General features: G+C 35.1%; 2 protein-coding genes and 2 pseudogenes across 4 annotated transcripts; 2 read left to right on the forward strand and 2 right to left on the reverse strand.

The window, feature by feature from the left end:
- The first annotated feature begins 5,052 nt into the window (after window positions 1–5,052).
- LOC149542786 (ABC transporter G family member 32-like) lies at window positions 5,053–62,518 on the forward strand (annotated as a pseudogene).
- A 21,776-nt stretch (window positions 62,519–84,294) lies between these two features.
- On the reverse strand, window positions 84,295–92,860 carry LOC149542787 (tRNA (guanine-N-7) methyltransferase). Of its 3 annotated transcripts, XM_089797683.1 has the most exons (6): window positions 92,820–92,860; window positions 92,643–92,739; window positions 91,398–92,289; window positions 87,252–87,398; window positions 84,755–84,801; window positions 84,295–84,648 (listed from the first exon to the last, which is right to left on the reverse strand). In XM_089797683.1, the coding sequence occupies exons 2-5, from the start codon at window positions 92,643–92,645 to the stop codon at window positions 84,794–84,796; spliced, it is 1,050 nt and encodes a 349-aa protein (XP_089653809.1). In that variant the 5' UTR covers window positions 92,646–92,739; window positions 92,820–92,860; the 3' UTR covers window positions 84,295–84,648; window positions 84,755–84,793. The 3 variants fall into 3 exon arrangements, with proteins under 3 accessions (XP_089653809.1, XP_089653810.1, XP_089653811.1); XM_089797684.1 differs by lacking the exons at window positions 84,295–84,648; window positions 84,755–84,801; window positions 87,252–87,398 and adding an exon at window positions 90,353–91,098; XM_089797685.1 differs by lacking the exons at window positions 84,295–84,648; window positions 84,755–84,801; window positions 87,252–87,398 and having other exon boundaries at window positions 91,100–92,289.
- Window positions 92,284–116,697, forward strand: LOC149542788 (Single hybrid motif superfamily protein). The gene is made up of 6 exons (XM_089797686.1): window positions 92,284–92,778; window positions 92,876–92,924; window positions 93,099–93,225; window positions 114,879–114,949; window positions 115,078–115,150; window positions 116,185–116,697. Exons 1-6 carry the CDS (start codon window positions 92,493–92,495, stop codon window positions 116,308–116,310), a joined length of 732 nt encoding a protein of 243 aa, XP_089653812.1. The 5' UTR covers window positions 92,284–92,492; the 3' UTR covers window positions 116,311–116,697.
- On the reverse strand, window positions 109,545–110,211 carry LOC149542789 (putative calcium-binding protein CML21; annotated as a pseudogene).
- Window positions 116,698–144,179: the final 27,482 nt, after the last annotated feature.

A 144,179-nucleotide genomic window follows, 5' to 3' on the forward strand; every position in this document is an offset into this window, starting at 1 on the left:
ATGGACTTCTCCAATGAGGGAATCCTTCATGCCTTGGATAAAATGATGTGCTAAGAGAAAATCATCATTGTTGTTGCATGAATACTGCCTAAGTTCAAAGAATTGAATTTTGTACTAATCCACAGTCATATTCCCTTGATGGATAGCATGGAACTCATCAGCACGGGCCTCCTTGTATTGAGGAGATAAGAATCTCTCTTGAAATCTCTCCTCAAAAATCTCCTAGGTGATATCTGCAACGCTAAGCAAAAGCTTTTGACTCTCAATATTCCACCAAACAGATCTATGGTCCCTCAACTGCATAATTGCACAACGGGCCCTCATGTTGGTTGAATATGGATACATGGTGAAGCAGTGCTCCATATCCAACAACCAAGTCTCAACCTTGAGGCCACTTTCCCTACCATCGAATGGTGGTGGTTTGGAACTCTGAAGGGACTTCATGATATCCAACCTGATGGAGTCCTCACTATTGCAGTCTCTACCACCCCAACGGTGTCCTTTTCCACCTGGTGGAGTAAGAGAACGCTCACGTTCACGTTCCTCCTCTCTATTCTCAAAGTGATGAGAATCTCAATGATGAGATCCCTCTTCCCAATTCTAATTCTACTGGCGCTCCTTAACACGAGGGCCTAAAAGAGCAAGAATTTGCTAGAGAATAGGCATCATCGCCCATACGCCATTTTGATCACCGATATTACCATGTTCTCCCCTTCCTCCCTAATGTTCCACTTCATGGTGCTCATTTCCATAGTTACCACTATGGGTACCACCACGGCCACCAGGTCTACGTGCAGGAGGCATCACTGAAAGGGAGTAACAAGACAATGTTAGAACAATCGGGTCACAAGCATAAGAGTAAAAACCATGAACGAGCAAGATAACAAATAAATAAACATAACAAAGCAACACACAACAACAAAAAAAACCATAGTGGAAGCATAAAATAGAGATCCCAATGTTGCAACATGGGCTCCGATACCAGATGTAATGCCCCGCCCGGAGATCCTTAGAACAAGGATAAAAAAAACAAGCCAAAATATTTTTTTTTTTTCCAAGTGTAAGTGCACATGACAACAACATACATGAATCATATAGATCGCAATGGAAGACATAATGACCATCCTGACACCCAGTGGATCTCCAAACATCACCACTAACCAAAACACAAACAAGAAAACATAAGAGATCGACCAAGCTAAAAGATCAAGACAGACTCCTGAAAAAAATTGCTAAGTTTGAATTCTGAAGCCCTGAAATTTCCTAAAATCTTAATCTTAGCCCGTAGAGGTCTGAAACCCATCTCAAATGAATTGTCACATATATTAAAATATATCTTAAGTATAAGTATATATTTTAAACCCCGAAGGACTAAAGTAGAAACTCAAAAATTGGATTTCAAGAAAAACCATCAAAAATCAAAATGCAACAACATTGGGTCAAAGAACTCCCAAAAGGGTACCCGGATCAACTCTTAAAAAGTTTAGATCACGACAAAAAGTGCCTGATGTCCGCCCGCACAAGTTTTCACAAAAATTGTGCAATACTATGATACAACATAGAAAAGTGTTGCGCGACATTTCTCAAGAAGGCGTGCAACATTTTTAGGGACTGGGTGATACTTTTCCTAAAGACATGCGACACTTTAACAATGTTGCACAACACAACTCTAAGAGGCGTGCGATACTAGAAAGTGTTGCACGAAACTTCTCATAGAGGCATGCAAAATTTTACAGAGTCATACGATACATTTTATATGGGAGTGCGACACTTTTTAAATGTCATATACTGCTGAACAAATGTCGCCCATACAAAACCAAAAACACTTCCAAAACTCAAAAATGAGGAAAAACTAACAAAAGAACCTCCACACTGGGGAGTACTAGATCGACATTTCAAGGCTAGAACACTCAAACCAAAATTGAGTAACTGAAATACAGAAAATGAAATCTAACCATCTATAAAACAAAGAAGGGAAAATACTGAAAGGAAACATCACAACAATTGAAATAACATCGGAATGAATGCGTAAAACCAACATCATGTAAACATGGAACACAACATCCCAATGAAAGCATAAATCACTAGAAAGCATACTCCATAAATTGAAGTACCAAGTGACACATCTAGCAACGGTCACGCTAGAACAATAGACCGTCTCTGTACACCAGTCCCTAGCAGTAGTGAAGGTAGCTATGCCTCCCAACCATGTGGCACCCATAGGTCCACACCCACCATGCTGATGGAGATAATGATCCAACCACACACACACAAAACAACAACCATGGCTAACACACATGCCAAGCAATATGATGACTGAATCCAAGACAAAGACGATGCATAAACTACAGGTCCTGGTCAGACACCTCAATGGGCTACTATGTAGGGACTGACATCATGGAGAGTCACTTGGCATCAAAAGCCCAAGCTTGGATCTGTGTAGCTCAACTCCCTCAACGGAAGGCCAATACACTATGTAGCTCAACTCCCTCAATGGAAGGCCAATACACAAAAGTACCATTTATTATCTTTAATGTTATTACCACCCCAAGTTTTAATTTAATTATCACTTATATAAAACTTCCTCTGCTAACCAGGAAGTAGTCACCAGGTTGCAGGATAGAAGCCCCCTCCATATGCTACCCTACCCTACCCATGCTCATCCAATGATGAGTGCCTGAAGGCATGCAAACTCCCAACCCAACCCCAATGATCACAACTTCCAAAACTACCATGAAAGATTGAGCCCCGTAGGTCACCTGATAATGTACATGTGTGTGGCGCACCACCATCACAGAGATCATACACAAGGACAAGATGAGAATGCAAATAGAATTCAATCAACCGAACCAAAATCGAGATGATAGATGCTACATGCATCCCCAAGCAATGAAAGATGCAAAAGTGTTCCGACTGGTATCCAAACAGATCATCTAGGTCCACGAACCACAATGTGTCAAGAAACCTGAGAAAATAGGGCAGCACAAAAAATGAGGTAAAAACCCCAAATTTTGGGAAAATTTCAAAATTAAAACCCATTTGGCCTTTGGGTTCAAAAACCCCAAAAATCTAAAAATAATTGAAAATGGACACCGTATGCATAAAGGGCCAGCATAACGGCCCAAAAACCCAAACCCCCATTTCAAAAACAAGTAAAACGTTCATACCCGACCAATCGGGTAGAAGTAGCATCCAAAAACAGAGGGGAACACTAGTTCACAGCCTCCTAACATATTGCTACCAGAAGAAAAAGTAGAAATAGAGCAAAAACCTTAAAACGGGAAGGCCCTACTTGACAGCAAAAGGGGCCGAAACTAAAACCCATAGAATAAAATAAATACTACGCCGAAACTACTGAAATTGTCGACAAAGTGAGAATTCCTCGAGCTGAATCCAACGAGACCAACCTCCCAAAGATCCAACACTCACAGCTCCTGCAACAAGCAAAACAATAATCCTTCAGAAGAGGATTTCCAAATTTGCTCTCCAAACTCAATTTTCCAAAATGTGAGAAGTGAATAATGAATTCACTTTTCCAATATTTATTCATTTTGAGTGAATAGCTAATAATGGAAAATAGCTAGCTGGAGTAGTTAAACTTTGAAACAACCCAAACAAAAATAGGTTATTATCCGTAATGAAAATTCACCTAAGGAAAAGCTGCCAGAAATTAAATCCAAAAGATTAAAACCTGAAAACCCAAAATTATAGAAAATCACTTAACACTTTCGTGACAAATGTGAACTTCTAAATGCACAGACATGTTCACTGGTCTAATCACATAATGCAACTAAGTTTGGATTTGCTAATCACTTAAAGGTTTTAATATAAAACAACTAAATAAGGATACGTCAACCATATAGGAGCGACATTGGCAAAATATGAATAGTTGGATCACTAACTCCGTAGGCCACTACTAGGGATATAATTCTTACACACTAAAACACACGATCAAGTGCAATTACATATAACATAATAGTTGAAGCAATTAAAGCATTAAATAACTCATTAATCCATTTACACCACTCACATTCACATTAATCATAAAAGGCGAGAATGAAGTAAATAACCAAAGCATAAGGTCCATCACATCACAAAAAAAACCACAGATGTGACCAATACATCATATAACTAGATAATCAGATATCATAGATCTACTATCATCTCAAAATAGCATCAACATGCAAATATGATAAACTAAACAACATAGCAACAAAGCATCTATGGTACAGAAATCAAACTATAAAATTTGACCCTAAGGTCGTCTCAAGGTACAAATATCAAAAGAGTATCAAGTATCTCTCGAATCAAAAATAGTCAAGGTACAGACTGCAAACACGAGAGGCACTACATACTAAAATAAGAGCATGAATAACTATGTTGTCAACATGACAACTCATAAGAGTACACAAAATTCTAAGTGTCAGACCTAATAAATTAAAAATTAATGCATTAACCTAAGTAAACTTAAGTAAAGTGTAATAAATAAATACTTATTTACACAAACACACATCCTGGGTCAAGTAATAAGTGACCCATTTGCATTTTTGAGGTGTGTGAGGGAAATCATGATTTTGTATGTGCAATAAAATCAATAAGTTCAAGGGAAGAATTTTTAATAGATTATAATTTGAATTGCATAGATACAAAGAAAGTTACTATCATGGGACTTATAAGTACTATATATGTAATATTTAAACTAATTGCAACATATTTCCAAAATCCATGATATTATGTTCAAGCTTTTGGGTGAGATTGTGTGAGATATTTTAATGATCCATCATCAAGATGATAGTAAGAGAGCTAAGAATGTGTCTTAGATCTCTCACTATCATCTTGATGATGGGTCATTGAGTATGATTTGAAATATTGATGCTAATAAAAAATCTAACACATTCTCATCCAAAAGCTTGAACATAATATTTAAACTAATTACTTCTAATTATAACTCTAATATACAATATACCATTTTATTAATAAGTTATTTTTCTAAGTTGACTATTCCTCTCATTATTCTGATTTTTTTATATATATTCTTTATCACAAGGCAACATGGCCAATCCATCTAATGATAAAGGCAAGGATGTTGCTCCCACCCATTCTTTAGCACAGGTAAACCTTTTGTATAAAAATTTGTGTAATTGTAATTTTACAAAATGTCATATTATTATGTTATTTTTGTTAGGTTTTGGACTTGTTTTAATTGTTTTACTAATTTTTTTGGCACAATTTGATGCTTAGGGAAAGGGAAAAGAGCAATTAATTGTTGATGTGGTAGCCACAGTTTTTATGATGATGACATTGCATATACCAATGGCCTTATAAGCATGTGTAATTAGAGCCTCAAAAGAATCAATCTAAAAATTCTTGTGCTTGTGATGGATCCAAATACAATTGGAGAGAAAGAGGCAATGAGAAATGAATTGTGTCAAATAACATGTTATTTGTAAGTAAACAATGATGAATCTTTAGCTAGGACAATAGTTCAATAAAGCTTTATGTTTTATACTAATTTACAGATTATGAACCAAAATATCTATGTGTTGTTACAATAATATTTAAGACTTTTTTGAGTTGTTCCACCTAATGAGGGTACCAGTGTAGCTCCTACAGGTATGTGATTTCAATTATCAATCATCAAAAGGGACATTATTTCTTCATGATTATTATTGATAGTTTTATATTAATGTTTTCATGTTTTTGTAATTTATATTTTAGAAAGATGATACATTGTATATATGTATATGATTATTTTTTAGGTCATGATGGCATGCATACACCTCCTTCCATGAGCTAGCTAGCACTCTGAGATTGTCGACTACAGGATCGACAACAAGGAGCATGCAAACATCCACACCTGTTATAACTAGAGTTAGTAAATCCTTGTTTAATTTGCTACATTTTTTATGTGTTAAATATGATTTGATTTGTACTTTCTTGTTCATTTGATCATAGTATGACATTGATTAACTTTTTGCAATAACAGGTACACCTTCTCATGACGATAGAATAGATACTAGTACTAGTGATAATTTACTAGCCTTTCCTGGAGTAGCATGTGTTACTTCTAATGGATCCTTGGAGGCAATATTGTTGATGGATGAGAAAGATAGGATTCCCTTAAAATTTTTGAAGCTTTCGAATACTTTAAATTTGTAATTATTTAGAGTGTAATTATAGTTTACTTATTCATAACTCATTTTTTACTAATGATCATGTGATGATTTTGTAGAAAATGATCTTTTATATGAAACTTTTTATGATTTAACATTGAAGATATTTGGGCCGACATTATGTAAAAGGTACATAGCTTCATATAATTGGTCACTACATTTTTCAATTAATCCATTTGTTTTAATATATTCAAGGTACATAGCTTGAACTAAAAAACTTATCTAATAATTTATTTTTTGTTAAAAGGTGGAATGAACAAGGCCCTAAATTAAAAGATTAGCTCATAAAATCTCTAGAGGATCTCTTTGGTTAAAATATTTTGAACAAGGTCCAAATTCTTAAAAAAGCTTCCAAACATCTAAAGACTATGAGAAACCAATATAGAAGGGCTCTAAAGCTCAACCCAAAGTACGAGCATCCTCTTATGGTTCCAAAGCTAAAGTGGAATGAAATTATTGAAGATGCAAAAGATATAAGACTAAGAGATAAAGGAATTAACCCACCACCTTGAAAAAAAAAAAGAAGGTATGTGGTAGTATTAATGTAATTATGCCCAAATTAGTGATATTTATATTTATATAATCTAATGTATTTCTAACATATTTCAAAGTTTACATATATAGGCTATAGGACACATTAAAGGCTATACAAGCTAGGAAAATAAGGTTGGTCAACACCATCTTGGCTGTAGTGGATATATGAAAATTCACTCATGACTTGTAAGTAGCAGTAAATGAAATTTCATATCAATTTTTTTATATAAATTACAAATAAGAAATAAATTCAATATTGACGATATTATGCAAAAAATGCAAGGTATTGAATTTAATATACCACCCATAGAAGAGGACAAATAAATTGGCTTCAAGAAAGGTTATAAAACAGTGTCTACCTACCACCACATAGATTCGAGTAGCCAAAAAGATGTAGAAAGTTCTCGTGCATCGAGTCACACACAATTACATAGGCTTAATTAATAATAATAAAATTTGAGAACTTCATGAGAAATAATCTATTTGATGTTAGTTCCAAACAATGATATCAATGCACATGAGATTTTACTACAACCTTCTACTCCTACCACAAATCCTACTTATGATGATGAAGGCACATATCCTATACATGATGAAGGCCTTGATGTGCATTGCAATGCCCTGACCAGAGATCCTTAGAACACAAGGATAAAACATGCACTGAATAATTTTTTTTCTTAAGATAAGTTACTTAAAAATAACATAAAGTAACCAAGTGTAAGAGTGAAGCATCAAAAAAAGGTGATAAGAATAGGGAGCATGGCAAGACTCACATGCTCACCTAAACTAGTGGAAGTCTTACAACTACTTCCAAAGATCTTCAAGGCCTAAACCAAAACATGTGAACCATAGACCACATGAATCATGAGAATATACCAAGGGGATGTTCTCTTTCAAACCCAAGGTAAAAGCTCCTAGCATGGTTAGACAACAAGTCCATTTCCACTAGTCATAACATAATCTAGAATTATAAGTAGGGACCAACAATGGTCATAAATAGGATGAGGGCTCAAAGTTACCACTGCTCATCTACTAGACACCATGCTGAAAGACAAACATTGACTCCTAAAATTTGGCTTAGCCTAAAATCCTAAAGCCCTAAAATTTGGCTAAGTCTAAATTTTTGAAGCTTTGAAATTTCCTAGAATCTTTATCTTAACTCAGAGAGGTCTAGAACCTATCTCAAATGAATCATCACATATATGTCAGCTTATACTTAAGTGCTATATTTTAAAACCTATATAAAATTGAATATACCATGAAGGTGTGAAATGCAAAAGGGTGGCCAAAACACCTCACAAAAAGTTTCTATCAAGTCAAAAAGCATTTACTAGTCACTCAAGTAGGTTTTCTCACAAACCCATGCGACACTTTACCATAGCCAGGTGACACTTTTTACTATAGCCATGCAATTTTTTTTGTCCAAATAATACTTTTCCCTATAGCTAGGTGATATTTTCTACTATGGCCAGGTGATACTTCTTACTATGCCAAGCAACACTTTTCTAGTGTCATATGACATTACTCACAACTATGGTGTGATACTTTTCTTGTAACATCCAATACTAAATAAATGTTGCCCAAGTTCAAAACCAAAAGACAAGATGACAAGATAAAAAGGAAAGCAAGGTAAGAAACCCCACATTGGGGTATGTTAGAACCACAGTTGTCGAGGAAACATCATTGGAAGGTATGAAATATAAGACAACAAGCAATAGGAAGTAGAAACTATCTATCCATCCAATCCATAATAGCATATGAAGGGACATGCAGAAAGAAGCATCACAATGTACATACATTTTTCATAAACCAAACATCATATGAAGAAAACATGAATAACTAAACTCATGCTCAATTCCTCCCAACCATAATAGCATCATGAGACCTCAGGGGCCCTAGCCATCCCTTGAGCATAACATCCCAGACTACCAATGAGATAGTCAAAGTTGTCTTATGAGGGTGTTACTACAAAAATGTACTAACATCATAAGAACAAGAAGATCTAACATGCTAATCCAATAAAGAATAGATACTCTAACTAATAGTGAATCACATCATCTAAACATATGCTAAAACATCAAAATAATGGAATGCATCAACTAAACTAACATTACCTAAACATGATATCCAAGAATTCTAATTAACGAATAAATCACAAGGTAACATACTCTAAAAACTTGAATATACCAAGTGAACACCAAGCATTGGTCTCAACTAGAAATTGACCATCTCTATACACTGGTCTCCAGTAGTGGTAGAGGTAGTTGTGCCTCCCAACCATGTATAACTTGCAAGCCCACTCCCATCATGCTGATGGAGATAATGATCAACCCAAAAACACACACAAAACAATCATCCATGGCTAACACTCACACTAGACAATAAAGAGGAATGAAACCAAGATCATGAGATAATGCAAGCACAACAAGTCTTGGTCAAACACTTTAGAGGTCAACTATATAGGGACTCCATGGAGAGTAAGTCACTTGGCATCAAGGAACCCAAGCTAAATATCATGTGGCATCAACTCCCCAGGGAGGCCCATGAACTGTGTCCTCAAGTCAACTTTGGGTGCTCAAATTTTTAAGTGTCCTCAAATCAACTTCAGGTGCTCACTATTTTAATTATCTTATATTTATTACCTAGTAATTTATTTAGTTATCACTTATTTAGAAACTTCTTCACACCAACCTAGAAAATAGTTACCGAGGGCTACCCTACATACCCATGCTCATCACATAATGAGTGCCCATAGGCACTACATATTCCCAACCCAACCCCAATGAACATAACTCCACCAATAACAACCAAGAGGTTGATCCTTGTAAGCATTAACAAATGCACATGTGTGTTCTTGTGTGTGGGTACACCAACTACACAAAGATCATAAATAAAAAGGGTTGGATGAGAACACAAGCAAAAATACCAAGTATAAAAAAATCACTCAACCGGTCTATATCTAGGAGCATAGATTCTACATGAATTCCATTAGACAAAGAAACCAAACATCATAACTCACTTCATTGGCCTAAATCCAAGAATATGGATTCTACATGAATCCCAATGATGCAACCCAACCATACATCATGAACTCACTCAACTAGCCTAAATCTATGAGTATGGATTCTACATGAATCCTAGTGTCCATCAAATAACAAGAGTTTGACTAGAAACAATAAAACTACGTATAGAATCACTCAACCAAACACAAAGTTAGGAGTAAAAATCTGACACACATCCTAATTCAAACATAAATATGTGATAGTGGTTGGATAGAAATCCTATAGATAATCAAATTCTATGACCAATACCATGCCAAGAAAACCTGAGAAAACTAGGTGGCATGTAAATGGGGGTGAAAACCTCAAAAACCCAACATTGACAAAAATCAATTAAAATAAAACTCATTCTACCCTTGGGTAAACAAGCCATATAAATCTAATAAAAATTAGGTTTGAATATTGTATGAGAAAATTACCAACATAACAGTGTGAAACCCCAACGTCCCGTCTCAAAAATCAAGGAAATTCTCATACCCAACCAACCAAGTAGAGCTAGCAATCAAAAATAGAGGGGAACACTAGTTCTCAACCTCTTAACAAATAGTTACAAAAAATGGGAGTAGAAATGGAGCTAAAATAGGAAAATAGGAGAGCCTCCCTGATAGCTAAAAGGGAAAATATGGAAACCTAAGTAGTAAAATAAAAACCCCATAGAAACTGCCAAAAATCATGGCAATCCAAGGTCTCCTCAAGTTGGATCCAACAAGACCAACCTCATGACAATCCCACTCCCATAATTTCCATGTTGAGTAGAACATTATTTCCTCTTGAAGAGGATTTGGAATTTTCTCTCAAATTTCTTATTTCCAAAAGTGAGAAGTAAAATTCCTTTTTAGAAATATATTCACTTTTCAAGTGAATAAAGGATTAGCATAATTAACCAACTCAGCTAGTTAAACCCTAAATCAACCCAAATGAAAATAGGCTATTCCAAGTAATTAGAATTCAAATATGGAAAATTTTTCAAGAATTAGATTAAATAAAATAAAGCCCAAAATTCCCTTCAACAAAAAATTAGATAATTCCTTACTAACTTTTGCGACAATTATGAACCTCTAAAATGCATAGATACACTCACGAGTCTAATCACATAATGAAAATGAGGCTGAATCTATTAATCATAAGAGGATTTAATTTAAACAATTAAATAGGATACTTCAACCATACAAGGGTGAAAATGGCTAGATATGAACAGGTGAATGACTAACTCCATGTATCACTGCTAGGTATATAAATCTTGCTAACTGAACAACACGATCAAGTGAAATTGCATATAATAGCATAGCCAAAGAGATAAATGCATTAAATCATATTAACTAACCATTTATATAATCACATTAAAATCATCTATTTAAATAACCCATTTTGAATAAATTAACTACTTACTCCATTCATTCAACACAAATCCCAAAATGGAGGGTTTCTAAGGGTTTTGAAGCCTTTCTTAGTTGTATGCATCAAATGAATTTGTAATACCCTTCAATGGATCAGTGGAACCTTACCCTTGCTATGTAAGTAACTTCTTTCACTTCTCTTTAATTTGAAAAAGAAACCATTCAATTATCTTACTTTCTATACATTTGGCAGGCACATTTCTTCATTCATCTCTAGTTGGATTAACCATCAACCTGCCTAGGGATTGCTAGAAAAATTCACAAACTAATTGTCACTAAATCCAACCTTTTTAATATTAAAGTACACTAAGTCTAATCCTTTCTCCAAGTTTTCATAATTTTAAAACTATGGTTATAAGAGTTAAACTGCTTTTTGTAAAAATTGTCCACTTACAAGGAAAAACTACAGCACTTAGCAAATTGAATGGAATATATAAAAAACTCAATGGTGGGAAAAAAAGACCTATAGAAGAAAAATTATAAAAATAATATCTAACTCCTATTTACAATAAAATTTCCCATTAAATCACAAAAACATGTGAACAACAGGTGAATGCAACATTTTTACTGTCAAAAACTCGATTTGGTATTCAGTTTGAGAAAATTCTTGTGTCTAACTCTTACAACTACCTTTGAAAATTATTATGTGTAATTTAAAGATTATTACCAACTTAAGGTGAAAAATAACTATTATTTCAAACATTCTAGCTATTTTCCAAAGTTGCACAAAGTTACAACATTGCAACTTTTCAATTTTTGAAAAGTTGACAATCGCATGACAACTTTTGGCTTCCTTGCCACCAATGGAGAAAAAATGCATGTATTATGGTATTTCAAAAATTATTACAGCTCACTCCACCTTTCTTCATTATTGTGAACATATTGTGGTTGTTTGACCATCTTTGACTTCCTAGGAAGCTTTGTGAGAGTTTGACAAAGAAAATGAATGCACAATGCAATATAAACCAAACATTTAGGTAAAAACACACACTTAGGTTGTTGAGCAACCCTTATTCCATATCTATGACCTAAAATTGAGTCTTGCAAGCCAAAAATGGGGTTCTCTTGCACCATTCAGCCCACAAAGAAAGCAATTATCATGGGACAACGGGGGTAAGTAGTTGAGGATTAATTCCTCTCTTCTTGAAGTTAGTTCCAGGGATCCAAGTAGCCTCATTATCATGTTTTTCTTTCCACTTGATAAGGTAATCCATGTATGTATTGTATCTTGTTTGTTTCCCAATCCTTGAACTAAGAATATTTTTTCCTTCATGGGGTTTATCCTTGAACATTGAATGTAACCAGAATCTATTATGAATTTACATACCTTGTTGAGAATCTTACAATTAATACTAATAATTTTTTTGTCTTCTATTTCTATTTCATAGCTATCTAAAGTAATTGAAGCAACACTTTAACTCTTCATTACATCTACATCAAACACTTTGTTTTCTATTTGTGATTTGATTCTATTAGTGAATATATTCAATATAAATTGCCAATTTATATGTTGGATATCCTTTACTATTTATATTTCAAAAAGCAAATAAAATAGTATGCTTAAGTGGACCAAATTAATGGAGATAGTATTAGATACAAACTATGTCAATCTCTTGGTTTCAAGCAATGTAGAAGGAGGCCCTATTTCAATATGCAATCTCAATTGATATGCATAGGACGTCAAGTGGATCTGAAAAATGCAACATGTTTGCATTTTTTATATAGATTATTTATGTAAATGTGGTTTATTTTTTCAAATCCACCTATTGTCCATGCAAATGGAACATTGTTTCACGTGCATTTTTGATTTGTAGTGGTTGAATCTTATTTTGGATGGAAGGGAGAGAAGCCAAAGACATATGGATTATTTACTGGCTACTCTTTACTATTTATATTATAGTTCTATCATTGAGTTCCTTATTTTGACTATTTCTTATATATTCTACATTTTGATGTTATTAAAAGTAATGCTTTGTTTCCTTTGTGGAAATGTGTCATGTCTTCATTCACTAAAATTGATCTCTACTAATTTCAACCATATTGGTAACATGTTGATCTTAGTCTTGTTAAAGTTTTTGTTATAACACTATAGATCATAATATGTTTATAGCACACTCACCAATGCAACAAAACTGGAACATATCTTCAAACTTTTCAACATCTTTTGTAGTTCTAATTGATCATGATTTTTTTGTATTTGGTTGCAGGGTACCGAGTAGTAGAACTGAATGAGAAATTGAGGTTGTAAGGTTAAAAAAGCATCTCTCCATCATTTGAGGGTAATTCTGGGTAAGGACTAAATCCATTTATGGTTTGAATCTAGAAGGAAAGTATTGATGAGAGTTTTTTTTTAAGATCTCTACATAATGTTGTTTTGTTACATGTTTAGTATTGAATGAGGGATGTCAATCTATGATCTTCTCCTTCTTATTGCAATTAGATAGAATGTTATTAAGGCTTCTCTAATTGTAGTAATCTATAAACGATAATATTGTAATATAAAAATATTTGGTGGATCCCCCCTTGAAAAGATTTTGAATCCCATCTTATATCTTGCAAGGATGTGAAGAGACACACCCCTCCATGCATAGATTGGTTGGTTATAAGTGGGTATTACATACAATATTTTAAAAAGGATAAGTTCTCAACTATTTGTAAGATACAACTTCTCACATCATCTACTCTTACCAATGTCACTATTCAAAACTCAACTCCTTAAACATCAAGCACTCAAACTTTGATCAGTCCATCAAATGTTGATCATATTCCAAGGTCCAACTTCTAATCTCAATCACTATTTTTTATCACACTCTCATCATGAGACATCTTTTCCTTCCTTATGTCCACACCCTTGGGTTGTTCAAACACATTATTTTCTCTCCTTAATGCCTATTGATAACTACCATCACTATTAGCATGTAGACAATAAAATGTAACTTTCCCTCTCTCCCAACCAACCCACATTACATCTTTTCATTTATCATATCCTTGGATCAACCCTTGACCCTTCATTCCTTGACTCTCTTTAGGCCTAAGGATGTTACTTGTGACATACCCTTGAACTAATATCTAGTACTGAACCCCCAATAGCATCCTTAACTTTATCAAACTTATGACAGACAAATAAACATGTGGAATATCACTCACATATCAAACTAGAAAATATACCCCCTCACTCTTAAATCAAATGGGACACTTACTCCCCATAGAGTAATAATTGTCTTACCTTGGATCATCAAAAAAAAAAAGGATTTGTACACTCCTAATGTTGCCAACATGGTAGTCACCAATTACCTTGGATCACAAACAAATAGGATTCTTATGATTTTTTTTATTTTTAAAAAACCAAGGCTATCATCAAATTTTTGACAACCATTAGTCGATCTATCAATGATCATTTTCATCAATGACATGGAAACATCATCAGAATCTCATAGGATTCTAACAACATTTGATCAATGTTTCCACAAGGCCTATCATTAATGGCATGGAAAGCTTGTCAATAACAATATCCTAATCATCAAAGTTTCAACATTTGCTAGTAATGATTTGACATCGCCTCATATGGATAGCCCTAGATTTCATCAAAATTGCAGCGACAAATTTTTTTGACCATTGGTAGTCAAAATTTTGACCAACCCTTGTTGTAAAATAGGTACAAATTTACTAGTGAGTATACTAATTCACACCTCCCTCTCGGTATTACCTATTTCTAACAAAAACTTGGCTTGAAAGAGAAGAAATTGACGATGTTTCAAAGTAATAGTGTAATGTTGAATATAAACCATCATAATTGCTCAAATCTAAAAAAAGCACACAAAAGGAACCTGTAGAAATAAACTTAAAATTTCTAACATGGTTTGAGGTATCCTTCTTATGCACATTAAAAGTTATAGATTCATAGTTAGAAGGTTCTTTAGGTCTACCTCTTTAAATTCTAGTTGAAAAGAGTCAAATAGAGATAGAAGGTACCTTAGTCAAAGTGCTTTCACTTGTTCAAAATCTAAAAATGTCTATTCTTTTCTTCTTCATACAACTATAATATTCTTTTTTACTATGTATGAACCTATGCACTATAAAAAGAGGGAAATAATGTTGTGTTGTGTAGGGGCTTGCCTAAGTCAAATCTTGTGTTGGTGTTCTCAACTCCACTACAATAATGTTTATTACAAAAGAGCTAGTTTTCATAAGATAAAGGATCAAACATTAATGAAAATATTTGAATAGAGAAATATTACCCTAAGTATGAAACCCTTGACTTGAAGTCTCAAATATATAACATTTATAAAATGCTTTATAGTGTAGTTTGGACACAAATATGAATACCAATGATGAATGGCTACCAAATACCAGATGTATGCCAAAATCATTAGCTAAGTTTCTTATGTGAAAACAAGTTAATTGGTACCCTATCTTCTATTATTTGGTAAGATGCAAATAGTTACTTAGAAATAAAGTCACCATGAACTTGCCACCTAAACATTGCTCCTAGCACCACCTCAACATTATTCCTATTGCTAGGCACATATCTCCATGTGAACTATTCCATCCTAGTAAGATAGTTTTCAAACTCTTGATCCTTGACATTTGGCCAAACATACAATGATGTTTCATGATTCAACAAGCCTTAGGTCATACTCAAAACATCACTACAAATGATAGTAGTAAACTAATTAATGTATTCCTATTGGGAACTAGAAATAAAGATAGATGTAGAATAAAAGCTACCACATTTATTATAGTTGTGAGTGATTTAACAATAGTTATAAACATGTATGGCATTACCAGCTAGTAAACATCCAACAACACAAAATATTAACAAATAACTTGTGTTTTCTAGGATCACTACCAATGTACTAACAATGTCATTATATTGATTGTGTTCCAAATTCAAATTGAAAGGCTTATTAAATATGAGAGGAGGAGACATATCTTTATGGTTAATCATCACTAATTAATATATATTAATATATTAGTAAATATAAATAACCATATATATAATATATAATTGTATAATATTATATATATAAGATATTCATCTAAATGATGATTTACCATCAACAATGTATCTCATGGTAAAATCAATCTAGCTAAAGCTACAATCTTAACACTCCCTCTTAGTTAGAAAGGATTGATATAGAACACATTATGCTCTTAAGTATATGAAGATATATCATCTCAGTATGATATTCTTGGAATGACATACTTAGGGATATCAACATAAATCCATCAACTTAGATGTTATCTTTTAATATAATCCAAAGTATGATTCAACAAGAAATATCAATCATATAATATGCATCATACATATATTCTTTGGGTATGTGTAGTGGCATAAAATCCTTAATGCCTCCCAAAAGAATATGTTATATCCTAGAAGGATATGAGTTATCTAATTTCTGGCACTCCAAGACAAAAATTTAATATTGTATATTAGATAATAAGAAATCACAATGTCATGGTCTCTATCATGACAATTATCATAATCTTTGGCACTCTGAGACAACAAATTAATGAAGTGTGATCATGACACATTCATTATCATGACTTCTAGCACTCTAGGGCAATCTACCATTTATAAAATTGCCACCTTACAATGGTTACCTTTGGTATGATATGTTTTTTATCACAACTTCCAGCACTCTACGACAACTTAATGAAGTATGTCATGATAACATGTCTACCATTTATAAGATTGTCACCTTATAGTCATTACCTTTTATTTATATATGTCAATGAAAGATCATCACCTTTCATTACATATCATATGTGAAATAGTAACCACCATGAACCAATTCAAAGGGTGGTAGAAAGACTTTCACCTTAATTTTCTATCATAGAGAAAATTAATTACAAGGAATTTCACTTAGAAGTTCTCTCTCACAGGGAAGATAGCATTAACAAAGGATTACACCTCAAAATTCTCCCTTTAAACAATAATCATGGGAAGTCAGGTCTAGTAGTTACTCCCTTAGAGACTCTCTTCCCCCAAGGCTCTCTTCTCCCAAGGATATCTATCAAACTTACTCTGAATCTTATATCAATCTTTTGACTTTCTAGTGATAAGTCAATACTTCCTCACTGCTTCATTTGGGCCTGAATTGGGATGGCAAGCTATCGCAATTATGATGGTAACCCATCACCCAACTAACATCAGTTAGAATTGGCTCCTGTCGGACATGTGTCAAACTTTTGTTGTATCAAGTTATGATGGAAACGGTTACCATTGTAATTATGATGGCCACAAGTGTCATAAATTTGGCTACCATTATGGAAAACCATTCATTTTCATTGTAACAATTATGATGGAAATATGTCAAAGACACTGTCACAATTATAATGTCTATGGATAGAAATGTTATGGGCCCTACAATAATCAATTGAAACCATATCTCACAATTGGGATGGGCATGTGGCAAGAATGTTGTGGGATCGATGGCTAGCTATCGCAATTGCAATGACGTACTATATTAATAAAAAATAATTAGTGGCAAACATTGAATAGCTATGATGCAATCATATGTTAATATTGTCATGCAATCATAGGTTAATATTGAGCTTCACTTGGTTTAGAATATCTAAATTTCCTGTTAACATCTAAAATTCTAGACATGCAAAAGTGACATTATTTTCCCATCTTCTAGTGCATGTCATTTTTCTATCACATCCAAAATAAGATTCTACCACTCTGAATTGAGAATACACATCCAACTGTGTTCTGTATGCATGGACAATAGAAGGATTTGAAAAAACCCAAAAAACATGTTTATATTTATTTAATATGTCTATGAAAACCTCTAACAAAAATCCAAACTTTTTGGGTTTTTTTTAGCTCCACTTGATGTTGCATGCATATGAATTGAGATTGCATATTGAACTATGGCATCCTTCAACATTGCCTGAAACCAAGAGATTCTCACAATTAGTTGTCATCCAATCATAGGTTAACGTTGTACTTCACTTGGTTTTGAGAATAGTTTAATATTCTTTACTAAGTAGGGCCAACCACATGAAGGTGGAATCTCAATTCACCCCACCACCACCACACCCCCCCCCCCCAAAACATCTAAATCCCCCATTAACATCTAAAATGTTTAAGAAAGGATCAATATTTAAAGTACAAAAAAAGGTTCCAAACCTACAAAAGTGACATGATTTTCACATCTTTTGGTGCATGTCATTTTTCCATTGCATCCAAAATAAGATTATGCCACTTTGAATCAAGAATGCACATGTAGTTGAGTTTAACTACATGGATAGTAGTTAGAACTAATAAAACACAACATGATTACATTTATTTAATAGGTCTATTAAGTTTTTAAAGTTATAGACAATCATCATGAACAATATATGTGATGGTCTATAACTTAAAATACCTAATTAAAGACCTCTAACAAAAATGTAAACATGATATATTTTTCAGCTCCACCTAATGTCATTTTCATATGAATCAACATTGCATATTGAACTATGACATCCTTCTACATTGCCTAAAACCAAGAGATTCACACAATTAGTTATCATACAATCATAGGTCATACATTAACATCAAAAATATTTAAGAAATGATCAATCTTTAAAGTACCTAGAATGTCCTCATTGCCCCCTGCTACTCTCAAGGGAAGTCCATCTTCTTTGCTCATGAGAAATTCATCACATGAGTACACCCAGGAATATCCTCATCTTCTCCTACATAAAATGAATCCAATATTAGAAAATGCCCCCTAAGAAATAATAGTTCAAATGAAATAAAAAAAGAAAAATGAGAGAGAAAAAGAGGAATCTACTTGCCAATAGGCATTGCCATCACATCTGTGGCCATGCTACCTATTGAGTGAGTTTTATTATTTTTCTATTGTGCCAAGATTTCTCTATTTACACACACACACACACATAGATCACAAGGGCATCATAATGAGATACAGAAATCACAAGGGCACAATAATGAAATGCAATTATCACAAGGGCACATACATACATACATATATAAATCCATACATGCATGCATGCACACATATATGTATGTATGTATGTATGTATGTATATACAGAGAGATCTTTTTTAAGGTGCTAAGTGACTTACCTCAAGATCCTCCACAAAAATAATGCTAACTAGGAAAAATGACCAAAGTTCACAAGAAAATTTATAAAAACATATCATGCCAAATATTTTTAGAAAGAAATAAGCCATAACCTAGTTAAATGGGTCTATTTTTTTATTAGCTAGGTTGATATATATGTATATTTAACTGGGTTATAGCTTCTACAAGGGAATGAGCCTCGTGATTATCACATTTACATAGAAGCAAAACTTGCCTCTTCAACTCCTTACACTCAACTCTTCACTAAAGTTATTCTTCCAACAGTGAGAATAGCTACTACAAATTTATAGGAGCCAAGGGACCCTGAAAATGCTACCCTTTCTAGAGACATGGGAGAAGTTACTACCGGCTCCAGTACTTCATAACATTCTAGATCATATAGTGATGCCCAAATTAATAGTAGTAGTAGATACTTGGGATGCAGAGATGACAAGGGTGCTATAAAAAAATCCTATAGAATTATCATCATATTAGGTACAATAAAATGAATGAGATACAGATATTAGAAGGGCATGATAATGAGATGCAGAGATCACAAGCGTATGACAACAAAATGTATAGATCACAAGGGCACAACAAAAAAATCTAGATCTCCACATGATACATACATACATACATATACATACATGCATACATATACATACATACATATACATGTATGTATGTATGTATACAAAGAGATCTTTTTTAAGGTTCTTACTACATCTTAGCACAACAACAAAATTGATCCAACTACATACATATTCCAAAATCCAAATAATTAAATAATAAAAATCACTCAACCCATTCTAAGTGACTAAGCTCAAGATCCTACACAAAAATAATGTTGATTGTTCCTTTTATTGTACCTAATCTGATGTTAATTCTATAGAAATTTGTAATCAACCTAGGTAATCAGCAACTAGACCCATTTAACCGGGTTATGGCTTTTGCAAGTGAATGAGCCTCATGATTATGATATTTACATACACAGAAGTATAACTTGCTTCTTCAATTTCTTACACTCAACTCTTAACTAAAGTTATTCTTCTAGTAGTGAGAATAGTTGCTACAAATTCCTAGGAGCTAAGGGACCCTAAACCTATGTTATGTCTTATGGAGACATGGGAGAAGTTACTATCGACTTTAGTACTTCATTACATCCTGGATCATATAGTGATGCCCAAATCAACAATGGTAGTAGATAATTGGGATCCTCGTAGGGAGAGTGTGCCAATACATTCATGGTTACATCCTTGGCTTACCCTATTGGGCTAGCGTATAGAGCCTTTATATCCAACTATTCGTTATAAATTGGGCAATGTACTTCATACTTGGCATTAAAGTGCTGCATCTACATTTGTAATTTTATCACCATGGAAAATTGTATTTGATTCTGCTAGCTAGGAATAGTTGATTGTTCATTTTATTGTACCTAATATGATGATAGTTATACAAGAATTTGTAATCAACCTAGCTAATCAAAAACTAGAGCAAATTAATAGGAGTAGAAGATACTTGTGATCCTCATAGGGAGAGTGTACCAATACATGCATGGTTACATCCTTGGATTCCATTGTTGGGCCAACATATAGAGCCTTTTATGTCCAACCATTCATTATAAATTGAGGAATGTACTTAATGACTCACATTTAAGTGATGCATCTACATATGCAATTTTATCACCTTGGATAACTATATTTGATCCTAATAGCTAGGGACAATAGAATTTTCTTTTTTATTCTGCCTAATCTAATGATAATTCTACATGAATTTGTAATCAACCCAGCTAATCAAAAACTAGACCAATTTAAATAGGTTATGGATCGGGCATGTGTTATTCCCATCTATCATATGGTTTCAATGTTGGAGGCAATATTTTTTATTTGTGTGGGATATAAAGGAAGAGTAGTGGTGTTGGAAAACATTAAAATTTAATAATACAAAGTCTCCTTGAGGAACTCTATGCTCTTGGAAAACATGTCATTGAAAATGATCATCATGATCTTTTTTGCTTCTACATGTTTTTGCATGGATCCTTCACACATTTAGTGCTCACAAGTGTCTACTTAAGAATGTATGTGAACCTTTAATGCACTACTATATGGTGAAATATGTAGAAAATCATATAATCCTTCATCACACAAGGTCTTTCACTTGGTGTTCTTATTCATTAAGTTAAGCACCCAAGTTTGCATTTCAAATCATGATTTATCTATTTTGGGCTTAAGAATTGGTAAACCAGCCTAGAAAGAGTACCTAAGAAGAGATGGATCTCACATTCATTCTTTAATAAAATATATAACTCATTCATTATCACATGAAATAAAAATAATTGTGAGCATCCATAAAATAATCTCATAATGTCTAAAGCTAACATCTAACATTAGTTCATCCTTTAACATTCACTAACACTAGCACATAAACACATAACATTCAATAACATGTGAAATAAGGTATTTAAACATGCCTCAACCAATTATGATTTAATTTTGGATCACCTACCTGATTAGTTTGAAATTTTGTTCTCACCAAAAATCATAAAATGTAAGAACAATTGTGCCAAAAAGAGCATAAAAAGATAATTATTCTTCACCAATCATGTTTTTTATCTCTTTTGGCACAACTGTTCTTACAATTTTTTGGCTCAATCTCCAACAGGTTAGTATGTGTTTTGAAAAATTATTGTTGGACTCTGAGTGAGGAAAAAGAGAAATATCAAACTTGAAAAAGATGTACATAAATGCAATTAATTTTATAAACTTACAAAGAGAACCATAGAATTATAAGAAACTATTATAGTTTGTACTATTTGATAATTATAGTTACAAATGATTAAATTATATACCTTTGATTCAGAGAGCACAAATAATGGAAATGAAGTATTGTAGAAGGTGCAAGCTCAATTGCCCCCACCCCCCCTAGGTGGATGGCACTATTAAGTAGAGAATAGTTACATCCATCCATACATACATACATTGTTAATTTCTACCTAACTATGTTCAAGGCATCTACATACTGGAGGCATACTCCACCTATCAAGCTACCTACATACTTGTATCCATAGGATCAAGACTCTTGAACTACTCACTCTAATGAATATGTACTTCTAGTTTCTAATTATTTTGATGTAGTTGTATTCCTATAACCACTGGTGAGCTTTACTCACCTAATATAGCTCTTTGCCATCATACAACCACTTGGGAAAATTAGGTGGTTTTCTATAATTACAATACTATAATACCCTAGTGCAACCTTTGTGTTGCAGTTTACAATTAATGTAAGGTTAATCTCTATACATCCTAACTTACTCCTTATATAGTTATGTTTAAAAGCTTGTGACAATAATCAATGGGTCTAAATAAACTAGTCAAGTTAATGTTGAAACACATAGTTTAGCCTTCTATTTTCAAAAGCTAGCTACACTAGGTACATATAATGTCTTAAAATATAAGCCTCATGAGTTAACATATAATGTCTTAAAATAGTTAAGTGCTACCTAACTATGTCCAAGGTGTCTACACACTAGAGACATGCTTTGCCTACTAGGCTACCTACATACCCATATCCATGGGATCAAGACCCTTGAACTACTCACTCTAATAAATATGTAGTTTTGGTTTATAATTTTTTTGATGTAGTTGTAGTCCTATAACCACTGGGATCTTTACTCACCTAATATAGCTCTTCGCCATCATACACCCACTCAGGAAAATTAGGCAGTTTTCTATAATTACAATACTATAATACCTTGTGTAACCTTTTTGTTGTAGTTTATAGTTGATGTAAGGTTAACCTATATATGTCCTAACTCACTCCTTATATAGTTATGTTTAAAAGCTTGTGACAATACATGTGGTCTTGCTACTTGTTGAGTGAGTTTTATTATTTTTCTGTTGTGCCAAGATCTCTCTATTTATATACATACTTACATACATACATATACACATATATATACATATACATATGTATGTACATATATATACAAAGATCACAAGGGCATGATAATGAGATGCAGAGATCACAAGGGCAAGACAATGAAATGTAGTGATCACAAGGAAATGAAAATGAAATCATAGATCTCCAATGATCACCACAATCCACAAGATCTATATATATATATACATACATACATACATACATACATACATACATACATACATATATATATATACATATATATATATGCATGCATACATAAATATATACATACATACATATATATACACATACATACACACATATATGCATACATACATTTGCATATGCAATTTTATCACCTTGGAAAACTGTATTAGATCTTGCTAGCTGGGAACAGCTAATTGTTCATTTTATTGTACCTAATCTGATGATAGTTCTACAAGAATTTGTAATCAACCCAACTAATTAACAACTAGACCAATTTAACTAGGTTATGGCTTGTTTATTTCTAAAAATATCTATTATGATATGTTTTTCTAAAATTTCTTGCCTAGTTTTCCTGGTCTACATTATTTTTTTGTGGGATCTTGAGCTAAGTCAGTTAGCACAGATTGAGTGAGTTTTATTGTTTTATTATTTTGATTCTATAATATGGGCTTTGTTTTATCATTGACTTTGTTCAAGTCCTAATTTTAATTAACAAAGTGGTCTTTATGGTCGAAAGGACTATATAATGAAGAGGAAAATTGAAAACTTGAATGTTGAAATGTTGAAATGAAAGCTATCAAGGATCAAACACCTATGGTAGAGTTGCAACACAATGGTCAAGTTGATTTTAGATATTAAAAAATAAAAATAAAACACGACATGAATCATTACCCATTTTTTATGATTGTGGAGAGTTGTGTGCAAAAGATGGTGGAGAGCTCTGAACAAGGGTGGAGAGCTTTGAACATTGATGGAGATTTCATTGTCATGCCCTTGTGATCATTGCATTTCATTTTCATGCGCTTATAATATTTGCATTTTGTTGACATTCCCTTTGTGGAGATTTCATTGTCATGCCCTTATGATCATTGCATTTCATTTTCGTGCCCTTATAATCTCTGCATTTTGTTGTCAGTCCCTTGGTGGAGATCAGTGGAGATCTAGGATTTTATTGTTGTGCCCTTGTGATCTTTGCATTTCATTATTGTTTCCTTGTTATCTTTGTGCCCTTGCTCTGCGATTTCATTGTCATGTCATTCCCTTGTGATCTTGGGACCCTTTGCAGCACTACAACATTTGGGATCAAATTGTGATGGCAATTTGTGATAGCCATGTAATTTTTGGTGTTCAGGCCCAAATTTAGTAGTGCTTACTCAATAATTTTCTTCAAGGGGAGAATAAGGTACCTATGTAAATGTTATTTTCTTTTCCTTCTAAACATGTATCTCTTTGTATTTCCCCCAATAGGTGATTAGAGAAGCTTCTCTTTATGTATATGTATGTGTGTATATATACACATATATATACATATACATATATATATATATATACATATATACATATATATATATACATATATATATCTACATATATATATATATGTATATATATATATATATATGCATATACATACATACAAACATACATATACAGAGATCACAAGGGCACAACATGTAGAGATACATATATACATACATACATACATACATATACACACATATATACATACATACATACATACATACATCTACATATGAAATTTTATCACCTTGGAAATTGTATTTGATCTTTACTCAATCACCAAGAGATAATATAATTTATAAGTATATATTTCGGCATACTTAGTTTGGTATGAATAGTTTCTATTGAATTTGTCTAAGGAGAATGAGTCTACTCATGATGATAATGGCTCCATGTACTGGGTCTTTAGAGGAGAGAGACTTACAAAATATTAGAAGTTGTTTATAGATATGGGATGATTTGTTTGTGTAAATGGCTAATCGGGGAAGTTGCAAAAAATTAGGGTGTCAATTGCAAGTAGTTTCATATAAATGATAAGGGGGTCAGCTTTCAAAGCAAGATGATCAAAATTAGCATGTCCATTCTTATGACAGATGTCTCTATCTCATAATATAAAATTACCTCAAACAAAAAGAAACAAATTATTAAATATATGGAAAATTAGAAGAACATTCACCTATAATATTTTTGAAAGACAAAAATATAATTTGGTGGAAAAAGCCATGGGCTATGTGGCTCCACATTATGGCTATTCTATTGTCTAGTAGTGGAAACTCTTCATATTAAATATGAAGATCTCAAGATTAAAAAAGATAACTATCAAAGATCTATATTTGTGTTTTAGTGATAAAAAATATACAGCCTAATTTTAAGACAAATAATAGTCTTAAATGTATATGATTAAATAAAATAAACAAGAGTACTAATTGTAGCTATATAATTCTAGTATTACTTATTGTGTTAGACAAAATACTCAATAAAACAAGTATGAAGTAACATAAATGGATCATCTACTCGATCCTATTATGATTTAATGTAAATGCATCTGATCATTACTAGGATGATATTGTGCATGAGATCTTTACTCAATCACCAAGAGATAATATAATCTGTAAGTAAAAATTTTTGAATACTTAGTTTGGTATGAATAAATTCAATTGAATGCAAGGATAATTGCTTGTGTGAATTCAAGACATGAATGCTCAATTTAATTTAGCACAAGTACTATGCAAGTGTGTATGTATGCATGTAAAGCAGTTCACATAGTGAACTTTACATACATACATGCATATATGCATATAATCATCATAATTAGTTATCCTTCTGACCAAAGCTATTATATATGAATAAGAGATAAATGTTTAGAAGGAAAAGAAAAGAACATTTACGTAGGTACCTCTTCACCCTTGAAGGAAATTGAAGAGCAAGGGCATGGAGATCACAAGGCAATGACAACAAAATCCTGGATCTCCACTAATCTCCACCAATTTTTAGAGCTCTTCACCCTCATTTGGAGCTTTTCACCCTCTTTTGTGTGTATCTCTCCACAATCAATCAAAAAACATGAGGAATGATTAATGTCATCTTTTCTTTTCTTTTTTGTTTATAATCCATAATCCACAATATCTCTTTGTATATATACATACATACATACTTACATATATACATACATATACATACATACATACATACATACATACATACATACACATACATATACATATACATATACATATATGTATACATACATATATATATATATATATACATACATACATACATACATACATACATACATGAAAATAATAGCGCACTTTCTAAGAATTTACAATTTTTCAATAAAATTAATGTTTTACAAGAAAATGCATTTGAAGAACTATTAGCTTAGAAGCAAGAACATGGTGTTGAAATAGTACAAAAAGTGCTTCACATGAGAGGTATGCAAGTGAGGGTGTTGACCAATCTTGAAAACTTGAATGATGAAATGAAAGCTATCAATGATCAAACACCTATGACATAGTTACAACTCACTATGAAGTTGATTTTAGATAAGGTAGAGGCAGATATTCAGAAGTTTGATAATCAAAATTTAAGGCATGAAAGCGAAGGAGAAGGAGCAGCTTTAGAAAGAGAATGAGAAGGAACATCTTTAGAAAGAGAGTGCATGGCAAAAACAATAGCTATATTATGGGAGCCACAGGATAGAATCCAAGAAATTGTTGTGTTAGGTACTATGACATTGGAATCACTTGCAAGTGTCCTTGAAAATTTACAATGCAAATATCAAATGTTTATAAGAGTGTTTCAAGTATTGGCATGCTCTCTCTGCAATGATCCCAAGTATCAAATTCTTATAAGAGTGTTTCTGTAAGTGGGAAATGTGAGCCTCTATGATTCACACACACTTCAACATGATCATAATCTGAAGAATCGTCCTAGAATGAACATGGGATTGTTCATCTAAAATAATCAATAGGTCAATTTGTTGCCTCCTGACTAGAATGATTTTACAATTCACTCTCAGATTGAGAAGCTAGCAACCAAACATCTAGAATGAAGGATTTACAAATTATGTAATGTGCAAGATTAATCTAAATGAGATGCAAATATTAAACTAAGAATAAAAAGATCATATTAATCTAAATGAATGTATATATTTAGACTATATGAAATTACTATGCAAGAAAATAAATGAGATAGAAATGCAAATGTGATTGAGTCAAAAATTTGGCATTAGTTTGATATAATTCATTTGCATCCTTTGAAATGAGGAATTGAGAGTTTCTTAAATAAAATTATAGAATTGATGAATGGTCAAGATCAATTTGGATGGATGGTCAAGATTGGAAACGAGATTCAGTTAGAATAGAAACTTCCTTGTGCAAATAAAGTTAACTGATTCACTTATGAGTGTGATAAAGAGTTAACCGAGTAAATTCCTTTTCCAATTCCACTTCACTCAGAGTTTCCATTTCTAAACTAGAGAGAGGATTTGGAGAGCATATTTAATTTAATAAAGTTAAATATGACCTCATAAATGCATAACCTTAATTAATTAAATAATTAAAATCAATAGTTAAAATAAAGGTATATGTAATTAAATTTAAAACATTTGATCCATTAATGTGTATTTTAGCCAAAGGAGTAAATTTAATTTAATAAAAGTGCTAGGATTCATAATTAAATTAAATTGATTAATAGGTTTACCTTTGCTAAATCGATTAAACTTAGGAATTAAATAAAGAATTTAATTAATGCAGATTAGGGATTTTTGCATTGGACACTTAGGTCAAGTAGTGATTACCAAAATTTAAAATTGCCTAGTAAAATAAGACTTTAAGATTGATTAATAGACCAGAACTAGTTTAGCATGACAATGTGCCAATTTTGGGGTATTACATTTGCCCCTCTTTGAATGAATGTGTGAGCAGCACACTGATTTAAAGAAATTAGAAGTATGAAGCATAGATCAATAAATCAGATTGGTTCTGAAATTGATTATATAGAGAGCAATTATAAGCTTTTTAAGGTTATCTCCAAAATGAAAATTAACCTTAGGGAATCCAGATAGAACACCTAGATATTGAAATGATAAGCTTTTTAAGGTTATCTCTAGAACAAAGCTTAACTGTAGGGAATCCAGATAGAACACCTAAGTACCGAAATTGATAGAAAAAATATTGTCAAACTTCACAAAATTATTCCCAAAATGAGACTCAATTCTTAGGAGTTGTGGTTAGACTATCCCAATACTATCCATTAGAAGATGACAAGATTAATCATGATTCATATAATTATCCCCATAATGAGAATTACTCATCAGGAGTCAGGGTTAGACTATCTCAATACCTATCCATTGAATAATGATAAAAAGCAAGAGCTTAGAATTGTCCTCAGAAAAAGGCTTAATATTTTTAGAATGAAGTTTAACCCTCAACAAGAATTTGGAATTATCTTCAAAATGGAGCTTAATCCCCTAGAGTCCAGATAGAACACCTAAATACTGGTCCATAAAAGAGATAACAAGCCCTATCCTGAGTCATAGAATCATCCCCAAAATGAGGATTGATTCTTAGGAGTAAGGTTAGACTATCCCAATACCTATCCATCAAACTCTAACAAGAACTATTATAAGATTGATCAGCTAATGTCCATCGAACTCTAACAAGAACTATTATAAGATTGATCAGCCAATGAAAAGATGAGATAGATGACATATGATGCTAGATAAAGAGGGACAAGATGTCTTGAGTGATCATATGCCCTAAGTGATGAGATGCCCTAACCAATTAGGACATGATGTTCAAATTGAGTTAAAGCTAGTTTTGAAAGATTCAATGATGTAATCATCCTGCCCCCTCAGGAGTGAAATTGAAAGATGACACACCAAAATAGTGATGTAGAGTAGTTTATTGGAAGATACTAAAGAAATTTGAGGTTTGAAAGAATATAGAAGGGATCTGAAGATCTGAAGAAAATTTGGAGTTGATTCGAAGTGATTTCAAGGTCTAAAAGACCAAGTTTGACTTTGGTTAACCAAAGTTGACTTTTCTAGAAATTTTGGAAAATTTTATTTGAAAATATTCCAAGATTCACAAAGTATCAAAAAAATAGACTATACAATCGTTCAATCACATCGGTCCCAAAATTTTAAAATGTGAGTTGGAGTTGCTTAAGTGCATCAAATTTCAAATTTAGTCCTGAAAATGGGTTTAGAGAAGCCAAATTAGCCAGGGGTGATTTTTGTGTAAATTGAAGCACTTTGAAAAATTAGGTCAAAACCTATATAAGGGAAAAAAAGGTCTATTTAAATTCATTTGTGCATTTTATCTTTTGTGGAGAAGAAACTCTAAAGAGAAAATGGCAGTCCCCTTGCATTTGCATCAATTTGAGCGTTCCAGCTGACACAGCTAGCTGGCGGAGTGCAATTCTCTAGTGAATCATCAATTATCCTAGTTTACATTTAAATTTTCATGAATTTTGATCATTTTAAGGTTATTTTAGGGTTTTTGTTTTTGTTTTTTTGTTGGGTTTCATGTGAGAATTTATTTTCTTGCGTGCACTTGAATCGCATTTTGTGTGATGAAGTACCAAAATAGTACTTCTTCATCGAGCTTTCTAGGTTTCACCCAGGACATACACATCTCCCATGTGAGAGACCCTAGAATTTTTTAATTTTTTGTTGTCTTGTTTGATGTTTCTCATTAAAAGATTTCATTTCTCATGCAAAAAAGTGTAATCTTACATGAGAAAATGAAATCTTGCATGAAAAACTGGTGCTATTTTTGCAAAATTTTGTTGAAAAATGATTTTTTGTTGTTGTTAAGCACTTTAGTTTGTCATTTTTGCATGTCTAATACTGATCGTGTTCATGTTGTTTTCATGTTTGCAAATTAGCTTTCTTGATGTCTCATTTAGATCGCACTATCCTCCCTTCAAAGCACTAATTTGACAATTGGATGCCATAGAGCTTGTGCATATTGACTCCCTTGGCCTATCACATATTTTCTAGATTCCTACATTAGTGGTGAATCAGAGTTTACTAACTATACTCGTAGAGAATTTCCACTTGAAGATGAACACATTCCACTTGTCATTAGGAGAGAAGACCATCACCCTAGAGGACATCTACCAAATTCTACAAATACCCTTCCAAAACCCTCGAGTGGTGTATGACACATAGTTGACACTAGGTATAGTGGCACTAAGGGTGATTTTTTAGGAGGACCTCATCATAGGTCAAGCTATCACATAGGATAAGTTAGTGCACACATATGGCCCCACCCACAGATTGGAAGTGGTGCTTGGAGTATTCATTAGCTATTTTTCAATGCCTGAAAAAGGCCAGCATAGACTCAAGTGTGAATGGGGATGGATGTTGTAGTAGATGCTAGATGAAATAGTAAACTTTGGATGGGGTTAGTACATGCTGGCACATATGTACCATGACATGCATGATGTAGTCTATCATGAGAGGAACAACATGGCCACAAGGGTCTATGTTCTTCAAGTGTGGGCATGGGAGCACTTGCCTATTATGAGGTTGATCTTCTAGGATATGAGACAGGACCATGAGCCCTATATATGTAGATACTAGGGGAAAATGACCCAAATAGCTTTGGAAAAGACTGAGTAGTGGAGAGGTTAGTTGGATGATCTTGTAGTGGTAGTATGGTGGCCCTAGAGAGAGACTAGGGTGTGGGATGATGCTCAGGCAAAGCTTAGTCACATTTTTCCCTCTGATCACTGACTGGACATTTGATATCTTTCATTAAGAGATTTCCATTGAATCATGTGTGGTGATAGTATGGTCAACCACATGATATTTCACATGAGTACTACACATGTGCTCGGTTTGCCTCAGATGTAGAGTAAGGATGGTTAGTCAAATTGGACCAGGGCAGATCTATGATTGATGCACAATCTATTGTTGTGACTCGGTGGGATTATTTGGCTATAGTAGAAAATGGGGGGAAGACTCCAGCATGCTAAGAACATTTTTTGAATCATCCGTTCCCTTGGTTTATAGACCTAGTAGGGATGGTAGTGTTGGTACATCTAGTGCACGCAGCAAAATAGCCACCATAGTAGTAGCAAAGACCTAGACAATGTACCTCATAAGTACAAATTCCTCCCCAATAGATGGGAGATGATGCAAATGTAAGTGGTAGTGGATCTAGATAGAGTGATCCACGAGGTGATATGGGCATATTGGGTGCCATCAGAGGAGATGCACAGAGGCAACAAGTTGAGTAGGAGCAGCTAGCTCAGCAGCTCAAGGCCATAGTTGGTGGTGAAGAGATGCAAAATTAGCCTGCGCCAGATCTACACCAAGATGTCGTGGGGAAGACCTAGGAATGACTAAGAGTGGCTCAATGACAACTAAGTGAGATTTAGATATAGTTAATGATGCGAGATATGCACCTAGGAGATTAAGAACTAGAGATCTAGGATCTTTACATAGAGCTAGAGTAGTAGCATGAGGAAACTCGACTATAGAGTGCCCACGCAACATATTATCATGTAGGATACATTGAGATAGTTCCTAAGTTATCAAAGCAAATGTCCCAATTCTCAAAGTATGCTAGAGCATCAAATGGTGTCCATCAACCAATAAGACTAGATGCCCCTCTTTCACCTCCTCCACCTAGGGATGAGGGAGAAAGGAACAGTTAGATATTTTTTCTTTCAATTTTGGTTCTAGATATGTATCGATTGATGTGCCAACATTGTTTTGCATCATTCTGAGATCTATAATGCTTGAGCAACCTACATTTTTGTATCAATTGTATACTTGACTCCATTGGAGTAATTTATACACATGAGATCATTTGATTCATGTATTGTTGCATCGATCATCTTTTCTCTTTCATAGTTTGTCATACATGAGATGTTTAATGATATGGTTATGAATGCAAATTTGATATGTTGTATGAATGTAGTGTAGATAACATGAATCATGAAATTTTGTAGATGAAATCAAAAATGTGAATGAACTAACATCTCATACAATGTTCCATTTTGTTGATAATGACAAGTATCCTATGAAGATCGAGAGGAGAAACCAAAGAACTTAATGCTTATGCAATCATGAAGAAACATGACACTTTGAAGAAACCAATAACTCCTCATGTCAAAGGATACAAGTAAAGTAGTGATCAAACCATGTGCTTATGCAATGCAGCCCTATGCTAGATGCATCCCTAGGTTTGTTTACTGAACTCATAAAATTATCATCACTGAGTGTTTAGCTAAACCCACAAATGTCATACAATTCTCATTGACATTGCAATCATGAGAATATGAATATGACACATGTCCTAGGTTTGTCAAGATTAAATGTAAGCATTTGAGGCACAAGAAGCTAGAATAACCATATTTGTCCCTTTTAATGTAGCAAGTGAACATAAGCATCAAAGCATAAACACTAGGATGACCAGAATGTTTCTTTCATGTAGACACACCAGACACACAATAGATAGTTCTTATGCTAAGTAATTAGTAAGTATTTTGTTTTCAATGACTCTTACATTCGTAATCTAAGATAGAAGTGTGCTAAGTATACTCATAATGACCCGTACATTCACTTAGTAGGATGAGTATCACTATTTACTATAACATAGTGAATTCACTCAAACAAGAAAGGAAAAGAACCAACCTTAGTGAAGAGTCCATATAAAATGAGTCAAGGTACATACGGGCATCCAATATGAGATAGAAGCTCCTATAGTGGATACCCCTTTTATATGGATGCTTTAGATCATTGGAACTAGACCAGAAAATAAAAAGAAAAGAAAAGATCATGCCCCTAGTCCTCACTTCTTTAGTCAAAAGAGACATCATTAAATTGCTTGAAGGGAAATGATAAAGTGAAATCAAAACAAACAAAGAAAAGCTCAACATATCCCAAACAAGTTCAACATTTTTAGTTCTGTGTTTTGTGTTATAGGATTGATGTCAAGTGTCAATATGCATAACATATATGCAATAAATATCTTTAGTAGGATGACAATAATAGAAAAACTTAGTTAGGACAATTGGTGACTAACATCATAAAGAAATATTGGTTGAGAGGAATCTCCATAAGAACTTAAGCAACAGTAGACAGACTTAGTTAGAACAACTGGTGACTAAAGCTTTAGAGATTTTCCTTAAGAGGGATCTCTAGAGTGACACAAGTGACATAGGTAGACATAGTTAGAACAACTAGTGACTAAAGCTAAAGAGATCTTCTATGAGAGGAATCTCTATAGTGAAACCAAGTGACAGTAGGAAGATTCTATTAGAACAACTATTGATTGAAGCTTAAGAGATCTTCTATGAGAGGAATCTCTATAGTGAAAGCAAGCAAGAGTAGGCAGACACAATTAGAACAACTAGTGAGTGATGCAAAAGAGATCAGCTATGACACTATAGGATGTTGCCCCAAGTTATGACAAGATTCAATCCATAAATACATGAGCGAAAGTAGCAAACTAAAGTAGGAAAGCAATTGTACAAGAGCCAAAAGATGTGATACAAGATGTAGCATTTGGAACAAGAGGCTCCTATTTACCAAGTTTTCACCTTCTTGGCAGAGATTCTTTTTTTTTCTACCTTAATTCTTGTTTGCTAGTTTTCATCAATGGCACTTTTTTTATTTTTCAATTTTTTTTGTTCTTTTTCTCTTTTTGATTTTTTTTTATTTTTTGGATTTTTTCACTTTTTTTGTTATTACCAAGGTGCCTATTGCTAGGTTTTCACCAAGATAATTATTTTTTTAGGACTTTTAAGTATGTACAAAGAGCTTTTGAAAGCATGTCAGCTATAGAACCTCTTTAGATGAAGAGTGTTGATTGGCTCCTTGAGCAATTCTCCCTCAGTTGTTGAAAGTTGGTAAACACTAGATCCAAACACTGCAATAACTATGTATAGACCAAGCCAATTGGGTTCAAACTTCCCTTTCTATACCCATTATTTTTGATTTGTAGGGTCCTCCCTTAGGATGAGATCAACCACTTGAAAGTCATGTGGCTTGACTTTCTTGTTGTATGATCTAACAATTCTAGCTCTTGAAGCTAAGATATTTTTTAGTCATCATCAGTAATGAGGCCTTTCATAGATATTCTCAAAGTAAGGATCTTGACCTCAATTAGAAGCACAACATTCACTCCATATACCAAAGCAAAGGGTGTTATCCCTATTGGAATTATGATACTAGTTCTGTAAGCCCATGAAGTCAAATTAATCTGAAGGTGTCAGTCCCTTCCAGATTTGTTGATTGTGTGATGTAAGATCTTAAGGATAGCCTTGTTGGATGCTTCCACTTGACCATTACCCTAAGGTAATAAATATAAGACTAATGTTGTGTGATTCTAAACTTTTTTCACAACTCTTTAAGAGCCTTGTTTTTAAATTTTCCTCCATTATCAGTAACGATGGAGGAAGGTACACCATACCTACATGTGATGTAATTCATAATGAATATAGCTATAGTTTTTCCATTTTATTTAGAGAGAGGGACTACCTCTACCCATTTAATGAAGTATTATGTAGCTATAATAATGAACTTATGTCCATTTGAAGAAGATGGGTCAATCTAACCCACTAGATCGAAGGCCTATTGTTGAAATGGCCATAGAGTAATAGATAGAATTAGCTTCCTGGCTAGAGCATGAATCAAATTTTCATGGAGCTGGCATTGTTTTCAAGACTTGGCATATTTGATTATCTCTTGCTCCATATTTAGCCAATAATAATCATCTCTAATAAGTTTACAAGCTAGTGTCAAGTTGTTAAAGTTAGATCTGCAAATGCCCTTGTGTACATCGATTAATGCATGTTTGGACTCATCAGGTTCTAGATACCTAAGGAATTTTCTATCAAGACCTCTCCTAAACAAGTTGTTGACAATAATAACATATCATGAAGCACTGCGAATAAGGTGACATTTTTCATTCTAGGTTAGATTGTTTGAAATTGTTTGGTCATGCAGGTAAGAGTGTATATAATGGTAGCGAGATGAATCACATCCTACAATAGAATAGATCATCTAGGATTCAGGTGAATTATAGATAGGGTAGAGTAACATCTCCACTATGAACTCATGTCAAAGATCATTCTCTAGCATATGTAGCATGGAAGCAAGAGTAGCCATTGTATTAGCCACTTTGTTGTTTGCCTTTGAGGAATTTGTTGAAAAGTGACATGAGCAAAGTATTTCTTCAAATCATCAACCATTCATTTATAGGGTATCAACTTCTCATCCTTCATTTGATACACATCATTGACCTGGTTGATTATGAGTTGTGAATCACCAAAGATATTTAATTCATCTACTCTCCATTCAACTGCAATCTTCATGTCATTGATTAGGGCTTCATATCATGCAATATTATTTGTACAAGGAAACATAATCTTGTACACCTTAGGCAATGAATACTTTTGTGGTGTTATGAATAAGATCCCTGCCCTAAACCCTTCCTATGTGAAGGAACCATCGAAGAACATCACCTAGGTTTGATTCATTAGCATTAAGATAGATTCATCAGGAAAGTCAATGTTCAGTAGAAGAAGACTTTGCATTGGAATTTCTACTAATTGATCAGCAATTGCATGGCCTTTGATAGCCTTCCTTTCAACATAATGAATATCAAACTCACTTAGTATCATGACCCACTTAGCTAATTTTCCTATTAGAGTTGCCTTGCTAAGTAAGTATTTCAATGGATCAATTTTAGCAACTAGTCACATAGTATGAGCAAGCATGTAGTGTCTTAACTTTTGCAAAGAAAAGATGGCTATCAAGCAAGCTTTCTCAATGATGCTATAGTTATTTTCATAAGAAATAAATGTGTGACTTAGATAGTAGATAGCTCATTATTTTTTATCATTGTCCTCCTAAGCTAGAAAAATACCCAAAGATGATTCGAGTGCTGAAAAGTATAAAATGAGAGGGTTCCCATAGATAAAAGGCATCAAGATCGATGGATTAGCAAGGTATTGCTTTATATGTGTTAGACTCTAATCACAATCTTTGCTCCAGTTGTATTTCACATCTTTATGTAGAGTCTCAGTGAAAGGTTGTGACCTATCTACCTATTGTAAGATGAATCTAAAAATGGATTGAAGTCTTCCCTGCAAACCCCTCATTTGACTGGTATTACGAGGTGGAGTCATGTCCATGATTTCTTGAAGTTATTTTGGATCTACCTCGATTCCTTTTGTAGAGATAATGTAACCAAGTAGTTTCCTGGAAGTGACATCGAATGCACACTTTTTGGGGTTCAATCTTAGATTGAACTTTTCCATATGATCCAAGATGGGTTCCAAATCTTGAAGGTGAGTGTTGCATTTTGTGCTCTTAACCAAGGTATCATCGACATAGTCCTCCATTGTCTTATGCATCATATCATGGAAGATTTTTGTAACTACCCTTTGATACATGGCACCAACATTTTTTAGACCAAATAGCATCACATTCCAACAAAAGGTCCCTCATGCACAAGTGAAAGCAGTTTTCTCCTAGTCTTCTGCTATAATTTTGATCTGATTATAACCAGAAAAATCATCCATGACAAAGTAAATTTCATATCCTATTGTCATATCCACTATCATATCAATGTTGGAAAGTGGAAAATCATCCTTTGGACATGCTAAGTTCAAGTCACATAAATCTATACAAACTCAGATAGACTTGTCATGTTTGGAGACTGGAACAATATTTGATATCCATTCACCATAGTTGATAGCATGGATCAAACCAGCTTTTATGAGCTTCTCCAATTTAGCTTTAACAAGTAATGCAACATGAGGATGCATTTTCCTAAGCTTTTGATTGACTAGTTTTACACCTGGTGCAATAGATAAATGATGCATAATGAGATTAGGATCCAAGCTTGCATGTCTGAGTATGTCTACACAAAATTTATCTTTTTCTCTTGAAAGAATGTAATGAATTCTTCTTTTTCTTCTATAGATAGAGACTATGAAAGGTGTATCATGTGACTTTTTTCCTCTATTCCCAAGTTGATCAGTTGTGTTGGCTCCATCAACATAGATGATCTCTCCTAAAAATGACTAGGAAGTGCATCAAATATCTCATCCTCAAGTGCCTCAAAGAGGTTTTCACCTTTGGATATGTCTTTTATTTTTACTATTGGTGTTGATACTTCCATAATGTGGTTTTCACCATCAAATCTTCTTCTTCTTCTTTTGTGACTCAGATATTTGATGTTAGCTTTAGTCATGTTGACTCTCTATTCATTGGTGGAAGACATTATTGGTTTGATAGTGTTTAAGTAGCAAGTAAGAACATAGTCATTCTAGAATGTAGGGACTTTGCTAGATGTATTGGTATTCTAGTCTATGATCTCAAGATAGGTGAGTGAAAGAGATGTGGCAGTTTCAATGTCATTCACAGTATAGTTATTGAATGCTTGGACAAGTAATTCAAGACCTAGAGTAGCTTCATCCACAGGTGTGTTTCAATGCTTTGAGTTCTAAATACATTAATTGAAGACTCGATGACACTAGTTGGATGAGACTCATCCGACCTAACCCTAGATGATTCACCTACTTTGAGCTAATTTTCATAAACATGAACTTGATCTATAACATTGTCTATAGTTTCTTCTAAGAGAGAGTCAAATTCATACTCTTGAGATTCTGTACTACATAGAGATAGGATATAAATTTCCCCAACAATAATAGGGACAAATTCTCCTTCATCATCTATATTTTTACAAAGTCACTCAATGACTATAGTGTGACTAGACTCTCCTTGTTCATGTTGAACATGGGGAGGATCAATGGTATCATTAGAAGAATCATTATCAACATCCATAGTGCTAACACATGGTACAAAGTCATCTGGTTCTATGAATAATTTAACTAGATCAAAAGGAATTGGATAAGGATAAGTATCCTCACCATCAAAAATATCCTCATGATTATCTAACTTAGTTTTTACTCATGTTCAAATGAACTCTCAGATTCTGGTATAAATGTGTTAATCCCTAGATGAAAGGGGATCTTTTTAAAGCCTAGGTCTATTGTGTCATGAGACCTTCTAGCTATTTCTTTGAAAGGATCAATCAAGCCATTTTTTTTATGTCCAATTGGACCATTCCCTTTATAACCAAAGTGTTTCATGAGTTTAAGACTTGGACCATACTTTTTAGTTGTAATCTCATGAGATTATTCTATGAGATCCTCTGGAGCTTCTTCTCTATATATCCATGCAGCAATAGCTCTATTTTCATCTTCCTCTTCCACAAGTATAGTAGCTTTAACAAAGGTACCATTTTAATTAGTTTGAGGTCATAGCACAAAAGGTCTCTTTGCTTCAGATGGTCTCCCATAATGACAAGGAGACTTAGGAAGTGATGTCAAATATAGAATAGGTTCTATGTGATATTAAGGACTTCTTGATATGTTTCAGATTATCATCATGATGATCCATAGATTCCATATTAGTAGATACAAAGCTTTCAATAGATTTCAACATGTTATAGGTGTAACTAGTATTAGCAAGTATGGTGACTTTAGAGGTGTGGAATGGAAACTTGATGCATTGATGGTACATTGAAGGCACATCTTGCATCTCATGTATCTATAGTCTCCCTAGAAAGATATTGTGTGCTAACAAGATGTCAAGGACTTTACAAGTGACATCCCTTTCTATAGGACCAACCCAAAGAGGCAACATCATATGACTTGATGGTTATTTTGAGATGCAGATCAATAGACTCTTCAAAAAAACCCAATTGCCTAAGAAAATTAGTAGAGAAGATGTTTAAACCAGCTCCATTATCAATGAGCATACAATAGAAACACTTTTGATGTATCATGACTTCAATGTGCAACAATTGATTATGTGGATGACTCAGTGAATTATCATCCTCTTCAAAAAAGAACAAGTAATGAGGTGAATTCAGGTGACCCACCATAGATTGAAACCTCTCAAGATCAAGATCTTGAGGTACATTTGCCTCATTGAGGGCTTTTTCAAGAATCTGCCTATGAACAGGTGAGATTTTGAGTAATTCAAAGATCATTATTTGAACACTTGTCCATTGCAATTGGTCAAGGATACTATAGTTTGTAACCACAGAAGATGTTGCAATTTTCATACCTTTTCCAGATGGACCAGAAAGAGGTTTGTCTTTATGTTGACCTAACTCAGGAGTAGAAGGCATAGGGCCTTTAAGTACTATCTTGGCACAAGAACGCATAACAACATTGGTACAAGATTGTGATGGTTCTTTGTTAGATGTAGCAAATGTAGCACCTTTTAAGATAAATGGCATTTTGGTTTCATGTTCTCTTGTTTTCCCTTAGTTGTGATAATGTCACAATATTCAAAATCCATAGGTTCAACCAGGTTGATCACATTGTCATCATTAGTGTATGTATAGTTGACCTTGTTATGATATTTTTGTTTAGAGTTTTCTCCTTTCTTGTAGTGTGGAAATGGCTCTTTAAAAGCCTTGTGGTCTAAATTCTTGTTGTGTCAATCCACAATGAATTCACCATTGTCAATTAGGTCTTGAACTTTGCAACACAGGTTGATGCAATCGCTGGTTTTGCGGCCTTTTTTTGGTGGTATTTGCAAAATGCACTCTCATTCCACCATTAAGGTCGTGGTTGTGGATTGTCAATGAGCTTGATTCATAGCAAGGTCTTATAGACCACATCTAGAGGTTCACCAAGAGGTGTATATTCCCATTTTTGGCATATAACCCAAGATGAGTTCTTCATTGTGTTTCCAAATGTCTTGTTGTCAGGAGGAGATTTGTCAACATTTTTAGATGCTTTGAGATTTCCTGTGAAATTGAATGTTGTTTTAATAGGTTTAGGAGAAATGTTATCAACTAATTCGTCATGTAATACCTCTCAATTCTTAATGACATACTTGGATTTATATTTACTAGAGGTTGATCAATTTTGAAAGGTTATTTCGCCCTTTTTAACCATAAATTCCTCTATTCGGATAGCTTGTGTAACCATGTCTTCAAAGGTGTGTAGACCTTGAAGTTGAACTTTATACCCAAAGTCTAGTGAAATATTATCTGTAAAGATGTCAAGTTTTCATGATTATTTGGTGTATAATTGTCACCACCTCTAAAGGAATGTGAGGAATGGTTCCACAAATTTTTGTTTGAGGTTACACAAGTCAGGTATGTTAATTGGATGTTGTATATTGTGTGAGTACTATTGAATAAATAGGTTAGCAATCTCATCAAACATTTTGATACCAGTAGGAAACCTTGAAACCCTTCCATAGCCTAACCACCTAGACAAAGCACTAAATTCTCTCAAATGATCTTGGGGATTAGAAATTCCAAAGTATTTTTCATACTTGGGCAACTCAACTACTCTTGGAAAAGGAGGCATGTCTAGACTCTTGTTGAAATGAAATGGACAAAGAGTGTCTAAGGTGTATGTTTTCGTTGGTTTATCCTTGTCACACATCACTTGGGCCAACTATTCTTCCATGATTTTCAGTTTTTTTTGTAACTTGGATGTTTTAGTTTCTTCTTCATGTGTGATGATTGTCTTAACATTAAAATGATGAGGTATGTTTGCTCCTTCTTGAGTGAGTTTGAGAAAGTATTTCTCTTTCTCTTTGTTAAGGAAGATCTCCATTACTTTTTGGAAGTGTTTATCCTTACAATATTTTTTGATGTCTTTGGGAAGTATTTCTTCAATTTTCTCATTCTCATCATTGTAATGTTATTTCTATATTTCATTCCTTTGGTGATCTTTTCCTCTACTATGCTCTCTATTTTCTTGGTCTTGATCAACCATTCTAGGAATGTGGTGATTTTTAGTGTATGTTGATTGAAAAGGTCTTCTAAATGAGAATTCATATATGTTGTTTGGAGACTTATGTGTTTCGCTAGTTTTAGGATTCTCTTGATACAAGGGATTCCTAGCTTGCTGAAAGTTTATGGAAAATTCTCTTTGAACATGACGTGGTCTAATAAGTGAAAGAGATCGTAAAGACTCCTCGCTAGATTCAGTAGATTTAGACCGTGTGCAAACTAGGAAGTGACCTCTACCATGATTCTGACCGCTAGCTCTACCTCATCTAAGTCTATGGAGAGGAAACACATTTCCATTCCTTTTTGCAATAGTCATAGACAATGATGAAAAGAAAAGATTAGATAAGGACCACACTAGAACATAGCCTCAAAGTGAGATAATCATGTTGTATACCTAGGTACAAGTTGTCTAAATAATGGCTAGAATAGCCAAGATTTATGACTATCATGACACAAGGTATGATAAACACAAGAGGACAAAATAAGATAACCAAGTGAGTAGACTAGTTCATGTGTAGAAGTTGTCAATTGAGCAAGAAGTCAATGTTGGACACTATTGTAGATAGAGGAATGACCAAGTGTTCCAGACATAGATTAGACTTGGATCAAATTTTGAAGAGCGAGCTCAAAATAGCTCTCTCTTTTTTGACAAATTTGAACAGACTCGCAAGAGGAAATGACTCCATGGTGAGGAAACACAGATAGGCAAGTGAGAAAATACCTCTAACAAAACAAATTTGATAGCTTTGGGATAAGATATCGAGTGAAGATTCATAAAGAACCACACGAAAAAGTACAAAGAACTAGGCAAAGTTTTTGAACAACAATTTTAGACCAATTTTATCACACGAGGACTTGCACAAAGCTGTGCAAGGAAATTACAATTTGATTGAAAAAGAAAAAATTTTGACATAAAAGGACAATGTTTTGACAATGTTTCATGCAAAGATTCACAAATAATTGGGCAAGGAAATGTAGAGAACCCCATGAGGAAGTGAAAAAAAGTAATTTTCTTGCACAAAGTTTTGCAGAACTAGATGTGAGAAAAGGACCAAACTAATAGGGTTCTAACTAAATTTGAAGAGATTTTCAATGGTTTTGACAGTTCTAAATAGAGGACTAATTGTGTTTACATGTTTCAAGTAGATATCAGTATTGTTTTCAAATTTTGGACATCATTTTGGTTTACAAGTAGACAATTTTTTTCAGACATAGGAAGTAAGCAGTAGTCGCAAACAATCCAACCAAGGACAAAGAAACTTAGAGGGATGGGGGAGCCTTGACCTTTCATTTGTTTGAAAGATTTGGATAATTTTAAAGACTTGAAAAAGACACTCTCTATCCCTATAACCAAAAATGGTAGAGGAAGAAAAATCTTTATCTCACAACTTATGTACATGCATTCACTTCACACAATCATGTCACCCCACTGGAGGACACCTGTATTTTTGGTGTATTCCAAGGACTTAATAACATATACACTAAATGAACACCCTTGTGGTAGGGGTCAAGCACATATGCCAACTTCCAGCATCTAGGTACATGCCTATGGTGAGTATCTATAGGAGAGATTCTCCCCCCTCCTTGCACAAAGATTATGGCCCCTTTCGAAGGTGAACTGGGTAGCAACTATCTAAAAGTTTTTACTTTGCTTCCATTCACATTAATCCCTTGTGGCTTTGTGAATGAAGTTGAGGCCAGCAGCCCACAACATCATCTAAAAGTGCACACACTTAACTAGCAAGACTAAGGGCATGGCCACCCAATGCAATAGAGAGAGCCTCCTCTTGATATGTGATATTAGGAATCAAGAGGAAGAAATTAACATGGCTTTGGTGTCTTTTACTCTATAAAGCTTCTTTATTATAGTGAGTTGGAATCACCGACAAAAGGTGTGTGCTCACTTGGGTCATTCTCAAAGGTTGGATCGCTCTAGCAGGCCCTCTAAAGGTTGACTCGAACTGTTGGTTCAAATCTAAGGGTCAAATTTTTTAATTTCCCTCAAGGGGAAAGAGTATACTTCTCTACCTCATCACCTTACCAAAACACATAGAACATGTTCATCACTAAGTTAGCTTATCAATCCCAACTTGTCTTTTCTCGAGATTTTGATTCCCTAAAAGGAAGGCATTTATTCATAAAAAAGACTCATATAGGAGAACCACTAAATTTCTTTCCTCCCTCGAGTACCATCTTCCAAAGGTGTCTAGGTTTTTGATTTACTCTTGGGCATCACTTCCAAGTAGCAAAGAGCATACTCCCCTATTCCTTTGTCTAGAGCCCTACAAAGTTCACAAGCCCTATAAAACTATGTGTAAGAAAGCAATAAAAAGACACAATGTTTTAGTGGGTTTGAATTCAATCTTTGACATGCATATCTTTAACTAAGCATCTTGTAATCAAACTATCAATACTATTTATGAGTTTGTAATAGGATGTCTTCGACAAGTGATCTGCACACCATTGTCAGGCTGTTGAAAATCAAAAACCAAAAATAGACCTCAGATTAAATCAACATGATAAAAATAGAATTTGGAAATTACATTTTGCATTTACTAGTGTCATATTTCATGTGAAATTCTACACAAACCCGCACGAGAAATGATGTGTAACATGTGAGAAACTACACAATTATACACTATTTTCATGAGAAAGAGTAGTACTAGAGGCAAAATTCATGTTTCTTTGTGCGAGAATGAGATTTTTCATGTGAGAAATTGAGGAACTATATGGACAGAAATGACAGAGCATAAAAAAATGTAGAATAAAGAATAGATGAGGCAAGAAACTTGATTTCTCGGCCCAATAGTAGGCACCAAAAATGTGAGTGGGAAATGTGGGCCTCTATGATTCACACACACTTCAACATGATCATTATTTGAAGAATCATCCCAAAATGAACATGAGATTGTTCATCTAAAATAATCAATCGGTCGATATGTTGCCTCCTAACTAGAATGATTTTGCTATTCTCTCTCAGATTAAGAAGTTGGCAACTAGACATCTACAATGAAGGATTTGCAAATTATATGATGTGCAAGGTTAATCTAAATAAGATGCAAATATTAAGCTAAGAATAAAAGGAGCATATTAATCTAAATGAATGCATATATTTAGATTATATGAAATTACTATGCACGAAAATAAATAAGATAGAAATGCGAATGTGATTGAGTCAACAATTTGGCATTAGTTCAATATAATTCATGTGCATCCTTTGAAATGAGGAATTGACAGTTTCCTAAATAGAATCCTAGAATTGATCAACAATCAAGATCAATTTGGATGGACAGTCAAGATTGGAAATGAGATTCAGTTAGAATGGAAACTTTCTTGTGCAAATGAAGGTAATTGATTCAGTTCTGAGTGTGAGAAAGAGTTACCTGACTTGATTCCTTTTCCAATTCCAGTTCACTCGAAGTTTCCATAGTTGAACCAAAGAAAGGATTTCGAGAGTATATTTAATTTAATAAAGTTAAATATGACTTCATAAATGTGTAATCTTAATTAATTGAATAACTAAACTCAATAATTAAAATGAGGATATATTTAATTAAATTAAATATATTTAATCCCTTAATGTGTATTTTAGCCAAAGGAATTAATTTAATTTAATAAAAGTGCTAGGACTCATAATTAAATTAAATTGAATAATAGGTTTACTTTTGCTAATTCAATTAGACTTAGGAATTAAATCAAGTATGTAATTAATGTAGATTAGGGATTTTTTGCATTTGACACTTAGGTCAAGTAGCCATTATCAAAATTTAGAATCACCTAGTAAAATAGGACTTTAAGATTGATTAATAGACCAAAATTGGCTTAGCATATAGTTTCAAGGTTGGGAACCACTTCAACATCATTTGCATGGTTTAGAGGGAATGAACCTTGTGATCATAACATTAACATAGAAGCAGAACTTGCTTCTTTAACTCCTTACACTCAACTCTTCACTGAAGTTATTCTTCAATTCCTTGCATATGCAATTTTATCACCTTCGAAAATTATATTTGATCCTACTAGTTGGGAACAACTAATTGTTCATTTTATTGTACCTAATATGATGACGGTTCCACAGGAATTTGTAATTGACCTAGCTAATAAGCAACCAAATCCATTTAATTGGTTATGGATAGTTTCTTTCTAAAAATTTCTACTATGATATGTTTTTGTAAAATTTCTTGAGAACTTTGCCCATTTTTCCTAGTCTACATTATTTTTGTGGAGGATCTTGAGGTAAGTCACTTAGCATGGGTTGAGTGAGTTTTATTTTTTATTATTTGGATTCTGGAATATGTATGCAGCAATATCAATTTTTTTGTTGTGTAGCTAAGATGTAATAAGCACCTTTAAAAAGATCTCTAAATATACATGTTCAAAAGGAGATATAAAAAGATACTTGTTTAGAAGGAAAAGAAACCAACATTTACATACCCTTGAAGAAAATCATAGAGCTAGTGAATGGTAATGAAATCATAGAGCAAGGGCACAACACAAAAATGAAATCATAGAGCAAGGGCACAACATGGCAACAAAATCATAGAGAAAGGGCACAACACTGAAATTGCAAATAAAGGGCATGAAAATGAAACATAGAGATCACAAGGGCATGGAAACCAAAACATAAAGAAAAATCACAAAGAAAGGGTACAACAATGAAATGCAGAGATATATCACATGAACGAAATGCACCAAGCACATATGCATAATCATGAGGTTCATTCCCTTGTAGAAGTCATAGCCCAGTTAAATATATGTATATATCAACCTAGATAATTAGTAACTAGACCAATTTAACTAGTTATGGCTTGTTTCTTTCTAAAAATAACTATTATGATATGTGTTTGTAAAATTTCTTGCGAACTTGGCCCATTTTTCGTGGTCTGCATTATTTTTTTGCAGGATCTTGAAGTAAGTCACTTAGCATGGGTTGAGTGAGTTTTATTGTTTTATTATTTAGATTATGGAATATGTATGTAGCTGGATCATATATGTAATAAGCACCTTGAAAAGGATCTCTCTAAATATATAAAGAGATATAGGTTTAGAAGGAAATATAAAGACATACATGTTTACAAGGAAAAGAAAAAAAAAAATTTGCATGTGTCTCTTCTCGCCCTTGAAGAAAATTGCAGAGAAAGGGCACATAGATCACAAGGGCATAATACGACAATGAAATCATAGAGCAAGGGCATGACATGACAATGAAATCATAGAGCAAGGGCATGAAACAACAATGAAATCATAGAGTAAGGGTGTGACAATGAAATGTAGAGATAAAAACAAATGGAAAATGATTGTCGTGTTTCTTTATTTTGTTTTATACTCATGAGGGCGTCGCAATTGTGACACAGACGTTGATACTATGAAAACATTAGGGAAAACTACAAATAAAAAACATGAAAACGACCACAAATTACTATCACAATTTGACCCCAAATGTTGTAGTGCCTCATGATGTGCACACGAGTAAGCCCATCAAAATCATGTAGTCACACATGTGTATTTCTAGACTCCCTCTAAGTATCAACCTTCTAATCTCCTTTGTTTCCTTCAAAGAACTTTCATACTTCCTCTTAATGTAGATGGATACTCACTAATACATTAGGGGTCAATTTGCGATGTTAATTTGTGACGGCAAGAAAAGATAATGTGGTTTTGGATTTTTTTTTTTCAATTTTAGCCCGATGGCATCGCAATTGCGACGGCAGGCGTCGCAATTGCGATGCCAGCGGGATATAAGAGAAAAAAAAAAAGCCAAAAACCCTCATTTGAATGAAATTGTGCGACACAGGGTTCTTCTAAAAGGCATGCGTGGGAGAATATCAGAACTCATTTGCATCAGGCATCCTTAAAACTAGTTCCATGGAGTTCATTTTTTGAATGCAATGACCCATTCTATTCTCTATTTTTGGGTGGCAACTTGAGATCTCCATTCACAGGTGAGTCCCAATGACTCAAAAAGATTTTAAGGCACTGATGTTTTGCGCACTTTGAGGCTGCATTTTTTCAAGGCAGGGCACTGTTTGCAACCTACGTGGATGTTTTATCAAATGGGAGCAGCTGGTTGAAGGAAGGGTGATTAGCAGGAAGAAGGATCTCACTGCCAATGTCTGGTATGTACATGTAAATGTGATAAATTTGTTTATTATTTCTGTGTTTTTTGGATTACTGATTATACAATCTCCTTTAATCTGTCCTAGAGACCTGACTGGCAGCCTAGTAGCCCAAAAACCTTTGTATGACTATTTTGGGCCAACACCAACATATTTCTATGGCAGATGCTCTATTTTAATTGCATAAATTCACCATATTAACAAAGGAACTATATGTAAGACACTTCCTAACACCTTCAACTCTTGGAAAATGCCTACTTATACTATCAAATGGTCAATTCCAAAAGGAATTAGCCCCAATAATTCTACAACACCCGAATCCCCAAATCTGGACTCCAAACCCCTATTTTAGGGCCTCCTTGATCTCTTGTCTGCACATACTCTTGTAAAAAATTAAAGATGGGTTCACCATCTACTGGACATCACATAATATTCCCAATCACCACTTATCTCCTTTGCTTGGCAGATTAGCCACTGCTACACTTTGTCACACCTTTACAACACATGGTCGGACTGTTCTCAACAATGATCACCTCTGTCCCAATGAATTCTGCATATGCATGGTCAATATTATATAATACATGTTAAATTGATTCATTCCATGAATATCAAGCCTACATATTCATGGAATGATCACCATTTCTCTTAAAACCCGATTGTGGTAAAAAAATGGTTAAAGAAAATTACTGTTACTTCAACAAGCACCGCAGCAGTGAATTCAAAACAATATGGAGTTCATCAACTAGTAACTGCAATAATTAAAGAAACTCTTGTCAAATCCTATGAACTCCAATGAATCAATAAAGACTTCCAAAAACCAAAGAATAGTAGAAATCTCAGAGTTTTTTTATTCACCAATGTTACAAACCCGCACACCAGTCTCATTCACTGTCGCATAACAGAGACTCCACAAGATTAAATAAGTTAAGAAACTATCTCAACCAACTTGTCATTGAATTGAGAATAATTCATTAAACAAAGCACAACTAAACTCTAACTTCACTCCAATCCCAAACTAGTCGTTTATGTTTAAATATTTGAATATTTAACTAACAAAAGGTTTTATTTGAATATTCAACCTTAATTTTAATGTCTTGGGATTACCTCCTACCCAACCTAGACTTATCAAACATTATTAAATATTACATCCCAATACTTAGTCCTTTGTGGACATGACCAACATTACACAATGAAGAGTACTCCTTTAAGGACCTTGTAAATATGCCAATGTAGTGTACTACTTGAAGGTCATGATCAATGCTAGGTTCTTCCAACTGATCCTTGGACTCTGCTTATACATTCCACACCTCTGATTTGCTTGGAGAGATTTGAAGGTCTTCATGATCCTTAAGCCTGACTTGAGTGTTTGAGGTGCTCTTGCACCAGTATATTTATTATTTCCACATATATATTAAATATACAAATATATATTCAAACTCATATCCATTCCAAATAATAACCAATATAGTTCATATAGAATTCAAGATTAATTCTATATTAATCCATTACTGATCTGACTGAAACTATAACACTGACAGCAATATCATAGATTCATGAATTCAAATACAATTGGCCACAAACAATACAGGCTTATAGAACATACAGGTATATACCTATGCTCCACAGTATAATGGCCCGCCTAGGGCAAGACATGAAAAATAGAAAACTGCATTTTTTCAACCCAAAAAAGATATAATACACTATACATCGAATGCCCTCAAAAGGCTGTGAAACACTGTGGGAGTTCAAGAAAATGGCATGTTTATTCAAGAAACCCTAGTTCTAGCAGTGAACAGGCCAGTGGGTTTGGAATTTTTATTACACTGTGCCAAACTATTCACAAAGATCTACCAAAACATATAGAGCAAGGAATCAAAGCAAACTAACTAAGAATAACAAGAAATTGTGAATTTCAATTCATATTAAGGTAGTTTCTCGAGTTGCAAGCCAACCTGTGACAAAATTGAAGTGTAAATGTTATTGCTTGCTATTAAGGTTTGAGAAAAACCTCAACCAATACATACACCAGGCCTTGGATGACCTTATATATCTCTATATGCCATGTTCCAACTATTGGAACTGACCCATAACCACCTTTGGAGATTTTGTAAAATCTTTCCCAAATGTTGAAGTTAAAATGACAACTTTACAACTTTTCAGCATCTTGACTCCTATCAACCTACCATCACCTCAAATCGATGTAGAATGCCTTCCTTAGCTACATGAACCATGTCTCCATCCTTTTCAAAAAATTATGCTAAAAGTGTTAGATGATACTCATCAATGGCAAGTTAAAGCAATGTAAAGTTCTTCTTTGCCTGCAACACATATAACAGGAATGTAAACTTATCTTGAAACTTCTTCTTTTCCTGCAACACATATAATAGCAATTATAAGTGCTTGCAAGGTATATACTTATGAATAAATATTACATCCTAATTTAAATGTATGAAAACAATTTTCATTCCTTTTAAGCTTCATTCATCTTGAGGTGCAATTCACAAACTCAAGAATAGTGGTTTTTGTTCTTCAGGATACCTTTAGGGGAAGAGTATGTGAATGCCCCCTCGTGTCTAGAGTCCAGTTTAGAGGAGATGGCTATTTACACTGCTAAGGTTTGTTGAATATAATCCTGAATAACATTGCTTGCTATTGTATCATGACAGAAATGAAAGCAAATGATTTAAGAGTTAAAAGAATAAAATGGATTTTTTGAAAAGGCTTTAGAAACTTTCAAGTAAATACTATTGCTAATGATTTATTGCTGCTCTATTTTGGTATTTGATGATTGTCCATGCTTAAAAATTTAATGTCATTATGGTTATATGAATGGATTCTTTGCCTTAGAACACTATCATCTTCAAAATCCCATATGAAATCTATATGACCATATCATTTCTTCAATATGCCCTATGGATGTCCCTATCTAACTTTATATCTTTTAATTGCATATAATAACTAATTTATGTGCTTTTTCATGACTATGTTTGACTCATATAATTGTGATCTCTCTAGCACTATGTTGTCATTTAATATTTCTTGCTAAAGCTTGTAAATTTTGTTCCTTTTTCCATGCCATGTAATATGTCTTTCCTTGTAGCTTATATGTTTTGAAATTTTTGTTAGGCCTTGTAGCTTGTATGATTTGATTTCTGGAGAGCTTCTACAACTAAGCAAGAAGGTCGTTGTACGAGTTATAGCTGCGCGTTCGGGTATGAAAATTGTATATTTTTCAATCTAATGTATATTTTGACTATACTTGTAGCTTATATGTTTTGAAATTGTTGTTAGGCCTTGTAGCTTGTATAATTTGATTGCTGGAGAGCTTCTATAGCTAAGCAAGAAGGCTATTGCACGAGTTATAGCCGCATGCTCGGGTATGAAAATTTTTTTTTTTTTTATTCTAATGTATATTTTAACTAGACTTTTAGCTTATATGTTTTGAAATTTCTTTTAGTGGCTTAATGTTGTAAGGTCTCTTGAAATAAGACCTTTAGGTGGTTGGTCAAAGTTTTACAAATAATCTTAGGAATAAAGTCAAAGAAAGTATTTTTAAAATATTAAAGTATTTAGCTAGGTCTAAGAAGATTTGTGTACTTTCGACAGTTTTGCTTAGTTTTTGAAAGTTGCAGTAGACCGAAGTTTTCATAGCCCGATTTTTGTTTCCTACAAAGAACGATCATGTCAGATAATATAAGTGAAGAACAAAACAGGGAGACAATCGCTAGATTGTGGTCTAACTTGAAAAGAAAAGGTGATGGAAAATGTTATTGTCCTTGCAATATTTGTAAGGGCTTAAACCATAGAAGACTGCTAATCAAAACAGTTAAGAGACATTGTAGGGAGAATGGTCACATTGAAGGGGGGCATGACTATCATCCACTGGTAAGTTGTTCATTATATCATTTTAACAATTTATATACATATGAAATCACTTGATGATGAGTTGATGATCATGGTTTATTTATGTTAATCAATTTTATATAGGTTGATCTTCCCAGGGAAGTACATGATATGAACCACAACAATCTGAAGAATATGGTTTTCGAAGTTGAGGAACATGGAGGTGCAAATATCCAAGGTGAAGATAATGATCCCATGGAAGATGGTGATCATGCACTAGAAAACACAATTGAAGAGGATGGTATAAATACATTGATCCATGACACATCTAGTCCAAGCGTATCTGATCATGATGATGATGATAGCCTCGATGTACCTCTAGTTCAGAAGGCATACGAGACCCTATACAAAGACTCCCAAAGAACTCTTCTCTCTGTTGTATTGTTGTTGTTGAACTTGAAGGTTATGAATGGTTTATCCAACATAACAATGTCACGTATGTTAAGGTATGTCATATATGTCTTTATAGTTAACAAAGGGTGAATAATGTACCACTAATATTGTTTATATTAACAACTTATATTTTTTGTTGTAGATTGATAGGCGAGTTTCTGTTACCATCATCAAATATTCTACCTCGCTCATATCGAGAATTAACTGTTGTTATGAAAGATATTGGAATGGAGTATGAAGCAATACATGCTTGTCCCAATGATCATATTATATATTATAAAGAACATGAATTTGCAACACAATGCCCTGTATGTAATACGAGTAGATATCGAATAGATCGACTAACAAAAAAGGTGCCTCAAAAGGTTCTTCGTTACATCCCCATTATTCCACGGATGTGACAATTATTCAAGTGTAGTAGCTTGGCTCAATTTATGGATTATCATGCACGCAATTGAAGTCGAGATGACATTATTCGAATCCCTGTAGATGGTTTGGCATTTATGCACATAGAGGAAAAGTGGCAACACTTCAAAGAAGAACCTCGTAATCTCAGGCTTTCATTGACAATGGACGGTGTCAATCCATTTGGAGAGATGAGATCTGTTTACTTGGTGTGGCCTGTTTTTGTTATCAACAATAACATTCCTCCGTGGATGTCAATAAATAGGGAGCACATTATGTTGGCAATGATTGTTCCAGGTATCTTATCATTTGATAGTTATTAATTTACACGTACTTACAAATCTTGCAGTAAAACGGTCACAATAACTATGTAATGTTACTGTTCATTCAAGTAGGTAAATATCAAGTAAAAGATATGAATGTATATATTGAGCCTCTTATTGACGAGTTGGTGGAGCTATGGAACGGTGTCACTATGTATGACGTGTCTAGACCAATACGACAAAGACAATTTCAATTCCATGCAATACTTGCATGGACAATACATGATGCCCCAGGGCTAACACATTTTTGTGGTATGTTATAGTGAATTCAAGTTGCGCACAATAATTCTAATTATAAAAATTAACATATTTAATAATCCAATTACATCATTATCTTGTAGGTCTTCAAACAAAGGGAAAATTTGCATGTCCAGTTTGTGGTCCAAAGATGAAATCTTGTCATTCAAAAAGTTTAGGAAAGCAGGTGTTTGATGAGTGTAGACACTTCCTCCACGAGAATCATAAGTATCGAAGTACGAAAAAACATCTTTTCAATGGGAAAGAAGAGACTACATAAAAGCCATGAAGAATGACACCTCGCCTATGGAAGTTGGAATATAATAGAATTAATCGTCGAGGTAATGCCGTTCCACCTAATGGTTTATGTTTGTAATTTATATATTTCTATTATGAGTTTTGTTGACTAATTGTGTAATTGATGATCGTGAAGGTCGTCAAGGCAATACTGACAACCTTCCAAAGGGACTAAAAAGCTATCCCAAACAATTTAGTAGGTTGCCCTACTATGAGCACTTACAAATTGTGCATTTGTTTGATACTATGCATATTGGAAAGAATATAACAGAGACATTGTGGAAAATATTGGATGGACGGCATGACAAAGAAAAAATTGTCAAAATTTGTAATGACATACATGAATCCAATCATATTGCATTGAAAAATTTCATTCACTCAAATAGCAACAGAGATCGGATTAATATAAGTGCCCTTTCATGGTTATTAACAGAGCAGCAAAGTGATGCCATAAAAGAAGTCATATGAAAAATTCGATTTCCCATAGGATTTTTTGCGAACATAAACAATCTCATATCAAAAAAAAGTGAATTTGGGCCAGGGCTCAAAACGCATGATTGGCATACTTTCATCAAGGTAAGTTATGTTCTTCTATATTTACAATATATTCATAAACTACGTGAATTGTTCATTATGTTATGTTAGAAAATAATGAAATGATTGGTTTATAATTACTGCAGTATGTGCTTCCTCTATCTCTCCCAGAGCACTTCAACAATAACATCAAACAAGTGATATACGATCTTGGAAAATATATGAGGTAAGCAGTAATATCTGTTCAATTTGTTGTATATATTTATTATATTCGTGATTTGTTTTTTTTGCTATGTAATCTATTGTATATTATTTTGTAAAGTCTCATATCTATATATTTTTTGTGACTTGAATCTCTTAATGTAGGTGGTTGTCATCTAAAGAAATCCATAAAGAAGATATAAACTATTGGAAGAGAAGAATTCCTCATTTATTGTGTGAAATGCAAAAGTATCTACCTACAACTTTTTTCAATGCACAGGAACACTACCTCATACACCTAGTTGAGGAGATTGAATTGTGTGGACCTGTACACACTAGGTCAATGTGGATGGTTGAGAGGCATTTGAAATCTTTGAAGGCTTTGGTTCAACAAAGAGCACATCCTAAGGGTTCTATGGTAGAGGGATATATGGTATACCAGACTATGGTGTACATTACTGAATATCTTCCTAAATTTGCATCAAATATCCATGTAGATCACATTTGGGATCTCGAGCCTTTTAAAAAATTAGAAGGGGAGTACTTGATGGGGAAAGGTACATTGAGGAAAGTGAGAGGTAATAAATTATAAGATGTTATTATAATAAATTATTTCTTAATCTTCAAAATAAATCGGTTGTAAGTTGTCTATTTTTTTTTTTGTACAGGTGCTCGAGAGTGGGATGCACTACATTTGTATATTGCAAACAATCTTGATTGGATGACAGTATGGATTGAACGATGTCAACATTCTAGTCACACATTAACATGGGAAGGTGTATCTTCATTGGTTAAAGAAGCTCATCGTAATGGAGATTCCAATGTTATGCAAAGGGAAATAGATTTAGCACGTGGTTCAAGAGATTTCCAGGTATGTACAAATTTATTAATCACCCGTATGTTTATCAACTCACGATACAATAATTTTGATATATTTCACATATTATTGCAGGTTAAACACCACAAGGCTATGTTTTGTAATGGTCAGAAATTTTGTGTCAAAGTGTTGGATGACACAAAGAAAACTTGTGATTCAGGAATAACTACAGTCTTTCAAGTGACTAATATTTCATCTAGAAATGACTTACATCCTCAAGAGTCTGAAAATCGATACTATGGCATTTTGGATGAGATAATTGAGTGTGACTTTAGTTCCTTCAAATCAGTACTCTTCGTTGTCAAATGGTATAGGCTACGACTTAATCCAAATGATCCTGATAGAACTGTTATCGAACATGATAATGGATTTACAATGGTTAATACAAGGTCGTTTGAGCCAGTTGGGGATGAGCCTTATGTTCTTCCAAGCCAATGTGAGCAAGTATTCTACTCAGAGGTTCCACATAAATCGGGTTGGTCATTTGTTGTTAGACATGAACCGAGAGGAAGGCCAATAAAGTATAATGCGATTGAAGAAGAAGATACCGAAGAAGTAGAAGATGATGTAGATGGTGATCACGATCGACAGTTATTGGATGATGTTCTTGACACAAATTTTCATGAAGAAGAAGAAGAAGAAGATGATGACGATGATGCTTCTACTGATGATGATGATGAAGATGATGTTGATGTTGATGATGACGACGACGACGACGATGATGGTGAGGAGGATGATGATGACGACGACGACGATGATGACGAGGACGATGATGATGATGATGATGATGATGATGACGACGACGAGGATGATGATGATGGAATTTAGAGGTATGCCATCAATCCTTAATCTATTTAATATTCATTTCTTGCTAGAAATATATTTGTCTTATATATATGGTTACATAGTTTATTCATTATCTATTTAAAAGCTACAAGTTTCAACTACAAATAGAATATTGCTAATCCATTTTAAAATTATTATAATGGGTTTTGGAAGAAATTACAGTTATCTTAATTAATATAAAATATCTAACTGAATTTCAAAATGTTATGCAAGTGGCTTTAGTCTAGGTGTTTCCTCCACCTCCACACACATCAAACAACTTCAAATAGCATGTCCCCAAGGTGACTAAGCCCTCAACTCATCAGCTGATACAAAAACCCAGTTTTAGCCCTTCACTAGGACTACTTCCCTAGTAGGCTTATAATTTGAGCCTGATTTAAGTGTTTTATTGTGTACCTTTTAATGTTTTTAATTTTTATGTGATGCTAATTATGGATGTGATTATGATTATGATGTGATTATTCTCACGATAATTGAATTACATTTGCAGGAAATTGAACCCCTTTTAGGAGCATCCCGCACGGTCTCATGGATCGACAGGTATAAGTCAATACTCCTTATAGATACTCTATTTAATACACTTATCAATAGTAAGATTGATGTCTTCTAAGATCTCTCCCATTTGCAAGTACCAGCGAATAGGTATTTGTCAGAAGTGTCTTCCTCGAGTGAGGGAAATATACGAATAGAAGAGGAAAGTGAGACATGCAGTTTATCTAGAACAGGGAGATTAACTAGAGGTCAAAGGACTAGAAGGAAATTCAATAAACGCATGAAATTTTTCCTTGCTCAAGGGGGGTCATGTTCTTATGATGATGAGACAGAAGGCGACATCGAGGTGCCCTTGAGGTACCAACATCTACAAAAACATTAGGTACCCAAGGAACTTCCTCCAATAAACACTGATTTTTGTGTTAATGAGAGGATATATTGCATAGCACCATCATCACTACATGGTTTGGGCCTATTTTCTATGGACGGCATAAAGGTGTCTTATAAAAAAAATTTTGAATTGATGGAGTATGTTGGACCATGTTACGATTACAAAAGTTGGATGCATATTGTTAAATATAAAAAAAGTATGCGTAGGTATGCCCTCTCGGCAAATTATATACAACAGCAAGACAATAATCAAAGTAAAAGTGTGGCTATATACAATGATGGAAGGCCAAAAGCAACAGGGAATATTACAGGTTTTATAAATAGTACACGACTTGGGTCAACTATAAAGCAACCCAATTGCATATTTGAGGCGCGCGAGGGAAATCGTGTATTCGTCTATGCGATAAAATCAATACGTGCAGGGGAAGAGCTTCTTATTGATTACAATTTGAATCGCATAGATACAAACGAGGCTACTATCATGGGGGTGGTACATACTATTAAACCAACTTCTAATCAATGACTCCAACATACCATTTAGTCAATAAATTTTTGGCTAACATTTTTATACTTCATCTTTGACACAGGGGCACAATATGGAGCAACCGCCCGGAGGGGATGCTGAGGATGCTCCCAGCTCATCTACACATGAGTAGGTAAAACTCATTTGTAATTGTGCAAACTAGATAGAAGCAAAATGTTATTTTTTTAATGTTGTTTTCTTTATTGTTTTGGAGTAATTTTGATAATACTAATATTATTGTTGTCACAGAGGGCTAGTGGTCGGAGGGAGGGAAAGGAACCTGCAGTCCCTCAGCAGGCCCCCCCTAAGGAGGACCCTTTCTATATCGATTTAGCAGAGACCGATGACCCAATCGGTTCGATTAAAATTAATTTAAAGAAAATTAGCAAAGAAATTCTACGTTTGGCAACCATAAAGCCTATGACTCAACAAATAAAAGATAGGGCATCTGAATTGTTGCACACCTTTGAGTCCTTAAAAGTAAGTATTAATGAAATTTTTAATTATAACAAGAGTTCAATAATGGTTTTTATGTTATGCTCTTTTATGGCATTAATTAAAATATGGATGTGTTGTCTTTACAGAGTTTTTTGCTTGATTTTGAGCCCCGTTCCCATGATGAGGGTGCTGCAGGTGGTTCAGGTAGATCGCATGTTCCATTTGCCACTTCTATTTTCCACTAAATATATATAGAAATGATCATAATCATTGACAATACATGCTCGAACAATCATTTTTTTTAATGCTCTAACAATCTTGTCCATGCTAGTCCACGCGTTCTATATTTATGCATGCTCTAACAATTTTATTCTTCAACTTCACATCAATTGAATCCTACGATGACACCGCCTCCATCCAGGACAACCACAAATCTCTTTTTGACTGCTGAGTCAGCAACACGCAGCTTACATGCATTAACTGTTGCACCATCTGTTGGTACACGAATCCCTCTTTTTCTCTCTTATGATAGCAACAAACAGTTTCTTTTTTACAACTTTATAACATCAATTACCATTTGTTCTTTTATACTTAGATTGTGACAAAGACTTATGAAACTTATGAAACTTTTTGCAATAGGACCTGCAACATCATTTCCTGGATGTTCCTATGTTCCTAGTACGGGAATGGTGAAGGATGTCACATTGATCATCAGCGACGATGAAGGCATTCCATTAAAAATAGCCAAAGTTCCAAGTACTTTAAAGTTATTATTATTCTATAGTGATATAATAGTAATTTAGTTTTTGATCACTCTTCATCGACTAATGATCCCATGATTTTTTTGTAGGGAATGATCTTTTTTGGAGAAAACTTGGTGATGAGTGTTTGCGAATATTTGGGCCCACCATGCATACCTGGTGGAACATCATATCCTAACTAAAACCCCAAACCACTATTTTGATTTCATATCATTGCTATAATAGTTTTCCTTTTCGTCCATTTCTTGAACTATATTAAAGGTAGCTTCACTTCATTTATGAGTCTAACATGTTTTTTTTTACTTAAAAGGTAGAATCAGCAACACAAACCGTTAAAGGATGATCTTATAGAGAGCATGACCCAACTCTTTGGACCTCGTGCATTCGAGAGAAACAAGCTCCTTGAAAAAGTTGGTTTATGTTTGAAGTATATTAGGGACCAGTACAGAAAAAATTTACGGGATAACCCCAGGTACGAGCGTCCGCCCTATGTTCCTGAGGTTGAGTGGCAGGCTCTGATTTTGGATGGAAAGTATAAAGCTGACAAGAAAAATAATATTACACCAGTGGAGAGTACAGCAAGTTATGTGATACTGTTGAGAATCTAATTATGTACTAATCAACCTCCATATTTATACTATCTAACATATTTCAAACTTTTCATAGATTGCTTGACACATCAAAGGCAACAAAGGCAAGACTAGAAAAGCACGGGACACACAAGCTCGGCTCTGGTGGTTTTTCGAAACTTCAAGAAAGAGTTGTAAGTATTAGTAAATGAAAAATTGTATCAAATTTTTTATATAATGTGAAGGGAAATGCTAGGACTCCCTTATTTAGCTCATCAATTATAAATAGGTCAATAGAATATAATAACAGTAGTGGATTTTCATATTCAATATAAACAATTCAACAATTGAAATCAAGACTTTGCAATCTAGATTAGTGAAGAAAACTTGTGATTCACTAATATGACATTATTTAAAATCTCACCCTTGACTGAATTTTCCTCCAATAGTTGAGAATAAAGGTAGTGATTGAAAGAATGAGGGAATGCAGCAGCACTTGCAGCCATTTTTATTTCCAAGAGCTGAACTAACTCTTACCCAACTTAAGAATTTGGAGAAAATATGTTGGTACAAGCAAAGCATACAAACACGCAACATTTATATAGTAGATTGCTCCATCAAAACTGCTCGATTTTTGTCCTATTATATTGTGATGGATATAGATGATTTGTTGTTGATATTTTAACTACCCTCCATTGGTTGATGAAACAATGCAAGTAAAATTCACCATACCATGCAAAAATGTAGGGCTCAGAGTTCAAGAGATGCCTCACAGAAGATGATAAGAGAATTGGCTTCCAACAAGGCTATAGAGCCGTGGTTGAACGGCTACGAGCTGAAATTAGTGTGGAAGGTTCTAATACTGATGCATCTCAGCCACAGGTAAATAAGCTAAATGAAATTTATTTCAAATTGAATACTTTACCAATTAGTCTATTTGATTTTAAGTTCCAATATAAAGTGAGTATATCTGTTTTAAGCAAGCAATGATAACAATGCGTAGGATGTTGGAATGCAGCCTAACAATCCTTCTACACAATCTGTGGATGTCGAAGGTTCGCATGATGTGCATCCCAGTGGTGGAGGTATACATTTTCTATTAAATTTTTTATATGTAATTGCAATTGGTGTTTGGATTAACGTAACATTTTGTATAGTAGCTGTAGAGGATCGAGGGGTCGATGTTCATGACCGTGTTGATGTTGAGTCCAGACAAAATGATGTGGTCAGATCAGGTAAAGAGACATAGTTATGTTATTTAAAATAATTAAATACTTGTAACAATTATAATAAATTATTTTTAATTTAACTCTTTTATTTTTTATTGCAGAGAACCCCCCTTTGCAACAGCATAGGAATTTGAGATCATCAAGAACAGAGAATAGAACAATTGATGAGGGGGGAATTGATCATGACACTGATGCTCCTCTTAGAGCTTACATAGAAAAAAGAAATAGAAAGAAAAAAAAGAAATGATTGTCACTACATACCTTAATTGATAATGACTGTATTTTATGTCTCAATGAATTTAATTATGTGCTAATGAATGTTCATGAATTATGTGTTAATGCAGAATATTGATGAATATTGCATGTTAACGAATCTAATGTGTTAATGAATGTTATCATGTGATATTGATTGAATGTTATCATGTGATATTGATTGAATGTTACATTTTATTAATGGTTGAAAGAATGAATGAATGTTAGATGTTAACGGGGAATGTAGAGTGATGTTAGGGGGAGGGGGGTGGGGCCAAATGAGCTTCCACCTTCACGTGGTTGGCCCTATTTAGTAGAGAATATTAAACTATTCTCGAAACAAAGTGAAGCTCAATAAGATGTAAGTGAAGCTCAAATTGGCACAAATAGGGAGTCTATATGATGTAAGGGGTCATTTGAAGTCCTAGGGTGTCCTAGGAAGAGTTATGGGTGGATGGTAGTGTTTACATGATGTAATAGGCTATTAAAGCCCCTAAATGATGTAAAATGCACTCAAAGTGCAAGATCCGTTATTTCCCGCTCCTTCCCCAATATCAAATGCTTTAATTTTGATCTCCCTAAAGTCATGTTGGAGGCTCCCAATTACACCGATACATGGATGCAAGAACACTGGCAACAACGTCATGTGTTAATAGGATATGGCATAAAGCTGCACAAGATAGATATTTTTGTTCTCAATAAGATATCACAGATAGACTTGAGACTTGATACATATTCCAAATTGAAATAAGTCACCATCTTTTCCTGAAGTAACCAAATTGCGTAAATATGTTACCTTGGATATTTTAGTCTTACAATTTATGTACAGATTATTTTATAGTATGATTAAGTATTGTTAACTGCGTATTGTTACTATTTAGTTGTATAGGATACTTAATGAAATAAATTAATGTAACTTTTTTGTTTTTTTTTTTTTTGTATGGAGTTACCCAGCCCCAAAAAACATTGTTGTATTGTTATGTTGTATGCAACTACCCATTCCCAATTATGATTCCAATTTGGCAACTTAGGAGTTGTGAGAGCAGTTCAAATCACTCACTGGGGAAGATGGTTCATAATCATTTCCCGACTTTCTTCCTTGTATTGTCATAATTGGAACATAGGCATCTCTCTCTAATTAATGCTTACCTTTGATTTATTAACCATATTGTTACTATGGATATAACCCAATTAAATTTAAATCTCTTGATATCTGGATCATCAATCCAAGCATGGCTATAGAGAATCATAGCTATGTGGACACCAAATTTGAACAGTCCACTTACAATTGAGAAATAGAATATTGGTAGTGTCCTCATCTACTTGACAGATTGAGCATGCAGAAGCTTGGTAGGTGCCTCAAACCTAGCCCTAGTTTCATTGCCAACCATAAATTTGGTGCATACACGAAAGCTATTTTGATCTTGTGAGCATTGAATATCAAGATCTCCATTTGACTTCTCGTTATTAATGCCTTGACTCACTACTGCTGGATAAACAACCTAGTTGAAGTCCAGTGCAAAGAGGTTGCTAGCTACCAAAGATTTGATAAGTGTTACAAAAATATTCACTGTAACAATCTCCTTCTAAATTGAACTCCCGATGAATATTAATCTAGAATTCTTTTGGCACCATCTTTTTTATTTTTATTTTAATATTCTAAATTCCTACTTTAGCCTCATTGCTCTATTTTTGTTTTTATTCTATTTAATTATATATGTAATATTACAATGTGAAATTCAATGTTCAGATGTTTGTGGATGAAGTAATGGAACTTGTGGAGCTCACTTCTTTGAGAGGTGCCTTGGTTGGGCTTCCTGGACTGAATGGCCTATCTACTGAATAGCGTAAGCGGTTAACAATAGCAGTAGAGCTTGTGGCTAATCCTTCAATTATATTAATGGATGAGCCAACTTCAGGCTTGGATGCTCGGGCAGTAGCTATAATTATGAGAACAGTAAGAAATATAGTTGACACGGGGAGAACTATTGTTTGCACAATCCATCAGCCTAGTATTGATATCTTCGAGGTATTTGACGAGGTAAAGATTTGGTTTTCTTAAAATAGCTTTGTGAAGCATTTGAAATTGGCATCTTCTTAAAGCTAAATGAAATATGTTGTAGCTATTCTTAATGAAGCGAGGAGGTCAGCTTATCTATGTAGGTCCACTTGGTCACAATTCTAACAAACTTATAGAATATTTTTCGGTAAGATGCCATCCACTATGGTTTTATTCTGTTGAGAGATTTAGATCTGAATTTGGTACCTTTTAATGAGCAGTTTGAATTTTGGAGTTGTAAGTAGTCATAGTTTATTGTACTAGAACCAATAGGAAGTTGATTTTATATACAAGGAATTGGTCATGCCGGATGGTGTTGACCACTAAGCTTTTAGAAAACATTCTCAATACATTGAGCTTAAGAGTCAAGCACTAGCTGCAATCATCATATATGTTTCAGCTAATTGAAAATGATTCATGTAGGCCATTGAGGGGGTTCCACAGATCAAGGAAGGTTATAATCCAGCTACGTGGATGCTGGAAGTAACTTCTATGTCAGAAGAGCACCGTCTAGGTGTCAACTTTAGTGAAATTTACAAATCATCAGACCAGCTTAAAGTACGAATTTTATTTTATTTTTTTTACTCCTTCCACCATCGCAATTGCAATGGCATTTTCATCGCACCTACAGTAACCCCGTCGCAATTGGAGGGGTTGGCATTGCAATTGCGACAGAAAACACAAGAATTGTGACGTGGTTGTCATCACACCTACCCTCCAATTGCGACGGGGTAGCTGTAGGTGCGACGGAAATCCCGTTGCAATTGCGATGAAAAACACAAGAATTGCGATGACGATAACGAGACAACATGGTGGCTGCATAGCGACGGATAAGCATCGCAATTGCGACGGCAAGGGTAGATGTCGTAAATTGCGACTAAATAACTACGACGTCTATGTCTGTCGCAGTGGCGACACATTGCTGTCGTAATTGCAACACATAGCCATCGCAAATCGATGCCAAATCTATTAGTGACTCATAATCTCAATCATAAAAAATATTTGTTTCAAGAGCCTCACTTTATCTAGCCTGATAACAACTTCTTATAAGCTACACATCATAAGTTTCCTAATGTGTCATTCTTCTTTTCCTACAAAACCAACCTTAGAGACAAAGGAAAAGATCAAGGAAAATAACTCTTATAGTATGCACGTATATTTACAAATAAGAGGGAGGCTACAATAAGTAAGTAAATATAATACTCAAAGATAATAGATACTTATCTCCACATTAATGTTCTTGATACAAATTACTCCAATAAAAGTCCATGTGTCAAATAATGAGGAGGAAACATTGGTTATTATTCCTCCCTACAATGTAAAATTCCCACTCATTCCAACAACATTGTTGGGTGATAATATCTATTTAGTGATACTTAGTTCTCATGACTGATACTTAGTTCTATGCAATTTGTATCTTAAGGAATGTATTGAAGTTCTATTATTGTAAATGATTCATCGCCATTATTATTCCTCATATCATCATCTCCTTTGGTGTGGGTAATCGAATGGAATTTACAACACCATATATGCTGGTCAACTAATAATTGATACTTGTGTATCCATTTCATTGTTGATGTTCTCTACAAATATTCTAAAATATTCCTAGTTCTTTTCTCTGTCGAGTGGTTGTATGTTTCTTAATGATATATTTCATTATCCTTAAGATTTATTTATTTATCACCCATCACTTGGGTTATCTGTTCATAAAGTAATCTTTAATTACTCCACTTAAATGGAACATTTAATATGAAGACCATATTTCTTATTAAATCTCCAACTTGCTTCATTATCCTTCAACTATTTTTTAAATTTCTATAATGTCCCCTGTCCGATCCCATAAGAATTGGGCTTGATTTTATATTACAAGAGACCTCTCTTCACATATAATTTGTACACAACTCTTTATTTTTCATAATTTATTATTTGTTATGGCATTGATATCTTTTTTTTAATACATCAAATATTGTAGAAGTTGATTGTGATGTGGGTGTTCTACTTATGTTTGATATAGTGATTCTTTCCAAACTGTCTTGTTGACCAAAAAATGATTTTTCTCCAAAGAGATAATGATAGATGACATTGGAAATTATAATGATGCCTATATTCTATTTCACTTTTCCTTTATGTTTTGATTTTAATGACATTGCTCTTCTATATGTATACAAAATAATATTATTCATTCTCATTAATATGGGAGTTTGTATTGAATTGTAATAGATAATCACCTTTGTAATCTCCCTTCTAATATCTCAACAATGATAGGTATGCTATGTACATTAGGATAGACCTTACAAGAGAAGGTGGTTATGATACTTTCATTCAATCTGATAAAAGTTGTCTATAGCTTGAATTTGTGTCGCGGTTAGGCCATGCAACTAGTTCCCACTTTTCATCATGAAAAAAGTAGATGAAAAGTGGGAATTTTTTGGGGGGGGCTTTGCGCAAACCATAAACATGGCTTCGATCGAAGCCATATGGGATGATCTTCAAGTGAAGCCATAGGCTTCACACAAAGCCCCAATGAGCTATTGGGCTAGCAGACTCATTGGGCTTCACTCAAATCCTTATAGGCGTCATTCGAAGCCACTTATAACCCTAGAGAGGTCACCAAACCTGGCTTTATAAGAGTCATTTTACTATTTTTAAGTTCATTTTATGGTGGCAGTTTTGCAGCAGAGCTTAGAGTGAACTTCGTGATGTCTTCAGTTGCATCATCGTTCTATTCTACCATTTTCAACCTCCTTCGAGCATTCAATGTACAAGTATGTTAATTTTGTATTTTTAATGATTATTTAGTTGTTTTTAATAAATATTTAGTTTGTTTTGATGAATTATTAGTAGTTTTTGATGAATTTTTTTTTATGAATATTTAATAATATTTTATTGGTATTTTTTAATTTTTAGTATATATTAATTAGTTTTATGTTTATATGTTGTATTTAAGTTTAAATGTTGAAAAAACATAGTTAAATTTTAGTCAATGGAAGAAATAGTATGTTTCGAAATATAAAATGCTAGGTAGATAAGCAATAAAAACCAAAAATATGATAAGATGTAGAAAATCAACAATAGGATTAGATGTTAAAAAAAATGATTTAAAACTCTAGATGAATAAAAAAAATTAAAATACCTTCAATATCTAGAAAAACTTTCTCTCCTCACTTTCTATCCCTCTTCTCTCATCTCTCTCTCTCCCTCCCTCTCCCCCTCTTCTTAAACTTTCTCCTCAGTTTCTCTCTCTCACACTTTCTATTTCCTTGAATTCTCTCTCTCTCTCTCTCTCTCTCTCTCTCTCTCTCTCTCTCTCTCTCTCTCTCTCTCTCTCTCTCTCTCCCCCCCCCCTCTTCTTACTTTCTCTCCCTACTTTTTCTCTCTTCTCACTTTCTCTTTCCTCACTCTCGTATCTCTCTCTCTCTCCTTCTCTCCCTCTTCTTACTTTCTTTCTCCTTGAACTCTCTCTCCTCACTTTCTCTCTCCCTCTTCTTACTTTCTCTCTCCTTAATTTTTCTCTCTTCTCTCTCTCTCATATCTTTCTATCCTCATACTTTCTCTCTGTCCTCATTTTTTTCTCCATCTTCTTACTTTCTCTCTCATCACTATCTTTGTCCCCGCACTTTCTCTCTCCTCACACTTTCACTATCCTTGAACTCTCCCCCTCCTCACTTCCCCTCTTCTTACTTTCTCTCTCCTATAGGCTCTCACTTTCTCTCTCCTCACTCTATTTCTCCTCACTCTCTCTTCACTTTCTTTCTCCTACATTTAATTTATTATGATTAATACCTAATATGACTAATGAATGTACCTTAGATTACTAATAAGATAGGTTATAGGACCTTATACACGAACTCTTAAGACCTTAGAAATACTTATAAGACTTAATAGGACCCCTTATTACCTTAGATTAATGATAGAACCTTTCACAATCCCTTATCAAAATACATGTTCTTTTAATTATATGGCATCCCCTTATTGACCCCTTATGTTCTTGTAATATTAAGTTAACATTTAGCTTGCACATGTTGTACTTGTAGATGGCATCCCACAATCAACCTTAAAGCCTCTAGGTTAGGGATAAGGAGAGGGTAAGGGATAGGAACATGATTAGGGACAAGGACATGAACCACCTGTTGATGTACCACCTATCCTCCCTTGTAATTCCTCACCCAGAGATCCTTGGAACAAGGATAAATAAAAGCCAAACAAAAATTAAAGCATGGAATACAACAACATCAACATGAAACTGATCATAAGATAGCAACGAAAGAATTAAGCAACCAATCTAGGCTTCCAACTAATTTCCAGGTGACACTAAAACCAAAAATGAGAAAGCTACCGAGGTCACAAAATGTATTTGAATCCAAGAGACCTTGAATTTGAAAGGTCAAACACTAGAGTTTGATAACTCCATAAAGGGTAGCCAAGTCAACTCTTAAAAAGTTTTGATCAAGTGAAAAAGTCTCCACTAGTCACTTAAGCAAGTTGTCTCATAGACCCATGCGATACCTTACATTATAGTTGTACGATATTTCTCACAATAGCCAGATAATACTTTAATATAACAATGTGATTCTTATCTAGTATCGTATGACATTTTTCACCTTTATTGTGCGATACTTTCAAGGGCCACATGATAGAGTTGGCTATAGTCGTGTGATACTCTTCCAATATCATACAATAGAACATAACATGCGATACTTTCCAATATTGTACAACATAACTCCTTAAGTCATGTGATACATTACCACTATCACCTAGTGTTGAAATATCATCACCCACGAATGCAAGGAAACATTTCGACAAACATTCACAGGGAAAGGGTAGAATCAAAACCTCCACAAGTACCAAATCCAAAACCTAGAGGCATAGACACTAAAAAGCATGAAACATGAGACGGAAACATAACTATCCATATAATCCATAACAACATAAGAAAAACATACAGTAAGCAACATTGCAATGTACATAACCAACTAAGCTCATGTGTGATTCCTCTTAATCGTAATAGCATCATGAGACCTCAAAGGCCCTAGCCACCCCTTGTGCATAACATCCCAAACTACCAACTAGATAGTCAGAGATATCTTATGAGGGCATTACTACTACAATGTAATAACATCATAAGAACAAGAAGATCTAACATGCTAATCCAACAAAGCATAGATATTCCAACTAAAAGTGAATCACATCATCTAACCATATGCTAAAATATCATAATAAAGGAATGCATCAATGAAATTAATATCATCTAAGCATGATATCCAAGCATTCCAATTAAAGCATAAATCACAAGGAAACATACTTTGGAAAACCTGAATATACCAAGTGAAATATCAAGCATCAGTCTCAACTGGAAATAGACCATCTATGTACACCAGTCCCTAATAGTAGTATAAGTAGCTAAGCCTCCCAATCACATGGAAACCATAGGCCCACTCCCACTATGCTAATGGAGGTAGCGATCCAACCACAAACACATATAAAGCGAACATACATGGCTAACACTCATGCTAGACAGTAAAGACTACTGCAACCAAGATCATGAGACAATACAAGTACCATAGGTCTTGGTCAAACACTTTATGGGTCTTTTATGTAGGGACTCAATGGAGAGTAAGTCACTTGGCATCAAGTAGCCCAAGCTAGTATTATGTGGAGTCAAACCTCTCTAGGAAATGCATCACATTGTATCCTTAGGTCAGCTCTGGGTGCTCACAATTAAGTGTCTTTGAGTCAACTCCAAATGCTCACATTTTTATTATCTTATATTTATTACCTAGTAATTTATTTAGTTATCACTTATTTAAAAACTTCTTCATGCCAACCTAGGGAAATAGTCAACAAGGCTGCAAGAGAAGCCCCTCCAAGTTGCTACCCTACATACCTATGCTCATCAACGATGAGTGCTCGTAGGAAATGCATATTCCCAACCTAACCCCAATGAACATAACTCCATCAATAACAAACAAGAGATCGGGCCTCACAAGCACCTGACAAATGCACACGCACGTGCTCATGTGTGGGCACACCAACGTCACAAAGATCATAAAAACAAAGGCTAGATGAGACCACAAGCAAAATAACACTTGACCAAATACAAGCTTGAGAGTATGGATGTGGCACACATCCCAATGCAACATAAAAGTGCAATAGTGGTCAAATTGACATCCTATGGATAATCCAAATCCATGATCAACATCATGCCAAGAAAACTTGATAAAACTAGGCGGCACACAAATTGAGGCAAAAACCTCAAAAAACAAATGTTGACGAAAATCAATGAAAATAAAACCCATTCAACCCAAGGATGAATGGGCCATAGAAATCCAATAAAAATTAGATTTGAACACCATATGAAAAAACAATAATGGTGCGAAACCCCAAACTCTCATCCCAAAAATTAGGGAAATGCTCACACCCAACCAACCGGGCAGAGCTAGCAATCAGAAACAGAGGGGAACACTAGTTCTCAACCTCCTAACAAATAGCTACCAAAAATGGAAGCAAAAATGAAGTTGAAACAATAAAAAAAGAGAGCCCTACCTGATAGCGAAAAGGGCCAAAATGGGAATCTAAACAATAAAATTAAAATCTTGCAGAAGCTATCAAAAAATGTGGCAATCCAAAGTCTCCCCGAGTTAGATCTGACGAGACCAATCTCGTCACAATCTCATGCCCGTAGCTCCTATAGTGAACAAAAACACTATCTTACAGAAGAGGATTTGGAAATTTCTCTCAATTTTCTTATTTCAGAAAGTGAGAAGTGAGGAAAGCAATTCCTTTTTGGATACTTATTCACTTTTTGAGTGAATAGTGGATTAGGGTAAATACCAGGTCACCTAGTTAAACTCTAAATCGACACAAATGAAAATAGGCTATTCCAAGTAATTGGAATTCATCTACAACAAAGTTTTCAAGAATTAAATTAAATTAAATAAAGCCCAAAATTTCCCTTAAACCAAAATCATAGAATTCCTTAACAACTTTCACAAAAAATTCAAACCTCTAAATGCACAGATACACTCACAGGTCTAATCACATAATACAAATGAGTCTGGATTTATTAAATCATTGGAGGGTTTAATTTTAAAAATTAAATAGGATTTGTAGTGCCTCTCCCATTTGACTTTTGTAAGTCATCCTGATGGATGCAATCTTGCTAATCTTTTGTTGTGTTGGGATCCGGATTGTGACCCTGAGTGTGGTCTACACCATTGAGGTGTTTGAATTTATGTTTCTGTATCAGTTGCTTTGATTATGCTTTTGACTGATCTATGAGATTATGATGTGATTTTGGTTCACTAAGGTTTGTGCCAGTGGTTACTAGGATCGATGTGGTATCATGAGGTTGTTCCGTGATTACCCTGAGATGTGTGCAGAGATTGCACTATGTTCTTTTACCATGCTACATTGGACTATGTTCTGTAGCAGTGGTTAGTCATGTTTATGACTATGGTTGTTTATATGTTTTAAATGCCTTTTTAATGTAGAGTAATCAATCTTTATTAAATGCATTAATGATTAGAATTGGATTGTTCATGTGGGATTAGTTGGTTATGTGTTGCAGACATTTACCTTGTTATATTTCTGATTAGAGAGATATTTGTTACTCATGTTATGTTTACATTTGAGAGGACCCAAGGGTTAGATGTTACACCTTGATTTCAATATCATAGATTTTAGACTACTATGTTGTTCAGTTAATCATATTGCATGATGATGCCATTTTGAGATGACAGTGTGTTTTATGATGTTATCTGGTTATCTGGTATTTGGACATACCTCTGATTTTGTTATGTGATGGAATTAATGCTATGGTTATTTACTTCATTCCTATATTGTTATGCTTTATGCGAACGTGAGTGATGTAAATAGATTATTTTAATATAATTAAATAAATGGTTAAATTAGGTGATTTAACGCATTATTGCTTCGGCTATGTTATTATATGCAATTGCACTTGATCGTGTTGTTTAGTGTGCAGGATTTGTATCCCTAGCAGTGGCACATGGAGTTAGTGATTCAGCCGTTCATATTTTACCAATGTCATCCTAGTATGGTTGACGTATCCTTAATTAAAGTGTTTAAATTAAACCTTTCGATGATTATTAAATCTGAACTCATTTGCATTATTTGATTAGACCAGTAAGCGTGTCTGTGCATTTAGAGGTTCGCATTGTCGCGAAAGTTATTAAGGAGACTTATGTATTTTTGGGTTTTCGAGCTTTTTAATTGATTTATTTTAATTTCTGGCAGCTTTTCCATAGATGAATTCCTATTTATAGGAATAGCCTATTTTCGTTTGGGTCGATTCAGATTTTAACTAGGTTGGCTGGTTATTTGCCCTAATCGATTATTCACTCAAAAAGTGAATAAGTATCTAAAAAAGAATTTAATTCCTCACTTCTCACTTTCAAATTGGAAAGTTGGAGAGTAAAACCCAAAATCCTCTTCATGGGGATTTACTATTTTGTTCGTTTTGGGAGCTACGAGCGTGGGATCGTCGCGAGGTTGAGCTTGTTGGATCCAGCTCGGGAAAACCTTGGATTGCCGCAATTTTCAACTACTTCTGCAAGCTATTTATTTTATAGTCCAAATTCCCATTTTGCCCTTTTGGCTGTGAGGTAGGGCTCTCTCGTTTTATTGTTTCAGCTCCATTTCTACTTCTATTTTTGGTAGTCGTTTGTTTGGAGGCTGAGAACTAGTGTTCCCCTCCGTTTCTGTATGCTAGTTCTACCCAGTTGGGTGGGTATGAATATTTCCCTATTTTTTGGGATGAGGGTTTAGGATTTTGCACCGTAATGTTGGCCGTTTTTGCATACGGTGTTCGATTCAATTTATTTTTGGATTTTTAGGGTTTTTGAACCCAAAGGTCAAATGGGTTTTAATTTTGAAAATTTCCAAAATTTGAGGTTTTTACCTCGTTTTGCATGCTGCCCTATTTTCTCGAGTTTTCTTGGCACAATGTGGGTCGTGGACATGGATGATCCATTTGGATATCAGTCAGACCAATTTTGCACTTTTATGTTGCATTGGGATGTGTGTTGCATTTGTACTCCCAACTTTGTGTTCGGTTGAGTGATTTGTTACTTGTTATGGTTTCTTTTCGACCTTTGCTTTTGTTCCGTGAACGCTAAGATTCGTGTAGAATCTATACTCTCGGATTGAGGCCAGTTGAGTGAGTTCATGATGTTTGGTCTAGTTACATCATTGGAATTTGTGTACAATCCATACTCTTGGATTGAGACTGGTTGAGTGATTTTACGATGTATGATTTTATTGGCTTTGGGATTCATGTAGAATCTGTCCTTCCTATGTTGCTTTCAGTTGGGTGCTTTCTTTGCATTGTGTTCTCATTCATGTCCTTGTGTTATGATCTTCGTGATGGTGGTGCACCACACATGAGTACATTTGCGTACATTTTTTGAGTGACTTGCGAGGCTCAATCTTCTATGGTACTTTTGAAAGTTATGATCATTGGGGTTGGGATGGGAGTATGCATGCCCATGAGCACTTGTCGTAGGATGAGCATGGGTAGGGTAGGGTAGCATATGGAGGGGGCTTCTATCCCGCAGCCTAGTGACCTTAGTCCCATAGGGTTGGCGGAGGATAGGAAGTTTTAAATAAGTGATAACTAAATAAAATGTGTGACTGGTAATAAAACTTAAGATAATAAAATGGTACTTTTGTGTATTGGCCTTCCGTTGAGGGAGTTGAACTACATAGATCTAAGCTTGGGATTTTCGATGCCAAGCGACTCTCCATGATGTCAGCCCCTACTTAGTAGCCTTTTGAGTGTCTGACCAGGACTTGTACTCCTTGCATTGTCTTAGGTTCTTGGTTTAGCCATCATACTGTCTGGCATGAGTGTTAGCCATGGATGTTGTGCTTTATGTGTGTTTGTGGTTGCATCCTTATCTCCATCAGCATGGCGAGTGTGGACCTACGAGTTCCACATGGTTGGGAGGTGTAGCTACCTTCACCACTACTAGAGATCAGTGTACAGAGACGATCTTTTGTCCTAGTGTGACCGTTGTTGGATGTCTTCACTTGGTACTTCGAGTTCTGGAGTATGCTTTCTTGTGATTTATGCTTTCATTGAGATACTTGTATATCATGTTTAGATGATGTTATTTTATTTGATGCATTCCCTTATCATGATGTTTAGCATATGATTAGATGATGTGATTTTCTTTAGTAGTATATCTGTTGCTTACTGTTGTTTAGCATGTGATAGGTGATGTTATCTACTGTAGGATTATCTTATGCGTTATCACTAGCATGTTAGATTTTCTTATTCTTTTATTGTTGCATGTTTTTAGTAGTGACGTCCCTATTACGACAGTACCGATGATCTGGTCAGTGACTTGGGATGTTACACGTAGGGGATGGCTAGGACCCACGATGGTCTTATGATGCTATTGACGGTTGGGAGGAACCGTGCACCTAGTTTGGTTGTTCAATTCACTGCAATGTTGATTTCAGTGTGTTCTTTGTTGCTGTTGTTTAGATGAATAGATGTTCTTCTTTCTGTTTTCTTCTTGCACTCGAGTGTTCATTCTTTGATCCTTTGTGGATCTAGTACTCCCTAGTGTGGAGGCTCTTTGCTCTATTTTGGTCCTTTTTGCTTCTGGGAGTGTTTTTGTTTTCTATGAGCGACATTTGTTTACCATGGTGCAACACTTTAAAAAGTATCGCACGCCCATCCAAATTATGTCATACGACACTGTAAAGTATCGCACGCCTTCTTGAGAAATGTCGTACGACACTGGAAGAGTGTCACATGCCTTCTTGAGAAATGTCGTACGATGCTGAAAAGTGTCGCATGCCTTCTTGAGATATGTCGTATGACACTGGAAGAGTGTCGCACACCTTAAGAAGTGTCGCCCTCCCTTAGTAAAAAGTGTCACATGATTTTTGTAAAAAATTTGCGCGTGCCATCAGCGGGCACTTTTCTTCATGATCCGAACTTTTTGAGAGTTGATTTGGATACCCTTTTGGGCGTTCTTCGACCCTTTGATGTTGCTTTTTGAATTTAGTTGGTTTCTCTTGAAATCCAATTTTTATGTTTCTATTTTTGGTCTCTTGGGGTTTAAAATATATCGTTTAAGTATAAGCAATTAAATATACGTCAACTTATACTTATACGATATATACATCAACTTAAATGTCAACGAACGTATAAGTTGATGTATATATCGTATAAGTATAAGTTGACATATATTTAATTTCTTATACTTAAGATATATTTTAATATATGCAAAAAATCATTTGAGATAGGTTTTAGACCTCTCAGAGATAAGTTATGGATCTTAGGAAATTTCAGGGCTTCAAAAATCAAGACTTAGCCAATTTTCAAGGCTTCAGGATTTCAGGCTTAGCCAAATTTTAGGTTTCTGCATTTTACCCCAGCTTGGTGTTTTGTTGATGAGTGGTTGTTTCTTGTGCCCTCATCATGTGTGTTTTCGTTGTTGGCTTTGTTTGTGTGTCAGTTTGGCAGTGGCATTTGGAGATTCGTTGGTTGTCGGGATGGTGGTGAAGTCTTCCGTTGCGATCGTTGTGATCCCTGTATGGTGTTGTCATGTGCATTCATACTTGTCAAAAAAAATTTCTTGGCTTGTATTTCATCCTTGTTTCCAAAGATCTCCTGGCGGGGCATTACATCTGGTATCAGAGCCCATGTTCAAACATTGGGATCTCTTTGTTATGTTGCCCTTGTAGTTGTTGTTGCGTTGGTTGAGTGCGAGTGTCTTGGTGAGAACTTGTGATCCTTGTTGCTTTGGTATCTACTTGGGATGAATTTTCTTGTCCAGTAGATGTGACTAGAGCAGTTTATGGAGAAGGAAGTGAGTCTTCCTGGTTTTGTAAGCGGGATCGATGTGCCTTGTTTGGTTGGTTGCTTGTGTGACCCTTTTTGGATGGAACCACCGTTTGGTGTCCATGTGTTGGCTTTGAGTGCTGCTTTTTGTTTCTCCTTGTAGAGTAAGGTGCATTGTTTCCCTATGTTCTCCTAATTGTAAGTAAATGAATGAATCTTATTGTGATTCTTTATTTTGTTGTTATAAGAATAAAATGGTTCCTTTCATTGAAAATGAGTTTTTATTGTGAATCATTTCAAAGTAGTAGTTTTGCATTATATCCTTGGGTTAATGACTTAAGTCCCCAATCTGATTGTTTCTTAAGCTTATGTAGAACTGTATTAATTTGATGAATATTTAAATGTTGCATTGCATGGAAATTATTATTGTTTGCATATGCATGAGGTTACTGATGGTATACTGTTTGATGTGTGTGAGTGTGTTCTCTAACATTGCTAGGATGATGTATTCCTTAGCATTGTGTGGTGATCTATCCCTCTTGTGTGACTGTCCTCAGTCATCAGTTGTAATGTGAATTGTTCGATTCTTTATTTTATTTGGCTGGAGGTACTTTCCTCATGTTGTTGGACTAGCATTGGTTTTCAGTATTTTCCTCTCTTGGAGTAGTCATCAAATTTTATCTATCGCTCTCTTTGTGACAATTGTCACATTTGACTTATTGTTGAAGTGAGCTCTTTTTGGTATTTACTGTTGGAATTGATAATTCCCCCATTTGGGCTCTCTGATTTTGTTTCGTGATGACTACTCTGGATGTGTTTTACTGTTGCCCAGTTGTGTGTTGTGACTCTACCATGTTCATCTCGAACCTCTGGTACTACTTTTAAGGGATAATATCATGGAGAACATGCTAGTGTGTCTTTGTTAGATCTAAAGTTGTTATTGTAACTAAATGGTTTAAATGGTTATTAAACTTAATGTTAATTCTTGAAAGGTATGTACTTGTTTTATGGTGACTCTTGGAACCTTGCTTGAAAATCTTTCAGTTTCATTGTGCATTAGTGCTTATATTATGTTTAATTAATGAAATTATGAAAGAAGAGTAATGATGGGTTCAATGTGTGAATTACCTTTCATTCCATGTCTTATGTTGTTTTGGGCATGTGTGCTCTTGTGTGGATTTGGACATTTTGTCTGTTGCTTGTCTTGGTGGCCAAGACTGTTGTTTTTGCCTTTGTGGTTTTGTTTTGAGTGGTGACTCTATCGTAGGTCTTAGGTCTCTCTTAGCTTCTTCATGTTGTTGTGCTTGTCGATATCTTTTTGACACTTTTCAAATGGATTCAACCCGAGTCTGGATGTGAAGCTATGGCTTCTAGAGTTGTTGATTGATGTTCCGAGTACCTTTTTGAGTAGAGGCCAATTCAATCATGACATATCATATTTATGGCCATTGGAGAAGTTTAGCTCTTCATGTTATTCATAATGGAAGAGTTATCTTGTCTTCATAATCTACTAGGTACCTATTGGGGTTCGTGCTTGAGTTTTTGTGTTTCCTATTACACTGAACTGCCCTTGTGAGGTGTAGTGTGGTTTGTGAGTGTTCCTTGCTCAGGGTTGATGTTGCCTTATCTTTTGGGAGTGACTCAGTTCTTTGATGAGTCTAGATTCTCCTTCTTGGACATTGTCTTGGGTGCACCTCTATATCCTTTTCTCTCTTGTGAGAGTAGGCTAGTGTGGTTATGCCACTAGCTCAGTTAGTGTTTTTAGGTGAGTATGTTGATGGTTGGTGAAATTGTGAGTTTCCTAACGCATCATGGACTGGTTAGTGTTGAGGTTGAGAGAGAGACTCCCTCTCAGTCCTAATACTCTGTAGTATCCTTCTCCCTAAGCTTATATCTTCATGTGGATTGTCTCAATCAAGTTTTCTTTTTAACTGTTGACTTGAGGCTAGAGATTGAGTTTAGCGGTAGATTAGGTGTAGTTTTCCTAGCATGGTGCTAGAGGGACATGGTATTGTTGGACACATGTTACCATCTCGTGAGTTGGTATGCAGACATTTCATGATTTTGTCCACTGACGAAAGTTTGTGCAACCTTGTGGAAAGGTGATATCTTGTCTGGTTGGGTTATGTTACCCTAGTTCCTAGTGATAGTTGAGCTTTTGTACCTTGGAGAGGTGTTGTGCTCCTACACTTGGTGGTGAGTAGTCTTTTGGAGTGTGTCCTTTTGTTGGTAAACTTTCATCCTCTTTGTTCTAAGGGTGAGTTTACGTGGATTCCAGAATGATCATGTGTGACATGATAGTATTCTTGGGAAGTTTGGGATGGTTATTCCCCATGATTCCAACTTTTGTTGGAAGTGCTTAGTGTTTTGACTTGGTTTTGTGGTCATGTGGTTGGTGCATGTCGTGGTTGGGCACCTGTTGACAAGGTAGAGTGACTTGTTCCTTACCTTGTATTATTGATTTTATGGCTAGATGGTTTTTCCTAGCGCATAAAAGTTCCTTGTTGGAGGACCTTGTGTCTATGTGACACCCATTATCTTGTGGTTAACCTATTTGGGGGTTAACGTGATGCTTTGAGAATGTGGGAGTGATTTGGTTTGACTTGTGGAGAGTTTCTTGAGTTATCCATATTGCTTACTTAGGATTTTGGTTTTTGTGTGTTTTGGTTTCTATTTTGGATTGTAGGCTTCCAGGAGTAAGCCTAGTCTTTGAGGGGGATGATGTAGTGCCTCTCCCATTTGAATTTTGTAAGTCATCCTGATGGATGCAATCTTGTTGATATTTTGTTGTGTTGGGATCTAGATTGTGACCTTGAGTGGTCTACACCATTGAGGTGTTTGGATTTATGTTTCTGTATCAATTGCTTTGATTATGCTTTTGACTGATCTATGAGATTATGATGTGATTTTGGTTCACTGAGGTTTGTGCCAGTGGTTACCAGGATCGATGTGGTATCATGAGGTTGTTCCGTGATTACCCTAAGATGTGTGCAGAGATTGCACTATGTTCTTTTACCATGCTACATTGGACTATGTTCCTGTAGCAGTGGTTAGTCATGTTTATGACTATGGTTGTTTATATGTTTTAAATGCCTTTTTAATGTAGAGTAATCAATCTTTATTAAATGCATTAATGATTAGAAATGGATTGTTCATGTGGGATTATTTGGTTATGTGTTGCAAACATTTACCTTGTTATATTTCTGATTAGAGAGATATTTGTTACTCATGTTATGTTTACATTTGAGAGGTCCCGAGGGTCAGATGTTACACCTTGATTTCAGTATCATAGATTTTAGACTACTATGTTGTTCAGTTAATCATATTGCATGATGATGCCATTTTGAGATGACAGTGTGTTTTATGATGTTATCTGGTTATCTGGTATTTGGACATGCCTCTGATTTTGTTATGTGATGGAATTAATGCTATGGTTATTTACTTCATTCCTGTATTGTTATGCTTTATGCGAACGTGAGTGATGTAAATAGATTATTTTAATATAATTAAATAAATGGTTAAATTAGGTGATTTAATGCATTATTCCTTTGGCTATGTTATTATATGCAATTGCACTTGATCGTGTTGTTTAGTGTGCAAGATTTATATCCCTAGCAGTGGCACATGGAGTTAGTGATTCAGCCGTTCATATTTTACCAATGTCATCCTAGTATGGTCGATGTATCCTTAATTAATTAAAGTGTTTAAATTAAACCTTTCGGTGATTATTAAATCTGAACTCATTTGCATTATGTGATTAGACTAGTAAGCGTGTTTGTGCATTTAGAGGTTCACATTGTCACAAAAGTTATTAAGGAGACTTATGTGTTTTTGGGTTTTCGAGCTTTTTAATTGATTTATTTTAATTTTTGGCAGCTTTGCCATAGATGAATTCTTATTTATAGGAATAGCCTATTTTCGTTTGGGTCAATTCGGGTTTTAACTAGGTTGGCTAGTTATTTTCCCTAATCGATTATTCACTCGAAAAGTGAATAAGTATCCAAAAAGGAATTTAATTCCTCACTTCTCACTTTCAAATTGGAAAGTTGGAGAGTAAAACCCAAAATCCTCTTCATGGGGATTTACTATTTTGTTCGTTGTGGGAGCTGCAAGCGTGGGATCGTCGCGAGGTTGAGCTCGTTGGGTCTAGCTTGGAGAAACCTTGGATTGCCGCAATTTTCAGCTACTTCTGTGAGCTATTTATTTTATAGTTTAGATTCTCGTTTTGCCCTTTTGGCTGTGAGGTAGGGCTTTCTCGTTTTATTGTTTCTGCTCCGTTTGTGCTTCTATTTTTGGTAGCCATTTTTTTGGAGGCTCAGTACTAGTGTTCCCCTCTGTTTATGTATGCTAGTTCTACCCAGTTGGGCGGGTATGAACATTTCCCTATTTTTTGGGATTAGGGTTTGAGATTTTGCACCGTTATGCTGGCCGTTTTTGCATACGGTGTCTGATTCCATTTATTTTTGAATTTTTAAGATTTTTGAGCCCAAAGGTCAAATGGGTTTTAATTTTGAAATTTTTTAAAATTTGAAGTTTTTACCTCATTTTGTGTGTCACCCTGTTTTCTTGAGTTTTCTTGGCACAATGTGGGTCGTGGACCTGGATGATCCATTTGGATATCAGTCAAACCACTTTTGCACTTTTATGTTGCATTGGGATGCGTGTTGCATCCGTAATCCCGACTTTTTGTTCGGTTGAGTGATTTGTTACCTGTTATGATTTTTTTTGGACCTTTGCTTTTGTTTTGTGAACACTAAGATTTGTGTAGAATCCATACTCTCGGATTGAGGCCGGTTGAGTGAGTTCATGATGCTTGGTCTGGTTACATCATTGAGATTCGTGTACAATCCATACTCTCGAATTGAGACCTGTTGAGTGATTTTATGATGTATGATTTTATTGGCTTTGGGATTCGTGTAGAATCTTTCCTTCTTGTGTTGCTTTCAGTTGGGTGTTTTCTTTGCATTGTGTTCTCATTCCTGTCCTTGTGTTATGATCTTCGTGATGGTGGTGTGCCACACACAAGTACATCCACGTACATTTATCGAGTGACTTGCGAGGCTCGATCTTCCGTGGTACTTTCAGAAGTTATGATCATTGGGGTTGGGATGGAAGTATGCATGCCCACGAGCATTTGTCGTAGGATGAGCATGGGTAGGGTAGGGTAGCATATGGAGGGGGCTTCTATCTCGTAGCCTGGTGACCTTAGTCCCATAGGGTTGGCGGAGGATAGGAAGTTTTAAATAAGTGATAACTAAATAAAATGTGTGACTAGTAATAAAACTTAAGATAATAAAATGGTACTTTTGTGTATTGGCCTTCTGTTGAGGGAGTTGAGCTACACAATGTATTGGCCTTCCATTGAGGGAGTTGAGCTACACAGATCCGAGCTTGGGCTTTTCGATGTCAAGCGACTCTCCATAATGTCAGCCCCTACTTAGTAGCCTTTTGAGTGTTTGACCAGGACCTGTACTCCTTGCATTGTCTTAGGTTCTTGGCTCAGCCATCATACTATCTGGCGTGAGTGTTAGTCATGGATGTTGTGCTTTATGTGTGTTTTTGGTTGCATCCTTATCTCCATCAGCATGACGGGTGTGGACCTACGGGTTCCACATGGTTGGGAGGCATAGCTACCTTCACCACTGCTAGGGATCGGTGTACAAAGACGATCTTTTGTCCTAGTGCGACCGTTGTTGCATGTCTTCACTTGGTACTTCGGGTTCCGAAGTATGCTTTCTTGTGATTTATGCTTTCATTGGGATGCTTGTATATCATGTTTAGATGATGTTATTTTATTTGACGCATTCCCTTATCATGATGTTTAGCATATGATTAGATGATGTGATTTTCTTTAGTAGTATATCTATTGCTTACTGTTGTTTAGCATGTGATAGGTGATGTTATCTATTGTAGGATTATCTTATGTGTTATCACTAGCATGTTAGATTTCCTTATGCTTATATTGTTGCATGTTTTTAGTAGTGACATCCCTATTACGACAGTACCGACGATCTGGTCAATGGCTTGGGATGTTACGCGCGGGGAATGGCTAGGACCCACGATGGTTTTATGATGCTATTGACGGTTGGGAGGAACCGCGCACTTAGTTTGGTTGTTCAGTTCACTACGATGTTTATTTCAATGTGTTCTTTGTTGTTGTAGTTTAGATGAATAGATGTTCTTCTTTCTGTGTCGTTCTTGCACTCAAGTGTTCATTCCTCGAGCTTTTGTGGATCTGGTACTCCCTAGTGTGGAGGCTCTTTGCTCTATTTTGGTCCATTTTGCTTTTAAGAGTGTTTTTGTTTTCTATGGGTGACATTTGTTTAGCATGGTGTGACACTTTAAAAAGTATCGCACACCCATGCAAACTATGTCGTATGACACTGTAAAGTATTGGACGCCTTCTTGAGAAATTTCGTACGACACTAGAAGAGTGTCGCACACCTTCTTGAAAAATGTCGTACGATGCTGAAAAGTGTCGCATGCCTTCTTGAGATATGTCGTACGACACTGGAAGAGTGTCGCATGGCTTTAGGAGAAGTGTCGCCCTCCCTTAGTAAAAAGTGTCGCACGATTTTTGTAAAAAACTTGCGCGTGCTATCGGTAGGCACTTTTCTTCGTAATCCGAACTTTTTGAGAGTTGATTTGGATACCCTTTTGGGTGTTCTTTGACCCTTTGATGTTGCCTTTTGAATTCAGTTGGTTTCTCTTGAAATTCAATTTTTATGTTTTTGTTTTTAGTCTCTTGGGGTTTAAAATATATCGTTTAAGTATAAGTTGACGTATAATTTCTTATACTTAAGATATATGTTACTATATGGGACGAATCGTTTGAGATAGGTTTCAGACCTCTCAGAGATAAGTTATGGATCCTAGGAAATTTTAGGGCTTCAGAAATCCAGACTTAGCCAATTTTCAGGGCTTCAGGATTTCAGACTTAGCCAAATTTCAGGTTTCTGCATTTTACCCCAACTTGGTGTTTTGTTGATGAGTGGTTGTTTCTTGTGCCCTCATCATGTGTGTTGTCGTTGTTGGCTTTGTTTGTGTGTGTCAGTTTGGTAGTGGCGTTTGGAGATTTGTTGGTTGTCGGGATGGTGGTGAAGTCTTTCGTTGCAATCGTTGTGATCCCTGTATGGTGTTGTCATGTGCATTCATACTTGTAAAAAAAAAAATTCTTGGCTTGTATTTCATCCTTGTTTCCAAGGATCTCCAGGTAGGGCATTACAGGATTCATTGACCATACAAGGACGACACTGGTTAAATATGAACAACTAAATCACTAACTTCATGTGCCACTACTAGGGACATAAATCTTGCACACTAAAACACACGATCAAGTACAATTGCATATAATAAGATATTTAAAGCAAGAAATACATTAAATGAACTAATTTAACCAGTTATTTAATTATACTAAAATAATTCATCTACATCACTCACTTTCACATAAATCATCACAAAGAAAGAACGAAGTAAATAACCATAGCATCAAATCCAATCATATAAATGTAATCAAAGGATATGTCCAAATACTGGGTAACCATATATCCTCATAAAACATACTATCATTTCAAAAAAGCATCGTCATGCAGATATGATCAACTAAACAATACAGTAATCTAACATCTATGATACTGGAAATCAAAGTATAACACCTGACCATCAAGTCATCTCAAATGTAAAAATAACATGAGTAATAAGTATCTCTCAAATCAAAATATAACAAGGTACATAATGCAAACATGAGAGGCACTACATCCCTCGTGTTCCTAATATGCTGATTATATTCAAATTTATGACCATAGAGACTATTATGCTGAGATCAACTATTGAGAGATCTTAGGGTCATTTATATAGAGGTATATGTTAGCAGATTTTGACTAGTCTTGAGGGGCTTATTAACAAACATGGATCACAGACTACATTTGTACCACAATCTATAGATAGGATTTTATTGAGCTTAGAGCAGTGATCTTGGTTGGTATATCCGTAGACCAAGTTCAAAGCCCAGTTTCTAAAAAGATTATCAAACAACAAGTCTTCCCATTTTATGAGGGGAAGACCAAGGTCAAGATATATTAGGTTACTAGATGTATTGTACCATAGATTGCTTGTATGATATACCCTCAATTCCTAGCAGAAAATGGTTATTATCCTAATAATGACCAACTTCCATTATATTTTTCCCAATAGTTGTATGCATAATTTCGTTTGGGGCACCGTGTCAACTATTTAGATGTTCAAAGATATTATAGTCAAGGACACAGTAGAGTTTTTGATCGTGATGCATACTGTGATCCGACTCATGTTGTTCCTCATCATCGTGCATTGTTGGGGTCTAGGACCCCACCAATGATGGTTACTACTGTACATAGAGTTTTCATTGCTTCTCAGAGGGAAGTAGTTGATCAGATAGGACACATTGCATTTGTAGCTAGGAGCATTACATCTAAAACTCTGAGCAGATATCTTTTGGGTAGACCCAGTCAACACAGATCATCTTCTGAGGCATTATTGAGTACCACATTGTCCACTAATGAGATCTATATAGTTGCACATATTCCTACCCCAGGAGATATGCATGGCCTCACTAGAGAGCACAGATATATGGAGATGGCCTTGTATCTTCTAGATGATCTTTTACAAGCATATTCATACATCACAGATAAATAGGGGATGTCTTTGCATAGTGTTGCATAGATGATTTCACAAAGTCCTATATTTTGAGTGACCCATGATATGCCATCGGGTCATGCATGCTAGAGTAAACAATAATCTACACAGGACTTTGGCCTTGAGCACTTTACACAACACTATGACACTCAACAATCTAGCGATCAACACTCAACTCAACACTGAGATGCGCATCAGTTTGTTGCAACTCTACTTGAGGGGACATTAGGAGTTGGTCGAGGTATTTCTATTTCTACTGATGGAGTTGACGTGCATGATCAACAATTATGAGATTTGAGTCAAATTCATGTTCCTAGTAAAATAGGAATATACATGGACATGATATTTTAGTGTACTAACTCTACACCACTTCCATCCTAGCTTGTTACTCCTTTGTACTCCTCACTATTACAGATAATTGAGACTATTGGAGATGGAGTTTTCTGTTGATGACACCTTAGTACATGTCACTAATGACCCTCTTGCTCCTTAGACCTAGGTACACCTCTTTTAAGTTTCACTTTTACAATAACAAAATTCTATTCACAAGTATCTAATTATGTACTCATATTTCCAAATGAATTATATTTTGTAGGCACAAGTAGCAGAGCATGCTTCTTCCAATGTGGGCTTTGATCGTAGTGGGAGGAGAGATGTTGTCAATGCGACACCTACTACTCATGGAGGTACAAATATGATGAATGTGACACCCACTAGTGCTCAGGTGATTTTTAAATATAGATTTAAATTAATTTAGAATTATGGGTACATGTGCACTTGCATCAATGCATTTAAATTTGTACAAATATTTGAAACTAGTTCCCATGTATATATACAGGTGTATGTCTAATGCATTGTTGTGTTTTAATTTGTAGGGCTCAATTGATACTCCATAGACACATAATCCTCATGAGTCTCAATTAGAGGTTCACTTTGTTCGTATGTGTCTGGATGACTCTCTTTTTTGGGACACATGCACATTTTCACTCAATCTTATTGAAACATATACATTTATGATTTGACATTTGTATATATGTATTGATCTTTGCACATGTGTGTTTATGATTCATTTTTTATTAAACATGTGATTGGTTCAATTTATGATTAGACATGTCATATATGTTTCTAGTTTACGATCTGAATGTGATGTGTATTTAGTTTATGGTTAGATGTACATGATTGGTTCAATTTATGATTAGAAATTTGATATACATGTTTATGGTTTATGGTCCATGTGATATATGTGTTCTGTTTATGGTTAGATGTACATGATTAGTTCAATTTATGATTAGAAATGTGATATACATATTTCTAGTTTATGGTCCATGTGATACATGTGTTCTGTTTATGGTTGTACATGATTGGTTCAATCTATGATTAGAAATGTGATATACATATTTATAGTTTATGATCTAGATGTGATATATGTATTTTGTTTATGGTTAGGTGTACATGATTGGTTCAATTTATGATTAGAAATGTGATATACATGTTTCTAGTTTATGGTCTATGTGATATATGTATTTAGTTAATGGTTAGACATGTACATGATTGGTTCAATTTATGATTAAACAGATTATATATGTATTTAGTTTATGATTAGATGTACATGATTGATGAAAATGTATATGTACACATATAAACTCCTAAATTTCATATAAAATGAACATGTAAGTATTCAATATAAGTCCTACATGTGTAACATGAAATGAGTTCATGTAAATTTGATATAAGTCCTAAGTTGCATTAAATGCTCGTTCATGTATAATGTATACACATATAATTCCTAAGTTACATTAAATGAACACATACATACACTTGATATAAGTCCTACAAGTTATGCATGAAATGAACATGTACACATCTACACATATAATACAAGTCCTAAGTTACATGAAATGAACACATATACATACACTTGATATAAATTCTACAAGTTATGTATGAAATAAACATGTACACATGTCTACACATATAATTGTCCTAAGTTACATGAAATGTATTAAATGAAATATGAAATATCTAAGCAAGTGCTAGAAATGTAAAGTATTAAACGTAGAAAGTCCTAGAAATATGAAATATCTAAGCAAGTGCTACAAATATGAAATATGTCAAGTGGTTCCACATACTCATGGAGAATATTTAATATTCTCTCTTGGTCTTCAGTATCTATTCTCCACTTGTGACATCCACCTTTATGTTTAACTAGATGTAGCAATAACATGGTGACTATATTGAAGCACTTTATTGTTAGGTTGGTAATCAACAAAGGAAATTCCATGTTTCACTAATTTGTGTTGGCTAAGATATGTTCCCTCCAAAACAACTGAACCTGCACACCATGCATTTAAAAGTTGATTTAATGTGTACATGTAATAAATAAATTCATCATTTAATAATAAACACACATAATTTATATATAATTTTGAAAAATATACCTGTAGGGAATAACATTCCATCACTTTCTTCCGATTTAGTTACATTTCTGCAATGCAACACAATAAATAGTAACTCACTCCTACATTTCCAAGCTCAACAATAACTACAAAGACTTCGCCTACACACAATAAATATCATACATGTATATTGTGAGCTCTAAAATTTCTTTGTGAATTTTATATATATAATTTTTAAAAATTTACTTACCAATTTGAACTAGTCCAAATATATGGTTATAATCAGTAGAAATCAAAGGGATGTCATCAAAGTTTTCATCTTCATCTCTATTAACTATATCAGTAACAACAAGTGGCACCAAAGTCCATAGACCTACATATCCACAATCTTGATTGATGCATTCATTGTAATTCTCAACAATGCAATAACAACAAAAACATGAATAGTCTCTCGTGTACAATGTCCAATTGCGATGATTGGTACTCATAATAGAATGTAAGGATCGTGGCAACCATGCATAGTTTTTCTATCCACACCTGAAGACACATATTTAATATTTACAAAAAATTAGTGACAAAAATATATATTCACATGTGTGTGTATAACTTAAATTAAATAAGAGAAAATATATATGTACATGCATGTACATTTACCTGATATCTCCCAAAAGACTCCACATGGTACTACTTGACTCACTCGTGATGATGCGCCAACCTCATTTGATACAAAATGTGTCTTGCACCATTCAACAACATAATGTGCATTATTTATATGAGCTCCCTTATAATTCATCTTATACTTTTGTAAAGCATATTTGATACAAGGTCCAACACCATCATGTTCACCTTTGCCATGTCCACTTTCAAAGAAACTCCATACATATGGTATGTTTTCATTATAATGATATCGACAAAGTGCATAAAATGGTCAAAATAATTTGAATTGTGCAGCACACCCATCCGACCAAATATAATGTTTATCAATACCTATGCCTCTTTCTTTGATATATACCAAAAAAATCTTAAAACAATGTTCTATATAATGAATATCATGTTCTTTATCATCACTTATGTAGAAGTGATATTCTTTTTTGATGACTCATGCTTCATCTATGCTTTGAATACCATCCAAATCTAACTATGCATGGCGATAGCACACTTGTACCATAATAGTAACCTGATCTGAAAAATAGTAGTCTAATTGAATAACCTTTTGATGGAAGAATGAATAGTTTTCTACAAAGTTAACAACTGATAAAATGGTTCTGAGTCGAAAGTTATCTCCAAGTGTTTAAAATTGTTGTGCTTGCCACTTTGCAAAAAAGGCATGACGAATATGGTTTTATCAAACTTTTAAATTTGTCCATAATCACTCCAACAATCATCTCCTCTTCAACATATTCTAATCTTTTTTATCCTTTTCCAAAATTAGTTTCATTCCTTACATACTTGTAACCCTTGCAAGTTATCATTTTTGTGACATCAATATCTTCATTATTCAAAAGAACAAGAGCCAAATTAGAACACGTGTCACACATTCCTCTAATGCAATTGATTTGACCAACATGATGATCTATTTTGTCACATAAAACAGATGAGATGAACTCACTTCATCTACTAGGAGGGGCACTTTTATAACCAAAAGTTTCTTCTATAAATTTCCAATAAACTTGATAGTGGAGATCAAATTCAATATGATAACAACAAGAAGTTTCAAACGCTTTGTTTCTCCTAACATAATATGGCTTCAATCTTTCAAATAATGTCTACCCAATATTTATATCAAGATTTGAACTACAAAATGAGACATATATTTCATGTTGTGTTATGTCCAACCAATGTTTTGTATGATGTTCATAAAGGTTAGCTCTTACCCTATGTCTAAGAATATCTCTAGTATCTGATGAAGGTTGAGTATTATCATTCCAAAATGATATTACCAAAATTTTGATTCTATCATCAATTTTGTCACAACAAGGAGCTCTACACATAATTGCCCAAATTCCTTCCAAAGTGTTGTCATCCAAAACCATTCTCCTCTTAATATATTTTGATATGGTTTTTCTACTAAAATCAATATGTGATGAAATTGAAGATATTTGTTTGTTTTGGGGTATACCACTACCAAGAATAGATTGCAACATAACTCTTCTTGTAGTGTTCTTATCTTTATTACAATTGTTCTTCCCTATAGAGCTCAAACCTTTCTTAACATTTTCAATAATATCACTATGCATGTTAGAAAATTTTCTCTTTTTTGATGTCGTGTCTACACCTAACAATTTTAATGACTTTTCCAAGTTTTTTTTGTAAAAGAACATGAGCAAGTACTTGAGTTTTTTCAAGTGTTTCCAAAACATCACATTTCCTTACTATTTCTTTTACTATCTTATTCAAAGCTCTTTTTTTGGAAAGACTTAACGATTTAATATCAACAAGTAATTTCAATTTATCCTCATCCATTGTAAGTAAATGATCTAAATTTCTATGAGTGATTTTTTCTTTACATTTGTAGCTAGTCTTATGCATTCATCCATACCATTTTGGGCAATTGATCTTGACCCTTCTCCAACTTCCATTACTTCATGTCTTGAATTATCATGTCCCAAACTATTATGTCCTGGATTGTCATGACCCAAATCTTCTTCAACATGTATTTGCCCGTCTTGTGATTGTTTGTTAAGACCTACATGCATATAAATGAATAAATTTAGAAAACTAATTATAAAATTGAAAATATACATGTCCATAAGAATTTACACATGTGCATCCCTTCTCTCTTTTTGTTATAATTTGCTAAAGTTTTCTCATGATTTCTCTATTTTGCATCAGTTGATCTATTTTTTGCAGATTTACTTTGTCTTCCTTGCTATCATCCCATCTTCAATTTTCAAAAAATTATCAAAATATTTTGAATTGTCTTCGGTCTTCAAAAAACTATCAAAATATTTCAAATTGTCTTCAGTCTTCTTCATTTTTCTTTAAAAACAATGAATTCTTTGTAAGATTGTTTTGTATTGATTTAAAAAATGAAGGCAACATTATTTTTAATATCAAACAAAAAAAATGAAATCTTTTTTTTGGCCGACGAGCTTCATACCAGTACCCTTTAGCCGACAAGTCCTACTTTCTGAAGCCCTCCGTGCAACCAAGGGGCTTCGTCAGCCAAGGTGGCTTTGAGCGAAACCCCATGTCATCTACTGGGAGTCACTCAAAGCTCCCCTGGGCCTTCCCACGTGGCCACTGTTGTGGTTGTGAAACAACCACAGGGAGCTTCAAACGAAGCCCTTATTAAAATGTGGTAAACCACCTTGACGACTTCGTTCAAAGCCTCTTGGGGTGAAGAGCCAAAAAATTGCTTAAGGAAATTTCCGAATTTGCTCTTAATTTTTGTTAATTTTTGCTCTTTAGAGGGCTCAAACAAGGGCCTAATAAGTTTAAATTCTGAAAATAAATTTGGAAAAGTATTGTCCTTTCAATAAGCTTTCCAATGAATATATTTTTAGCATATATTGTATTTATTGTGATGTTTTAGTTTTAGTTTTATTAAATATAAGTTTGTTTATCATTTTAGAAATCTCCATTTGAAGCTTCGGGAAAAATATAGAAGTAAACAATAATTTTTTTTAAAAATATGATCGTCAAAGCTATGTATGTTAGCTTTCTAGCAAGTCAAGAAAAATTTCATTTCGATATATACATATCAAGTTATACTGATTAAAAGCAACCTATGTCTAAATTATCGTTAGTGTCACTTTGCCACTAAAAAAAACCTATAATTTTTGATGAAATTGAACAAAACTTGCTAGATATTGATGTTACTATTCTAGCCTTGAAAGAATTTTGTAATTATCATATTTTTAGAAAACATTATGTTGATCAAAACACCCATCACTTTTTGAAAATATCAATTTTTCGTATAAACCACTTCTCAAGAGAGATAAAAAAATGGACTTCAGATGAAATTATTAAAAAAAAAAAATTAAAAATTGTTAAAAACTAGATAGAAAATGCTAATAACCACTAGTTTACATCATCATCAATTTCTATAATATGCATTTGAAAATGAAGTTTTTGTTAAAAATATTTATTTTACCATAAAACTTGGCCAAAAAGTTTTTGTTATCTGACTTCTAATATGACTGCTCTCAAGTGATAGATTTGGCCTATTAACCAAAAGAAATATGTGCACTTCCCATTCGAGATCACTCATTACATATCTGACAAGGTCGGCCTTCTTTCATATTTTGGAGTATGCCTTACCAAGTCAGCAAATTGTGTGAGGATTTGTTCTCCACATCATTCCTATTTCGAAAAACTATGGCAAGGCACTTGTACCCCAAGGCAGACGATGCAAGGTCATTCGCGATACTTACATAATCATCAATTGATAATAGGTGTGATCTTCCATTCAAGGGTGAGCATTGCACTATTCAAACAATTGTATTATAATATTTGTATCCACCAAACCTCATATGGTCAATTTTACTCTGGTTGCCATTTGATTAACCTCCCTAAAAAAGGATACCAAGATATCTAACTTCAAATTCCTCGTATCTTCTTATTGGCCTGACTTACTATTAATGCATTCTGGTAAATGGTTTATTTTTCTTTGATGTTTTTGTCAAATCCGATTCATTCTCATCTTTGGTATATCTAGATACCTCCGCGTCAGAATTTAAACCTTTGTTCACACCCCTTTTGTTTCTTATATTTGTATACGTACTAAGTGTTCCTTTTTCCTATACTCAATCGATCCGCTATGTCTTACAATTTTCCTCTCTACTTCCATAGCATTCACATTATGCATGCTACTTTCTAAAAGACTCTTTGTTTTGTCTTCCAATTATTATCAATGGTTTTAGATCTATATCCTTTACATTGGGAAAATTGGTGCTCGAATTCACCGTCTTCATTTTGCTATAGGTAAATATTCAAAATTCTAAATATTGATTCTCTCCTCTTAGATCTAAGATTACAATTATCGCCAATTTCTAGAAATATCTCAAAATCACATTTCCGTGCAACCAGCTCATCCAAATAAAATTCCTCAACTCTTCTTTTCATATCTATTCTTACATTTGTAGTTGGCTCTGATGTCATGTTGTTTTCTAAGATTGCTGCAAATGTACTAACAATGCCATTATATCAATTCTGTTCCAAATGCAAATTGAAAGACTTACTAAATATGAGAGGAGGAGACATGTCTCTTCAGGAGACACATGTCTCATGAAGAGACATGTCTCTATTGATTATGATGATTTACCACCAACAATGTATCTCATGGTAAAATCAATCTGAGTGAAGCTATAATCTTAACAACTTGCACTCTTGTTACAAGTGTCAACTAGTTTATTAGGGCGTCTTTCTATGAATAACTTAACAACTTGTTTACAAATTTGACAAATTAAACCCATTTGTCCACCTAAATTGATCCACAATTCATACCACCACCACCATTTGAGTATAAGCTTTGTGTTCAAATTGCTTAGATTATATTTATATTCATATTCATATTCCTACCATACAAAAAGGCTACAAATATTTGGCACGTACTTGAAAGAGTAGGAATTTCATTGTTATACAAATAGAAATCACAAAAAATAGCTAATGCGAACGAATAAGACAAATTCAACCATATTGCAAATAGAAATGAAACATACTTTGATACATTTGAAATACAGATAAAGAATATAAAAAAGAAGCAAACGTATCACTTGTCTTAATGCTTAAATATGTCTGCTTACTTATCCCTACTGCTGGAAGATTTTTAGTTTTCAACATTAAACATGCGTCTGTTCTTCCAAAAATGTTTTGAAAAAACTTGGAAGAAAACCGGAGAAACTGAATTGTTACAGGGGACAAAATTCAATCGAGGCAAACTCAGTAATCTCAAAAACATCTATGAAGAAGATAGATTAACAGACGATGCTTCTGATATGCGAAGTACAAATGCCTTCATTCTGATCCCGAGAAAACATAATTTCGAAAAGTGAAGCATGGAGGATGTTTAGTTCTGAACTTGAATTTCTCATCTTTCTTTCTGCCCTGATGAAGAAGTATGTGGTATGTTTAATTCAGATTTTGAAATTCTCTTCTCTTTGTTTCTGATCTGCTTGATGAAGGATTATAGTGTGTTTGGATCGAATTATTGACAACAAAAGAAATCTACATGATCTAATTGACAGAAAAGCGTATTGATAGTTTTAAAGAACACAACCAAAAAGTAAAGGAGTCACCAGTCAATTGCCAAATATGGTAATCAAAAGTACAAGGGCATCAGCTTGCTAGCATAATACATTAGCAGTAGTCAGCAAATCATTCTGCTTTTTAAACCATGCGCAATAGATCACTCCAACAAGAAGGTAATCAATTCGACATCCAATCTGAAATTCAGAAATCAAATAGTTTATGCTATTATTCTGAGTACTATGATAAATCAATTCAATATCCAATCCGAAGTTCAGAAATCAAAGAGTTTATGCTATTATTCTGAATACTATGTTTAATCTGACTGTCGAAAATCAAAGAGCTTATGCTATTTCGCACTCAGTGTTCAATCTTGAGGAATACAGAAATTCTAAACAAGAGACCTTCTGGCATTCAATATATCGGTATTTTGACCAGAAAAATGCAGAGAGATATTTTGACAATAAGTCTGATAAGGCAGAAATAAATTAAGCACCTTCAGGGGGAGGAGCAATACGCCTGTAGATGGCCTGGAATGTTTGGCCTTCATTTCTTGCAACCTTCTGTCCTTCCTCAGTGGCGGTGGTCAAGAGCTTTACCACCGGATCCATTTTCAGTTCCTCTTGGCCAACCTCTTCAAACAGAGGGTGTGCATCCAAGCAACCTTTCATCCATTCACCGAGCTCTTCGACATCGGTTACAGTATAGAGAATTCCTCCAACAGCCATGGCATATGCATATTCTGCAAGCAAAGGAACAGTAATGACTCTGCGGCGGTGATTCTTCTCCTTGAAGTGTGGATCCGGGAAGAGGAAAAACATTTTCTGCAGCTGTCCCTTCTCAAAATAATTCGGCAGGAACTTCATGGAATTTGTTCTCACTACAGAGATATTATCATAATGGCCCGGATTCGCTTTTCTCAAAGCCAAAATTCTTTCTTTAACATACTCGCTTACCTTGTCGCGGAGCTCCATGCCTATCATCAGGGTCGATGGGAAAATGGGTGAAAGCTGCACCAGAAGCCCACCAAAGCCGCAGCCAATATCTGCAAACTGAATTTTTTTTTTTTGACCAGTTAAGGCAGAACATGCGTTCACTGGTTTCAAATCCTTAGAGTTCGAGACTTCGTGTTCTTCTTGAGCTTCGCCATTAGGGTTAGGCGCTGGAGATTTGTTGTCTTGGAGATGTTTTCCGGAGAAATGTGAAGGGAAATGGTCGGCATAATCGAATTGAGCCGGACAGAGAGGTACAGGAAAGTGCGAATCGCTGAGAGGATTGCTGTGAGCTCGCGCTCTGTAAAACCGCTTCCTTGGATGCTTCACGGACGCGCCATGCTCTCTAGCATGCAACATTGCTCGACTTCGAGGGTATGCTCGACAAAAATATAACTAAAAATAAGGATACTGCAGTTAAAACTTATGACACTTTAATATATAAGGTTCTATTAGGCTCGTGCTCCAAAGCCCGATATAAACCCTAATCTCGTTATATTTACATAAAAAAGCCACTCATGCTCTAGCTAGACTAAATTACTCGTGAGTCGCATCTACACACGGGATCAATTCAAAGCGAAATTTGCCACTCGAGAGCTATGGATAGTACTCCTATCCCAAACCAAAATTTGTCGAATTTGACGGGATTTCAAGCAGCCGAAACAGAAGAGCTTAATGACATCACACCTCAATTAAAGAAAGAATGCACAGAAAGCCGACCAGTAGAAAAATCTGATCAGATTGCTTACCATGAGCCGAGCTTTAACGACAGCAGCGCAAGTGATCCTTCAGAAGCGTTGTTTTCTCTGTGCCCCGTTATACATGAGCTTCCTTTACGTCCTCCTCCTGCAATAGAAGCGAACTATGTTCAATACTATGTCGTAGGTAAAATTCTTTCAAATATTTTACAGAAATCTGCTTAGTACCTTTAAATCATTAGAACTCGGAACTTAACGGATTTTTGGCGTTGGATCTTAAGTAGATTTTCTGAAGCCCGAACACGATCAGTATATTTACAGACACGCGAACGGGTAAAATCTTGGCTGTTTAGAGCTAATTACACAAATATCAAAAGTTGAAGATTGAATATCAAAATTATAAGATGAACATATTAGTAATGTCAATTTTTTTCTGCATAGTTAAACATCTGTGATGAAAAAGTAGAGTTTAATCTATATCTCATTAGTTGTACCGTTTTATTTAAGGCTATGCGTAATCGGCCTGGCATCCACGCATGTTGCTCTGGGAAAAAAGCCGGAGGTTAAAGCTGTAGATTTCAATGTTGGAAAATCAAGCCGCAGCGATATTAAGGTCACTGGAAAGCGAAAAAGGGTAATTCCGCAATTTCTCTCTTAAAAAATCACATTAGCCATTGCGTATTCAGACCCCAGCTTTTCGGTTGTGACCCCCCAATGATTCTTCTAACTTATTTTCTTTATTTTGCCACCGGATGAGTTGTTTGCTATGTGAAATCTGGTCAACGCGGTTGCTTTCGCCATTTGGTTTCCTTTTTCGATTAATTTTTCTTTTGACAACAAGAACTTCCAGGCACCTGAAATGTGCCCCAAAAGTTCGGTAAAAGTCCCTGACAAGGCTTAGAAGACTACGAATTTCATAAAACATGCCTAAAAGCCAGAGGTAAGCTTTATGAAGAACCTATATTTGCTCAGACCCTAGGGAATTCCAAAGTTGTTGGAAGCTTACGAGCATGTTCCAACCATTTCCTAGACCCTAAAGCTGTTTCAGGCCCCAGTAAAAAAAAAAGTAAGTAAGTGGGTTTTATAGTCCACGACACTATGCCATAGTTTTTGGGTTTACATATGGTGACAGTGATATGGGACTACCTCGTACTCTTTTTCGAGAGGCGCTTGGCGCTACAAACGAGGTGTACATACCCTACCCCCCAGTGGGATTTGAACTTGTGACCTCTCTTTCAAGAGTACAAGTTCTCCACCACTAGGCCAACTCAGGTTGTGGATTCAATAATCTGTGAAAGCTTGCCGGCATGTTCAAAACTTTTCCTTCTGCATTTTCCTAGCCTAGTACGTCTGCTTTATAGAAAGTCACTTATCTATAGTTTCTGTTGTTCGTTTGCTTCGTCACTCACATTTCTAATTTTTTGAGTACCCATTTCCACGTCTTAATTTAACATGACCAGGAACATTCTCTTTCTTATCTAAGCTATGGTAACAAACTTTTTTTCACAGCCCGGACTGGGTATTGCAGTTTTCCTATGGTAGGCAACAAATAATCATACCAGCTTTGTTTTTTACTGAAAAATGATAGCTCATTTTCTCTCATTGGAGCCCTCAGATCACTTTGGTACTATGTAAACTTAGAACTACTTTGCATTCTTAATTTTCCATCTCTTATGTAAAGAACTGTGTCGAAAACCTTTTCTTACTTCTATATTCAGGCTTATGTCACGTGCAATGGCAAGCTTCGTAAAGCCAGCAAACGATCAACATCATAACCATTTAGAAAAGCTCTGGTAGAACTCAGAACAATATATTGCGACTGTCGTGCATTTCAATTAACTTGCCAACAATGCTGCAGTTCTATTAAGTTTCATTGAGCAATTAGAAGACTCAGCTACTATGCTTGGTTATATTGGATACTACTTTAAGGGACCTGCATTATTTTGTTCGAGATGGTTCCTGGGTTCTATTAATAAAGTGTTTCCATGGGGCATACCTATCTAATATCATTTAATCCAGAGAGTACTGCATTTAATTGGAGGCATTCTTGCTGACCCACTAAGTCACAAGGTTCGAATTCGAATTCGAGTTCATCCATTATAAAATTCGAATGAAAAATGATTAGGGTAAAAATTTGGCAAAAAAAATCGACATTAAATTTTGGTTGTCTATATTTATGTAGTTTTAAATATTAGTAATATATCCACAAAATTGTCAAAATAGTTAAACATTGCTAAATAATATAACTAAATAAAAAAATATCAGTTTAAAATAAAATACTATTATATTAAAAAATTGTATTATATTAAATATCATAAAATTTGGATGATGTTCGGAAAGAGTAAAAATTCGTTGAAATTCGAATCTCATGGATGAAATTCGACGAATCCTGTGACTTATCTGACCCATATATTATGAGCGGTTAAAAAGAAACTACCTCTCACAAATGCCTTTTTTTCATCATATTTAATTCAACACTTCATTTTCTTATTTCAAAAATTCATGGAAGGTAGCTATTTAAAAGGTCTCATGAATGGTAATTGTAGTAGACTTTTGGAGATGTAGTCATGGAATATTTGCAACAACTCTTTGAAGTGTATGTGTGTGGCTATGTCATACCAAGTCTCTAGGATGGGGTTGGCGAAGAATATGAGGATGCATTTCTGGGATGAATATTTTGGAGAGGCCATTTTTTAGGGGATAGCAAGGCACGACCATCAAAAAATATAAGAAATTTCAAGTATTTGTTTAATAATATTGATCAGGCTACAGTGTCTTAAATTGTATCTGTTTGGGGGTTGCCCCTCATGCCCCTGATTTATGCTTGTTGTGCGTGGTTTATTGCCATTTCTAGAAGGCCAACACAATCATCTACTCATTGATGCTGATTTCAGCTCAAAAAGCCCCAGCGATGGCACCTAGTTCCATGAATTTAAATAGAAGATTCAGAGGAAACCAAGAAACAGATATGGAGAAAATACTTCGCACTGTTGTTGGTGTAGTGTACACAACCTATTCCATTTAGAATCTACTTGTCCATAATATCAAGATACCATCAACCTAGTCAAATTTCAAATGGATGGTGTTGGTTCCCAAAACCACAAATTGGAATCCTGTGAACCTTGCCAATTCAATGCTGGGATATCTAACCGGTTAAGGCCAACTCGACAAGACTGATCAAAATGATCTTTGTATTCTGCTCTTCTGGCCCTGCAGAACCAAGCTTGGTATGCCTGTTCCTAAGCCAACTCCTTTGGCCTTGGGCTTTTTATAGCAGATTATTTGATAAACAAAACAACCAAGATCTCTTCCAAATAGCAAGATAACAAAAGATCCTTAGTATGCAGATTTTAAACTGTATTTATGAATCCTTGTAACTATATTTGCTGAAAGTTAAAAATGCTTAAGATAAGAATACTTTGATAGATTGTATATCAATAAATGAGTCGATTCTTTGAAAAGGAAATGCAAAATAGAATCACTGACTTCAGGCTATAAATCAGATGATTATCTTTTGATGACCACAATATCCAGTGCCTTGTTTTCTTGGAGAACAAAGTCTATCACAATAAGGCGTCTTTGACTCAGTTTATAGACCAGTGCCTTGTTTTTAATAGAACAACTTTATAGAACATTCTAACTGCTTAATTATATAGCAGAATCTTTAATAAACTTCTAGTATAATTGCAAATTGCTCAAAACATATAACTACCATGTTTGCCTGTAATTAGCTGTCTTGTCTTCAAGCAGAGCCACAACGAACTAAGGCATCCATGGACCTTGACCTGGATGAAATGATGGACATGGAAAAACATAATTGCTGAGCACTGTGAAGTCATCCTCAGGTTACTCGATCTCTTCTCTGAACATTGTCATTTTCCTTATCAGATGTAATGCCTTCTAAAAATGTTTATTGAAAGAGACCCTTCTATTGAATTTGCAAACCCGCGACAAGAAAAAACCTATTGGAACTCTCCTCTGTTTCTGCATGTGATTCGTTCTAGAAGGTCGATAAATTTGTTTAAGATTTCTTGAATTGGGAAATAATATCTGATAAGGCCAAACTGAGTCAAAGACACCTTCATCTAAAATCAGTCTTCCAGACACATGCGATGCTCCTCATACTGAGATGTTAGAATGTTGAAATGTGCCCTTCCTTCTTCCTGTCGAAGATAGTTTATCATTACTGCATTTTCCTTCTTGAATCAACGGTCACAGTTGAAAACCCTATTTTTCTCCAACATTTAGCTGATAGAAAAATAGGCCGTGCTATGTTATATCGAATCCTCCCATCATATGCAAATTGTTTTCATAACAATGTCAGGGGTCTAGTGTGCGTGTCGTTGAGATGCATTGCCTACAATGTATGAACACTTCCCAAAGGCCCTGTAGAAACTACTGCTCATCATCATTGTTATTGACTCCAACCTAGTGTTGAAATGCAGATTGGAACTCAATGAATGCAATTGTTTCATTTGATCAAAGTCCATTTCTTCAAATCTTATTGTGCAAATCTGGTCTATAGCTTTTCTTCCTTGAGGAGCTTCATTTATAGCATTAAGTATTTTGGTTTTGCTAACATAATTGTCACCATATTTATCGAGAAATACAAATGTACCAACAATAGTATCGAAAGTGGCTTCGAGATCTTCATCCATATCATATATGTGGTCGAATTCTATTATTTCCTCATCTGCGAATGAAACTTGAAGTTCATGAAAGCAGTCTTTTGATTCTTATACATCTATTGTTCCATTGAATTTTTTATCCAACTTCTGAAACACACCCCGTACCTTTTCAAAGCTCTCATCAATTTCATGAAATCTCATGATTATGTCATTGAATGATTTCACAGTGCTTCCTCTAGATGTCGTTCTTTTCCTCAGAGCCTCAACCATTTTCTTTTCAATTTTTGAAGAAGCTGTTGGCTTCCTGAAGAAACTAAATGTACTTCATTTCCCACCCGTTCTGATGAATTTCAAGCATGTATTATACCCCACACATTCAAATCCCTAAATCGGTATATTAAAAGAAGAGCAATGAACATGGGGTGTGAACAACAGCCATGAGATACGTCAGAAGAGTACTAGAGGGTCTATACAAGGAACATTCCAACCTTCCTTGCATCTGCCATAATTGTTTCTATGTCAATTACAAAAGCACTATACACAGACAGATCGGTATCCTCATTTGATTCTGTTCTATATCAGCATCATTTTTCCAGTTTCAAACTAACATTGTAGTCGAGCTGTTAGGAAGCAACTTCTTGAACAACAATATTGTCATTCGTGTCACCCTATTTCAATAGGGTTGTAACTGGGTCAAATAAAATTCTTCTGACTTATTTCCCAATAATTAGCTGTTTGCTTTCAAAACACATGATGCCATAGTGTGGACTAGGGCATCAACTGGCCTCTGATATGAATAAGAAGACTTGCTGCAAGATCATCCTCGGGCTCTGATCTAATCTCATTGACTCTACATTCTGATTCCATAAACAGGGCTAGGTCTGAAGAAGGATTTTCTTTTATTCATTACCGCAGTAACTTGTTTTTAAGAGCAAGCCTCTCCTTAGTCCACCCAACCATTGCTTTCCTTAATGGTGCCTCCGGATTTCTACATTCATTTCAATTCAAGAGACCCATGGCCCTTTGTTTTGAGTGCAGAGTCTTCATAACTATCAAGGTATTGGCTATGAATTCTTAGCATTGTTACCTTCAAAATAAAAACTGGGAACAACTGAGATAGAGGAATTTTATTGCTAATTGTAAAAATTAGATAATGAACTAAAACCTTTGGAGCAAGCCAAGTAAAATAATGATGATGTAAAGTCTGAGAGTTATATACCATGACATCATAATTAAAGATATGGAAATGCTACACACTTTGACTGGTCATATGCAAGGAGTATCAGATTTTACCCTAAGGAAAAATATAAACATGCTTATGATCTAGCTTATAAAAGATAACATTAATAATAAAATCAAACATGTCAGAGAGGGTGCTCAAATGGAGGCCCTATTATGCAAAACATTAAGGCTCCATGAGTGGCTCTTGTTGGAGACATATGCCCCTTGTGGGCATGATGAGTGTCCTAGTTTTCGCTGGGTGAAGCAAACCTAGAAAAATACAACCTAAAAATAACAATTTATTTATGCAACAAGTTATAGTAACATGCAAAAGAAAGGAGAAAAGGGAAAAAAAAACCCCTGAGTGTCTTCATGAGAAGAATGGCTTTAAGTACTCTCCATGGACAGGGAACTCTTGAATGTGCCCATCTGTATCTTGTAGAAAGTAAGAGTACCCTCCTGTCTTCTCTGAAATAATGAACCCTAACGACAAGGCTTCAAACTTACCGTGCTTTCCCTTTTCTTGATCCTTAGCATTCCACTTCAAGACCTAATCTCCCACTTTGAGAAATCTGCCTTAAGCCTTCTTATCATGGAGAATCTTAACATGCTTTTGTTTGATAATATTCTGCTCCTGTGCCCTTCTTCTGATTTCACCAAATTCCACAAGTGCATTCAACCTCTGTTCCATGAAATCTGTCTTCTAGGTGCTCTACAGTCATGACTCTGTACACCAGCAGCAAGTTGCTTAGGGGAAGCCTTGCTTCTTTACCATAGGCCATGTTGAAAGGAGAGAAACTAGTAGTCTTCTTCAATGTGATTCTGTCTACCCATAGTACAAGATTTAGTTTGGAATCCCAAGCTCTCTTGTTGTTATCTAGCATTCTCCTAATGATCCTCAATATATTCTTGTTGCTAGATTTGGCCTGCCCATTACCTTGGGGGTGGTATGGGGATGAATAGGAGACAATTATGCCACATGTCTTGCAAAAATCAGAGAACTCCTTTGACCTAAAACACATACTGTTATCTGCAATAATTTTTTGAGGTACTCCAAATCTTGTTAGAATATTTTCCATTAGGAACTTAATCACTGCTTTGTTAGTAGATTGCCTAGTAGGTATGGCCTCCACCCACTTGGTGAAACAGTCAGTTGTTACCAGGATTCAACTATGCCCCCTACTTGACTTGTTACTTATTTCTCCTATGAAATATATTCCTTACATCTGAAAAAGTTCTTCTATTTGCAAGGTCCTTAGGGGAAGTGCTCCATCATACTTTTTAACTTTCCAGAGAATCTCTGACAGGGCTCATATCTCCTCACATAATCATGACAATCCTTGAAACGTTGAGGCCAATAGTATTCTGCGTGTAAGATCTTATGTGATGTTGTCCTAGCCGAAACATGACCACCACAAACTCCTTCATGAAGTTCCTTAAGAATAGATTCTACTTGATATGTATCCAGGCAAAAAAGTAAGACTTTGTCTCTATTCTTCCAATAGAGGTGACCTTGAATTAAGACATACTTTGATGGCTGAAGTTTAATAGTTCTCTTCTGATTGTCATTCAGATTATCATGACATTTCATATGCCTTAGATAGTAAACTACCTCACTATACCAAGGGCATCTCTCAATGCTGACTTCTGTATGCTCAAGATCAACTTGATTTACCTGTGTTGCCTCTAGATTTGCATTTTCCATGAGTTTGGCCAGACCTCGTCTTCTCACCAACTTTGTTACTTGGATATCAATATTAAATTCTTGGATCTGGTTTATGCATCTACACCTTCTTCAAGTGGTCTCTAATTGTTTGAAGATATCTTTGGCTGCTGCATTGGGCACATATGCAATTACCTCTGCTCTGACCAGATATGGTCTAAATGATTTGACTGCCTTCGCAAGTGCTTAAGCCTGCTTCTCATTAATATCATAATTAAGTTTGACGGCTTGCAAACATTTGCTATAAAATGCAATTGGTTGATCATGCTCCACTTCATTCTTCTACAACATGACTACTACTATAGTATGATAGGATGCAAAAGAGAAAATTTGAAATTGCTTCTTGAAGTCGGGAGATTTGAACACCGGAGGTTCTTTGGTTGCCTTCTTTATTGCTGCAAATACTTCCAAGGCCTCATTGTTCCATGTTAGCTTTTCTCCTTTCTTCAGCATCCTAGCAATCAGTTTGATAATCTCTGCAAAGTTGGAGACAGATCTACTCACAAAGTTGATTTGACCAAAGAATAATTTCACTGTTTTAGTCTTTAGGCACTTGGATGTTGTCAGTTTTTGTTACTCTCTCTCTGGATCTATCCTTACTCCCTCGTTTGATACAATGTAACCTAAAAGTCTCCCTTCTATAACTCCAAAGTGACATTTCTTGGGATTAACAGATATTCCATATTCAAGAGCCCTTAAAAAGGTTATTTCCAAGTGTCTACAATGATCTTCCGCTTCCTTGGAATAAGCAGTAAGGTCATCTTGATAAACAACCAAAATGAAGTCAGCCAAGCCTTCAAAGGCAACATCCATCACTTTTTGGAAAGTGGCTCGTGTCAGTCAGGCCCAAAGCAATCCTAGCATAGACATAAGTGCCCCATGCAGTAGTAAATGTTGTCTTGTACTATCTAGACTCCCTGACTTTGACTTGATTGTATCCGGAAAAACCATCCATCATGGACAATAACTCATTCCCTATCACCTTTTGTAGTAAAGCCTCCATGTTGGGAAAAGCATAATTATCCTTTAGTGATGATACATTAAGGTTTCTAAAATCCTGGCACAATCCGATATCACCATTCTTCTTTCTAATCGGGACAAGATTTGATACCCAAGTTGAGTTCCTAATAGGTTCGGTGATACCTGCATCCCTCAGCTTGATTAACTCTTCCTTCATCTTAGGTGCCAAAGTTGGATTGGTGGGCCTTTGCCTCTACCTAAAAGGTTTTGCATCTAGTCGTAAGTCCAACCAAAAATGTGCCTATACTTTCTTAATAAAGAAATCAAACCTGACCTTATCTTTGGAGATAACTTCTTACCAATGAACAATTCCTTAGGGGCATGTTCATTCCCAAGGTTTATTTTCTCTATCTCCCCTTATATTGCAGAAGACTTATTAGCCTTGAAACTTCCTTGTTCATCGAAAATTCTTTCTAATTTCTTTCTAATGCCACGAAACCCTTTGGTATCCTATTTGTCTTAAGTTGCACCACCACCTTCCCAAACAAGACCTCCTTACCATCTTGGTCCTCCACATACCCATTCCAATCTATATTCTAAATTTTATAACTTTCTTCACATGCTAGGAATCTAAGAAGGTCCCTATCATCTTCAAATGCCTGTCAATTCTGCACATTATCAAGTATTGACGGTCTATTCTTCATCTCTACCTGCATAATCTCATCAAGTGGAATATGAACTTGCCTAATGGCTAGATTAGCCATTTGGTCAGCAAGAAAATTACTTGACCTATCTATCCACTTAATGAAAAATACATCATATGGCTCAATTAAATCCCAAACATAATTCCTATATTGTTTTAGCCTTGGGTTCCTTCTTGTGAATTTATTTCTAATCTGAGAGACAATTAAATCAGAATCCCCAAGTACCAAAAGCATCTTAATTCCATATACTTTTGCAATGTTTAATCCAAGAATTAAAGCTTCATATTCTGAAATATTATTAGTACATTCAAAGTTCAACAAAAAAGAGTATTTGAAAGTTTTACCAGATGAAGATACAAAGATAACCCCAACCCCATTACCATCTGTGCTGCAAGCTCCATCAAAGTACATTTGCCATATATCTTCATGATCTTCTTGCACATGCACTTCAATAGGGTCAATAGATTTTTAGGCTGGTTTAGCAATGCTTACCTGAAAGTTGTCCATATCAGATTGGCAGAAGTTGATCTCAAAATCAGAGTTGAAATCTTCAACCAAATAAGGGGACCTTGGTTCTCTCCCAATTCTTATCTCCCTTCTACCAACTAGTATGGTGGCATAAGACAAATCAAGTTGGACATGCACTCCAACTAGATTTGACCATTTGCTTGGACAACAACATGCCATAGTTTGCAGGGATCTCCACAACTGTAATATCAGTTTTATATGAGGTTTGAGGGCATGCAGGAAATCTGAATTCAACATCTTTCATGATGCTAACCATGGGAACCGATATATGTCCATCGAATAGCATTTCCCATATGGTGTATCAACTTTCAAACCAATTTCCTTCATTACATCTCCGGACATAATATTGATTGTTGCTCCTAAATCAATCATGCAATTTATAACTGGCTTATTGTTAATTAGCAAGGTCAGATAAAAAGGATCAACTTGATTAGAATTTTTATTCAATGTAGCTCCTAAATACACAATTGATGATTCATTATTATCTTTTTTATCACTTTAATCTTCTAAATCTTCTACATTAGATAAGATCTCATAGTCTCCTTCTTGTAATCAAGGAATTTCATTATTTCCATTAGTGGAACAAACATCTCTACCTGAGATAATGTATGATTCATAAAGGAATGACAATCAGAAACTTGCTTACTAGAGTTCTGGTTATTTGATGGCTTGGTTAATTTAGGAGTGTAATGTCCCCATTTTTAGCAAGTTCCTGCAATTGGCCAGGACAGTTCACCATCGCAACCCTCGTGAGTTGATAGTAGGATCTGAGGGTCTTTGTTGTGTGGTTATAGGCTTTCCAGCAGCCTATGGTGTGTTTTGGCTCTGTTTGAGGGACTTACTATTTATAGTAAGTCAATTTGTTGGTTCCGATGAGCTTAGTTGAGTCAGGGGAGTTGGGTGATGCTCTCGGTTTTTATTTCGGGCATCCGGTTTGAGCTCCAAGAATCTTGGAGGGAGCGTCTATTTATAGTAAGTCACTCCATCAAGTTCATTCATCATCAGGATCACTTTGGTGTTGTCAAATTTCGATTTTGATGCTTCTTCAGTTGTTTTCACAAGATGGGTGAATTATTATTATTATTCATTTAAATACGCTAAGGTTGCTATTTTTTTTGGTGTTGTTTGTTGGTCACCTCAATATCATAGCTCATTGGAACCAAGATGAAAAGTTTTAAATCGTGGGAACAAGAAACAGTGGCCTTACGTGTCAGAATATTAAGTTATAGTGGAAAAGGTCATTTTTGGAGCCAAAAGCAATTAATAAATTATATTAATGGCACTTTATTATATTTTAATGTTGTGTAGAGAAAGCTTCTTAAGTGGAGTTCTTTTGGGAAACTGGTGCCATTTGAAGATTATAAATATGAGGACATTTGATGAGGAAAGCATCCAATTATTTGATTATCTTATTTTGCTCTTGTTGTCTTTGTGACATTTCTAAGTTTGAAGTTTGTGCCCTTGCTAAAGTATAAGGGTTTGAGATCTACAACTGAAGTATTGTAGTCTTAATTCTGAGAATCCACAACTAAGGTATTGTGGACTTTTGAGTTTTATTATCATCTCCTCTTTCTGTATTAACTGTCACTAAGGAGCATTTATACAATTGAATATTATAATTTCTCTGTTGCTGAATGAGGGTTTAGTCTACAGATTGGAGTTTGGTAATTCTAGATATCCCGGTTTGTTTGTTTTGCATCAGATTTAACGTGTTGGATTTACAGCTTGAATGCCAAGGGTTCTTATATTTGGCGTGATTTCTATATCAGTTTTGGGCAGCATTTGTAAGGGTAGACTGTGAACGCCAGATTGAAATTGGACCAGGTGGCTTTCAGTTTGACTTTGCAATTAGATTCTATGGCAAAGACCAGGTTCTTAATTTGTAAAATTCAGTTTATATTACATAGTTTGAAAGTAAATAGGCTGGCTTCAAATTCTGATTTATAATCAGCCAACAATTAAATTCCCTTTTCATTATATTGCTGTGTGGTTTGTTGATGAATGAAGTCAGAGGCTGGTGTGAATCATTTCAGAATTGTTTATTGGCATTTGGTATTTATATATGCAAAACTTATAAGGCCAAAATTAAGTAAATTTGTGATCAGTTTGCCGTACATCCTAATATTATGTTTGAAAATTTAAGACATCATAGATTCAATAGTAATTGGGATGTTTGCCAAGTGTTTGACAAAATGTCAAACCATAAAAATGTGAAAGAAATTGATGCTTGATTTAGCTTTTACCAAACAGGGTTGTCACAAGGAGGCTGCAATGTATCTACCTACTTGCTTTGAGTTTCATCATTTTCTCTCTTTGATGTGTTTACTTTAATATTTTCTTGTTTTGGAACCTTGGCAAATATACTTGTAGGATTACCTTGGTCTGCATTGATGGTTCTATTCCTTAAATGATATGTGCTCTTGGCCTGCTCCACAGCTGGAATGGTGCAAGCTCTCTTTTCCTCATTGGTCAGCCTTCTCAGAGTAGGAATTTCTTCTCCATATGAGAATACTTCTTGTACATGATTCTGCTGATCTATCCTTCTTGAATATGAATCTGAAACATGTTCTTCATCAGAATAATCTTCATTATCACTACCCCAAAAAAAGGTTCAGATGACAAAGTGTTTATGGTTTGCTGAGCTTCCATCTCTTGGCCATCCTCCTCTAAAACTGATTGTGCAATAGCACTTTGATCAGATGCATGAGGGAGCCGATAGACCTCACACCATGGCCTATCTTCAACCATGTGATTGACTTTTCTCAAAGGATCAGGAGCATCCTTAGTATAACTAGGCTTCTCCAGTTTCCCCTCTTTCCAATTAGTATGATAAAGCATGTCATGCAATCTTGGTCTATCATTTCTTTGGAATGGTGGTTTGTCATTTCTGCTTTGCTTCATTTTCATGTCTTTCAGCATGTCCATTATTTCCTTCAAGTCATCCTTCTCTGGGGCTTTGGGATTATAAAGCTTTACATCCTTTGCTCACCCTGTCGGATGTCTTTCTATCATTATCTATTGTCATGGATGTCTAAAAGGCTTGTTGTAAAGAACTAGGTCTATGAGATCTTATCTCATAATGTGTCTTGCTATCAAATGCACTGAGAAATCAATTAAGAAGGAACCAACTGATCTGATATCCCTCGGGCATCTATTCAATACCTTGTTGAACCTCTTGTTGAACTCTGCAACTAACTCGTTCACATTCTTTTTTATGCTTGTCAATTGATGTGAAGCAAATGAGATGTCATTATGGTCTTTGAACTGTTCTATAAATTGGTGAACAAAGTTACACCATCCGATTATAGACCTATCAGGAAGACTTCTATACCATTCAGCAACATCTTGTGTTAAAGACTGAACAAAAAGCTTCATCAAGACATCTTCATGATCCTCATCCAATCTTCAATTGTACTTTTAAGGTTGATCACATGCTGTTCTGCAGATTCAGTCCCACTTCCAGATAATTTCGGGATAGCAGACCTCAATTCATTTGAAATTGGGTTTGGCTATCCTCCTATCCCATCGAAATTCAACAGACTATATCTTTCAATAACCATTAGCTGCCTTATGATATGATTCCTTGCTCCTGTATGATGCATTCCAGAACCTTGGTTATGGTGATTAATACCTCTCATACCTCTGTACACCTGACCCCCACTATAAGGATTTCCTGAGTTTGCACCTCCATGAAAACGACCACCATTTTGTGGAATCCCCCTGTCATGTTGTCCTATGATGACCCTCACCAAAGTGTCTCCCAAAGCCTTCACTCTGATTCGCCCTTCCATTTCTATCATCCATGCAAATAAAGGATTAAGGTGTCTAGTGGCATAGAATGAGTCTATATTTTTTTTGTGAGGGGGATTATACTTCGGAGTTTTATTTGCTCCTTCTTGATCAAACTTTTCTTCTTTTCCTTTTTCCTCCATTTTTCTTTCTTTTGTTTATCTTCCACTGTTTGTCTTTCCTTGTGGGGAAATAATCTGTCCTCTTGTTATTCCCATCTTCTCAAGGATATAATCAAGCTGTCTCCTAAGTATCTTTGTCATTTTATCATCTTGGTGTGCACTGTGAAACATCAGTCATCTTCTTAAAAGTTTCATCCCATTGCTGCAATTCTTCATCATCCTCTTCTTCTACCCATGCTATTTCACACTGAGGCTCTTGCTCCACTTCAGGCACTTGGAAAAAAAATTGAAGTTCTCATCTTCTCCTTCAGGACTATGATGATTTGAAGTGGTTCCTTCATTATAATTATTCTGCCTGTTCACCCTTTCATGGAAATTTCTGTCCTGAGAAAATCATGTCTGGTGGCCTATTTTTGTTCTTTCTCTGATTCCTTTTGAACCTCAGTTGGGTGAAATTGTCCTGCCCTTTGTTTACTGATCTTCTTCCCCACATTAAGAGATGATGACAGGGATGTTTTGCAGCTCCAAATAGTTTTGTGTAAAGTAATAGAATTGCTGCCTCCACTTTAGAGGAAAATGTCTTGCTTTCCAGAGTCTAGTTCCTCCCTTCAGCAGAGCAAATCTCACCAATAGTTCTGATTAATAGCAAGGATTCTTGAGGGTGCACAAATCTGATATACTCCAACAAAATCAAAACTTAAAGAAAAGTGAGGACCTCTTTTATATCATAATTTCACAAGATATGAATGCTTCAAAAGATATCAGAACTCTTCAAAATCTGAATTATAAAAACTATCCAAATATCTCAATAATGCAAATAAATGTCAACTTCTCTACACTAGTCTGGAATCAGAAACTCTCAGGGACTGTTTTGCAACTCTTCTCCAGTATAGTTGCCAATCTGTTGGTTCCCAAAACCACAGATTGGAATCTTATGAACCTTGCCAATTCAATGTTGTGATATCCAACCAGTTAAGGCCAACTTGACAAGATTGGTCAAAATGATCCTTGTCTTGTGCTCTTCTGGCTCTGCAGAACCAAGATGGGTATACCTATTTCTAAGCCAACTCCTTTGGCCTTGGGCTTTTTTATAACAGATTATTTGATAAACAAAACAACCAAGATCTTGCCCAAATGGCAAGAAAACAGAAGATCCTTAGTATGCGGATTTTAAACTGTATTAATGAATCTTTGTAACTATATTTTCTGAAAGTTAAAAATGCTTAAGATAAGAATACCTTGATAGATTGTATCAATAAATGAGTTGATTCTTTGAAAAGGAAATGCAAAAAAGAATCACTGACTTCAGGCTATAAATCGGATGATTATCTTTTGATGACCACAACAACTAGTGCCTTGTTTTCTTGGGCAACAAAGTCTATCACAATGACGTTTCTTAAGTACAGCTTTATAGGACAATATGTATTGCAATATCATCAATTGTTCCAATCTTCTGAATGTGGAAAATCAATCATATATGCTATTTTGTGCCAGTATTAGACTTTTAACTTCTTTGGTGAGAAGAGCAATTAGACAAAGATATGGAAACACATAAATATTTCACAATATCCCTGATAATTAAACTCAAAATGCTGTGATATATCTTATACACAAACAATATATTAAGAACTGTTCAACAAATTTCTTGATGACCATAAAGGACTAATCCTCTTTGCAATCTGCTCTTTGCCTTAAATAAACAAAAAAACACAGAACCCTTATTGATCATGAAAGAATAATACAGCAGTTTGAAGTGCCAGCCATCAAAAACTACTTTGCTCTTTCCTATTCTCTCAAGTTGCTAATATAATGGTTCTATTAATGATGCTATTCCCTCATGTTGATTTTGGTATCTGTATAAATATGTGAATGAAGAGGTGCGACTACAAACCAACATGTTGATTCATCATACCTAGTCCCAGTTTAACAGTTGCAACTGCTTAATTACATAGCAGAATCCTTAATGAACTGTTAGTATAATTGCAAACTGCTCAAAACATATAACTACCATGTCAGCTGGTAATTAGCCATTTTGTCTTCAAGCGATGCCACAGCATGAACTATGGTATCCATCAACACTCAACTTGGATGAAATGAATGACTTGGGAGATCATAGTTACTGAGTGTTATGAAGTCATCCTCAGGTCTCGATCTCTTCTCTGAACATTGTCATTTTCCTTATCGGATGTAATCCCTTCTAAAAATGTTTATCGAAAGAGACCCTTCTATTGAATTTGCAAACCTGGGAAAAGAGATAACCTATTGCAACTCTCCTCTGTTTCTGCGTGTGGTTCATTCCAGAAGGTCGATAAATTTGTTGAAGATTTCTTGAATTGGGGAATAATATCTGATAAGGCCAAATTGAGTCATAGACGCCTTCATTTAAAATCAGTCCTCCAGCCGCATGCGATGCTCCTCATACTGAGATGTTAGAATGCTGAAATGTGCCCTTCCTTTTTCCTGTTGAAGATAGTTTATCAGTACTACATTTTCCTTCTTGAATCAACGGTCACAATTGAAAACCCTATTTTCTCGAACATCCAGCCGATAGAAAAATAGGTTGTGTTGTGTTATATCCAATCGTCCCCTTATATGCAAATTGTGTTCATAATGGTGTCAAGGGTCTAGTGTGTGTGTTGTTTAGATACATTGCCTATAGTGTATGAACGCATCCCAAAGGCCCTGTAGAAATTACTATTCACAAAGTTGCTGGAAACTCCTATGACCCTCCTTGGGTGCATGTATTCCCGTATCCAATTTGGAAACGTATCTGATACTGCTTGGATACACATCGAATATTGTACCCATGTCTTCCTAAAAAAACTTGATTCTCCAATTGTGCCCAATACTGCGGGATTTGATTTTTTTAAAGATTTGACATAAATCTTCTGAAAGTCAATTTAAACAAGCTCTATTAAAATCTAAAGCAATTTTTTTAAAATGGTATAAACAAAACCTGCACCAAATGAGAAAAAAATTAAAATATTATTTTATTTCAGTAACTCATTTTTGGGATATCTTCTAATGCAACTCTATTATGTTTACATCTTGTAAAGTGTTAAATTAACTTGTAAATATTATGTAGCATTTATGTGTCAATATTGATTTTGAAGTAATGAAAATCTCCTATACCAACTCGGAAACTTGTGTTAAATATGTGTATATGTTATTAATATCGTGTCCAGCCGTATCCATATTAGGGATCTTAAAAAGTCGCCATATCCATACCCAATACTGTATATATATTTGTATATGTGTCCATATCCATGCAACTTTGACTATTCATCATCATCGTTATTGAAACCAACTGAATGTGTAAATGCAGATAGGAACTCTTTGAATGTAATCATTCCATTTTAATTTTTGTTGAAGTTCATTTCTTCAAATCTTCTTGTGCAAATCCGATTTGTAGCTTTTCTTCCTTGAGGAGCTTCATTTATGGTGTTAAGTATTTCAGTTTTGCTAACAAATTGTCACCATCTCTATCGAAAAATACAAATATATTAACAATAGTATCGAAAGTGGCTTCAAGATCTTCATCCATATCATATATGTGGTGGAATTCTGTTATTTCTTCAGCTGTGAATGAAACTTGAAGTTCATTAAAGCAGTCTTTCGATTCTTGTACATCTGTTGTTCCATTGAAATCTTTATTGAACTTCTGAAACACACCCAGTACCTTTCCAAAGCTCTCATCAATTTCAGGAAATCTCATGATATGTCATTGAATGATTTCACAGTGCTTCCTCCAGATGCCGTTCTTTTCCTTAGAACCTCAACTATTTTCTTTTCAATTTTTGGAGCAGTTGGCTTCTTGAAGAAACTAAATGTACTAGATTTCCCACCCCTTCTGATGAATTTCAAGCATGTATTATACCCCACACATTCAAATCCATAAATCGGTATATAAAAAGAAGAGCAATAAACATTGGGTGTGAACAACATCCATGAGATAGTTCAGAAGAATACTAGAGGGTCTATACAGGGAACATGCCAACCTTCCTTGCATCTGCCATAATCATTTCTATGTTGATTACAAAAGCACTATACACAGACACATCTGTAACCTCATTTGATTCTGTTTTATATCAGCGTCCTTTTCTAGTTTCAAATTAACATTGCATTCAAGCCTTTAGGAAGCAACTTCTTGAACAACAATACTGTCATTTGTATCCCCCCACTTCAATAGGGTTGTAACTGGGTCAAATAAAATTCTTCTTTCTTATTTCCCAGTAATTAGCATGAACATCCAATCAAGAGAATATTCATCTCTCGGAGTAACCAATCCACAAGAGATAGGTGTGTCCAACTAGGGTGAACTGCTTCTCTTGGAGTAACCAGTCCACAAGAGGCAGGAGCATCCAATTAGGAGCAAATCCATCTCTTGGAGTAACCAAACCACAAGAGGCAGGAGCGTCCAACTAGGACCAAATCCTTCTCTTGGAGTAACCATTCTGCAAGAGGCAAGAGCATTTAATTAGGACTGAATCCATCTCTTGGAGTAACCAATCGGTAAGAGGCAGGAACATCCAACTAGGACCAGGTCCATCCCTTAGACTAACCAGTCCATAAGAAGCAGGAACATCCAACCAGGACCAAATCCATCTCTTGGACTAATCAGTCCACAAGAGGCAAGAATGTCCAACCAGGACCAGATTCATCTCTTGGAGTAACCAATCTACAAGAGGCAAAAATGTCCAACTAAGATCACATCCATCTCTTGAAGTAACCATTCCACAAGAGACAAGAATGTCCAACTAGGACCAAATCAATCTCTTGGATTAAACGTATCCACAACAGGCGAGAATGCCCAACCAAGACTAGATCCAACCTCTTGGGGTAATCAGTTCATCATTTAGCCTACAAGAGGCAAGAACATCCAACCTGGACCAGATCCATCCTTTGGGTTTTCCAATGCCTACAAGAGGCAAGAACATTCAACCTGGACCAGATCCATCCCTTGAGGTTTCCAATTCATCACTTAGCCCACAAGAGGCAGGAAGGTCCAATATGGACTAGATCCATCCCTTCAGATAATCAATTCACTATTTAGCCCACAAGTGGTAGGAACACCTAACTAGAACCAGATCCATCTCTTGGGGTAGCTGATTCATCACTTAGCGTACAAGAGGCAGGTTTTTCCAACCAAGACTAGATCCATCCCTTGGGATAATTTAACTTCCTTCTTATCTCATTTATAAGACCATTTCTTCTGATTACCTTTCCATGTAGGATTGATTCTCAAAACCCTTGTCCCTCGTGTGTCTTCTTCTTGATTTAGAAAGTTTTGAGTATCTCTTTTTGGACTGCCAAACTTTCATCCATGCAATATAGGGTTGGTTTTTCTCTATCATGTTATATGGACTAATCGTCATCTTATTTATCAAGTCTACCTTTGATATAAGTCTACAACTATGTGCTTGAAGTTTTTCATAGAAAAAATCCTTGGATAGTTCCAAGAGTTTTAAATTGTCTTGATGATCTTTATTCACTATAATAATTGATGTCTCCTCCATAGAAATAAAAGGATAAATGATTGATGTCCTCTGATTAGTTCTCAAACTCCTTATTAATTTGCTCGAAAAATCATTTCTTAACTTTTCTTAGTCTTTTAATTAATTTTCTTCAAAAACTTCTGCTCAAGAGGACCTGATATAATATGCTCACAAATCTGCTTAAATCTGCTCACAAGTCTGAAAAATGTCCGCCAATACGTGTGGAAAATGTCTGAAATAATTGCTTCAGAATCTGCTTAAGAAGTTCAATGTTTAATGCTCATGAAATCTGCTCAATCTTCTCAGAAAGCCTGAAATAATCTGATTGTTAAACCTTCATAATCTGTTCAAAAAGTTTTCTCAGATCTTCTTTTTAACTAGAGTGATAATCAATTGAATCCATGTTAAAATGATCTCCGATAACTTTTTTTTATGAAACCCTCCAAATACTATTTGCAATGTCCCTTAGGCTGGTAGGAAAGTCACTTTAATACCACTTTTATGTCCCCTTTCGAGATCACCTTACACTGCTCCTTAAATTCCAAATCCAAAATGGAACAGGAGAAAAATGTAGTTTAAGTTATAACTTTTACTGGAATAAAGTTAGATAAACTATATAAATATTTGATGTCTTATTTCTCAAACCAGGTTGATCTCTTTTATCAAATAGAATTCTTCTGATCAATCTGCTCATAAAATCTAAATAATACTGTCTTATTGTTGCACAATTTTTTGTTTGGAAAGTAATCCCCTTTATTGGTGAAAAGGTCACCACCTTTCATTAGGATTGAGTCACCACTTTTCATTGTTGCCTTTGAGAATTATATATTAGTCCCTAAATTCCTCTCCCTTGGATGTCCTCATTGAATGAAACACTTTTCCCTTTACATCTTTGAATGTGGGAGAGAGTCATACCTTTTCATCATGGCTGCCCTTTGCAAAGGTCACAACCTTTTACATTTGGCACTCTTTTGATGTGTCCCAACCCTTCATTGTTTATGTCATTTGAAAGAATCACAAACCTTTGTAATTGTTTCTCTTTGAAAGATTCACAAATCTTCATTATTACCACCTTTTTGAAGAGTCATATTCATAATTTTTGCCCTTTGAAGGAGTCAATTCCTTATTTTCTTGTCATTTCTTTTTCTCTTCTATTAATTCTTCCTTGATTCAAACTTTTCTTTCCCTTCCTCTTTGCCACTTTCAAATGAAGTTGTCATCTCCCCTTGATATTTCATGTTTGAGAGAGTCACAACTGTTCAATTTATGCTTTTTGACCCTCTTAACTAAATTCAATAATGTTATATTTAAATTTGTTTTGCTCTTACATATTTTAATTTTATTATTTTTAATTATTAAATCCTATTTCATAAAGAGGACATCACACACTAACTGGGCTATGATAATTTACGAGGAATTTTATTTCCCTTAAGCTCATTTAACTTGTTTTTATCAATGACTTGGCCAGAGTGACAAGTATGGACAGCCGCAGCCTATGTCCTACCACAGCATTAGTACCCCTATTATTATATGGATGGGTTCAGTCTCAAAAAGGCTTCTTGGCACAAAAGTCTTCCACAGCTCTGACAGCCGTCAAGCTAGGATGTTCTGTTTGCCCCTAAGGAACCCCCGACCAGCCTCGAGTATGAACTGGCCCGTGGTTCTGGTCTGGTCTGCTTGTGGGTCGGAACAGGGTCAGCCTACAGGGGGTTGTTTGAACCAGAACATACCCAGTGTGGACCCAGGCAGACTAGGGTGGGAAACATGGAACCACCACCAAATTTGGTCCCACTGACGGGCAAAGGTCAATGGCAGAAGTTGGGTTTTTTTGCAAATTAAATTACTTTTGGACATCCACTGTTAGGGTTAGAATATGTCAGTGAATAGAAAAATAACTTCCAGTGCCTTTGTACAATAATAAAAGTCATTTTTGGCTTCGCATGGTCACTTCACCCTGCAAGGGGTATTGCCCCTTTATCCCATCGTGGGGACGCTGCCCCCGAACCCTATTAAAAAATCTAGGGAAAATTTGTGCCGATAAAAGTGGGAAAAAATTAACCTCTAAGTCTGATTAGGCTCCATATAATATCCGCAACCCTAAAAGGTGGATTCTAAAGGCTTATGTTGGCTTCCACTTCTCAGCTTGCATTTGATGAATTTGAAAATTTGAACACCAATAATGTTATCGGTGCAGCTGATCTCATTGACCTTAGCTCTTTTTGTGAGTCACTGATGCCAATGTAGAAGAAGAAGATGATGATGAAGAATATTAATAAATTTTTAATCCATTAGTTGAACTTGAAACAATGATACTTGAACTTGATGTTATGATTTTCTTTATCACTTAACATTTAAATGTTTTGAATCTTTGATGTTGAACTTGGTTATATGTCAATATTGTGCTATGATGGTATGATAATGATTCATGATACTATGATTACAAGGTTATGATGTTTAAATGACATTATGATACTATGTGACATTCATATCTTTAGTCATGTTTCTAGCCTTCATAAATATGTATAAATTTATATAGTTTTTACATGTTCTTGTACTAACGAACTAAAATCAAACTTAACCCCTTTTCAAAATTTTGCCATATGGGCAAACTGGTCCTTCGTACCTGAACTTGAAGCTGAACCTGAACCGGCATCCTAGCTGTCAAGACTCAGTACTGTACAGTCATGTACACATGTGCACTCAATGTATGTGTATGTTAAGTCTCTATAAATACATTCCAATTGCTTTGCTAATCAATGTGCAAAGCCTTTCACAACTCTGACAGCTGTCAAGATTCAATTCTTTACATTCATGGACTTGCATGCACTCAACGTTTTATGTGTAACATCTCACTAAATACTTACCAAATGTTTTGCTAATCAATGTGCTTTACTGTATATGCAATATTTACAACTTTTTCTTGCTATCGCTAGGAAAAGATAGTATGATATCTGTACCTAAGCTTCTTTTGGAATGATGTCATATATTTGTAATAGCCATAATGGTAACCATTTAGCAGTTTTCATGTCAAGTCCCTTTTACATATATAATATTGGTGTGGCGTACTAAAATAAATTACAGTTTAGTTATTAAGCTGATTCATAATTGTACGTGCAGAATGCTCATTTTTTGGAAGCTAATTCAGCCCTATGCAAAGTAGTTACTAATGACACATTTTATATCATCAGGTACGCTCATACCAAACTTAGTCTTGAGCTATTATTTCTTATTATGGACATTATTATTATGTAATCCATTTTCTAAATTGCTTGATTCCAAAGAATTATGATTATTATGTTTGCAATGGCGGGTACAGATGTTGTGTTAGAGGCTCTCTTCTTGAAGTTAATGAGAGGCTTATCAAGGAACCTGATCTACTGAACAGATCTGTAAGTTAAAAGAGTTTCTCATGTGTTGGATTAAGTACATGCTCATTAGAAAAAAAATGTGTTATTTGTTGCACTTCAAGTCATCCTCAAGATACCAATTGGCTCTTAAAATGACAAACATTTATCCATGATGTGTTTGAAAGAAAAGGGAAAGAATGAATAGAAATCAGATTGGTGAAACATTTATCCAGAAAAAATACAAAAGAAACCTATTGTACTCACAATTTCATTCACTTAAAGTTTCAAAGGCTTTCTTTGTTAACAGATTGATTTTGTGTAAATACTACAATCAATGCAGTTCATGAGACCACAGTTCGCGTGCCTCATTTATCCTTTGACTTTCACATACATATCAACCAAGGCACTTGAAACTTCAACATATCACAAAAAAAATCCACTTTCAATCACACTCTGGTCTATGTCAATAGCTTGGTCTTAACCTTGCATCTACATTCATGGAGTATCCACAGGGATCAAACTCAAAGGCAGAAATGTTAGAGCCAAGTGGAATACCCCTATTTGCTGAACTAAGTCAGTGCACCTGCTGATTTAATATTGCTCTTCTAGAATGGAGAGCGTGCTCCCAATCCCGACTTCTGTCATGTGCGTCTCTAGTGTAAATATACTGTCAGAGTTTTCATTAGATGAACCATCATTTGCAAATAAATAATGAACATGCTAGTTGTCACTCTTATCTAAAGCTTCCACTATATACCCTCTTCCACTAGAAGCACACATTCCAAAATATTTCTCTACATATGATATTTCCTCTATAAATTTTTGATGAGGAAAAGATTGTGCTTCAATAAAGATAATCTCCTTAAAGCCAGTCAGCATAAAGTTTAATTTCCAAAACTATAGGTCATACTAAACATTTTCAATTTGATTTCATCCCTTACGATGGTTGAGATAATATGCTACTAATGATGGGATAAGAGAAAAAAGAAGAGCATAAGCATGTAGTCCATGAATTAAGGGTTGCAACATAAAGTGGTCTAATTATTGGACTAATTATGGTTCTGGTCTTTGTGCAGGCTTCTAGCGAAGGATACATTGCCATTATGATGCCAAGGGCTGAAGATTGGCTCAAATCTAAGAATTGCTTCTTAAGTCAAGAAGAGTATAAAAGACAAAGAGGTTTAATAGAGTTTCAGGTTTGAGGCTGTTCTATTGTATAATCCCAAAATCCGTTTGTTAAAATAAGCATTATTATTGTCATATGACCACTAGAAAATTACTGGTGTGAGAATTAATTGAACTAATCTTGGTATATTTTATGTAGCATATTTCTCACTGGGGGCTTTGCAGTCAGTGAATTTGTTATAATTTGCTAGTAATTGTATGTCTATTTTTATTATTTCCAACTGTCAGCTCAAGGTAGTATATTTGTGATTACTTATAAGCAATTCCCCAATAGGTGGCTCTTTTAAGTAGAATTGCAGCACTCAGGCAAGTGCACTGATTTTGCGTACATTTAATCCATCACTGCATCCTTTGTAATTGGATGCTAACTTCAATAGAGCATTAAATTATGATATTTTCCTACAGTCCATTCTGGCATGCACTATTCCTTTTATTTGTATTTGTATGCTGTTGCATTGGTAGTGGAGAATGGACTATTCAGTGTTTGTGACTGAATGCTACCTTAAATAAGGCATCAAATTATGATATTCTTCAATCAACTATCAAGCTTTCTTAAACTATCCAAATAAATCTTGTACCAGGATCAAGCCATTATTTTTGTCTGGTATTTTATATATTCCTATTTCTGTTTTTCTGTTTTTATATCAGCTTTGATAAACTGGCATAAATGAATGATCGCTTATGAAATTTAGTTTGAAATGAATCCATGTACTAAGGCACCCAACATTCAAGATTTAATAATTTTTGAAGTAGGCAATTATTGGTCACCTTGGAAATCCAATACCCTTTTTGTCTATTTTTTTTGGTCATGTTGAGTGAATATTTTGTAATTGACTTGAATTAACCCAATTACGAAATTGGTTATTTCAGTCACAGTTTTATCTCTCCTGTCAAAAAGGGAGGTTCTTTTCTTATTGCTATTAGGCACAATTAAGCATTTAACTACATTTATTCACACAGTTAATAATTGAGTGTGACACTAATCATTTTCTCTTGTTCTAAAAATCAATGCAAATATGTAACTCTAATCTAGTTCATCACAAAGCACTGATCAGAACAGGAATTTTGATATACAAAAGGGTAAATGGTAGGATAATAAAATGTATATCACCAAATTCAAGTAACTAAGAAGCTCACAAATTGCTATTGACCATGGAGATTTAGGAACAAGGATGAAAGGTATTTGCAGCTCAAAGACTTAAGCATACACCACAACCCAAAATACATAAACATAAAATAAATTCACAACTCAAAGATTACAATTAATTTCTTGTTCAAATTGTAAATATACTAAGAATGCGAAAGAAATACAAAACAGCAAAACACATAAATGCAGTAGTTTATCGTGGTTCACCATAAATCGTGGCTATGTCCACACTGAGAGCAGAGGAATTATATTAATGAGAAAACCAATTAAGTTTACAATACATGCCATTAGCATTTATAGATCACAAATGATCAGTTGAAGAGACAAAATATAATGGAGGGAAAAACATGTGTCTGTTGGCCTTCACAATTCAACAATCTCGCACCTGAACACAATAGATACACTAGTTGATCATCCATTCCCCTACTCTACATGCTGACTTACTTCTTTTTAACAAGGCCAAGAGAAGTCTTGGCACATTCGAACTTCTCCTTGGCAACAACCTTTGTCAACATGTTCGCCGGATTGATCTTGGTATCAATTTTGGCAACCTTTAGTTTTCCTTCTGCTACCACATATCGAACATAGTAAGCATGGTTGTCAATATGTTTGGAGCGTCGCTGAGAGGAATGATTCTGAACCATAAATATTGCACTTTGACTATTTGAAAATAAAACATAATCATCTTGTTGCCAATGTAAATCATTGAATAAGCGTTGCAACCAAATCATCTCTCTAGCCCCTTCAGAAAGAGCCAAGTATTCGGCTTTAGCAGAAGAAAGTGCAAAACAATGTTGCATTCTTGAGGCCCAACTAATGGCAGCCCTGGTAAATCTGAAAGCATAACCAGTAGTAGACCTGCACTTTTCTCGATCTTCGGCAAGATCTGAGTCATTGAATCCTTGCAGTTGAGCATGATTTCTATCAAAACACAATGCATAATCAGAAGTACCCTTGAGATACCGCAATATCCATTTCACTGCTTCCCAATGAGGTTTTTCGAGATTGCTCATGTATCTACTAACTACTCCCACTGCATGAGCAATGTCGGGACGTGTAGAAACCATAGCGTACATTAAGCTACCAACCGTTGATTTATTAGGAACATTATTCATAAAATCCTTCTCATCTTGTGTTTTGGGGCACAATTTAGAACTTAGGCAGATTTGAGGAGCAAGAGGAATAGGAACATGGTGAGATTCAACTATGCCAAACCGCTCTACAACTTTGTCAATATATGATTTTTGTGACAAAGTCAACACCTTTTATTGTCTATCTCTAGTGATAAGTCATCCCAAGAATCTTTTTGGCCGCCCCTAAATCTTTCATGGCAAACCGAGAAGCTAACTCTTTCTTTAGCTTGCGGATTATTTGAGAAGAAGTGCCAGCAACTAGCATGTCATCAACATAAAATAACAGAATAACAAACTCACCACTAGGAAGTCTTTTATAGTAGACGCAAGGATTTGATTCTCATCGAGCGAAGTTATGTTCAGCCATGAACTGATCAAACTTAATATACAATTGTCTTGGAGCTTGCTTGAGCCCATACAAACTCCGCTTCAGCCGACAATAAAGATGTTCTTTCCCCTTTTGAACAAAGCCTTCAGGTTGTTCCATGTACAATTCTTCATTGATGTCACCATGTAGAAAAGTCGTCTTAACATCAAGCTATTCAAGCTCAAGATCCCAAATGGCTACCAATCCCAAAACTGCTCAGATTGTAGTCATTCGAACAATAGGTGAGAAAATCTCTTCAAAATTTAAGCCCTTTTTCTGAGCATATCCTTTGACAACTAGTCGAGCACGATACCTCTTTCTTCTGCCATCTTCTTCTTTCACCTTATATACCCAACGATTTTTCAGAGCTTTCTGGTTGGGTGGAAGTGGAATTAAGTCCCATGTTTTATTTGTTTTAAGAGAGTTCATCTCTTCTTCCATTGCAATCATCCACTGATTTTTAGCAGTACTTTCACAAGCATCTCTGAAATTAGCCGGCTCTACTTGATCAAAGATTAAAATCTCAGGCTCTGCCTCCTCGGAATAAAGGAGCTCATAATCTGAATACTTCGCAGACATCCTCCTCTACCTTGTAGATCGCATTAAGTTTGGATTGTGTTGCTCATTCTGAGAATGATTTCTTATTAATTCATAGTCACTGCCAATTGAAGATGTGGGAATTCTCTGTTGAATGATATGGATTCATCAAATCACCCAAATTTTTCTATGTATTGTTGGCTGCTCCAATATTATGAAGTCTGGAATGACTTATATTAGAGTCTCCTATCCTTTTAGTGGTCCTTATACAGTGTTTTGCACAATTCCTATCATATATTGGAGGAGTTGTAGCTAATGTTTCACCTAACAGGCAGTGACTATCATTACCACGATGGCTATGTTTGTGCACGCAGCTTATGTGAGCGGAAGATGGAATAGAGTCTTCATTGGTTTTTGCTTGCACCCAAATATGTTTGTCATACCTTTTGTGCTATGTTAGACTGGGATCCATACTATTGTGTGTCTCATGCAATGGGAGAATGCCATGTAAACAAGAGGTTTCTTGTCTTACTGTGATAGGAGCATCATCTTGCTATGTGGATTGTGCATCATGCCAATTTCCAAAGCCATCTCCTACACCCTACGTATCATAACAATGACCTTGTAACTGACCCTCTGCTCGATTGCTGTGAAGCTCTATCGCTATTTGGTGAAGAGGGCTTTGACACCGACTGCCACTATTTGTTTGCGATATCCCGTGTCCTGCTTCAGGGTCGTGGAGTCTAGTGTGAGTCCTAGACTTCTGTGCAGCCCAAAACCCATGTTCTCTACCGTCAACATCGCCACTGGTATACTGTTGACTGCATTGTGGAGGACATGGATATGTGGTGTCAGTCCCCTGCAGATCATGGTGCTCAAAACTGGAGTCCTTGACCCTTTGAGCAGAGCACACACCTTGCTCATCACTGTGAGTCAAAGCATCATTCCTCCTACGTGGGAGAGTGGATTGCGACCTAGCATGAGTTGTCCTATATGTGCCATCACCATTGAGCTCTTCATGTCTTCTTACAGCAGCCACATCACTAAAGAACTGTCCCAACTGCCCAACATGGTCCGAGACTTCCCTTCTTTCGTGCTCTGTCTGTTGTGATGATGGCAGAGTATGAGAAGAAGGTTTTAAATCACTGCTAACACCAGGAAATGGAGCTAAAACAGAGGTAGGAGTGGAAATTATAAGCTGAGACTGTGACTGTGAGTTTAATGAAGAAGTATTCTCATTAAGTAAAGGCATAGGAATAAAATCTTCATCAACTCTTTCTTGTGGTGCTGATTGAAGAGCCGAAAACTTTGTCTCATTAAATACCACATCTTGACTCCATACAATCTTCTTTGCAACAGGATCCCATAATCGAAAACCATATTGATCTTCACCATAGCCTAAGAAGATACATTCTTGTGATTTTGAATCCAGCTTGCTCCTTTTTTCTTTAGGAACATGAACAAATGCTTGACACTTGTACACTCGAAGATGTGAGTAGGAAATTCTTCTACTTAGCCATTCCTCTTCTAGAATTCCAAAGTCCAAACGAGATGAAGGACTTTGATTAATCAAGTACAATGTTGTACTACAGGCCTCTACCCATAATTCTTTGCCTAAATTGGCATTAGATTGCATACATTGAACTTTCTCAAGTATAGTTCAATTTAGTCTTTCCACTGCCCCATTTTCTTGAGGGGTGAATGGCACAACTTTCACCCGTCAAATACCATGATCTACACAAAAGTTATCAAACTCCAAGGAACAAAATTCACCTCTATTATCTGATTTTAAACATTTAATTTTGTGCCCGCTTTGATTTTCAACAAGAGCTTTAAAAATTTTGAATTTGGAGAAAACTTCAGACTTTCTAGACATCATATAAACCCAAACCTTTCTAGTACAATCATCAAGAAAAGAAAGAAAGAAATTTGCGCCTCCATGAGAGGTTGCCTTTGTTGGACCGAAGACATCCGAGTGCACCAACTCCAATGATGTTGTCTTCTTATCATGACCATGCTTCAAAAAACTGACACGCTTTTGTTTTCCATGAAGACAATGTTCGCAGAATTCTAAATCTGTTGATTGGAGGCCCAGAAGTTGCTCTCTATTAAGCATAACCTCTAACCCCTTCTTGTTCATGTGGCCTAATCTTTGATGCCAAAGTACGGCATCGTTGTCCGCAACAATCATCCCAGCTCCCACCTCATCATTAGTTTCTACAACATATAGATTGCCAACTTTATCCCCTTTGGCAATAACCATGGAACCCTTGGTAATTTTCCATGTGTCTGTGAGGAGTGCAAGAAAACCTTGAGCATATAACTGACTGACGGAAATCAAATTTCTTTTTAATTTGGGAACATGCCTAACATCTTGAAGCAATAATTGAGCACCTCCTTTAATTGATAACAAAATATCACCCTTTCCTACGATTTCACAAGGCTTGTTATCACCCAAAAAAACATTCCCAAATTTACCTTCCTTGCAGTTTGTGAAGACTTTGTTGCAAGAAGATGCATGAAATGAAGCCCTAGAGTTAGTTACCCATGAATTCGAAGTTGTGTCACTTGTCGCAAGAACCAAAACACCATCACCGAGATCATGAATGATGTTTGCTCCATTGTCCAAAACTTTTTCTTGAGTTCTTTTATATTTTCTGCAGTCCTTTTTAACATGACCAACCTTTCCACAAAACCAACAACCGTTTTGTCTACCTCGGGATTGCAACCTTCTAGTTGATTGTAACCTTCGGTTGCTATTATTTCTGCCTCAATGTTGAGTTCTTCCTCTATTTTCTGTACTAACCATCGTTAGTGCATCACTGGATGAAGACTCTATTAGTTCTCCTCAAGTCTTCACTAAGCAATGTAGAGGCTACCTCATCGTAGACCAACTTGTTTTTGCCAGTTATGGAAGTGCTAATCGTTGTGACCACACCATCCCAGCAATCCGGTAAAGAACATAATAAGATGACCACCTTATTTTCGTCATCTTGAGGCATACCGATGGATTGTGCTTGACATAAAAGAGTATTCAACTCATTTATGTGATTCGACATTGCTATACCATCCTTCATCTTTAACTTGTAAAGCTTCTTCATGATAAAAAATTTATTTGCAGCAGATGCCATCTGATACATACTATGAAGTTTGTCCCATACGTCTTTTGCTGACGTTTCATCGTTCACATTGAACAACACATTTGTAGATAGCAAAAGAAAAATCTCTACCATTGCCTTCTCATCAGTTTTAGTCCAGTCTTCATTTGACATAGTGGTAGGCTTCTTTGCTTTGCCTTCAATTGCTATTGCAAGATCATGCTTGATCAAAAGTGATCGCATATGTACCTTCTGCAAACTGAAATTCTTGCCCGAGAATTTTTGCACTCTTGTTTCCTCCATGACTTCAGAATTTGGTCACCGAAATCAATTACGACTCTGATACCAATTGTAAATATACTAAGAATGCGAAAGAAAATACAGAATAGCAAAACACATAAACGCAGTAGTTTATCATGGTTCACCACAAATCTGGCTACATCCACACTAAGAGCAAAGGAATTATATTAATGAGAAAACCAATTAAGTTTACAATACATGCCATCAACATTTATAGATCACAAATGATCAGCTGAAGAGACAAAATATAATGGAGGGAAAAACATGTGTTTTTTGGCCTTCACAATTCAACACAAACACTTAACATGATTTTCAAGTTTAATGATGCAATTCAAATACTAAAAAATTAGACGTAAAGACTCTTTTAAACAAATTAGCAATACCACAATATTTGAAATCAACTCAAAGTCATGTGACAATGATAAAATAAGAATACTATCACCACTGTAGAATAGTATTCAACAGAAAGATTGAATTCAAATGGCTCCCTTTATTGATTTAACTCTTATTTGCACATAAAAAATAGTGGCATTCAAGCTAATGGAGTTTTGTTGCATATGCTTAAAAATGATGTCTACAAAAGAGCACTCACATGTTTATAGATGAGATGCTAGGAGGAAATAAAAGAAAAAACTACAAGTAACTTTGACTTGTTGAATTCTATTTGACTTGGTACTTGTATTGGTGTTATATATAATTACAATTTTTCACTTAATATGCAAAATATCAAAAATAAAATACATGATGCATCATATAGAAATATATAAAAATATGCTAGGGGAAGCATACTAATAGTTATTATAGCTAATTTGTGCACCTATAGATTCTAATACATTGAATTTTCTTTTTTTTTAAATGGTTTCTTTGTATGTGACTTGGCTACTGAAAAAAATTATTTTGGCTTTTGACTATTAACAAAGCTCCCTGTAGAATTAGTGACCATTTGAAAGTGTTGTTTGATACTTGGCCTCTTTTACTTTGTTATTAGTTCACTTCAACAACCAAAACGTTTGTGCAAATCATCCAATACTTTTGCACAAATGGTCCAATAATTACACAACTTTTGTACAATTGCCCTAATAATTATGCACTATTGGTACCAATAAACATCCACAATTGATATAATTGCTAACTTTTCTTCGCAAACATAAGTGAGTATTAGTTGATAGACAATTTTCTAGTACACTCTTAATTTATAAAATGTTGTAACTATTGGAACATGCTTGGCTACTAGTGCTCCTCCCCTATGTGTCACAAATCACTTCTTCATTGTCCACATTCTTCACTGACAAAGAATCAAAGCTTCATTTGGCCCTAGTTTGTTATTGGCAATGGCTCTAAGTTGTGCGATGGAGCCTTCTATGTCATTGGAGGTTTTCTTAAACTTTCCTAGAATGGAAGATATTGAGGTCATTAGATTCGACCTCTATCTGGATCAACGAGACAAATTCTTAACTTCCATTCAAAAAAATTCTCAACACTTGTTTCTTGAGCAACTTGCAAATCCTTCATTAGGTCTTCAAGAACACCCCTCCTATGCTTCTTGTCTTCCCTCTACTCAATAAATTGTTTCCTAGAAGGGATGACACCATTCTCTACTAGTATCCCTAAATTGAAATCTTTGAACTTAGACCAAGTTTCAGGATCCTTTTCTTGTGCTTGCAAGTACTGTAAGAATGCCTCTATTATCTAATTCAATGAAATGATCTCTACTTGAATTAATCAGATAATGTATACTATGATTGGCAGAAATTATATCAAATGGTTGTCACGCAAACCAATCCCTTAAACAAACGTTAGTATTGTATCAATGCTGTAATGTTCCATCGAATTTAATGCGATGAAATGGATAAATCAACCGAAGTCATCAAAAATTCCAGTAAATACAGAATCACATTTGAACACAGAATGGTGCTAACTTATTGCATTCATGATATTAGGCCAATGATTCTATACTGATAACAAAATTTCCAGTTCCTTACAAAGATTAATAAATGTGCAAACCAAAATGCGGAAGGAATGAAATAGTAACAAATTCATGATATGTAATGTGAGCTGATTTGGAGTTTTGTTTGGCAATGAGAACACGTCCAAACTGCTCCTCCAAACGTTCAACCCAGTTGTCGTCTATCTTGGTGTTCCCTGCATTAGGTTGATTGTACATGAACCTTCATTGTATCTCCCAGATTCCTTATGACTGCAATCCTGCAACTGTCGTGACCTATGAATGGAGAAAATCGGCTACCTCAACACTGTACAAACCCGTGAGTCACTACTCTACCTTAGATGATTGGCATGTCATGTTGTCCCTGCAATGTACTCTTGTAATATCTCTGCCCTGCCCAACTAAAATAGGGTTACTTCGCCCACTATACCAAACTGAAAATACCAGAATGTCGTTAATACCCAATCCTGTCAAATCTTCTAAATGTGCCTGTACCTTGTAATATTAGAATTTGTTACTTGTTTTAGAGTGCAACACACTGAAAATACGTGCATGAATTCAACCTTTATCTCTGAAAAAGCAACATGAGTACTAAGTTTGCGTCTAGCCTCATCACTTTCCTTTATTTAGGAAAATTCTAGTTACATTTAAGCAACCTTTTGGATTTTGTAGAAAATATCAAATATTCATTGTGTGAATCCCAATGCAAAAAGCTTCTTTTTATCACCTCAAAGTGTGGGGAGATACAAACATCTTAGCAATGTGGGATAAAAACTATTTCATCTTTTAGTCACTTAAGTCATTTTGTCCTAAAGTGACTTTAAATAATAAAATACTTTACATTTCAAACCAATAGAATAAAGTGACTAAAACGTTAGGATTTTCCATTTAAATCTCCTCAACTGAAACCCAAACTCCTGTGACTGGCTGGCATCCTAAAACATATATCGTTAACTTATTTTGATGGAAAGATAGACCAACTAGCTGCCATTAAGGCTAGTGCGGAGGAGGGGACATTACAATCCTCCCTTCTCGGGATTGCTTGCCCTCAAGCAATCTCAATTGCAGATGTTGTAAGATTAACTCATTTTCCCAAGTAGCATCCTCATAAGGTAAATCCTTCCAGTGAATCAAATATTCCTTGATGGCCCTGTTATGCAACTTTCTCTCTTTGACCTCTATCACCTCTACTAGAACTAATACAAGCTTCCCTTCCTCATCGAGCAGAGGCAACTCCATGGAGAGTATTGTATGTTGGCCAATCACTTTCTTGAGGCATGAAACGTGAAACCCATTATGAATTTTTTTGTCCTCGGGAAAATCTAGCTTATAGGCGACCTCACCAACCCTCCTAGTAATGCGATATGGACCAAAAAAATCTGGGCCAAAATTTTTGAGACCCACTCTTCTTCAAGGAACTTTGCCTATATGGTTGGAGACGGAGATAAGCCACATCAACCAACTCAAAACTCTGCTCAGTCCTACGTTGATCAGTGTACATCTTTTGTTAATTCTAGGCTTGGAGAATGTTCTCCCGAAGAGATCTAAGGATTCCTATTGACCTTGTATCCAATCTCTTGCTAGAGGTGCCTTGTTGTTCTGCAAAGGTAGGTCTACGAATGATAGGGTCTTGGTGCCATAGAGAGCAAAAAATGGAGACATCTTAATGGACATGTGGTAAGAAGAGTTGTAACAATACTCTCCTAAATACAACCACTTCACCTATGCTCTCTGTTGTCCTGCTACATAGCTCCAGAGATAACCTTCCACCCATTTGTTTACAATCTTAGTATGTCCATCCGTCCGGGGGTGATAACTCATGCTAGGTGTCAACTCCATACCAATCAATCTGAACAGTTCCTGCCAGAAAGTGCTAAGGAACTTGCTATCCCTATCACTCACAATGTTGCGAGAAAGACTATGTAAACGAATAACCTCCTGAAAGAATAACTCAACTACCTGAGAAGCTAACCAATCTGTTGCTATGGTGAAGAAGTAAGCGAACTTCGTTAATATATCCACCACCACAAAATAAAGTCCGTGCCCTGCACCCTAGGTAACCCCATAATAAAATCTATGGAAATATTGTCTCATTTTTTTGTCGGAATGGGGAGAGGCTGTAATAACCCAATTGTAAACTCATGCTTTGACTTGTTCTGCTAACAAGTCTGACATTCCCTGATATGCCGGAGGACATCGTCCTTGAGACCCTTCCATGAGAATCTTTCCCTAATTTGCCTATAGGTTTTGAAGAATCTTGGGTGTCCTACTGATGGTGCATCATGTAGAGTTTCCATAATCTTACTTTTGAGTTTAGATCCTGGTATGAGGTAAATATGGTCCTTATAGAAAATCACATCATCTATTACCTTATACATATTGTCCTGAAATTGTCCATCCATAATCTACCATGCTTGGGTATTCTTAGAATACTCAACCAACAATTGAGATTTCCAATCTGTTGAAATCTCGGATATAGCACAACATTCAACATTGTTCTTACCCTTGATGTACTCAATGTCAAAATCATATGCCTGAATCTTGTTGACCCACTTTTGTTGTCTCTCATTAAGATCCTTCTATTCTAGCAAGTAGCGCAAACTATTGTGATCCGTCCTAACTGTGAATTTGCCCCCACTAAGTACTATCTAAACTTGGCTAGTGCATGCATAATAGCCAACATCTCCTTATCATAAGTGGAGTACAATCTCTCACCATCCTTGAGCTTCCTGCTCTCATAACCAATCGAGTGCCTATCTTGCATGAGCACCACGCCAATACCACTCCTTGAAGCATCACACTCAAGAACAAACAGTCAAGAGAAATCTGGTAGTGCAGACTAGGCATGTGGTCATCACCTATTTGAGCCTATCAAGGGTCTCCTCTACCTCAACTATCCATCTGAAATTCCTTTTTTGTGTGAGATCGGTGAGGGGAGCCGCTATCTAAGAGAAACCTTTAGCGAACCTCCTGTAGTAAGAGCAAAGACCCATGAAACCTCTCAAGTCTGATACATTCCTCGGTGGTGGCTAGTCTAGGATTGCCTAAATCTTTTCTTGATGTACCTTCACCCCATCTGCACCAATCACATGGCCAAGGTAAAGAATCTCAGTCAACCTAAACTCACACTTGGACTCCTTAGCAAACAACAAGTGTTCCTCCATGACACTAAGTACCTTGTCTAGATGCTACAAGCGCTCCTCCCAAGTTCTACTGAAAATCAATATGTCATCAAAAAATACTAATACACTCTTCTGCAGCTACTTACGAAAAATGTGGTTCATAGATGACTGAAATGTAGCTAGTGCATTAGTGAGTCCAAATGGCATAACCTAGAACTCATAGTGACCATAATGACATTGGAAGCTTGTCTTATGCACATCCTCCTCGCAAACCTATATCTCATGGTACCCCGATCTGAGATCTATCTTTGAAAAGTAAACCACCCCATGTAACTAATCTGGTAGCTCATCAATGTGAGGGATTAGGTACCTGTTCTTGATGGTCCTCTTGTTGAAAGCACGATAATCAATACACATGCGTAGAGTGTCATCCTTTTTCTTCACCAACACAACTAAAGAAGCAAAGGTGCTAGAGCTAGGCCTGATGTGTCCCATGTTTAGAAGCTCCTTAATCCTTTTCTATCTCCTTATAATGTCTGGGATGACGATAAGTATCGTGATGATGGGTTTGGCACCCTCCTCCAACTCAATGATATGCTCAAACCCTCTATCTAGGGGAATACTTGGAGGTATGTCCTCAAAAACCCTCTGGTGCTTATCAAGCACTAGTTGAATGTCAATGTGAAGTTGTTGTCCTGAGTCTAAGGTAGCCTTAGAGGAAATGAAACAATGTGTTTCCCACTCCATGTCATCATACCTATAATGGCCTCCATCCTGTGGGCTGAAATCAACCTGGGCTCTCGTTCTGGCATAGCCTTGAGGATCACTTGTCAGCCATCCTATAAGAACTCTAACTACATCTTCTCCTGATCAATCATATATCTGCCTATGGTCTGTAACCACTGTCTCCCCAACATGACATCTAGTCCATCTAAATCCACCACATAAAAATATGCCTCAAGAAGGAAATCATCAAAATAAATCAAAAGTCCTCACACCTTCCCTGGGCATCTCAATCTCTCGCCTCCTACTATCCTAACCTCAAACTCAAGTACGTCATCAGTTCGTAACTTCCTCTTGGTAACCCATCATGAGCTTATGAAGTTATGTGAGGCACCTATTTCCAAGAGACATATAATACGTTGTCCTCTAACAATTCCTTTCAAACAAAAGGGGTTTCCCGTGGTATCGCTAGAAAGTGATGCTATGAAATGAGGTTGCTCCTAGGTACCTTCTTCTTCCTCCCTCTAGGTGGTTGATCCTCGTTCTCCTCCTCATCATTGTCATCAACATCGCTACCCTTTTGTTGCTCATCCTCCTTCTTTGAAAGAACCTCTACATAATGTATCTCGTCTTTGTCAAGGCATCTATGATCTGGTGTCCATGGCTCTCTACAAGTGAAGCATAGCTTCTTCCTCCTGAGTTCATTTTGTGTCTCAAAGTCCATCTTGGGAGGTGTAGCCTTATGTTGGCTTTTGTTCTTCTGGAATAAAGAGGATCCCTTATACGTTTTCTTTGGGGGCTGTAATATCAAAGAGGGTGACTCTAGATCGTGTGCGATCTTAATAGCATCATCCAAAGTGTTTGGTTTAAGTACCTTAACCAAACCTCTATATCTATCATGTAAACCCTCAGTGAACAACATTACCTTATGCTATTTTGTCATGTCTAGAACTATCACCGAGATCTACTAAAAATTGTCAATGAAATCATCTAGAGATCCACCCTATTGTAACTATGCTAAATCCCTCTAATAGACCTCTATATCCTTCCTGTCAAAGCAAGTAATTAGCTTTGAGCTAAAAGTCTCATAGGATGTAATGAGACCATGATCCTGGGTAACCAACTTATGGTGCCTCCAATCATATGTCACTCCCTATAAGTGCATTGTAGCAAATTTGATGGCTTTTGTCTCTGACATAAGTTTATATGATAGGTACGTCTCTAGCTTGTGAATGCAAGCTCTCCCAGATGTCTTATTGCTGCCATCAAAAGTAGGGAGAGATAGTTTGTTCATAGCATGCTTTAAGTCTCTGTTTGGTGCTCTAGGTATCCTATCCTGTTGTTGTTTATTTGACTCTCTTTTCTAATTTAGATATTGGACAAAGGACATCTTGTTTAATAGGATTAGGAAACAAATCTCATTCATCATACATTGCCATAACATTGTCTGGTAGTAAGTTTGGTGCCACTAGTGGTGCTACTTCTTCTTCTGCATTAAAAAGTGGCATTAAAGGCCTGTCAGTGTTTCGTGTGGGAGCCCTAACAGCTCAGGGTGATCCTGCTACACTACTACCACCACTGTGATGGCTCAGAGCTCTCCTGTTAATAGGGGCTAATTGTTGTATATTAGTTGCAAGTTGTTGAAGAGCATCGGCTATGTTATTCTGCCCATCTCTAATAGCCTGCAATGTTTCCCTTACCTTTCGATCTGGTTTAGCTTCATTATGTGTCATTTGAATGTTGTTTTCTTGTTCTTCCTATTCAATTTGATCAACCTATTTAGCCTATTCAACCTGTTCACCTATTCAAAAAATCAACTCTTCATCCACTGAATAACTCTCCTCAATGTCAATCTATTCTAAAGACTCTACTTGTTCCGATTGGAGGTGACTGAAATTATAAGGTTTCTTCCTCATACCCTACTGCCATTTTATTTTTTGCTTATCCCACAAGATGGCAGGACCTATAGCTCTGATACCACTGAAATGATATCTACTTGAATTAATCAAATAATGTATACTATGATTGGCATAAATTTTATCAAATGGTTGTCACACAAACTAATCCCTTCAACAAATGTTAGTACTATATCAATGCTATAATGTTCCATCAAATTTAATGCTATGAAATGGATATATCAACCAAAGTCATCAAAAATTCCAGTAAATACAGAATCAGAATTGAACACATAGAATGGTGCTAACTTATTTCATTCATGATATTAGGCCAATAATTCTATACAGGTAATAGAATTTTCAGTTCCTTACACAAATTAATAAATGTGCAAATCAAAATGCGAAAGGAATGAAATAGTAATAGACTTGTGATATCTGATGTGAGCCAATATGGAGTTCTAATTAGGAAATGAGAACATGTCTAAACTGCTTGTCCAAATGTTCAACCTAGTTGTCATCTACCATGGTGTTCCCTACATTAGGTCGGTTGTACGTGACTCTTCATTATATCTCCCAAATTCCTTATGACTACAGTCCTGCAACTACCATGACCTATGAATGGAGAAAGTTGGCTACCTCAACACTATGCAAACCCGCGAGTTACTACTTCACCCTAGATGATTCGCATGTCATGTTGTCCCTACTACGTACTCCTGTAATACCTATGCCCTGCCCAACTGAAATGGAGTTATTCCACCCACTATACCAAATTGAAAATACCAATATGTCATTAATACCCAATCCTGTCAAATCTTTTGAATGTGCTTGTACCTTGTAATATCAGAATTTGTTACTTGTGGTGGAGTCCAACAAACTAAAAATGCATGCATCAATTCAACCTTTATCTCTAAAAAAGCAACATGAGTACTAGGTTTACATCTAGCCTCATCACTTACTTTAAAGGGTTTTGTCCTTAGGAAAATTCCAGTCACATTTAAGAAACCCTTCAGATTTTGTAGAAAATATCAAATATTTGTTGTGTGAATCCCAATGCAAAAAGTTGGGATAAAAGACTATTTCATCTTTTTGTGACTTAAGTCATTTTGTCCTAAAGTGACTTCAAATGATAAAGTACTTTACATTTCAATCCAATAAAATAAAGTGACTAAGACCTTAGGATTTCCCATTTAAATCTCCTCAACTGTGACTGGCTAGCATCCTAAAACATATGTTGTTACCCTATCCGAAGGAAAGATAGACCAACTAGGCGCCATTAAGGCTAGTGCAAAGAAGGGGACAATACATTCATTTTGGAATCAACCTCATACATGATTTCCATCTTTTAGATGGCTATCCTAGGGAGATGAGTGCCATAATCAATCATCCTTTCATCCCACACATCTACTAGTCTCCCGTAATGTACAATCCTCTCAGTGTTCTTCTTGGACTTCTCATCAATAGAAGTAGTCACAGGCTCAATTACTTTTAAGACTTTACTAGTCTTAAAAATAAATGTAGTGAGATGATTGAGTTTAAACCGATCCTTGATAATTTTATCTTGATCATACTCTCTTGATCACATATTTGGGAAGTTTAATATTAGAATTCTTGTTAGGAGGAGCTTTTCTACCTCTACATAGTTCTTATCCTTGTCAACTCTAACTCTTGAAAGTGTTTTGGATCTTTTGGCAACCTTAGGCTTGGTTGGAGCAAGTTAACTGAAGTCAAAGTCATTCGGAGATATGGTTTGTTGCTTTCATTTGGGTGTAACTGACCAAACCATGGAAGGAGAGCTTAAGTATCCTGCACAATGCATATAGAAAGAATCTGAGAAGTTCTAATATGTTCTTGCATCGCTGTAGATATAATAGAAGGGGTTTGTATCAAAATTATAGATATGTTTTCTACAATTGACACTTTGGTAAATGAATCAGACATCAACTTATCAATTTCAACTATGTTGGCATCTAGCATGGAGGTTATCACGACGATTTTCAAATATAGACTTACTTGATTTGTAGGAATGGATTGACTGGAATGACATGGCGGGAGTGATAGTATCAGTGGTTATAGTAGAAATAGACTCTACATTAATAGCAATGTGGTATACTAATACAACGATAAGAGTAGATGTCATTGGAGCTACCAGTAGAATAGATGTTGTCTACTAAAGGTTCTTTTGGGTTATGCTCCTAATATTCTTCTCTTCGCTTTTCAACATATACTTCTACCTACTCTTTGCCTTTATCAGATGTCTCACTTTGATCTTTACCTTTATCCTTTCCAACTATGAGTTTGAACTTGGTTGTCTTCTTGGAAGAAGATGTATCACCTTGGCTTAGTTTTTCTCCCAGTAGGTCTAACCATGTCATTCTATGATTCTGTCTTAAACTCTTTCAGCCTTATCACCTAGCTTTGAAGCCCTGTGTTGGTGTTTTCTTTGAAAGCTTTCACTAATGGAGATACATTCCTTTCGGGACCATTGACTAGGGAGATGTGTATTCACAATATTCTTCTCTTAATAGAGTGGGTCCGCAATGTCTCCATCATCCTCCATATCTTCAAGCATATATGATAAATAAAAAAATTCAAGTTGTTATAATCTAAGTCAGTTTAATCCATCTTTCTTACATCCTTATTTATATGGAGATCAAAACATTTTTTTTTGTAAGTGTAAATAGTTGTAATTCTTACTAATTTTCTCTTTCATTACCCTTTAATTAAAGCATCTTCTTTTCTTGCATTGCATTGCTTCAATTTGATCTTTTGTATTTTACCCAACGATAAAATAGTAGTTCTAAGGTAATTTTCTATTACCAGATCTATCACTATCACTGGTTTTTTTCTTGCTCTATTCAATGCCGCCCATAGAATAGTAGGGCCACTCAATGTCAGTCTACATAGTGAGTAGATGAAAAAAAGGTGGGATTTTCCTCCCCCCTCTCCTCCCTTATAAATTTTAGGATTATAGTTAGTCAGCAAATAGTTTTATACCCTTAACCTTAGGAGATGTTTTTACTAAATATTGAACAATTGTAAGAGGAAACTTGAAACATGTTTTATGGGTCTCTATTTTTTTCCATGACCCATTATAAGCTATCATCATAGCTGCATTAGAAGGATCCTATTAATGGGATACCATGGAAGCATATCTATGAGATGCCTTGGAAACAACTTGCCCTAAGATAGGTGAAGGTGATGAATTGTAGGAACATGCAATAAAACTCATTAATACCCTGTTAGGTACCATCAAACACTCTATTTTTGCAATTTATTGTCATAATTATTGTATGTATCACATGCATCATCATTGGCTCTCTTATGACAATGTATACATGGTTTTAAAAGTAGTTTCTCTTAGTACTTGTATACTGAAATTTTCTTTTTGTCACCTACTAGTGAGACCTAAGAATCTTTTTTGTTGACATGGTAGTGGACACCAAGTATGAACCCACATAGAACTTGAGAGTTGTGATTACTTGAGAGAATTGTTCAAAAATAGCATCACTAATTTACATTTCCTAGATTGTCTTCTAACTCTCTTTTCTGATGATAGGAGTATATTGATACATGCAATCTTGAAAGACATTAGATTTAGGTAGCCATTTCATTTTGCAAAAAAAGGTGGTATTGTGTCATTTATCTCTTCCTTGAAATCACTACACCACGATGTTTTTCACTACCTATAGTTGTAGGCTTTAGTTCTAGTAGCCAATTGTTATTGATGTTCTTTATACACTTGTCCATATTTTTGGTTGTAATAGCACATAGCATATTGTATGGTGATGTTTGTTGTATGATTTGGGCACTTGAAGATTCTATTAAAAAAATGTTCCCATCTAGTCTTATTATTGCTTTATCATCTATGTCTTTCACCATCCTAGTTTCCTTATCAAAATGAGAGGCAACTATCGATATAAATTTAGAGGGGGAGCCATTGGAAAAGAGGAAGCCAAATGAATGTTGTTATTCAAGAGAAATTGCATACGAATACATAGTGGTTTAAGTTCACTTCTTTCAATGAATTTGGATATATGAACATGCCCAATCTTTTTGCCAAATGCCTGTCAGCAGTGCTGTTGATTTCTTCCATAATCCGCTTTGCAGTCTTTTGTCTCTGACCAAAAATTTTGTTCTCCTCAAGTTGCTCTTTCAGCTTCCCAAAAACATCCGTAAGAGCTTCATAGAGTTCGAACCAATCACACAACCTATCAGCAGAAGTCTTTATTTGCCCCCAGAAGTAATTTTTTATTTGCTTTACTATATTATTTACATGGTCATTCAAGCCGTTTTCATATTTTTTAATAGTATCATTTACCTTCTTTAGGTCTTCTTTCATTTCTGAGTACTGGTGTTCACTATGTTTTCTTATTTGCTTTGCTTTATTTTCCCACCCTTTTGCTTTCTCTTCCCACTCTTTTGTTTTTACCCTCTCATTTTCCAATTCTTTATTTAACTTATTGTTTACATTTGCAGCATTCTCCAAGTTTTTGTATAACTTTGTTGAAGAGTCTTTTTCATCCTGAAGTTTTTATTTCCTTTTTTTCCAAATTTTCCCTCAGAGTTTACAGTTCTACATCCATTTGTTCTTGCTATTCAATTGCTTTGTTAGAGCTAGAGGATGCATTTTTTATCCTTTTCTCTAATTCTTTGCACCTGTTTACTGCTGCTTTCTCACTTGCCTTTACATTTGCCAGGTTTTCCTTTAACTTATCTATTGTGCCCTGAAGCTTTCCTTTCTCTCTCTCCAACTTCATCACTGAACTATAGACCATTTGGTTGGTCATTTTTGACACATTTATCTTGTCCACATTTTTAATTTTGGATAAATCCATTTGGAGGGTGCTAACTTGAAATTCAGATGGATCTAGCTGACTCTCTAGTGGATTGTTATCTCTAGCTGGGGGCATAACAACCATGAATTCCATCATATCTTTATCTGGGTCATATGTGGGAAATAACCTATTGGTTGCAGGTTCTGCATCACGAGCTGCAACAATTGCTTCCATCTTCATTGTCTTACTATTTTGTCTATTCTTGTTTTTTGATTTTTCATAGTTAGTTACAAATTCATTGTAACAAAAATCAAGATTTTGTGAGACAATTGAATGTTTGAATGGTGAAATAGCAGTAGCACTTGCACTGATGTACGATCTTCCACCAATACCATGAGGATAACCAACACCTAGACTCATTAGTGGGGTTTGTGGACTGTTCTGAGGGTTTTGTCCTGAAGGATGGGCAATTGTTGGACTCACAGTCACCATTGGCATTGTTGTACTAGTAGTACTACTAATACTTGTCATAACCTTCTACTTCTTTACACTTTCTTGATCTCCGGGACCAAATTTTTTTGCATCTATATACAATGTCCTTTTCAGACCACTAGTTGTAGTTGTACCCATGATATCTATAGCTGTGGGAGTGAGAGTTGATTCAGATTGAATTTGAGTGCTTGGAAGTGGAACTGCAAATGAAGCAAGAACAAATTTAGTTAACTGAGATGAATCCAATGTGGATGGAATTGATTGAGTTGATGATTGATCTCCATGCTCAAGGCTTGGTTTTTTACCATGTTTTGGTGCTACAGCTGGTGGTTGAGGTGGTAACCAAACCCCTTCTCCACTGGGACCCAGACCACCAGAACCTTGGTAGCCCATTTTTTCTACAATTTCTGCCCCTTTGGTATATAGAAGTTTGGTGGATGCATCAACTCCTCTTTGAATTTATGTACTAGATGAGGGATTCAAAGAATCCTGGTCATCATAATCATCATCAGTATCAATATGATGTGCTTCAGGTGGATGCTCCTTATTCCACAATTCATCAAACATTGTATCCTCTTCAACCTCACCACGATCTACAGAGGTCTTTGGCTCACCGAGATTCTTCCTCATTTCCCAAAATTGAGAAATTTTGCTTTGTCTCCATCCAGCATCTATACATTCATTCATTAGCTCTTTTGGAATAGGTTTTGTAGATGGTTTATCAGCTTTCTTGTAGAAATTGGATGATGTCATGCCTTGCACTTTTCCTTTCTATTTGTGCAATGCCATTATTTGTGATGACAATTCCTGTATTGACATATTATTTTCAGCAGCATATTTCTCCATCTATTTTTTGATCTCCTCCCAAGAGTCCATGTTTTTAAATTTTTCAATCAAAGGCATACTTTCATGTTGATATTTGCTTGCAGAAGTCCCAATGCCCTTAAGCCTTGCTCTAATTATGTTCAGTGGATCATACTGCCAGTGACTGTCAACATCAAATCAAAAAATTGAAAAAAAGGCTTCTGTCACTTTGAATCCTCTTCTCTCAAATGTGAACCCTCCAAGGAAGAATGGCAAGGAGGGAAATATCATTTTCTTTTGCTGACCATGAAAGAGTACATCTATGCTCTCCATTTTTCGTGCATATTCCAATTCAAATACCCTCTCTGTTACATGTATTGGAAGTTTGTAGGGTTCTACCCATGAATTGTAAAACCTTAACACAATGTACTCTTCCATTAAGTACCAATCAGCCAATTGTAGTTCACTTTTGATTTGAATGGAATTTCTACAAGTAACAGGCAATCTAGGCATTGGAGTACCTATAATTTTATGGTACATTGGTGCCAAAAAGAAGTCTTCAAAATTGTTGTAGTTCCTTATGTTATCAATCATCCTTATCTGAGGTGTCCACTCATATATTGGATTTTGGCCTTGAGTCTGACTGCAAAGATTGTTTGCCTCAAATAATGCATGATGCTTTGCTAGGAGAAGATAGCACAAGTAGGTTCTGAATCTAAATGTCTTCTTTGAACCTCTTTGAATCATTAGTAATTGATCTTGCATGCAACGAACAATGTGCTCAATAAAACAATATCTTAATGGTTCTTTTTTAAAATAAATATGATAAAGCATTTCAAGAATGCTGGCATCCACTTGTTTGTTACTATCCAATCCCAAACAAAATGCTAGCAATGAAATATTTTCATGTGCCCATGGCACAAAAAATTCAAAATCATAAGGAGGCATGTGATTTGGACTTAGCCTACAACCACTTGTTATTCCTCTAATATAAGAATCTCTTTGTTTTGCATCTAATTTTTCATAATCATCTACTAGCTTTCCCAGGTCAATATGTACTTTTGACTGTTGTTGTTGAAACCCTAGGTTCAACAGACTAGCAAATTCACTCTCAGTTATGGACAAAATTTCCTCCTAAGTAATTTTATTCACAATTGCTTTTCTATTTTCATCATAATTTTTGGCGCAGAGCATAACAATTTATGGGCAAGGGAATACTTGAGGTAACGCCATGTGTGCCAACCCAGCTACCCACGGTGCAATTTTATTTGCAGTTGCATTTACACTAGGGTTAAATGAACAAAATTTTGAAGCCTTATTTGGATCGTTCCACTTGTTTTCAAGTGAAAATCTTATCTCCATTATATCCTTATTTCCATGAATAACAAGATCATGTATATCATGGAATAAATCACTGAAACCTGGTGTTTTAAGCATATTATGGAATTCTGTTATTTTGCCCATCTTGTCATTCTTGGTATTTGTTTTGCCCATCATGGTAAATATTTAAACACAGCTACAAGCCTATAGGGGTGATTGAAAATTAAAACCTTACAGACTAAATTTTTTATATAATATAAACAGTAAAGTTGTAAATCAAGAGGCTTGAAAAATTTAAAATGCAGGACGTAAATTTTTAAGATTTTAGTAGTTACACTTACCCGTTCACGTTCACGTTGCCCTTAGTTTCTATTTTTGTAGAGAGCTGATAGACTGTAGTTTGTTGCTTTCCTCGAACCACAATCCTCAACCTAGAAATTAAGAATCCGTAACTTTATTGTGATGTAACTTTGTAAATTGTAACCCCTTTCTAATTTCTAAATCTGCAGACAACGTATAACTGCAAAATTAAAGAAACTTAATGCGCCAAAATTGTACAATCTGTACTCTATAGTCTATAGTCGTCACACTTGTCACACAGTATAGTTTCAATTTAAATGTGAGTGGAATCATGGACCACTAGTTACTAGACACGCGTTAAGTGTTAACTAACCCGTCATAATGTATTAATGTCATTCATAACATCACTGTTAACTGCAAGAGGAATGTGATTATGTCAATGTGTTAATTGAGCAGTGACATGTGTCATGATTCTAGGACGCATTTGAAATGGCAGGGTTTATTTTTTGTTTCAACCCGAAACTCAACTTCAGTCATTGATCTATAAACATCTATAAACATCCAACGGCTCCGGTGAATGGTGTGGTGGCCCCGTGGGTCGTGGGTCCCACTCCCATTAACTAAGCTAGTTAGGTATCAGGATGACTCACATCACAAGTCAAACGTGTTAGTGTCATGTCATCACCAAATTGAAATGACATTGTTATTTTTTGATCGACCGAGGAGTTTAGTGACACGTGTCATGATTCCAGGATGTGTTTGAAATGGCAGGGTTTCTTTTTCCTTTCAGCTTGAAACTCAACTTCGGTCATTGATCTATAAACATCTAATGGCAATGGTGATTTGTGAATGGTGTGGTGGCCCCGTGAGACTACCGAGTTGCATAATTGCATATACAGAGTAATTTAAGATAATATTACTATTTCATTTTAACTAAATATTTGGGAAAACAACTAGCTAGTACAATCAAAACTAATATTAATAGATTTTTAAGACATTATCTATACATTAATATTTTGAATTAATATTAATATTATTAATCATCTCAAGATTTAATATATAAGTGCTAATCATATAATTAACATGGATCAATGAGTCTGCCTCAAATCCTCAAATCAAAATTAAAATTTAATATATCTGTTAATTTATAAAAATTAAATTAAATTTTCTATATAGCTAAAATTAAATATATTTCATAAGACATAGATATAATTCTAAAATTTGTATTAAAATATTAATATTATATATTCACAAATTATATCTCTAACTAATATTATTTATCTTTAGCTATAATATTTCTACTTTCTTTTCACACTAGGTAGGGACTCGTGCTCCAACAGAGCTCTTGTAGTTGTTATTATTATTATTTTTTAGTAAAACTTTATTTAAAATCAAAAGAAGTAGAAAATGGATCTTCTACGCAAGCAACAAAATACATAAAATAATAAAATTTTACCTAACAATTGTAATGAAGGCAGAAATGCAATTATTTACATAATTAATCTTTGTAGTTTAACTTTACTGTTTGGACATTAGTTATTAGTGCCTGTCGTAGGAACTATAGGCAACGAACTTTTTTAACCAGTGTTTGAAATAAACAACTTTAACCAATCAAGTTTCACATAATTTTTTAATAATGAGTAATAACATATTTTGCTATTAGGTAAAGTTTGAGCCAGGAACTATGTTGCTCTGCAACCTTGTTTCTAGGGGAAATGCATTAGTGATTATCATTATAAATAATATTTTATATTCACATAGGCTTTTATAAACAATTCAATAGAAAATTCAAAAATGCAAAATATTGCAATGTTGCATAAGTAAGCATAAGAAGTTAAAACAATGAAATACAATTTTATATGGAACTGAAACTCCAAAAATTTCATTGATATTTCTTGAAATTTACAAATTTACAAAATCAAAGGAAAACCCTAGACTCTAGTACTACTGTACTATTCATCGTAGAAACCACCAGAATCGATCATGGTTGCAAATTCTTGTAGCCAGTGGTTGCCATCTTCCACTTCATCCAGGAAAAACCATTTTCGAAGAAAATTCAACCCAATTCTTGCCCATTTTCTATGGTGCTTCAACTGCCCAACAGTCAAGCCTAGTAAAAATGGTTGTAGGACCACATTTTGGCCAGGTTCTAGAAGCTTGTGAACTTCACCCACCCAAGCGATCCCCACTCCTAAAACTACATGAGCGACAATTTCAATGTCATTGCCCAAATATACTACTTTAAAAATCTTCCTCAAGAGCAGCACAATTTTGGCCCTTGCTTCTTCGAGGTCAAGTAGGTAGGCTAAAAATTGTGATGTAATGTCATTGTTGACACGATACCGATTCTCATTCTCCAAAAACTCATGCTCCAGAACCGTTTTAACAGCAACAATAACAAACTTCACACCAGAGCATGGAACAACCTCATTGCAAATCGACAAGAGGTTTTCCTCAAGAACGCGACCTAGAAAGGCCTTCTGCTCCTCTTCCAAAGTGCATCTCAGGCAAATAGGGTTGTCCATCTTTATTGCAAAGTTCTAACTCTAAGTTCTAACAGACTAACACCAAACAAACCAGACCTATCGACTACCAAAAATGAGATGAGTAATGATGAAAGAAGTAGCTCAATTGCCTATAAATAAGCTTGGTGGGTAGGGTGCCAGGGATTATTTATTTTTTTCCTAAATAAGCTTAGCCGTTGAGAAATATTTATTAAATATTTTTCCGTCCGACTGCCAATTCAATTATATTAAATTAGCAAATATTTTCAAATCTTGAACATAATTGCAAGTACGTGTCAAAAAGGCCAATTGTAATTAAACACTAACACTGTCCATTTTCCTGTAATGCGTGTGAAGCCGCTTAACCGATGGAAAAGGCCAATTGTAATTAAGACTAATAGTACTACTGCTAGTGGACTGTGGCATGTCCTATAATGCGTGTGAAGCCACTTAGCCAATGGAAAAGGCCAATTGTAAATTGCAATTAACAGTGACAAGACATCAATATACTATCTCCTACAACTTAAGTGATACACGTTGGACAGAAATGTGTCACCATTCCGGACACTTGAACAAGGTTGAGGCTTCATTCGAGACATTTGGTCTCGAAATAAACCTTCAACCATTGATATATTATCATCGAACGGTAGTCTGAATCATGTAATTAATATTTATCATTTGAATAACCCGAGCTTTGTTTATTTTTAATTTTTAATTTTTGTCTATAATCTACATGTAATTAATGTTTATCATTTCAATAATCCAAGCTTTGTTCATTTTGAATTGGTAATAATAATAAGATATCTTTCGGCTTATTATATATAATGATAGATAAACTAAACTACAATGGTATTGGTAACTCTCGATAAAAAACTGTCAAAAATAGGTTATACAATTTTGGAAGTGGTGTGTCATTAGTGGTACCATACTAGCAAAAAAATGTCACTATTACTGACATGGCATTTAATTCTTTCTGGGTACAGTATACTCCACAGACAACTTACCTTGATACGTGTCAACATTTCGGTGACTACCTCGACAATTCTTCTTCCTTCAAGAAACGTGGGCCGAAATGAAACCTCAGCCATTGATCTTGGATCATCGGATGGTCTAAGTTCTCAAATAATACATTTAACATAATTACAGTGGTAGTGGCAAAGATTATGCTTCCATAATGTACAGTCAAACAACCATGTATTTAAACCATCACTTGCCACTTGCCAATAATTTATGTAAGTTGGTGTGTTAGGTTAGGCTACTTGTTTCCCATCTTTTGAAAATAGCCATACCAACTATAACTTTCTGAAAACCATTCGCCATAACAAATAAATTAATTCAATTATTTGGAAAATAATTTTGCCATTTTTTTAATAAAAAGGGTATCGGTTATTAAAATTTTCACCAACCAATATCCATATTTCAAAACATAATTCGCCATCAATATTAATAATTTTATTAAAAACAAAAATTATAATCGCCATTATTTTATAAAAATTTTCTAAACTATTAAAAAATTTGCCACCAAAAATATCCATCGATTGACGCATAATTCACCAACACTATTAATTTTTTTCACCCAAATGACATGTGATTCACCACCATTTTATAAATTTTGGGAGGGGGGGTTCCTTAAAGTTATCCCTGCTTCTCAAAAAAGAAATATTACCGCTATTACTTTTTTTAGTGACGATCTAGACTAATTCTAGATTATAAGTAATCACTCTAGTTCACTTTGAGGCATCTTTTGTGTGTAAATGACTTAGAAAAGCAATAGGCATTGTAATGAATAATAGAATAGCAATAATTGCAAGGTTATTTGCAAAACTTGACTTACATATTGAAATTTTTAATTTGTAGTAATATTGTTGATTGGATCTTAAAACTCAATCAACAAGTGTTAGTGTGCAATAACATGGGCATTGATCAAGTTTTAAAACCCAATAGACAAACTTATGTTGGTCGATGTACACGATTGTTTAGATGTGTCAATTGGGTTTAAAACCTAATCAATAATTATTTATTTGAATGATGCAATGTGAATATTGATTTTTGTTTGAAACTTGACCAATGTCATTACAAAGGTCATGGATGTTAACCAGGCTTCAAAGCCCAATCAACATCACTATCTATTGTGATACAATGGTGATAAGTGTAATGCAGGTTTCAAAACCCACATTACAGGACCATCAGAACTTTTTTTTTTTGTTGAACAATAAAATTATGTAAAGCCAGGAATGGTAATCAAGATGTATACCTTGATTGTTACCTTTTAATAATAGAATACATAAAAAGATCCATGGAGCTTGCAAGGGTATGAAAGCAACTTAGGATTTTCACATTCTAAGAATAAATAGCTAGAAAGCAATAATTATCTTTTTGAGGACCCTAAAACAAAGAAACAACATATGAAGAAAAAAAAACTTAAAAAGAAAAAGACTGCAATACAAACCTGTGATGCGTGAAAAATCTACTTGGTATAAGACTCCAAAGGCAACAAATCAACCACAAGAGGGTCAAAATGTAAAGAACACAAAAACAAGATAAAATGTATAAAACAAATTAAAAGACTTGTAAACCAAAATTAACATGACACTTAAGTGGTGATTAATGCCCACAAATTTGGCTTTAATGGGTAATTTGGGTATTAAAATTTGGATTGCATATGTAGTTCAGGTTTTAAAACACAAATTACATAGAAATACAATCAAAATGCTTGCAATATCGAGGAAAAACCCCAACTCTACATGAGTTAAAAAAATTCTAACTCTTGACACGAAGGGCTTTACAAAAATGAAGAGATGCAAGAGAGATCTAATAGAGAGGATAACTTAAGGGGATAAACTACGCTTGAGAGCATTTAATGAATTCCTTGTAAAGAATTTTTGAAGGATGTGAACTATGAAACTAACAAGTTTTGTAGGGGTTATCCTATGATTTGAGTCAACTAAAAATTGAGAATAATAGCTAGATCTAAATAGGGACTTCTTTAAATCATTCTCTAAAATAATTGAAAGGAATAGAATTGATGAGACAAAAACTATACAGGTATACACAAAGTCACATGTAACCTCATTGACTGAAATTGAGTGAAACATTGTATTGTATACACCTTTCTAGCACTTGTTGTAGATTATAGAAATGATCCTGACACTCTTTGGAGAAGATGGTCAAGTCATCAGGATAAACTACACTGAACTTACCTAAAATGTCTTAAAAGGTAATTTCATTTCCCTTTGGAATATAGCACAAACAATAATCACCTGAATGACATTCTGCAATATGCAAAAATGCCCCATGGAGTGTTGAAAATAGTCTTATATTGATCTTGTTCATGTGGTGCCTTTCCCATTTGATTTATGTATGTCATCCTAATGGATGCAACCTTGATGATATTGCTTTTTAAGTGATCATGATTGGGACTCCT

This window comes from Cupressus sempervirens, chromosome 8 (genome assembly GCF_028749045.1).
Source record: "Cupressus sempervirens isolate cs-2001-9-10 chromosome 8, ASM2874904v1, whole genome shotgun sequence".
NCBI classification, from domain to species: Eukaryota; Viridiplantae; Streptophyta; class Pinopsida; order Cupressales; family Cupressaceae; genus Cupressus; species Cupressus sempervirens.

Bases quoted from the DNA above. Each gene is read 5' to 3' on its own strand.
- LOC149542788 (XM_089797686.1), top strand. From the start codon at position 92,493: ATGGATAGTACTCCTATCCCAAACCAAAATTTGTCGAATTTGACGGGA. The intron at 92,925-93,098 runs GTAAAATCTTGG...GTTTTATTTAAG, and splicing joins ATTTACAGACACGCGAACGG to GCTATGCGTAATCGGCCTGG. The intron at 93,226-114,878 runs GTAATTCCGCAA...TTGTACGTGCAG, and splicing joins TCACTGGAAAGCGAAAAAGG to AATGCTCATTTTTTGGAAGC.
- LOC149542787 (XM_089797683.1), bottom strand. The intron at 87,399-91,397 runs GTGCTTAATTTA...ATATGCATGTAG, and splicing joins TATTGCTCCTCCCCCTGAAG to GTCTTAACAAACAATCACAA.